Genomic DNA, 144,179 nt, shown 5'->3' on the forward strand with positions numbered 1-144,179 from the left:
CACACCAAATGTGCTTGATGGATCGTGGGAAAAGAGCAAAATCCAAGCTATGTCTTCCAATAGTGCGACTGCTGTCGGCATCCAAAGATGATCCAACTGGAATAAACGCTTGGTAAGGATAACAGCAGTGGTGTAGTCTACGGCGATACGGATATCACTTATTATTGATATTTACATAGCGCATTGATGTGATTGTGAATCACACTGCTACTCTCTGATTTAGCTATTTGCGCTTTACGGATTGTGGTTGTGAATGGCTGTTCACAAATTTAAATGTGTATTTGAACCCAATAATAGTTGAATTCAAGAAGTTTAAGCTGCCTATCAATCATTGTTTTTGAAACCAGTGGACAGCCAGTGAAAAATGCGCTCTTCAACAGCTGAGTAGTGCGGATCCCATTCTATGGGGAAAAAAGTAGGTATTTTATTGCTCAATCTAATTCAGGCTGGTAAAAAATAAATCCGTAGACGTAATGGACACATGCTCAAAAGGCAATCTGTAGTTGCTACATCCATTTTTGGACTTATAAATTATATACACTGCTCAAAAAAATTAAGGGAACACTTAAATAACACATCCTAGATCTGAATGAATGAAATATTCTTATTAAATACTTTTTTCTTTACATAGTTGAATGTGCTGACAACAAAATCACACAAAAATGATCAATGGAAATCAAATTTATCAACCCATGGAGGTCTGGATTTGGAGTCACACTCAAAATTAAAGTGGAAAACCACACTACAGGCTGATCCAACTTTGATGTAATGTCCTTAAAACAAGTCAAAATGAGGCTCAGTAGTGTGTGTGGCCTCCACGTGCCTGTATGACCTCCCTACAACGCCTGGGCATGCTCCTGATGAGGTGGCGGATGGTCTCCTGAGGGATCTCCTCCCAGACCTGGACTAAAGCATCCGCCAACTCCTGGACAGTCTGTGGTGCAACGTGGCGTTGGTGGATGGAGCGAGACATGATGTCCTAGATGTGCTTAATTGGATTCAGGTCTGGGGAACGGGCGGGCCAGTCCATAGCATCAATGCCTTCCTCTTGCAGGAACTGCTGACACACTCCAGCCACATGAGGTCTAGCATTGTCTTGCATTAAGAGGAACCCAGGGCCAACCGCACCAGCATATGGTCTCACAAGGGGTCTGAGGATCTCATCTCGGTACCTAATGGCAGTCAGGCTACCTCTGGCGAGCACATGGAGGGCTGTGCGGCCCACCAAAGAAATGCCACACCATGACTGACCCACCGCCAAACCGGTCATGCTGGAGGATGTTGCAGGCAGCAGAACGTTCTCCACGGCGTCTCCAGACTCTGTCACGTCTGTCACATGTGCTCAGTGTGAACCTGCTTTCATCTGTGAAGAGCACAGGGCGCCAGTGGCGAATTTGCCAATCGTGGTGTTCTCTGGCAAATGTCAAACGTCCTGCACAGTGTTGGGCTGTAAGCACAACCCCCACCTGTGGACGTCGGGCCCTCATACCACCCTCATGGAGTCTGTTTCTGACCGTTTGAGCAGACACATGCACATTTGTGGCCTGCTGGAGGTCATTTTGCAGGGCTCTGGCAGTGGTCCCCCTGCTCCTCCTTGCACAAAGGCGGAGGTAGCGGTCCTGCTGCTGGGTTGTTGCCCTCCTACGGCCTCCTCCACGTCTCCTGATGTACTGGCCTGTCTCCTGGTAGCACCTCCATGCTCTGGACACTACGCTGACAGACACAGCTAACCTTCTTGCCACAGCTCGCATTGATGTGCCATCCTGGATGAGCTGCACTACCTGAGCCACTTGTGTGGGTTGTAGACTCCGTCTCATGCTACCACTAGAGTGAAAGCACCGCCAGCATTCAAAAGTGACCAAAACATCAGCCAGGAAGCATAGTGTGGTCACCACCTGCAGAACCACTCCTTTATTGGGGGTGTCTTGCTAATTGCCTATAATTTCCACCTGTTGTCTATTCCATTTGCACAACAGCATGTGAAATTTATTGTCAATCAGTGTTGCTTCCTAAGTGGATAGTTTGATTTCACAGAAGTATGATTGACTTGGAGTTACATTGTGTTGTTTAAGTGTTCCCTTTATTTTTTTGAGCAGTGTATATAATATCCATTGATTCTTGAAGAATATAACTTATGTCTTATGAGCTTAGTTCAACTGTCACGTTCCATGAGAACCCAAAATATAAGCTTGTTTAACTCCAATGTTTGTAAACATTGTAATGTAAACAAACACTGTATAGCCTCATAACATGGTTAAAACAATCATTGTGATATCATGGATGGTCAGTCCTTGTATCCATAGCTCTGTCTGTTAATCGGAGAGTGGTTACATTTCTCTAGGCCCATCACTCTTTACCAAAACAGAGGCGGGGAGACCGTTTTGTTTTATCTGTGGATTTGCCCTTTAAACAGCTGCATATTGTCAAGATATCAAAGTGTCACCAACAAAAAGGTAGCAATAGGCCTATAGTAAATGTAGCATATGACATTCATTTTTCATATGTAAATAGCACTTTTCAGTAGTGCTCAAACATGCGAATCAGTCCTCCATGACAACAAAATCATAAACAACAGAGTATGGCTGGCTAATAAGTCCTTAGTTTTGGGGTCATGCTCAGCTAAAACAATTTGGCTAATCTATACTTCCATATTTACAAGTCCTATTCTTTAAGATCAAGGGGTATAACATGTATTGGAATGACTGGAATTCTGACAGACTTTGGCTTTTAATGTGAAGATATAATGTAATCATATTATTATATGTAGTAGAAAGAGATGGGTTAGAAGAAGCCTAAATTACCAACCAATAAAGTAGAATTTAACATCCATATATGGCCAGCTATGTAAACTTTAACATTGATTTATCCTGCAATAGATGTCGTTCAATTGGTAACATACATTGTCTTCTTCTAATGCCTCTTAAGGGGAAAGTCATCTAAAAGTAACTTAATGTAATCCGATTACGTTACTGAGTCTAATCTAAAAGTGACGTTACTGATTACAGTTTTGGACAGGTAACTAACGGATAACATTTAGAAAGTAACCTATCCAACCCTGCACTTCTCAAACTGGCCTAATGCTCTGTTTTTCATCCACCACCATCCTATAGTATAGGAAGATGTGATTGAACACTTCCTGGTGTTGCCCAACATTATCCTGAGGTAGCTTTTACACTCCCTTAGGTCTCCTTTCTTCTGTATTTTGAGGTCTAACACACAACCCAAAGGCACACACACACACACACACACACAGCAGCTCGCACACACACACACACACACACACACACACACACACACACACACACACACACACACACACACACACACACACACACACAGCAGCTCGCACACACACACACACAGCATCTCGCACACACACACACACACACACACACACACACACACACACACACACACACACACACACACAGCAGCTCGCACACACACACACAGCAGCTCGCACACACACACACACACACAGCAGCGCACACACACACACACACAGCAGCTCGCACACACACACACAGCAGCTCGCACACACACACACATGCACACTCCCATTACTGAATTCCTGCTCTGCATCATTCATAACCGTGCTGGCAAGAGATTGAAGTACTTCCTCAGAACACATCATTATCCCATTGCGTTTGTTGTCTCCAGTGATCTGTGAACCTGCCCAAAACATACCTTGGTCATTGATGAGACATAACCCTGACCCTCTTCCCTCTCCCTTCCCTTGTCATAGCCGACTACAACATTGAGTGTTACGGCGAGGACTTCCTGATGCTGAGGAACCAGGTCCTACAGTGCTCAAGCAAAACAGAGCAGGCCTGCTACACCAGGAGTGAGTATCACCACCAATAGTCCTTCACTTGGCTCCTGCTACACAAGGGCCGTGTTCATCCCTCTCTCTCATGAGCTCATTGGAGAGGAGAGAAAGGGCCCTCCCCTCAGACTTCCTTCACCAATAACCTTTCGAAAGGGAGGCGAGGAATTCGGAAACGAGGACGGAGGAATCAAGGATTTGACAGCTAGTCACGTTTTCAGACAGCCCAGGACTGATTAATATTACTTGTTCTTGGCAAGGCTGGTTCTCTGGATCCATTGGTAGATTGATGACATTAACTGTCAGACATGCCCATAATTACGTTGGATTGCATAATACAACAGTTAACACAACGTTTGGACCTTCAACAGGGCAACATCCAATTATCATGGACTTCTGACCATAACAAAATCAGTGACACAATAATGAATTATTCAATTGGGATACAAAAACAGAAGTGATCAAATATGTAGCCTAACAATAAGTCTCATTGAATAAAACGGTTTGTGATAGTAAAATCCTTGATCCTAGTACATCTTCTGATAAAGACCTTCATCCTACATCTCCTAATGTTTTGTGTCTCCTCTACAGAGACCGGGGAGAAGGGCTGTGCTAGGCTGGAGTTTTGCTCTCGACCAGGCTGGAAGTGCTGCTATCAGGACCGCTGCAATGCCTAGAACTGATTACAGGGGACACTAACCCCACGGCCCAGGACAGGCAGAGGAAGAAGAGCAGGACAGATCAGAAATGATCTGTGATATCAGCTGACAGTGACCTGCTGTTTAGGACTTGGTGATTGAATGAGTTTGTATAAATAACTTGATAAAAATAACTTTAATTTGATGTAAAGTCACGTGAAATAAAGTCCTACGATATTGTAACCACCTATCTCGAGTCTGAAATGCTGCTATAGTATACATCGTTTCATCAGTGTTTTGTAAGCATGGAGAACTATTCACGCAGGATTTACAGGGTCACTTTACTCAAGTTATTCTTTCAAATGTGGGATGCTGAATCATGCTGCTCATAGGGACACTTGCATTTTTCCCTTTGCGGTACAGACGGACAGAATTTTCTCCTGTGTGTGTGTGTGTGTGTGTGGTGCCTGGCAGTCTGGGTCTTTTTATCTGTGTGGCAGTCAGTCAGCAAGATCTGCTGAATCAGAATGACACCACTCCTTGGGTTACCTACAGTCTAATACCACAGTCAGAGACCTCTGTCCACTGTTTACTCACAATGTCTAATACCACAGAGATCTCTGTCCACTGTTTACTCACAATGTCTAATACCACGGCCAGAGACTTCTGTCCACTGTTTACTCACAATGTCTAATACCACGGCCAGAGACTTCTGTCCACTGTTTACTCACAATGTCTAATACCACGGCCAGAGACTTCTGTCCACTGTTTACTCACAATGTCTAATACCACAGAGACCTCTGTCCACTGTTTACTCACAATGTCTAATACCACAGAGACCTCTGTCCACTGTTTACTCACAATGTCTAATACCACGGCCAGAGACCTCTGTCCACTGTTTACTCACAATGTCTAATACCACGGTCAGAGACCTCTGTCCACTGTTTACTCACAATGTCTAATACCACAGAGACCTCTGTCCACTGTTTACTCACAATGTCTAATACCACGGTCAGAGACCTCTGTCCACTGTTTACTCACAATGTCTAATACCACGGCCAGAGACCTCTGTCCACTGTTAACCCACAGAGTCTAATACCACAGCCAGAGAACTGTCCACTTAACGGACCCAACTAGAGACTGAAACATCCAGAATTGACTAGGGAAGACCGTGAAATGAATAACCGCTCCACTATACAGACACACACATACACATGGACGCATGTGTACACACATCATGTGTGCCCACATACACACTCAGCAGGTCAGGTATCAGAGGATTCAGATTGACACAAAATCTCGTCACAGTTTGGTTTTCAGGATCAGTGACTTGTCGTCAGAGCTTGACAAAGTCCACATTTAATCCTTCCTCAAACATCTATGTCCCTGAGGCTGTTTCAGGAAGGTGTTTGAGGAAGGATTAAAAGGTGGACTTTGTCACGCTCCGTCAACAACTCAATGTTCCTGAAAACACAACAGTGACTCAATGTAAACTGAAATGATGTATAGAAGCAAACCCTTTCATACCACAGAACATTCAGAGCAAGATCAACACATAGATCAGTGGAAATACTCAAACATCAAAGCTTCTCTCTGTTTTAAAATGTTTATTTGCATTTTTTTATTTTTTTAAATCTTCAGTATTTTTCTAGAGACAGAGCGTCTCAAACATTGTCACGTGAAACATGTTTTTTCGTTGTTGTCATTCATACAGTATCTCATCACCATCAAATCATTTCAACATTTTATCAGCATCCCCGTCATCGTGGATGGTCATAACCATGTTTATTTTGAATATCACAAAAGGTTGTACATGTCTGTCCCCCCCCCCCCACACACACTCCTTTATGCCCTCCCCCATTCCAACCACGGTGGCACAGCTGTTTTGTTCAAGGAGTGTTGGTGACACAACCCCAGTGTACCCATCTCCCTACCTCCCCCATTCCCGCCCCAGGACACTTAGACATTCATTCACAAGGCTGAGGTTTCAGACCAGTCAAGGAGCTTTGTGTTTTCAACTCACTTCTCTCCTTCCCTTTTTCCTTTGTGTGTTTTGGATACTAGCCATCTAACTCAAAAACATGATTCTATACAAGCCCTTCAGAAAAACTTATCCTAAAAATATGGTTGAATAGAAATAATGGCCCTCTACCTCTCAAAATCCTTAGATCCTTGTCAGGGCCCAGTACACGGGATGCCCCTGGTGTCCAAATCCTCCACACCTTACTAATCCGCCCTATCTTAAAAAACATTTCCCCTCCCTTTAACCAACACAGGCAAAACCTACCGAACCTCCACCCCTGAACCCCTCTCAACGTGGACACTAAGTCAAGGCCATTCGTCAGAGCAACATTCAAAGTACATAACGGCTGTAGGCCCCCGATTGGTAGACCACTAACCAAGTCTACATGGGCAAGGTGATTGGCCATGAATACACTGTAAAAACAAGAGGAGTGACACCCCCAGAAAGCCAGTTCACTGTCCCCCACCATAACAACCTGTCATGGTAAGAAGAGCACATTATGCGGACTCGAGAGAGACATTATTTCACACTGTATTGTACGTGCTTGGCCTGTGGATGAGCTGGAGGAGTGTGCCCCCTAGTGGTAAAAGTAAGCAATGAAAAATGGTTCAGAGGGTCTATCTATATCTCAAGATGAAGAGACCAGATATATACACACAGGCATACCATTATATACATAAAGTAGCCACACCTGAAAGTACAAAATAAATGAGTATGGGAGGGGAAGATCTAGCAAGACCACATGCCCCCCGGGAAAACTGCTTTGTAGCGTTCAGGAAAGACTCCAGATATCGTAAGGTACGAGTTAGTTTATAGATTGACACCTGTCATTGTACGGGGTTCAAAAAGTGTGTTCACGTTCCATGCACACAGCATTCTGGGAAGGAAATCCCATGTTCACTACAACTACAGAACCACAGGGGGAAAAACTACAGGACAAACTACAGAGAAAATCTACCTATAGTAAAGCATTCCCAAGAAGGAAAAAAACGGTTGATTTGCAAGGACAAAAGAAATCTGAAAATACTCATAATATAAAAAGAGGTTCTTTGTGGGCCAGCTGGAAGTCTACATATTTGAGGACAACGCTAGAATAACATCAGCATAACATCGACACAACCATGCCCTCATGCAGTCTTTCACTACGACTGATAACGTCTCGAACCTCTTCACTACAACCCTGTCAATGCCACATTACCGACCTTAGTACACCATCACCGACATGCACCTTACCTCCACAGTCCCGTGTCCACGACAACTACACCTTTCTACACCACATACCTTTTTACAAAGTCCTCTCTCTTCCTTCTGATAATGACAAACCTGGAAAATTACTATACTTACTATCAAAGTCTTTACTGTGCATTGCCACATATGCCTTAGTCATGGGTATACATATCCCTTCTATCGTCCTTGCTATAGAAAGGACGACACTTTCCCTCTCTAGTCACGGACGGACAATTAAAAAGCAATCTCTCCAATTCTCTATCCTCTACTTCCTGCCGATAAACAGAAGAGAGTCTCGCTCTCTCTCTAGATGTACCGGCACATTCCCACCGACGGGAGACAGAGAGGGCTGTGTAGAAGAAGACAGAGGGGTCTCTCTCCCTCCCTCTGCTGGCTGCGTATTCCTGTGAGAGTGATCCAGTCCTGATTTCTGCAGAAGGGGGGGGCGGAATGACACAAATGTAGAAAACGGCGGCTAGCAGACACTTAAGACTTTTTTTTTTCTTTCTTTTTTTTTTCTTCTTAAAAACATCTCAGTCCATTCCAGCAGAGAAGGAACAGTCCCCAGGATAAGATTTTAAAAGGTATAAATCCAAAAGGGAAATACAAATAAACAGAAAAAAATGGCAGCATGTTATTGTAGGGCGAGCAGGTGAGAGTCTGCTGGGTACTGGTGGCTGGTGGTTCAGTGCGGTCACTGTGTCCATGGCCACAGGATATCCTATGGCTCATTATTAACCTTTCTGGCCGTTACAACGAGGCTGGATGGATGAGTTTCCTGCAGGGACTCTGGTAGAGAGAACAGCTTATTGCCATGGAAAGGCAGTCTGCATGCATGTCAGCCCACACACGCACACGCACACACACACACACACACACATCTTGCGCAGCTAACCTTGTTGGGACATACAATTCAGTCCCATTCAAAATCCAATTTTCCTTAACCCCTAATCCTAACCTGTTCCCTTACCTTAACCCAAAAACCTAAACTTAACCCTAAACCTAACCCTAGCTGCTAACCCTAAACCTAATTCTAACCCTGACACTAATTCTAACCTTAACCCCCCCACACACACCTGTTTGAAAGCCCAGAGTGATGGAGTATGTTTTCATCAGCTGTATGTGATGGTGTGTTACTGGTTGTGTGTGGTCGCAAATGATGCTATGGTGTGTTATTGCAGGTTGTTGCATTATCGAGTAAGGATTAGATGAGTATATACGTTTCTATGGCAACATAGTTTAAACATGAGATCAATATTGAATAAGGGCTGGACTGAGGAGTGAGCATTAGCAGGCACGACTTAACCGTATGAACCAGAACAACACAACGTTCTCTCCTCACGCTCTCACAACGTTGGCTGATCATTTTTAAAACAACATCAACCACTAATATCACTGCCTTGTCTCACGTACATCCTCCATTTTTTCCCAAATAACGCAGACATCAAAAAGAAACAAAAAGAAGAGCATGAAGACACACTAAAACTGAAAACAAAAAGAGACCTGAACAGAGATGGAACCCTCCCGAGAGACGCAGCGACATCGAGGCGCCTCCAGGGGGAGTGCTGAGCAGGAGAGAGAGCGCTGGGCTGCATCACAACCGAGGCTCTTCACAAGGGTGGGGTGAAAGGGCGGCCCTCGTCGCTAGGCGTGGCCGTGTCGTCGCTGGGGTCCAGGCTGTCCTTGAGGCTCAGCGTGCTGTCAGAGGGGGGCGGGGTTAGCTCGGCGGGGGGAGGGGTTTCGGGGGAGCTCTCCTGCCGTCCGTTGGTCGTGGGGGAGGTTGGCGTGGGGGGAGGTGTGACAAGAGCCACTCCCTTGCAGTGCGCCGCTGTGGGGTCAGAGGTCAGGTCGAGGACGGTGGGCGGGGTAGGGGTTGCGGTTGGTGTCGGGGCTGGCTCGGTGGGGGTGGGCGTCAGAGGCACCGCTGGGATGGTGGCACGGAGGATGGAGTTATGTAGGAGCCCCTCCCCTAGAGAGAGGGAGGAGTCACTGGGGACCAATGAGGGGGTCTTCTCCACCAGACGCCACTGCATGACACTGGTATCCTTCCCGCCCGTGGACACCAGGTGACTGTCGTTGTGCATGAAGGTCACATTGGTCACGTGACTGCTGTGGGCGCTGTATTTGTGGCTAGGTGCCTGTGGAGGAAGGAGACATGTGAGCACATTATATTAGGATTTGAAGCTAATATTACAGTAGGCTATACTATATACAGTATGTATACCACAGGAGGTTGGCGGTACCTTAATTGGGGAGAACGGGCTTGACGTAATGGCCGGAGTGGAATGGAATAAATTACATCAAACACACGGTTTCCATTATTTGATGCCACGCCATTCGCTCCGTTCCAGCCATTATTATGAGCCGTCCTCCCCCCACCAGCCTACACAGATGTGTACAGTATTGTTGAGCAGTAAGCGGACTCTGCTGGTGCTCCGGGGCCAGGGCCGGGCTTACCTTGGGTCTTGCGCAGGGGTACTGGAAGAGGTGCACTTTGCAGAAGTCATCAGCCAGAGCGATCACCTTCCTGTTGTGGGACCTGATCAGGGCGTTGATGTCTGTACCATCGGAACCCTCAGGCCACACTCCTGGAACACACACACACACACACACACACACTGGTTGTTTTGCCCTGCTATCATAGCAGTGAAACCTGCCCTGAACTTTAGCCCCTGTTACTAGCCAGCTATCAACCGGTACTCTACCCTGCACCTTAGAGACTGCTGCCATATGTACATAGTCATTGAACACTGGTCACTTTGATAGTGTTTACATACTGTTTTACCCACTTTATATGTAAATACTGTGTTCTAGTCCAGTGTTATCCTATATAACTACTGCTGTACACAGATTTTCTATTCATGTACTGTCCCTACTGTCTATACACACACCATCATATACATTTATATTCAGGACTTTGAAATTCTAATATGTGTATATTTCTTATTTCCTTTCTTACATTTTGGGGGATTTGCGTGTATTGTTTTGTATTGTTAGGTATTACTTTTATTATTACACTGTCGGAGGAACATAAACATTTCACAACACCCGCGATAACATCTGCAAAATAAGTGTACACAACCAATTGGATTTGATTTCGTGTCCTACCCACATGTTCAAGTACGTGAGGCCGTGTGAAAAGCATACCACCAGGGGGCAGACCAACACTATAGGGGCCTTCATCCACACTAACGTGCACAGTACACACTCCCTATCTTACCTTCTCTCTCTCTCACAGGGAGATATAGGCACATAGAAATGAATAGTGATCACGTCACACACACATGCGATCTCCATTCCCCTGGGTCTTATCAGTTCCAGCCTAGGCGAGGGACAATCTACTGGCTGAGAACTGAGGAATCTGAAAGTCGAGAGAGAACTATTTTTCCAGCCTCCTAAAGAACTAAAATATGTGGAGTCGGGGGCTGATGTTGGGCTCTATTTTTTCTGGGCCTGTCCCTCCCGAGACAATGAGAGAAGAAAGGGGCGGGGAGCGACAGAAAGAGATGGACAGAGAGAGAAAAAAGAAAGAGGGAGGGAGACAAATAAAGACGGAGATAGAGAGAGATGTGGGGAAGCACTGCAGATACCACGACACGCCGTACTGCAGTGGGACAAAACCAGTAGTGAAACAGAGCAGGGTCAATTCGGGAAGCAGAGTTCAAATGGAAAGGACATGCGTTTGCTGTTACGCGCCCGTTACAAACTTGCGTAATACGGATGAAGAAAAAAAAACGAAAGAGAGCAGAGAAAGACAGGATGAATGAGGGAGGGGGAGGAAGAAAAAAATAGGGAAAGGCAGAAAGTCAAGAGTGCGTAGGACGAGTCCCAAACCACACGTTCTGTTCAGTAGCAGGTCTCACACCCACAGAGGCTTTATACACCCACAGCAGTGGAAATAAAAACACACTCTACACAGATCCGGCATAGCACAGCCACGAACAGAGACAAAGCATTCCCGCCATATCCCTATTGCCCAAGTAGATACTGACCGAAGACATGGTAGCCCAGCACACAGGTGTAGGTGGTCCAGTCGATGTCCTTACACTCGGAGCGGTTACGGATGTACTTGCAACCGTTTGGAATGTCCCCTGCAAAGAGGATAGAACCAGGGCATAGGTTAAGGGCATACTTCACAACAGCAGTGTTGGCTATTACGCAGGTTGTTTAAGAAAAAGTGAATGAAATAATGATTTGTCTGATTGCTAAACATCTGTAATTCAGCGCCATGCTCCATCAATGAAGCTGCTGCAACCTTACTACGGCACGACACTCATTCGAAGGTGTGTTTACGCACAGTAGAGGATCTCGTAGTCTCCTGAGTTGGACATGATGAACTTGTTGTCGGGGGACCAGTCAAGATGTGTGATGTAGCTGGAATGTCCCTGTTAAACCACACAGAGTCAGAAGGCTGGGTAGGTGATTTAGGAGGAGAGATGAAACAGTTCACGGGTACATTCATGGAGCTAGTGACAGGCACAGCATGTACAGCGCGGGCTAGCTTCGTTTGGCTAATCGTTTCAGAGGAGATCGTTGCCTTTATTAAAACTAGCCCACGCAGCGGTTAAGTGCACTATCCTGGGAGCGAGCTCCAGTCTTCCATCACAGCCCATTGGAGGAAACACTGTGTGTGTCTGTCCTCCCCCTACACTCAGAGTCAGGGAGGGAATCTATGTTTGCCTATCTTGGCACTTTGTTTGATTTCCTTCAGGTCTGCAGGCTTCTATCCAAAACACAGACCCATACACACATGCAATCATATCATACACACAACATGGAATCATACACACACACACACACACATACACCTCTGACATCCTGCCAAGTTAAGGCTAGTCACTCCAGAGCTGCTGAGCTCACTTTCTCACACAAACGCATACAAATCTGAATCCCATACTGAACGAAACACACACACAAAAAGTAGATGTATTTCTGTCTTCATGCATTTCCCTAATTATACACACAATCCTAGGCACTTCCTTATCTGAACAAGAGGACTCGTATACATATTTGCATGTGTCCCTAGAAATCCCTACAAATAAATTCATATACTTATACTGTATATCAGTGTGTCTCGCTGCTTTGCTGTGGAGCTGTGGTTACAGACAGGGGCCCAGTCCTCTGCCAACGCCAATAAAACCTCAAACCAACCTTCCCACAATGTCTTTATTCCCTCTGGAGCCCTGAGCCTTTGAACCGTACCAAATGAGAATCTGGCGTTTAATACTCTCTCATGCAACCCCTAGCTTGTTTTTCAAACATCTCAGATGTAACTGCTGTGCTTCTGATCTCTGATCTGTTATTAAACTACCCAACCCAAAGCACTATACCGCCGCATGCTCTGCTGTGGCTGCCAGGCTATGGACGGTAAGTTGCCTGGGGGTTAACATTGGTAACGTTTCGTCCCACAATAGGGTACCAAGACCATAGTGGTCAAGCACCAGAAGCAATGACCGTGACCACAACCTGAGCACCGTGGTCCGGGCCATTGGCATCCAACGCACAGTTGACCAGAGCTCCACAGGCATGGTGGGAAGAGCGAGAGAGAGCGAGAGAGAAAGAGCGAGAGAGTGCGAGAGAGGAGAACGAGTTAGACGGACGAAAAGAGAGACGACATGAATGAGAGGGACATGAAAGAGGGGGAGAAGAGTGAAACGGGGGAGAAAGAGAGTACGAGAGAGGCGGGAGCCACGAGTGAGAGACACTACATACGGAGAAAGAGAGAGGGAGAGAGGGAGACAACATTGAAAGAGAAACAGAGAGATCGCAGACTGAGCAGCAGCCAAGCGGAGGCCAGAGGAGGTGTAAAACAACAGTGTGTTTAACAGTGGAGTGATTCACACTGGCCCTGTGGGTCTCCAGTTGACCTACTGGAGTCACGACACAGCGTACTGATCACTCTCTGTATACAGCTACCTCTACCCTGCAGGGGTCGCGTCTTTCTCTTGGTGTATGTCTCGCTCTCCTTTCAAAACAATTCAAGTCAATTAAAACGAGCTTCGTTGGCGTAAAAGGAGCAACCCGACCGGTGCCAAGGCAATACAAAATGTATTAATAATTCATACTCTCTCTCTCCCTCTCGGTTTCTCTCCTGTTGCTTTTCCTGTGATTAATACACTGTGAAAGCACTGATCATATCCATCTCTCCAGCTGCAAGGAGACAGCACTCCCTAGGGCCTCCCACACACACACACACACACACACACACACACACACACACACACACACACACACACACACACACACACACACACACACACAGACACACACACACACACACACACACACACACACACACACATCATTCAACACACCACAGCAGTCTGCATAACTCACTTGGATGAAATGCCTTTACTATGGCTATATTTCTACGCTAAAGGCCTCTTCCCGTGCTGGGTACTGAACTGCTCCCTTTCCTGTCATCACAGGTTCACTGAGGAGGTCAAATATACAGTCAGTAGACAAAGACAGAGTCTCTTTGAGGACAATTATCTTCACACATGCATATAGGCACACACACACACACACACACACACACACACACACACACACACACATGGTGCCGTACTCACAATGCACTTCCCGCATCTGGTGTACTTGCGGCCTTTCTCCGACACGGTGTGGAGGTAAATGAAGTTGTCATGCGATCCCACTGCCAGCAGGGTGCCATCTGAGGAGGGAGTGAACAGGATTGTGGGTAAATGATCCACCGCGTTCTATTATCCTCCCCAAGCGTTTGTTGAATGAACAGCGCTTCCATCAAATCCAATTCCACGGTTTGGATCGGGTGTAAGACCAGCTCCACCCACCTACGGAGAAGCGCATGACTGACAGCTGCTCGTTGCCGTCGGTGTGAATGGCCACCAGGTCTCTGGTCTCTGCATCCAGAGCGTACCACCTGGGACACACGGGGAGGGGAGAGAACAGCACAGGATTCATAAGAATGGACTTTTCCCATGCAGGAGGGAGAGATGGGACAGATCGACACTAATGTGCTTCAGAGTTAGAGATGGGGGTTCTGCTGAACTTACTTTCCCGAGTGAGTACCGATGGCCACAACAGCACCACTGGGGTGAAAGTCCGCACAGTGGCCATGCTCCTGAGAGAACGAAAGAGCAAGGGAGAGAGAGAGAGAGAGATTCGCTAAATAAATGTATGTTTGAAATGTAAGGCCTGATTCCTAACTTGAGATTTGTTTGTATCTCAACTGGAGAACTTGGATCAACATTTCATTTTTGTCTGTGAATAAAACCGAAAGGTTAGTGGATGAGCGTGGATTCTTAATCTGCTGTATAGAATAGTCCGAAAGGGAGGTATTAGTTCTTACATCCAGGAGCCTGGTCCATTCCAGGGAGTGGTCCACAGAGTTCCACAGGCATACCTGCCTGTCCTGGGCACAGGTTAGGAACAGATCCTTGAAGGGGTGCGACGCCAGCCCCCATAGCTCGTCTGTGTGACCCTGGGGCGAAAGGTCAGAGGTTAGAATATAATGCTGATGGGGTTATGCTTTCATTTTGACCAAACTGACACGACCTACTGAGTAGTAAACGCATATTCTGTATATTCTGTACGTTGAAGTGGGAATCAAAACCCAGAACTCCAGCGTTTACAATGCAAGTACCCTGCTCGAACCCACTGAGCCATTGGAAACACACCACCACAAATCTCAGATGACCTCCTTCACACGGGGCTAGCGCGCCTCAGAGGACAGAAGAGGGTGGGATCAGTTGGGCACCCTCAAAAGACGGGAGAAATACCTCCGCCCGGCTGTTTATACAGCGTTCAAATCACTGGGGGAAAAATTAAGCCAGTTATACAACACGGGCTCTCTGGAAAATAGCAGCGTCTCGCCCGCTCTGCTCTCCCTCACAGGGAGGAAACGATTGGGAAATCAGCTAGTGAGGGGGCCGACACTGGCATCCTTACAACAGGGCTGATCTAGCAGGGCCCTGCAGTCCTGAGATGCCTTTAGCCATGTAGCTGACCCCCCTGGATGTTTCCGGCGCGTCACACCAGGAATATTTAGCGGTGGTGGTCAGCTAGTCAGCAGTGAGAGAGTGAGAGAGTGAGAGAGTGAGAGAGTGAGAGTGAGAGAGAGAGGATGAGAGAGCGACATAGAGTGAAACCTCTCACCTGTACTTCCACCTGGAAACCGTCATTAAACGTCCCCCGCAGGATGAAGTTACGCGAAGTGCCCACCAGAAACTGCTCCCCTTTGCCCTCGGCCACAGCGCGAATGGTTCCATATTGATCGGGGACCTGCAGTGGAACAGATACATTGAGATGTATAACAAACATCTTCCCAAAACAGTTCCAAAATCTGATCAACATTGAATGCTAGGTTTATCATCCTATTGAACATGTGATATTTGACATATATGATACACTGTATATCAGTAAGTGTATATGTCTGTGCATGGTGTACTGGTGTATATGTGCCTGTGTCGTATGTGACTGGCAGCATTATGTTCTGTATGGCCCACTGCACCTCTATGTCCCTCTCTGGGTTGAGGTCGTGGTCCCAAAGAATGATCTTGTGGTCCTTGCCCCCTCCGGTCAGCAGGGTCCCGTTCCTCATCTGACACAGAGTGAACACACTGCCGTCATGGGCCTTGATCTGACGGCTGATCTGGTACGCACCTACAGGGGGAACGAACAGAAGGGAGGGGAGGGGAGAGAGAGAGAGAGAGAGAGAGAGAGAGAGAGAGAGAGAGAGAGGAGAAAGAGAATTGCCCAGAAGGAAAGAAGAGGGAGAGAGGAATGAGAAAGGGAGTGGGTGGTCGTAAAACAGCTCACAGCGGAGATTTCTGGGAATAGGATACAACAGATATTTGACATTTGCTAATGTACTTTATGTGCCACGGTACAGGCCAACTCGTTGTTCCCTCAGGGGAGCATTTGAGGTGGAAGTGAGAGAGAGAGTGCGTGTCTGTGTGTGTGTGTGTGTGTGTGTGTGTGTGTGTGTGTGTGTGTGTGTGTGTGTGTGTGTGTGTGTGTGTGTGTGTGTGTGTGTGTGTGTGTGTGTGTGTGTGTGTGTGTGTGTGTGTGTGTTAGGGGTGGCACAATTACAGTACAATCGAGTAACTGACGATTATGGATGAAGAACGTCACTAAACTAAAATAACGGTTTCATTATTTTTTTATTTTTTTGGAACTAACAGCTGACTGAAGCTGGGACGGCCGGACATTCGTGCGGTTGAGTCTGTTTCCGCAGTAACATGGACTCTTTACAACGTGATAAAACTCGGTTGCTCCTTGCCGAAACAAGCAAGGTGTTGTAGCAAATGCCCAAATGCATAGTGCCGTCTGTAAAGTTTGGTGGAGGAGGAATAATGTCTGGGGCTGTTTTTCATGGTTTGGCTTAGGCTCCTTAGTTCCAGTGAAGGGAAATCTTAATGCTACAGCATACAATGACATTCTAGACTATTCTGTGATTCCAACTTTGTGGCAACAGTTTGGGGAATGCCCTTTCCTGTCTCAGCATGACAATGCCCCTGTGCACAAAGCGAGGTCAATACAGAAATGGTTTGTCGAGATAGGTGTGGAAGAACTTGACTGGCCTGCACAGAGCCCTGACTTCAACCCAATCAAACACCTTTGGGAAAAATTGGAAGGCAGACTGAGAGCCAGGCCTAATTGCCCAACATAAGTGCCCAACCTCACTAATGCTCTTGAGGCTGAATGGAAGCAAGTCGCCGCAGCAATGTTCCAACATCTAGTGGAAAGCCTTCCCAGAAGAGTGGAGGCTGTTATAGCAGCAAAGGGGGACCAACTCCATAATAATGCTTGACGAGCAGGTGTCCACATACTTTTGTAGTGTACTTGCAGATTATCACTCCTCCTGTAATAATACTAAATTCTATGCTAATAACACAGACAGATGCACAGCAAGAGGCCCATTCCTCAAGGCTAGCCAGACTGAACCTGAGGCAGTGGAATTCTCAATGGAAGTAATATTGAGTGGCAGAGGGAGGGTATGTGTTAGAATGAATATGCATCAGATAGCGTTTCTGTCTCTGTATCGCTTCTGCTCCCCCACATTGGCATGACCTCCATCCCTGCAGAGCTCAGACAGATGTGGACACACACGCACACAAGCGTTCACACATGCACGCTCAAGCAGATGCACACACACAAACACTCCCACCATCTAACCAGCAGGGGGCACTGTGGCCCAGCTCCACCACAGCAACTTGAGCAGAGCAGGTAAATAAAGAGATGAACAGTTTATCCCTGGCATCTGGCCAAAGTTCTGTTCATCCAGTTCTGTAGCCAAGCAAAACCATTACTGCTCAAAACCCCAACACCGTTCCCCCCAGGCACTCTGGCCTGCCAACAATCACACCCACTATTCCTCTTCTCTGCTCCACTTTTCTTTCTACTTTTCTTCCCCGTCTTTCTCTTTCTGTGTCTTCCCGTGTCTCCTTCGAGGCGGTTTTCTTTTCACCGGTCTCGAATCGCCTCTTTCAGTTGCTCTTCTCTGTGTCTTTGAGACTCACTGAGAAGGTAAGCGCTTGGGATTACTCATTTGGGTATGTCTGATACGGTCAGACGGTTTACCCAAAGTGACTAAGTTTAACACACAAATATTCATATATACGTGGATCATGAGGGACAGCACCATGGTCCAACCAACTGTGCCATCAGTAGCACTATACGGGCGGGTGAAGGGATTGTGTGAGGTATAAAGTACATTGTATTGTGTAAGGTGCTGGCTCCACTAGAGGTTGGCTTCATTAGGTCTAGAGGCCTGTTTGTGAGGTTTAAAGGTCCAATGCAGCCATTTTTATCTCAATATCAAATCATTTATGGGTAACAATTCAGTACTTTACTGGGATTTATTTCTATTTTATTACAATGATAAACATAAATAGCTTCTTAGCAAAGAGCAATTTCTCAAGCAAGAATTTAGCTAGGACTGTTTGGGAGTGGTTCGAGTGGGGAGGGGGAAACTGAAGACTAGCCGTTATTGGCAGAGAAGTTTGTTACTCTTTCTTATTGGTCTGTAGCTATTAACTAATTTACCGCCTGGTGATGTCACCAGGCAGGCCACAACTCCATGTCACCAAAACAGAATGACATTTCAGGCTTTTCAAACAGTTATTACACTAAAAGGGCATTATCACAATTTCACAGTATTATTCCAAACACATAGTGTGGAGATATACAGAAAAATCACATTTTTGACTGCACTGGGCCTTTAAAGTAGTGTAAGCTAGAAGGTATACAAGGTGTGTAGTGTACCTTTGGGTCCCTTCCCTGGGGTCGGCTCCACTGTGCTCCTGCTCCATATCAACATGATGCCTCCAGAGTCTCCCGTCAGGATGTCCCCGTTGTTGAGGAAGGCCAGACACTGAACAAACTTGGGTTTTTCATATTTCTGAGCAGGAAGAGAAGTTGAACGAGTTACGATTTCGTAATAATTGCATTGTGGATGTGTTTAAGGGAGACTAGAGAAAGAGCAGGTGTACGTGTATGGGTAATGTTAAATTACGTAAAGGATACATCATTTTCTGTCATCACATCATTATTCAAGGCACTTAAGGTGACACGGTTGTTGTGACGCCAATGTGTAAAAACAACCGTTAAGTGCACTTCTCTGTTTTGCTTGGCTCAAGCAGATCTTTACACGCTTTTAAGTCCTGAACAAGTGAAGTACTTTACAAGTCCTTTTTAAAGAGTATTAAGGTGTGTGTCCTCACCCCGAAGATGCCCTGCTTGCGTGCCAGCGAGGTGCCAGCCCAGGTCCAGAAGAAGATATGGGACTTGCCACAGGTTACTATGGTGTTGGCATCAGTAGGGTGGAACTCTACCGCAAGCACCACCTCATTTGTAGACTAGAGAAGGTGAAACGGAGATAATATACAGTTAAAAAGAAGATCCCTTTTTATAACCCAATCGTCAAAAGGCAATGATTTACGTATTTTACGCAGAATTACACAGTATAAAACACCCCAGGTATCTCTGACCTTGATTTCAGCGATCTTGGATTTCTTCTGCCAGTCCCAGACAGTCAACATGTGGTCGTTACAATCATCAATCACCGCCAGGTGTGTGCCCGAGTCCTGTAGGAGACACCCAGGAGGAAGCAAGGTGTCTTCATGTCAGTAAAGCTTGTATGAAACACAGATCCTATTGTCTGCAATTCAATAAATCTGCCATAACATAATTCCAGTTTATGCCTGCTATTCTTTGATAGTGCGTATTAACTGTTATATACTGTAGGTCGATGAGAGGGCATGGAAAATTCTAAACATGAATCAACCTCTTGCATAAATGGCCATAAAGCTAGCAGGAATAACCAATAAACTTCTAAGCGGTTAGCCATTAAGTCGACTTGGCAAATGGTATCAGCAACGACATACGATGATGTGTCATCATCCTTCATTCGGGATGTACTCATCTTTAATAAAGCAAATCCACTGCTTAGCTAGACCTCTGATAGCATAAGAGGATAATGATTCACTTAGCCTAGAATGCGTGTGTGTGTGTGTGTGTGTGTGTGTGTGTGTGTGTGTGTGTGTGTGTGTGTGTGTGTGTGTGTGTGTGTGTGTGTGTGTGTGTGTGTGCTCGTTTTTATGGAAATGGGTCATGGCGTATGTGTGTGAGTGTGTGCGTGCGTAGTTCGCTTGTGAAGGGAGCCAGACAGTAAAAGCAGAGTTCTGGAATGTGCTAACGGAAGACAGGGAGAGAATAGTAACGGTAAACTACTACTGATTAGAGAGCATATGAGGTGCTCAACACCACGACGACACCACTCGGGACCCGCGAGCCTGATCACGAAAGGGCTCGGTTCAGAAACACACAGCACCTAGAACCCCATACCTGATTCTAGAACATCTAGACCCACTAACCACTGGCTGCGATGTGATTACGTTGAACTCTAATATGTAGGATCTGTACACTTCCCAGGATGGGGTCTCACATGAATTACTACACTATAGTACCCATATTTCCCATAATGACTAAAACGTCCTGGATATATATCATTAGAGGTGTTAGGAGTGGTGCTAGGGTTGCCCACCGCTTTGGAGAAGGCCAGGGAGCCCACCCCTCTCTCGAAGGTGCCCAGGCCGATGACCTGCAGGGTGGACAGGCTGACCGAATCCCACACTCTCACATGGGGCTGCAGTGGCTGCAGGGGGAGAAGAAGAGAACACACACGTCATTGAACTCTCAGCGTAGCCAAACTCAGACCCTATGGTTGCATTTACAGTGTATTCTTCTTGACAGCATCCTTTCCTTGTTTCCTTCCCTTCACAATCAGTGGCAGATGAGGAGAGGCTAACACAACATTTGACCGGCTCTCAGCTTTTCACTGTGTTCCCTAACCAGAAACGTGCATGTCTGTGTCTCGGTTGGGTCGCGATACTCTTTTCCAACTTCCTTTGCTTGTCTCCTCGTCTTCACAAGCACTGGTAGACAAAATAACTAGATTGAATCCCACCCAATTGCTTTTTACCTATCGCATCCTCTAAACATCAGTGATCATTAAGGGAAAAGCGAAGGAGGTGAGGAAAGGAAGCCATTTTGAAGACTTGAGAAAGCATTCAACAGTTATAGTCAGTAAGTTGTACAATATCTGTCTCACTGACAGACAGGATCCTCTTCTACGGACTCATTTCGAGGGAGGTTAGAGCCAGTTTGACATGTTTGCAACCAGAGAGCTTAAATATAATGAGTTGCGTTAGAGTATGGATTATTGGTATGCTTGAGTAAATATGAGGCACCGGTGTCTGGATGTGCCTGTCAAAGACATGAGTGAGCCTGATTGTGCAACGCAAGCAGAAATACTCATACTGTACACAAGAAGAGACATTGTGCAAACAAGGATTATGCTTTTAAATATAACCACAGAGAGACTTGTCATTCTGTATTTGGCAGGCTGGTATAAGACGACTTAAAGGAAAACTCTCACTTATTTTGCTATTTGTTCCGTTAGTCCGTTGTTGACATAGTCCCAAAATGTTTTGCTTGTCTGCATTCAAGTTTTCAAGATATGTACGTTTCAAAATACAAAAATACAGAAATCCTCCCCGTATGACGCGTTTTAGATCATATGATACATATCTTGAAAACTTGAATGCAGACAAGCAAAACATTTTGGGACTATGTCAACAACGGACTAACAAAACAAATACCAAAATATCGTTTTTGGGGTGGAGTTTTCCTTTAAGTTCCTTGGAAACCCCCTTGGTGTCACCTAGGTGACATTTGAAGCCCTGTGACTTGCCCAGTTGTGTCTGTGCCTGTGTGGATGTATGACGGGGAAGAAAACAGGTTGAACAAACATGAAATGTCACACCGCCGATCATATTATTAAAAGATTTGGCTAGCAGAAAGTTGAGGGGTGAGGAATGGCTGAGGAGGTGGGACAGTGACTCACCCGCCCATCCTTATCCACTCCTGCAATCTGTCCTGTGGCAATGCGGATCTTATCAGGGTGAACAGCAAGGCTGAGAGAGACACAAAGAGAACGAGATCAAAAAACAATGAAACGTGTCTGGTGCGTAGGAAACTACCTCCCCGCTGAAAACACCTACAGTCAGCAACAATCCGTAGTAATAAGTGGAGTATGTCAGGTGTGAAACGAAGCTAGATGAGAGGTAGCTGTTTGACTGAGCAGGCCTGTGTGCATGTCTGGCCCACGGCCTGGTGGGAAGAAGTGAGGCGTATCGTTTCAAACATAATACAGGTCTGAGTCAGCACGCCGCTATCGCAGACTCATTTGACTCTCCCACTTCTCGCTCACCTAAACAGAAGACATTTACATCTCATTTGCATAGTATGTTGATCTTAAGAGGCTCCTGAGTGGATGGAAGCCGGAGACAGTTGAGCGGGAGATGTCAGTTACACGGCGGTTAGTGTAGGAACCATTGTGTCTGTGACAAGTATTTGCTTAATCCGGATGAAAGGTTTTGTATGAAGTGTTATATACAGTATTCAGACACTTGGGGACATATTATACTACCCTCTGTATCTAGTGTATCTTATCTACTATCTCCACGATACACAGCCCATGGTACTGCGTAGGTTACCGTATGAAATCAACCCCATACTACACAACCAAGTCTGACCAAAACCCTCAGTTGCCACCAACTCACCGTTTTGTGTAAAACAATAAATACAAAACAAAACGACAGTAGAACAGGATACCAGCTCACCATTTGACACTGTCTGTGTGGCCGAGGTAGTGCCGCTGTGTCCTCTCCTCATAGTTGAAGAGCACTACCACAGAGGCAATAAAGTAAACACTCTCCCCTGTCGGGAGCAGGTACACGTTGGCTCGGCAGTCTTTCCCCCTGTAGCCATACCTGGCATTGGGAGTCAAGGAAACGCAACAGAACACTCAGAAGGAAACCCATTGGGGGAAACACAAGAGACCTCAAACGGGACCTCGTAATAGTATAACTGGCTCATTCTACCAGTCTCCTTTTCTTCATCTGCAATGTGAAAACAACTGGAAAGGTGAAAGTGAAGACCTAGAAGACATCCACCATTTTGCTTTGCTCCACAGACAGACAACAGAAGGGCCGAGGTCAGGGACATACAGAGTGAGAGCGTTCGGGACCAGGCCCTGCTGAGACGAAAGGATACACCCACTCCAGTTTGAGTCTCTCTGGAGGAAGCTCTGTGCGCACGTCCTCGTAGTTCTCCACGTCCGCGGGGATGAACATGGTGATGGGTCGACCTCGCATGAACATCTTGATGTAGTCTCCCTCTGCGGAGGAGACCGACAAAAGAAAGTCGCTAGCTTGCTAAATCACGATCGCCATTTTGACTTGTTATATACAGAGGAGATCTGTTGGATACTAAACCCATGCTTTTGCACACACATTCAACATTCAGTATCGGCACGGGGTAAACATATTAGCAGGGGCAGACCTGGGTTCAAATACTATCAGAAATGACTGAAAATACTTTTTAAGTATTCAGGCAGGCGAGAGCAAACACTCAAATAAGTATTTGTACCCAGGTTGGGGTAGTATTTCTCACACAAGAAAACCCTGTTAAGGTAATAAAGGTTAATATGTCATGAGACCGAGACTGTATGACATGAGTTTAGTCCATTAACAGAAGAATTTCAGCAGCCTGACTGCTCACCACCCTCCCCACCGGCACACATAATCACTTGGTTTGAGAACACTTTTTTTTCTTTTTTACATAAACACCTCAAAAAGCCTAGAAATGCCTTATGAGTTTGGTCGATTTATTTTTTGTATTATTATTGTATATACTGTTCAGTTAGTGTGCTGCACATGCTTTCCACTCGTCGAGGGATGAGATACTGTACAGACAGACGAGGAGACAGACATGGACAGACTGAGAGAAGCGTTGGGTGCCGTGCACCGGCGCAAAGCAGTGAGTCAGCAACACCAAACCCAGCTGAAATAAGAAAACGTGATAGGGGCATAGAAGAACGAAGAGAAGAGGAGGAAGAGAGAGAGCAAAAAGAGGGGGGAGGTAAGATTTGTGGGAGACTGGGATCAGTGGAATGTGTGCGTTTCCCTCGTCCGCTCTTCCAGCTCTGTGGGGTTAGGGCTCTACTCTCCAAGTGAGAAGACAATAGGGGGAGAGGGAGATTTGGTGGAGAGGCACAGAATTTCAACATTGCTCATAAAATAGTGAGGGCTTTCTTCCAGTTTTCTCAAATTGAGGGGGAGGATACAGTAGATCCCAGCACTGAAGGTTCAGAAACCATCACAGGAATTACGTAGCTATGACTAGCTAGCATTTACTGGAACAAAGGGACACAAATAAGTGCCTTGTGGACACAAATAAGTGTAGCCATGGTCTGCAATATTCTTATTTAACTGATGGTTCCCCCTCTATATCTGTGTCAATTAATGCTGGTAAAAGGCCCGAATTAGCTGAATTTTAGTCCTAAGTGTCGGTCTGTCTGTGGAGCTAATCGAGTTAGCTAGCGCCCCGCCCAGCCATCTCGGAACCAACCACATTCCTCACATGACCTGCCTGAGCCAAGAGAAGGACACTTTTAGCCGGACGACACTATGTTAAGTGGCAACGGGGCACAGTGGGGCGTGGCATACTGGCAAAGCTATGCCCTTTATTTAGGCTGGGCATCGCCTGAGGACAATGGCATGGAGGAGGGTGAGAAGGTATGGGGGGGGGGGGGGGGGGGTATTTCTGTATTTGAGGGAGTGATAGAGGACAGAGAAAGATGGAGAGAAATAGGCGGGTGAGGGTGCAGAGGGGAGAGAAAGATCATGTCTGCACTTGACCCGATGAAGGGAGCGGCAAAGAAAGATAGATAGAGGAAGAGGTAAATCAGCCGAAAAAAAGCGGAGGGTTGAGAAGCGCTCGCTCCCAGGCTGCTAGCTCTCGCTCTCTGTTGTCAACTTACCAGCTTGGCTGTTTTTCTCACGGGTTGACATTTTGGCTGGTCATGAGACAGAAACAACATCACTCAAAACACACACGCACACAATGACAGTACACGGGGGCGAAGATGAATGATCTGAAGAAGACAACGCTGACTAGCTGACTAGTTGGGTCGACACAATAGGATAAGGACACGTTGGAAAGAGCCACAAGAGGCACTCTAAAACAGAAATACTACAGTGTGGCATTTTCATAAAGGCCAATGAGAACATACTTTAGTTTACTTTCTATCATATTGTACAAAGTTCCAATTGTTCCAAAAAGTGCCAAGTATGTGGCTATACTACAGTGCATAGGTCTAGTGGTTCCATTATCTGGTGGTGGATTGTTTACATGGAAAAGACAGTAAACGATATGGGAGTGTGTTCACCTTGGCTGATCACTGGGTCTTTATGCCTGGAAGAGAATGGAGAAATAGCAATTAGGTCAGCCCGTGACTTGTGTCGACAAAAACAAAGTGACAGGTTGACAGTCTGACAGTTGGGTCAATTTAGCAGCATCCTATATTAGGGAGGGACTTTGGATGAAAACAATATAGGGAATTAAGGGGTTGTCATAGTGACTCGAGGATAGTGTCATGTCTGAAAGGTACAGTACTCTCATATACCCCATAACACGAATGCAGGCCAGTTTCAGCTCTTAATTCAAAACAGAAGCAGAATTCAATTCTGATGTACCACTGTATCTGGATTACACTGCCACACAGACGTTTACACTGTATAAGAGTTGCGAAGGTGGGTCCCATCGCCACTCACTTGTCTGCGTTCTTCACCACCTTGGCCAGCAGCTTGGAGGTGGAAGCAGCCTTCACCAGTTTGTTCCTGCTCTCCTCGCCACTCTCCCACGTGCTGCTCTGAGAACGCTCTATCCCCGTGCCCCGCTTCGCACTGTGACCCCTACACACACGGAGGAACGCACATGAAAAACAAAACAGGTGTATACCACACAGATGGATCAAGAGAGGAAGAGAGTTAGCTAGACAGAGAGAAAATAAGGAGTATGGAGAAGTGCCATGGTGATAAGGGAGACTGCTTTGAATTGGCTATTATTACTAATTTTCGACATGTTCAACTGGAAAAAGTGCATAACTGTGTTATTTTTTGCAATCTACATTATAGTTACGGCCCAGAGTTTAAACTTGACCAGGCCACCATGTAAACCTGACAAGGAAAAACTCTGTACCCTTAATGAACATTCATTTCACCCATGGCAACCCTCCTGTTGGGTTAATCTGGACCTGAAGCGCACAAACACACACACACACAGAGATATTGTGCCTCAAAGAGCCACCCAGGTGAGCAGTACGCATTACGCAACCCCTCAGTGCTACAATCACTGCACCCCAAGCACAGGTTAGTACACATTGGCTGGCCGTCCAACTCAAGCCCCAGGGTTCAGGAGACAGAGAAGGCCGAAATGTTAAGAACCACACTGCAAGCGTGAAGTTAGAGGAGGAGGAGGTTGGGTAACATTGCAGAATGAAAGGTTTTGGAGAATGGCTCGAGAAGAGAAGAAAGAGAGAGAGTGAAGAATACCACTCCTCGTGCGAAGCTGTGAGACGGAAGGGTTATTTGCGAGACGTAATGTTTTGGATCACCTCTGCGTGGCGGCTGCTCAACCTCCAGGGGGCAGTCGTGACGCTGAGGGGCAGACGGTTGGGGGGAGGGGTGGTTTAATGATGCGTTACACCGCCACTTTTACAGAGTCTGTACTCTGTCCTTATCTACAACACAATATACGTGATTTAGCAGCCGATTTGATCAAAAGAGACTTACAGACATGCGTGCATACATTTTACATACGGGTGGTCCCGGGAATCAAACCCACTACAAGCGCTATGCTCTACCAACTGAAGAGACGGTTGGAGACGCCTCCCTGGAGACGGAGAGACAGGGACGGCGAGGGAAAGACACCTAGGGATCCTCTGCTGATTTTAACTGCCTGCGTGGAATTTGACAGGAAAAGAACAGCCTAGACTGAACAGAAGTGATCCATAACCCCACCACAAACACGTGCGCGCACACACACACACACAAAGGCCTGGGGAGGGCAAGAAGAGCACACACAGGGTTAAACGCATAGACCCCAGCACCAGCCTGCTGGGGCCCTCAGGAGAGGAGTGAGGGGCGAGCGAGAGGAAAGCTAACAGTCCCACGACTGTGGTATAGTATCATTGCTATACAGCACATACGTAACGTTGGTTAAAAGCCCTGAATGGTACACTCACTACATCTCAAGACTTTATTCTAGCTAAGTGAGTGTGAATTCAAGCCTGTTTGAGACTCCCATGCTATCCATTCCTCTGGTTAGATTGGAAAGGGACCATTTAATAGGTAAAAACCACCCTATAATACTCGCATGCCTCTCCTGCCCAGCATGTGCACTGCGCTGCTCAGAAGCCTGGTCCATTTCATATTGGGTGGACACACGCACAATTGCTAGCAGATGAGTTTTCCAGCGAAATGTGTCTGGCACGTCAGCGGTCCTGACTAATAACCTGATACTGCCTCGTCTAATGAGCAGGGATGTGTCACAGGGGTGCTCTTTGTGAAACTGAATTGATTTTCAATGTTTCTGAGAATAATTGATGTTGATCTATGGCATGGGCCATGAGTGTGAGGCTGACCAGTGCTTTGATTAGTGAGTGCAGTCGATCTGTGGGCTGGAGCGTGTGTGTGTGTGTGTGTGTGTGTGTGTGTGTGTGTGTGTGTGTGTGTGTGTGTGTGTGTGTGTGTGTGTGTGTGTGTGTGTGTGTGTGTGTGTGCAGAATGAGTCTCAATGCTCAATGAGTCTCAATGCTCACAGCTGGCACATGACAGACAGGGCCTCTCCTATTCCTAACGACACAGTGAGAGGCCTCACACTGTTGCGGATGAGTGCAGAAGGGACATCTGCAAACCGTTCCACTCCTCTCTTCTACTTTCCTCTCGTCTCGTCTGAATGAAAGGGCTGTGCTACAAGTCGCCTAAAAGGAAAAAAGTAGTGTTGAGAGCAGGTCGAGAAGCGAAGGTCTGCAGTGGCGGAGTCTGTACGTGGAAAGATAGCTGAACGTACAGGTGAGAGACGGCGACAGACGGGAGGCGGTTAATAATGTGAGTGATCTGAGAAGCAGGCCAACCCCGCCCACAGTGAAAGGTAAGCTAGGGGCAAGAGCGTTCAGAGTGTCGGCAGAGCATTGGGTTGGTAAGGGAGATCAAAGTGTGCGTCGGCGGAACCTTTTGGCTGGGGAAGTGCCCTTGCTCTCCGGGGCCTGCCTTTGGGACTGAGGGGGGTGTGGGGAGAGGGGGTGGCTGGAGCTGGAGGGGGACGGCGAGGACTGCATGGGGCTGGCAGGGGGGGCTTTATCGTTAGCCTGGTTGGGCTGGGAGGGCCCCTCCTGCTTCTCCTTGATGCCCTCCATCGGAGAGGTGTCCTTTTTCCTCTCTGCTGTCTGACCGCTGTGGAGACAACCAGGGGATTAACAAAACAGGGACACAACCAGTGAAGACAGGGGGACAGAAACAATTCTAAGAGGACAAGCTGGTCCTAACTCTGTGCCTATGTGAGCAACTTCACTACTGCGAAGACTTGTAAAGCCCCGACTTCCTCAATAGGCAGTGCAAAGCCGACTCAGCATATTTGACTAATGTCTAGTTAGTCATTGAGGAAGTGCTCAGCAATGCTTAGCCATAGGCGTACATACAGGCTGTGACAGGTATCCCATCACAACATTAAAGTCCTGAAAGAACCAGGGTAAATTTACAAGCTTTATTCTGTTGAATCACTGCAAGCTGGAAGGTAGAAAGTTAAACACGTGATGAACATTAAAACAGGTTGACACATTAAACACATTAAAACAGGTTGACAAATGAGATGAATGTGGCGTTTCAGAGCAAAACCTCATGTCAACACAGGCAATGGCTGCCGATCTGATATGAGCAGGTCTAGAGTTGAGCAATGACTGTTTTTGAATGGGAAGTGTGTGTGTGTGTGTGTGTGTGTGTGTGTGTGTGTGTGTGTGTGTGTGTGTGTGTGTGTGTGTGTGTGTGTGTGTGTGTGTGTGTGTGGTACAGTACCTCTTGGCTGCTGAGGAGAAGGTATCCTTCCTGGCGACGGACACTGTGGAGCTCTCTCGGTCTCTATGGCTGGGCTTACGGCTGCTGGAGCTGCCGTTGGGGATGCAGGACATCGAGTAGGCCTCGCGCAGGGGATTATGGCCTACAGGGAGCAGGAGAGAGCACATTCAGAAGGGACAACTACAAGATATACACTGAGTGTACAAAACATTATGCTCTTTGCATGACGAGACATCACAATTGGCCAGCGTCGCTATGGAACGCATTCGACACCTTGTAGAGTCCATGCCCAGACGAACTGATAGCTGTCCTGAAGGCAAGGGGGGGGGGGGGTCAAGGGGTCAGAATGTTTCATTGCTAGGTGTTACTGCACTGTTGGAGCTAGAAACACAAGCATTTCCCTGCAATAACATCCGCAAATCTGTGTATACGACCGATAAACATTGATTTTGATTTGAGTAAAGGGGAGATGAGTATAGGGGACGGGGAGGGGTTGAACAAGGGAGCATGACTGCTTGACAGACAGACAAACAAACAAGGGTTACGAGTCTGATCCGAGGGAGGACAAAGGAAGGATTAGGGAGGGCAGATTCCTGGCTAATCCCATCTCACCCCCCTCCCTCACCCCGTTAACCAGACAGCCTAATTGGATAAGGAGGGAAGAGGGAGCTCATAAGACAGAGAGTAGGCGTCTCGGTGAGATAAACCATCGATTAACGGTCCTCATGCAGAGAGCCGGAACACACGCTAGATACACCATAAACAGCAGTATGGACACCATGATGCAATGTAGGAAACACACTCATATGAGTTTCATAAGTAAAATGAATGATGAGTATTGAGTCAATACAGCCAAGATTCTAAGGGATGATGACACAAACAAATGACGTCCCATCTTGGAGAGAAGATTAGATAAATGCACTCTTCTATGCTTGGGTTTTAATTTAACAAATAATCTCAGTCCTTTCTAAGCACTTCTGTAAGAAGTACTGTGCGTAGAGTAAGTCTGTGCACTGACTGGATGGACGGGTGAGGGGCGGAGTTATGTTTGGGGGCGCGTGGTGTCCCAGGAGAGGCCCGATCCCGTGTCGGAGACACATGGCACAGTTTCACGGCCCATTACCCCCCCCCCAGTTCAAACACACACAGCATGGTGGAGGATCTGGTCTCCCTCTGCAGGGCCGGGTTGGGGGATACCCCATCCACCAACACCCCCACCGCCCTGCTCTCTCCTGTCTCATCCCCTCCCCCATCATTATCAAGGCAGAAGACAGCTAGAGACTAATTAGGAGAAGACTGGCAATGCTGGTACATAAGGCCTAAGGGAGAGTCAATGAGTCTGACGAATAAATAGTCAAGCAAAATCAATCCTGTCCTATTCTAAGGGCTTTGTATTAATAATGATTTATGCCTTGCAAGAGGCAGAGTCTTCCTCCATCAACCTGGCTTCCTGATCTTATAGGCCTATTTGTCTCTCCCATCGAACTGCTGTGATTGACAGGTGTGTGTGTGTGTGTGTGTGTGTGTGTGTGTGTGTGTGTGTGTGTGTGTGTGTGTGTGTGTGTGTGTGTGTGTGTGTGTGTGTGTGTGTGTGTGTGTGCAGAATGAGTCTCAATGCTCACACAGTCTTACAACATGACAACCTCCCTATGGATTAGCTTCCTCATTCTTGATAATAAATTAATAAATGATTTGGAAAAGAGGAAGAAAGGGTGGGAAAAAACTGGAGCTGGAAAGTTAAAGATAAGGAAAAAGAGAAAAGTGAATGAGAGAAAGGGATACGGTGCTGAGCAGATCAATCAATCAAATGTATTTATAAAGCCCTTCTTACATCAGCGGATGTCACAAAGTGCTGTACAGAAACCCAGCCTAAAACCCCAAAAGATGTCAGATTATCAGATGTCTGATAAAAACCCAAGAATGTACGAAGTAAAGGGGAAAGAAAGACTGAACAAGAGACAGAAAGAGAGGAAGAGATTTCTGGTAGTTGAGTAAGGAAACGGGGGTCTCAGGAGCAGGAAGGGGCCCTGTTTGGGGGGCGGGGGGGTGCCTGCTCCAAGTGTGTGTATGTGGGGCGGGTTTGCAGACTCTCTGCAGAGTTGGCCTTGCAGTCAGAGCATGGGTGTCTGAAGAGAAACTGAACCATGTGATTTCCTTTGCTTCCTGTCTGCTTCAGTCCCGGATTACTGCCCACGTCACTGAGAGAGCAGGACAACAGAGCTAAAATATTCAAAGCACCACCGTTGTATGTGTCAAACTGCCAGTGCTGTAACACATCAGCTCAATAACCTCTTAATTGCATCCATGTCAATTTCCCAGGAGTGCTGACAAACCCACTACAATAGGACGCACAGACAACAGACTTCACACACACACACACACACACACACACACACACACACACACACACACACACACACACACACACACACACACACACACACACACACACACACACACACACACACACACACACACACACACACACACACACACACACAGCAGGGGTTGCCAGGAGCCATCGCTATGGCAATAGATGGTATTAAATAGGAGAGTGATGTCATGAGATAAAAAGGTGACCAGCCGATTGGAAAGATGACCGGAACGAGGGATCAGAGGGTGTGAGAGGGAGGAGAGACGGATGATGGATAGAGGGATGTGTAACGAAAAGGCTAAGCAAGGGTGACACAGGGAGAGCACTTCAATTAGGGCTGTGGCGGTCATTACATTATGTCAGCCGGTTATTGTCATGCAAAAGACTGCCGGCCTCACGGTAACTGATTGTTAATTAGCATTAACACGTTTAGCATCTCCAGGCCTCCCCACATACAAGCCGCCTTTGGAACATCTATACCGAACCAAAATAAAAAACACAACATGTAAAGTGTTGGCACCATGTTTCATGAGCTGAAATAAAAGATACCAGAAATGTTACATACCCTTTGCCCTTGTCCCGTCATGTAAAATCAACAAAGGTCCTACTTTCTAGATTTAGAGTTATTTGGCAACTTTAGTTGTGAATGATACAAACCTCAGAATGTCTTAGAAACCAAAACATATATGGGCTGCATGGTGCGACTACAGTCTATTGAGGATTTGGGCAAGTAGCAAAAAGAAAAAGCTTCCGCTCCGTTCCTCGCCTCAGGCTGCACAGCTGTTCTCTCATCAAGTGATCATATTTTCACCCATCAGACTATTCTCAATTTAATCTTGTCTTCACTAATATGAACAATTAGTTTTGATTTAGAATGACCATTATTAAAATGGGCAGGAACAGGGACAGGAGAAAAATACATGTCCTCTGTACAGTGCATTCAGAAAATATTCAGACCCCTTGACTTTTCCCACATTTTGTTACGTTACAGACTTATTCTAAAATTGATTAAATTGGGTTTATTTCTCGCTCATCCATCTACACACAATACCCCATAATGACAAAACATTTTTGCACATTTATAAAAAATGCAAAACTTAGATATAACATTTACATAATTATTCAGACTCTTTCCTGAGCACTTTGTTGAAGCACCTTTGGCAGCAATTACAGCCTCAAGTCTTCTTGGGTATGACGCTACAAGCTTGGCACACCTGTATTTGGGGAGTTTCAACCATTCTTCTATGCAGATCCTCTCAAGCTCTGTCAGGTGGATGGGGAGCGTCGCTGCACAGCTATTTTCAGGCCTCTCCAGAGATGTTCGATCGGGTTCAAGTCCGGGCTCTGGCTGGGCCACTCGAGGACATTCAGATACTTGTCACGAAGCCACTCCAGCATTGTCTTGGCTGTGTGCTTAGGATCGCTGTCCTGTTGGAAGGTGAACCTTCGCCCCAGTCTGAGGTTCTGAGCGCTCTGGAGCAGGTTTTCATCAAGGCTCTCACTGTACTTTGCTTCGTTCATCATTCCCTTGACCCTGACTAGTCTCCCATTCCCTGCCACTTTTTATTTTTTATTTACTTAACCTTTATTTAACCAGGCAAGTCAGTTAAGAACAAATTCTTATTTACAATGACCGCCTACACTGAAGAACATCCCCACAGCATGATGCTGCCACCACCATGCTTCACCGTAGGCATGGTGCCAGGTTTCCTCCAGACGCATTCCGGCGAAAGAGTTCAATCTTGTTTTTTATTCAGACCAGAGAATCATGTTTCTCATGGCCTGAGTCCTTTAGGTGCCTTTTGGAAAACTCCAAGTGGGCTATCGTGTGTCTTATACTCAGGAGTATCTTTCGTCTGGCCACTCTACAATAAAGGCCTGGTTGGTGGAGTGCTGCAGAGATGGTTGTCCTTCTTGAAAGTTCTCCCATCTCAACAGAGGAACTCTGGAGCTCTTTCAGAGTGACCACCGGTTTCTTGGTCACCTCCCTGACCAAGGCCCTTCTCCCCCAATTGCTCAGTTTGGCCAGGCGGCCAGCTCTAGGAAGAGTCTTGGTGGTTCCAAACATCTTCCACTGAAGAATGATGGAGGCCACTGTGTTCTTGGGGAACCTTCAATGCTGCAGAAATGTGTTGGTACCCTTCCCCAGATATGTGCCTTGACACAATCCTGTCTCAGAGCTCTACAGACAAATCCTTCAACCTCATGGCTTGTATTTTGCTCTGACATGCACTGTCAACTGTGGGACCTTATATAGACAGGTGTGTGCCTTTCCAGATCATGTCCAATCAATTGAATTTACCACGGGTGGACTCCAATCAAGTTGTAGAAACATCAAGGATGATCAATGGAAACAGGATGCACCGGAGCTCAATTTTGAGTCTCATAGCAAAGGGTCTGAATACTTAAGTAAATAAGGTTTTTCTTGTTTTATACATTTGCATGCCATGGGCTCTCAGACCTCGTTCCTGTACCTACCCAGTGCTTAATTTGGGAGACAAGTGAAATCTGTTCCTGAACATCAATAGTAACGTTTTCGCAACGACACATATTTCACTAAACTGTTGACAGCCCGTCTACGCACTGAAGAAAGGAATATAGGAGAGAGGAGATGGAAATGCATGGTGGTGAGATATTCTGCACAGATGAAGGTAATGTGTCACTCACTTCATTACGAAAATATGAAACAAATCCTGATTACTAGGATATTCAAAATCAAATGCAAATTCACTAACTGTAGGCAAACTAAGCCGCCCTGCATAATCAATGAAGCAACAGCATCGCCTAGGGCTATATGACCTCTCCCAGACTCATGGATAGAACGTTTGGGGTGTAGCATAAGGTAACCAGTCCATCCAGTATGCATAATAATAAAGTCCACACTCAACTGCGATTACTTGAGTTTGTTTACTTTTGGAGTATAGGTTAGACCAAGTATGTACCAAAGACATCTTAAATCAGTTTTGTTTTACGTTTTTCTTCCATGGATAATATGCGGTAGGCAATGTATTGTATAACGGCACAACCATCATTCTAATTCAGGGTTTTTTCAGGCTTGGGCTCATAAGCATTTTGATTGAATCATCACCGTAGAAAGCGCTGTCCATTTCGTTGTGTTAGGCTTTAAAACAGCATCCACCACAACCATGTTTTACACTGTTTTAAAAGTATGATAGACCTACTGTTCTGATGATAACTGTTTGATGTGATTTTCCATTGATGTTAGTGGTTAGAGGGACAATAGAGCCCTGAGTGCCAGGCCATTAGGACCTGATGGTAACAATAGAGCCCTGAGTGCCAGGCTATTTGGGACCTGATGGTAACAATAGAGCCCTGAGTGCCAGGCTTTTGGGACCTGATGGTAACAATAGAGCCCTGAGTGCCAGGCTTTTGGGACCTGATGGTAACAATAGAGCCCTGAGTATCAGGCCATTAGGACATGATGGTAACAATAGAGCCCTGAGTACCAGGCCATTAGGACCTGATGGTAACAATAGAGCCCTGAGTATCAGGCCATTAGGACCTGATGGTAACAATAGAGCCCTGAGTACCAGGCCATTAGGACCTGATGGTAGTTAGCAAGTTGGGTACTACCAAAGCATGTCCAGAGTGCATAAAAAGGGGATTACCGTGACTCAAAGGTCACGTGGAATTTTACTGCAGTCATGGGCCGTGACTCATGACTGCCGGTGTGATGGTAATACTGTCACCACAACAGCCCTACTCCAATCCTACCATTCATACAGTAAAGGGTTCTGTTTTTTTTGCCTTTTTTTATATAGTAAGGCACTTTTTAAATGCATCCTTTGATTCCGGGTTGGGAGTCGCTGGTATATCACATATCCGTTATACATTCTGTATATTTTTTTATTGATTACGGATTAAATACATTTTTGGCCATTGGTTCGTTTTGTGGCGCTATATTATTTATTATATATATATATATTGCTCTTCCATATAAAACCCACTGAAGAAGAAGAAGTCACACCCTCGTCCACTTACCCTCGCTTTATGCCCTTGGGGGAATCCCCGTCACCATCGTGGAGGGCGGTCCAAATGATTAGCCAAGCAAGGGAAGTTTGCAACGTAAGCCCCTCAGCCCTCGTTTTTATTTGGCTTTGCGAGTGTACAATTATGTTCACTCCGGGGCCTGAAACTCTCCAAAATTCAATTCACTACGATTGTACATCCGCTAAGAAAAGTCTGCGAAAACTTAAAAACATCATCAATAGAGAAGTCAACATACAAGTAGAAGTAAAAACGAACGCAAATAAGTTAGAAATTGTGATACTAATGCACACGACGGCACAAACACGCCTCGTAAAAAGGAATGATGTTTTTGTTTGGTTATAAAATAAAACATTTTCCTTCTTCAGAAGTTCTAGCTAGGCAGGCTAACGTTAGTTAGTTCATTTGCAAGCTATCACGCAGTAGGCATATATTAATAATGATAAAAATCCAAATAACTTCACAGATCTTCATTGTAAAGGGTTTAAACACTGTTTCCCATGCTTGTTCAATGAACCATAAACTATTCATGAACATGCACCTGTGGAACGGTCGTTAAGACACTAACAGCTTACAGACGGTAGGCAATTAAGGTCACAGTTATGAAAACTTAGGACACAAAAGAGGCCTTTCTACTGACTCTGAAAAACACAGAAAGAAAGATGCCCAGGGTCCCTGCTCATCTGCGTGAACGTGCCTTAGGCATGCTGCAAGGAGGCATGAAGACTGCAGATGTGGCCAGGGCAATAAATTGCTATGTCCGTACTGTGAGACGCCTAAGACAGCGCTACAGGGAGACAGGACAGACAGCTGATCGTCCTCGCAGTGGCAGACCGCGTGTAAGGACACCTGCACAGGATCGGTACATCTGAACATTACACCTTCGGGACAGATACAGGATGGCAACAACAACTGCCCGAGTTGTACACCAGGAACGCACAATCCCTCCACTAGTGCTCAGACTGTCCGGAATAGGCTGAGAGAGGCTGGACTGAGGGCTTGTAGGCCTGTTGTGAGGCAGGTCCTCACCAGACATCACCGGCAACAACGTCGCCTATGGGCACAAACCCACCGTCGCTGGATCAGACAGGACTGGCAAAAAGTGCTGCTCGTTCTGTGCGTAATTTCCTGCAAGACGGGAAATCAGAAATTGAGATCCATGGCCAGAGAAGAGCCCGGATCTCAATCCCATGGAGCACGTCTGGGACCTGTTGGATCGGAGGGTGAGGGCTAGGGCCATTCCCCCCAGAAATGTCTGGGAACTTGCAGGTGCCTTGGTGGAAGAGTGGGGTAACATCTCACAGCAAGAACTGGCAAATCTGGTGCAGTCCATGAGGAGGAGATGCACTGCAGTACTTAATGCAGCTGGTGGCCACACCAGATACTGACTGTTACTTTTGATTTTGACCCCCCCCTTTGTTCAGGGACACATTATTCCATTTCTGTTAGTCACGTCTGTGGAACTTGTTCAGTTCATGTCTCAGTTGTTGAATCTTGTTATGTTCAGACAAATATTTACACAAGTTTGCTGAAAATAACCGCAGTGAGAGGACGTTTCTTTTTATGCTGAGTTTATATTTAATATAAGTAGACATGCACTCATAATTGACTGTTGCACATATAAAGCACACACAAGTTACCGGTGGCTGAAAACACAATCATCGCGGGATGAACGAGTGACTAATTTCCAGCCAAGGGTGGTCCATTTAAAAATCATTCCTTCCTCCCTCGCCCCGCAAGTGTATACTCGTCAGACATCATGATATGTCATTTGAGGGCTGAGGGCTGAGGGGATAGGGTGTGTATTTTAAGTGTTTGGCCCGCAACAAAGAAGATATAGAAGAAGACGAAGAAGCCGATGAAGAAGGAGACGAAGAAGAAAACGAAGAAGACGAAGAGGACGAATGTCAGAAATAAAGTATTTCTGATGAGGTGCACATCAAAGACGCACAATTCTTTCCCAGTTACTGAGTGTTGGTCCCATTAGCCAATCGGAGGGAATGCAAGGGGAGGGAGCAGTGTTGTCAAATTATCGACTTTGTCGCTAAATTTAGAAAGTATTCAGACCCCTCTAGCGACACATTCAAAAAAGCGACTAGCAACAAATCTAGCGACTTTCTCTGGTGTTATTGGAGACTTGGAGACTCTGTGGGCCCCACCCCTGTCCCAAAGCACTCACAGGCTGCCCAGTCCTCGCGCAGCAGTCCCTCCCAGCTGCAGTCAGAGCAGAAGATGTTCACCCCTCCGCGTCCAGACTGCAAATGAATCGCGCATGCGGGAAGCCGCAGCTGGATGTTCCCACCCTGGCTTACATTTAAAAAAATACCTATAAACCTGAATTAGGGCCAGACTAGTTACCATAATCTTCTCACATTGCCATTGACAGTTTTTTCTATTATCTCTTTTTTTGTCCATTTAGATTGTATACAAAAAAAAAAAAAAATGTTATGGTTAAAAATGTTCATGTTTTACTGTGACTTGTTGTAGGCTCCTAAGTGGACCATAAGGTTAAAAACCAAACCAAATTAAGATTTTTTTTATTTTTATAAATAAAATAAAAACGAAGTAACTCCACCAGTGTCTCTCTTTTGGGTCACTTTTGCCGGTCCCAAGCGAGAGACTTCCATAAAGGAGGAGGGTTGGAATTGTGACATAAAAACAAACAAGAATCGACAGAAGAAAGTTCATTTGCAGTTCTAAACATATTTAGGGTGTTTTTTTTACTCACTTTTTGTCTCTCATTATTCCACTCTCCTACAGCATCCATCACAATTACGTGCACATAGCCAATTATGCAAATTAGGCGATGACGTCATTTAGCGACTTCTAGCGACTTTTAGGACAGCCAATAGCTACTTTCCCTACTGAGGAGTTGCCAACACTGGGAGGGAGCGGGACGAATACGGATAGCCAAGGGAAGGAAGTTGGAGCTCAGGAGAATTTGAGTGAGGCAAAGGCGAACGCAAACCTTTGTACATATATTTTTAAACAATCCCCCAATTGTTTAATTTTCCAACCTTACCAGCCGGAGTTGGTTAGTTGTGTGCACTATTTAGTAGGATGTGATCGTTGATGTAAAGTTGAGTGTGTGAGTTGTAGTTCTCTCGTGAGTTGTCATTTACGAGCTAGCTAGGTAGTGTAAGTCATCTCAGTAGTTTCTATATTTGGGACTTGTAGCCAACTGTCCTGGGCGGTAACCGCTTCCTCTATACATTTTTCACAAGGAGACCAGTTAGATAGCGTCCACATCCCTGCACGCTGATTGGGTTCCTCTGAACAGAAGGGAGTTTTTCCTTTGGAGATCAGATAGCCACGGCCCCGCGAGCAGCTAGGTTTCTCTGATCAGAAGAAATGTAACATTGTGAGTGAGGAGCATGTGTCAGTGGGTATCTTGTTTTTTGGTGGGCTGCGTTCAGCCCGACTACTTCACCAGTAGTGTCAGGTCTGCAACGTTAAAGGGGTATACCAACAACTTTGTACTGGTACTTTTCTTTCGGTTCTTTTACACGGAGCTCAACGGGGGTTTCAATTGTGTATTTCTCATTGTGATTTTATAGTGTACTATTCCTGATTAGTATCAGTAAGGTGATAATTATCTGCAAGAGTATACCAGGTCTTTTAGATAGATGTTCACCACGGGCAACAATAACTGGCGACTCATTCTCTGGCGACTCGTTTTCAGACAAATATGTTCAACTCGTCATTAGTTTATCCACTAACCACTGCATTTAGACTCATTAAAGTCCTTTAACGGTTCTGAGAAAAAAAATTGTTGCTGCGTTCAAATATCGCCGCACTGTACCCGTCACTGTGTCGTCCTGTGAACCCCATCAATGCTGCTCACAGCTATATTCATGAAAGACGTTCTCTTCATGGTGACATATCCTGAATAGGTAGAGAAATGGGGACGGGATCTCTCTTTATCAAGGAGCCATGGCTTCCCAGCCAAGACACTTCCCCAAGAGAGAGACTTCCACATGACCATACAGTAATTGGTTTCATTAGAGAAAGTGAAATGTCAGGACAAGGCTGCCCAGTCAGTCACCACACACACAGATAATGTTCGACTTCCCACAATTAGGTGCACGCACGTGCATGCGCATGGCCACAAACACACACGCGGGCTCACACACACACGGGCACGCACACACACATATGGGGGCACACACACAGGGAGCGCACACACACACGAGCGCGTGAACACACACACACACAGGCCCAGGAGACAGATGGTCTTATTGTGTGCAGATGGACAGCTCTGGAGTCAGTTAGACAGGCTACGGGTGAGTGGGTGGTGGTTATTACTGAAGCGTGATTACAGAACCCAGACGCTCGCCAATGACTCTGGGCGCAACACATTTTATCTCTCTCCTTCTCCCTCTCTCTCTCTCTGATAATGTAATCTCTTTCTCTGCCTCTCTCTGAGAGTGCATTCAATCTCCCTCAGTCTTTCTCGCTCCCTCTTTCTCTCTTGCCCAGCCGGGGAATGATATTCCTGACAGGGACAGCCACAGGAATTCCCTCCCCCTACTGCTGGCTGGGCATATGAGCCTCTACTTTGTCACTGAGCTCAGAGAGGACCTCAGTTGGTTATAGTGTGAGAGAATGGAGCGGTATTTATACCCCATGGACAGATTTCATTCACAGTGAGAGACTGGATTGTGATTATGTTCCTGTGCTAGACTGTGATTGAATTGAGTGTGTCAGCACGTGTTGTGAAGGTGTGTGAAGGTAAAATAAGCACGTTCCTTGCTGTGCCTCTCTGGTAGACGGTATTAACCGTGGCATAGCAACACTCCAAACTGGCCCTTCCGCTAGCCCCAAGCACGCGCTCACACACACGCATAGGCCTACACAGCTGCGATCTGAATGGAAACGCTTTGCACCGGGAGTCAAGGTCGGAGTGAAACTGTTAACAGATCCCGGTTCTGGCGCCGCTCCTGAACTTCCTTTGTGTAAACACAAGCGGAGGAACACAAGATAGCTGACTCTCACAACTACGACCTGGCGAAGAAATCCAAGGGAGAGGGGCTAAACGAGCCATTGGGAAAGTGGAGATGAATGGAATTTACAGTGCTAGAGCACAGGTATGGTAAGTTGTACAGAAGCGAGTGCAGATGGATTTGACAGTGCGTGATCGGCTTACGGTGGAGAGATGATGTTTAAAACTGCCCCGTTGTAGGGTTTTTCTAGAGGGTTTAAAAAATGTAGAATTGTGAGAGCACATGGGATGGTGACTGGTGGTTTCGGTGAGAGTTCAGGGGGGGGGGCCTGAGGTGACTGGTGGTTTTGGTGAGAGTTCAGGGGGGGGTCTGAGGTGACTGGTGGTTTTGGTGAGAGTTCAGGGGGGGGGGGTCTGAGGTGACTGGTGGTTTTGGTGAGAGTTCAGGGGGGGGGGGGGGGGGCTGAGGTGACTGGTGGTTTTGGTGATAGTTCAGGGGGGGGGGGGGTCTGAGGTGACTGGTGGTTTTGGTGATAGTTCAGGGGGGGGGGGGGGTCTGAGGTGACTGACTACCTTTGGTGCTGGTCTGTTTTTTGCCGGTGGCGGCCGTGTCCTCGGAGAGCGCCAGGCGTCGCAGCACGTCGGCCAGCGCCGCCTTCATCACGGTGATCTCATCCTCCTGCTGTTGGACGCGCAGCTCCAACGACGACAGGCGATCCTGCACGTCAGACGCACTTGCCGCCGAGATGCTGTCATCTACACAGAGAGAGAGAGAGAGGAGACTGTGTTAGATACTGTAGACAACAAACATTTAGATATCTACCCAGCAAAGAGACCCACGCCCGCAAACACCAGAGAAGCATGAACAGTAAGGCAGGGACGATACCAGTATCACAACATTTTTTCCATGCCAAAAATGGAAACATGAAGCAGGCCAAACTTTTGGTCCTTTAAAAACCTGCTGTATGTAACATATTGCGTACTATTGTTTGGAAAATAAACACATGTGACTGTGGATGACAACATAATGATGTTTGTTTCCAACATTAGGGCTGTTTATCTAATGAAGTTAAATCCGCTTCGTGTTTTGCTTCCTTGCCACGATACTAACGAACATTAAGATGCTGGTATGTATATATGCACCAAACACACACAGGCTGTGATAAAACTTCCATGGGTGAATTCTGAACACTGGAGTGTTTCACTGTATAGGCCTACTGTCGTAAACTGGTGACTTCCCGAACACCCTATTGTGAAACAGAATGGGAAGTGAGAAAGAGTGCAAAATACAGGCATGATACTGTAAACAACAGAACCTACTGGACTCTGATTTCTTACTGGACAGTGTGTGTGTGGGGGGGGGGGCTCTACCTCTACTTCAAAATACAGGGCACATGTTCAACTGCTCAAAGTATTCGTGGGTTGGGGCTGCTGCCAAGCCTAGCTGTGGTTTAGGGCCTGATTGCTGGACGGGATGGGGGTAATTTGGCAGTGGAGAGAGTGAGGGGGCCTCAAAGCCAATGTTGGCCTGTTAAAGGGGTGCTGACAAACCCCCCCCTCTCCCTTTCCCCAGAAGACCCCCGTCAGAGGAGTTTGAACCCCCTTCCCACATGACACAAAAAACAAGCATCAGACACACTCACAATTTAAGAGTGGCAAAGAGAAAACAGACCGTCATAATAGTTCAGATCAAACTATTAACAAGTTAAACATATTTCTGTCTAACAGCTCAAGCCATGAGAGCACTTAACCCCGAACTCAAAAGTGGATTATGTTTGTGGCACTAACAGATCAAGCTAACTTTTACTGTAAGCCCAAAGCACCGTTTCTGGCCAACAAAGTTAATGTTTTTTTATATTTTTATATTGTGGCTGTAAGGAAATGCCTCACCCCTTGACTATGTGCAGAGAATGATAGTAATATGGCACATGCCTGCGTACGTAAACAAGCCTGTGCAAGCACACAGTCAAGGGGTGAGGCATTTCCTTACAGCACCAAGAGGTCAGTGAGGGCAGAGGTGAGGCAGTGCCTGATAGCATGCCCCGGATGGCTGGGCAGCAGTAGACCGGAGGGAGGGAGGGAGGGAGGGAGGGAGGGAGGGAGGGAGGGAGGGAGGGAGGGAGGGAGGGAGGGAGGGAGAGAGAGAGAGAGAGAGAGAGAGCGCCCAGGGGAAGACTTAACCCACCACTCTCTCGCTCTCTCCCTAAGCACACACACACCACAAACAACACCACACTACAGAACAATGGGCCTCTGTACACTGAGGAGACCTGAGCCAGGAAAACTAGCCCAGCACAGAACCAATCTACTTCTACAGGGAATGTAAATCAAACACAAAGCCATCAAATAGACAAAGCCAGGGAAATTAGCTTAAAAGGATAACTCCACCACTTTTAACATTTGAGTTGTTATTATTAGGTGTTTTATTAGGATCCCCATTAGCTGTTGCGAAAGCAGCAGCTTCTCTTCCTGGGATCCACGCAACATGAAACATGACGTAATACAGAACATTAATAGATAAGAACAGCTCAAGGACAGAACCGCAACAATTTAAAAAAAGAAGAAGCGATGCACTCGTAGCCAACGTGTCGAAAGCGTTCCACAGGCAGACTGACCAACGTTGACTCCAATGCTTCCCACAGTCGTGTCAAGTTGGCCAGATGTCCTTTGGGTGGATTCCTGATACACACGGGAAACTGTTGAGCGTGAAAAACCCAGCAGCGTTGAAGTTCTTAATAGACTCAAACCGGTGCGTCTGGCACCTCCTACCATACCCCAGTTCAAAATCACTTCAATCTTTTGTCTTGCCCATTCACCCTCTGAATGGCACTCATACACAATCCACGTCTCAATCGTCTCAAGGCTTTTAAAATCCTTCTTTAACCTGTCTCCTTCCCCTTCATCTACACTGATTGAAGTGGATTTAACAGGTGACATCAATACGGGACCATAGCTTTCACGTAGATTCACCTGATCAGTCTATACATTGGAAAGGTGTTCCTTATGTTATGTACACTCAAGTGTATATTTAGATTAAACTTTGTCTGGGCTTGATAGCCAACTAAGCTGCAGGCTAACTGGGCTGAGCATTGCATCATGAGAGACTAAATACACCCTGGGAATCATATTATGCTGTAGAAGAGGGCAATAGAGAAGTTTCGGCAACACTTTTACTTGACACACAGCGCCATAACACGGTCATAACCATGTCATAACAGCTGACATAAGCTGTCATAATATGGCGATAATACTGCCACGAAACATATTTAGACATGTTATGACATATATTGCTCTATGTTATGGCTGGTTATGACACCTACATAAGAGTGTCAAAACCCACAAACCCTACCACACAAGGCAAACCATTCCATTACACCATAGCCTACTTGTCAACAGTATGTTTGTTATATAACCTTTTCTGAAATTGAGATGTATGCAGGAGCATATTTAGCAGCAGGACAAGACATCTTTTTGACTGATGACTGACATAAGGGCATGTACGTGATAGGTCTATCTGGCTTATATGGTTATGATGGTTATAATGCTTCATGACAGTGTCATAAAGTGTATGTTCTACAAGTTATTTAAAATATGATGAAATGTGACTGTAAAGAACTCATTACAACAACAAAGGACTTAAGGAACTAAAGGAAACTTCTTGGCAGGGAAAAAACACATTTGAATAAATGTGGGTTTTGAGATGTCATCACCAGCCATAAAACTATACAACATATGTCACAACAGGTTGGTCATGACCGTGTCATAACGTGTTATGACGCTAAGTGTCAAGTAATGTGTTACCAAAAGCTTCACAATGACAAAAACAAGGATTCGTGCAGCATGACTAACAAAAACAACACGTCAAAATGTATATCAAATCTTACAGTTGTCGACATATACTAACAGCATAATAACTGGCTAGAAAGTGGTTTAACTGTCCCTTAAAAGCCTTAGTACATAACTGTCAATCAACTGACTGTCAGACAGTGCCAGGAAAAGTAGGCCAGCACAGAGCTATCAACCAGACCGCTATTACAGAGACTAGCTGAGCGCCGAGCCGCCACCCACCAGAACACCCGACTCAGGGAGTCCAATCAATACACAGACTCCGGATGTAGTGTCCCGAAGCTAGCAGGTGCCCAGACTCAAACACACACACGCGCGCACACACACACACGGTTGTGATAAGAGTTCAGTGGGCGAATCCTAGGCACAGAAGAGCTTTGTCTGTCTCTCTCTCGCTTTCTCTCTCGCGGTCTGTCTGATAATACTGTACTGTTAAAACATGTGTCCCTCTCTCCTCGGGTCTCTTGTAATACACAATGAAATGCACATGGAGGACAGACAGTGGTGACTTACAGACTGGTGACTTACAGACAGCAGGCCTCAGTGTTGGCTGCTTGCAGTGTGAAAGGCTTTGCCTTCATAATACAGGACATAAGTCTATCCAGAGTTACTGAATCACTGCTTAGATGTGACACAGGGCTGGGGGAAGCAGCCAGAGGGTGAGATTGTAGGCTACAGTGTATTCTCTAGCCTTCCTTTGATACTGACTCCTGACTTTGATGTGAAACAAAAGCATGTACTACAGCACTGAGCAGGTGGCACACAACACACATAGAGAAGGAACAACCCCCCTAACACACACACAAACCACACAGACAGATTGTTCGAGCAACTTCATTGGGGGGGGGGGGGGGGGGGAGTACGTTTGAAATTCTTTTTACATTTGAATCAAACCATTGGAGAAAATCATGATGAAAGTGGCCATCGTAGTCCCTTTTCAGACCTATACATGCCTCCTGTAAGACATTAATCGTACATGATACAGACAAACATCTTGGTGTCATTATACTATTTATAGTGTGATTCTGAAATACATTTTTCACATTTATTTATTCATTTACATTCATTAAAAGTACCCTTTTTGATTTTGTTCATTTTAAAGACGTAGAGTATATTGCTCCAAACAGTATACACTACAAGTACATAACATTTCCAGAGTGGACTCTACTAATTATGAAGGTATGATACATGTTATGAGTACCACCAACACACTGAATTTGAAAATGGATTCAAAGGAAACCCCCTTTGCTGGTGACAGGCTGAATGTGCAATCCTAAAGGAGGGCTGTGATTGGTTAATAACCTGTAATGTCAATTTCTATGTATAAACTGGGTCATATCATTAAAAGTACCAGAGAGCCCACTGGAAATTTGACATGTTTTGAAGAGTATATTGTTACAAACAATATGTCTAAATATAAGCAAAATCTAAAAGGATCGTTTTATTATATTCATATTGTTAAAGTTGCATAAATGAATGTGAACATTTGTTTTTTCAGAATCTATACATAGTCCATATGTATGGTTCACAGATCATAGGGTCTTACAGGAGGCATGTATAAAAACCACCTAAAATGGGTAATTTCATCATGATTTACCCCTCAGAAATGGTGATACAAATGCAAAAAGCAAGTTAAACATCCTTCCTCTAAATGAAGTTCCTATGTGAGAATTGCCAGAACAATTTGAGATACCAAACATATTTTACACTCCCACTGGCATGGAATCGCCCTACACCCAGACTCTGCTGTCAATCACTGACATCTTGTTAATAACGAAACACCACAGTTACACCAATACCTTTATCACATATATTTATAGATCAAAGACACAAACTAGAAATGCAAGACAACAAAGGTAGAGATGTGCCTTGTTGGCTAACAGGATACAAGAAGCAACATATCAGTCACACCGAGTTCACAGTGATGAAACCATGAGCTCATTTGTCCTCCCCGACTCTGCTCTTTTGTTTCTTTCGTCTCAATTTCCCCTCAGCTAAGTCGAGCTTCAATAATGCAATCTTATCATAACTCTCCACAGCTTGACGAAACGCTCCCTTGAGAAAAGAACACAGTAGAGCTGCACTCTGCAGGGCAACGTTCAGGTGCATGAGTAAGTCAGTGTGTGTGGGGAGGTTGCGTGACTCGGGTACTTTGATTTGTGTAATAGAATATAGAATCAGACAAGAAGTGGCATTAGGTTACTGTTTGATTGAACGTTAGAATGGGCAAAAAGAGTGACCTAAGCGACTTTGAGCGTAGTATGATCGGTGTCAGGCGCACCAGTTCCGGTATCTCGGAAATGTCCGGCCTTCGGTGCTTTTCACGCACAACAGTGTCCAGGGTTTACCAAGAATGGTGCAACAAACAACAAATATCCAGTCAGTGGCAATCCTGTCGGCGAAAACAGCTCGTTGGTGAGAGGTCGAAGGAGAATGGCAAGAATCGTGCAAGCTAACAGGCGGCCATAAACAGGAAAAGAATGGCAGCGTACAACAGTGGTCGGCAGGACGGCATCTCAGAACTCACAACTCGTCGGTCCTTGTCACGGATGGGCTATTGCAGCAGACGACCACACCAGGTTCCACTCCTATCAGCTAAAAACAAGAAGCGGCTCCAGTGGGCACGAGTTCACCAATACTGGACAATTGAGGAGAGGAAAAATATTGCCTGGTCCGACGAATCCCAGTTCCTGTTGCGTCATGCTGATAGTGGAGTCAGGATTTGACGTAAGCAGCATTAGTTCATGGCCCCATCCTGCCTGGTGTCAGCCGTACAGGCTGTTGGAGGTGGTGTAATGGTGTGGGGAATGTTTTCCTAGCACACGTTAGATCCCTTGATACCAACTGAGCAATGTTTCCATGCCCCGAATAATTCAGGCTGTCCTGGAGGCAAAGGGGGTCCCGGTACTAGACGGTGTACCTAATAAACTGTGTATATATGTAATACAATAGGGTAGAGCTGGGTGATAAATTGCCTGAATTAGTGCGATAACGATAAAGAGAACGATACGTTTATAACATTAAAGTTTAAATGCAGTTTAAATGCATTTCTTATCCTTTAAAACAATACAACTAGGGTTGGGCAGTCGATTGTATATAAAGGTATCCCAGGGTATTTTTGAAATACTCTTGGTATGATTTTCCAATACCGTAAATAAAATAACTTGTGCACTAGGTAATTGATAAAGCAGTTCACGTTCATTATTTCGCCTGTTAGATCATTTTTCATTATAAAGTTTACCGGTTCCAAAAACAGCTGTTTGAGCCATTTGTTTACAAAGAAACATAACGAGCAAAACAGGGGCTTGGTGAGGTGAGTCACTCCTGCGGAAGCGCAACTTAACACTAGAACCGCCATAGACCAACAGCCACTGACGTTCGATTTTGTAAATAAAAAAAATATCTGTCCCAAAATTTTAAAAAGGTATGTCCTGACTTTTCATAAAATGTTTGTATTTTACATTGCTCATTTGTCAGATAAAAATAGTTTTTTTTTTTTTTTCTTCTCACAACTATTCCGAATTTAACACGCTAAGAGAATGTGCTGTAGGACGTTGGTACCCAGCCAGACGCTATTGCGTCTCTCTGTACCCACTGAGTGAATGAAAATGAATGGCCCATAATTGTGCCCCTTACTTCATAACTGAATTTAGTGACAATATCAGTTGTCAAATTGTACATGAAGGCATGGGCGTATTTTTTCATTGACAGATGCAGGGAAAGGGGAATCACATTATCAAATACTCCTTCAGAGTCACATGAAGGTACATTTTTTTGACTTCTATATAGTATCAGAAAGAGCATATTCTGCCGTTTCTATGACACTTACCTTTGTCAAAATAAAAGGTGCAGCTCTATTTCCAGATTTCACTTTTTCCAAGAATAACCGTGCTGTCCATGCATTCAGCACGACTGGGAAATGCAACTTTTAAATTGACACATTACCTGTTAGCAAAGGTGTCAGCTAGAGACGATGTGCAGGAGCTTGAAGGGATATGTAGTTTTGCATGTCTACTTTGATGCTAATTAGCATTTTCGAATCTGAGAGTAAATAGAGCCGAATATATTGATAAAAGTCACCTTTTCTTAGAGAGTTTTACACAGTTATCAAAATGTCACGCCAGGGTAAGCCTACACGAATCACAGCCCATATCTTAAGTTTTTCTAAAATCCCCTATGGGAAAAATGAATGGTGGAAAAACGATTGGAACAATTTCCCTGTTTGACCGCTAGGTTTTATGGGTATTATGACTCGTACTGTAGTCTATACAGTGTCTGATAATCAACAAATGACTGTTTTATATCTTATCATGAATATATTTCCACTAATATTTCATTAAGGAATTCATCCTTTTCAATTGTTCATGCACAAATAAAGTTGATGAAATGGATTACACTGTAATGTTTTTATTGCAAGGGAAACGAAAAGAGACTACTAGGCCTATGTATTTTCTAGGACTTCGTAGAATTATACAAAACATATCCTTGACTCTAACAAATAACTATTCTTTTTATTAACAATTCTTCAAGCAATTCATCCATTACAAAAGTTGATGCACTATTTATCAAGTGCTGGTGCTTATGATTGCGCACCTTGCGGGTTGATATGCATCGGGTGCATATGCTAAAGGAAAACGCCCAGAAACACTCTCTAGCGGGTACCTATAGGCTGAAAGGCCAGGCGGTTCTAGTGTTTAGTGAGGTGATCAAGTTACACTTGAATGAAATTCAATGTTTGCCAGCCATTTACAGTGGGGAGAACAAGTATTTGATACACTGCCGATTTTGCAGGTTTTCCTACTTACAAAGCATGTAGAGGTCTGTAATTTTTATCACAGGTACACTTCAACTGTGAGAGACGGAATCTAAAACAAAAATTCAGAAAATCACATTGTATGATTTTTAAGTAATTAATTAGCATTTTATTGCATGACATAAGTATTTGATACATCAGAAAAGCAGAACTTAATATTTGGTACAGAAACCTTTGTTTGCAATTACAGAGATCATACGTTTCCTGTAGTTCTTGACCAGGTTTGCACACACTGCAGCAGGGATTTTGGCCCACTCCTCCATACAGACCTTCTCCAGATCCTTCAGGTTTCGGGGCTGTCGCTGGGCAATACGGACTTTCAGCTCCCTCCAAAGATTTTCTATTGGGTTCAGGTCTGGAGACTGGCTAGGCCACTCCAGGACCTTGAGATGCTTCTTACGGAGCCACTCCTTAGTTGCCCTGGCTGTGTGTTTTGGGTCGTTGTCATGCTGGAAGACCCAGCCACGACCTATCTTCAATGCTCTTACTGAGGGAAGGAGGTTGTTGGCCAAGATCTCACGATGCATGGCCCCATCCATCCTCCCCTCAATACGGTGCAGTCGTCCTGTCCCCTTTGCAGCAAAGCATCCCCAAAGAATGATGTTTCCACCTCCAAGCTTCAAGGTTAGGATGGTGTTCTTGGGGTTGTACTAATCCTTCTTCTTCCTCCAAACACGGCGAGTGGAGTTTAGACCAAAAAGCTCTATTTTTGTCTCATCAGACCACATGACCTTCTCCAATTCCTCCTCTGGATCATCCAGATGGTCATTGGCAAACTTCAGACGGGCCTGGACATGCGCTGGCTTGAGCAGGGGGACCTTGCGTGCGCTGCAGGATTTTAATCCATGACGGCGTAGTGTGTTACTAATGGTTTTCTTTGAGACTGTGGTCCCAGCTCTCTTCAGGTCATTGACCAGGTCCTGCCGTGTAGTTCTGGGCTGATCCCTCACCTTCCTCATGATCATTGATGCCCCACGAGGTGAGATCTTGCATGGAGCCCCAGACCGAGGGTGATTGACCGTCATCTTGAACTTCTTCCATTTTCGAATAATTGCGCCAACAGTTGTTGCCTTCTCACCAAGCTGCTTACCTATTGTCCTGTAGCCCATCCCAGCCTTGTGCAGGTCTACAATTTTATCCCTGATGTCCTTACACAGCCCTCTGGTCTTGGCCATTGTGGAGAGGTTGGAGTCTGTTTGATTGAGTGGGTGGCACGGTGTCTTTTATACAGGTAACGAGTTCAAACAGGTGCAGTTAATACAGGTAATGAGTGGAGAACAGGAGGGCTTCTTAAAGAAAAACTAACAGGTCTGTGAGAGCCGGAATTCTTACTGGTTGGTAGGTGATCAAATACTTATGTCATGCAATAAAATGCGAATTAATTACTTAAAAATCATACAATGTGATTTTCTTGATTTTTGTTTTAAATTCCGTCTCTCACAGTTGAAGTGTACCTATGATAAAAATTACAGACCTCTACATGCTTTGTAAGTAGGAAAACCTGCAAAATCGGCAGTGTATCAAATACTTGTTCTCCCCACTGTATATACAGTTGAAGTCAGAAGTTTACATACACCTTAGCCAAATACATTTACACTCAGTTTTTCACATGTCCTGATGTTTTATCCTAGTAACATTCCCTGTCTTAGGTCAGTTAGGATCACCACTTTTTTTTAAGAATGTGAAATGTCAAAATAATAGCAGAGAGAATGATTTATTTCAGCTTTTATTTCTTTCATCACATTCCCAGTGGGTCAGAAGTTTACATACACTCAATTAGTATTTGGTAGCATTGCCTTCAAATTGTTTAACTTGGGTCAAACGTTTCGGGTAGCCTTACACAAGCTCCCCAAAATAAGTTGGGTGAATGTTGGCCCATTCCTCCTGACAGAGCTGTTGTAACCGAGTCAGGAGGACTCCTTGCTCGCACACACTTTTTCAGTTCTGCCCACAAATATTCTATAGGATTGAGGTCAGGGCTTTGTGATGGCCACTCCAATACCTTGACTTTGTTGTCCTTAAGCCATTTTGCCACAACTTTGGAAGTATGCTTGGCGTCATTGTCCATTTGGAAGACCCATTTGCAACCAAGCTTTAACTTCCTGACTGATGTCTTGAGATGTTGCTTCAATATATCCACATAATTGTCCTCCATCATGATGCCATCTATTTTGTGAAGTGCACCAGTCCCTCCTGCAGCAAAGCACCCCCACAACATGATGCTGCCACCCCCGTGCTTCACGGTTGGGATGGTGTTCTTCGGCTTGCAAGCATCCCAATTTTTCCTTCAAACATAACGATGGTCATTATGGCCAAACAGTTCTATTTTTGTTTCATCAGACCAGAGGACTTTTCTCTAAAAAGTAAGATCTTTGTTCCCATGTGCCGTAGTCTGGCTTTTTTATGGCGGTTTTGGAGCAGTGGCTTCTTCCTTGCTAAGCGGCCTTTCAGGTTATGTCGATATAGGACTCGTTTTACTGTGGATATGGATATTTTTGTACCGGTTTCCTCCAGCATCTTCACAAGGTCCTTTGCTGTTCTTCTGAGATTGATTTGCACTTTTCGCACCAAAGTACGTTCATCTCTAGGAGACAGAACGCGTCTCCTTCCTGAGGAATTTTCCAAGCTGTTTAAAGGCACAGTCAACTTAGTGTATGTAAACTTCTGACCCACTAGAATTGTGATACAGTGAATAATAAGTGAAATAATCTGTCTGTAAACAATTGTTGGAAAAATTACTTGTGTCATGCACAAAGTAGATGTCCTAACCGACTTGCCAAAACTATAGTCTGTTAACAAGAAATTTGTGGAGTGGTTGAAAAACAAGTTTTAATGACTCTAACCGAAGTGTATGTAAACTTCTGACTTAACCTGTTGAGGACAGAGGGCGCTGTTTTCACTTTGGGGGAAAATCGTGCCCAATTTAAACGGCCTCGTACTCAATTCTTGCCCGTACAATATGCATATTATTATTACTATTGGATAGAAAACACTCTCTAGTTTCTAAAACCGTTTGAATTATATCTGTGAGTAAAACAGAACTCATTTTGCAGCTAACTTCCTGATCAGGAAGTGGAAAATCTGAAAACGATGCTCTGTTCTAGGGCCTGCCTATAAAAGGGCTTGATACGTATTAGTATACATGCACGTCATACACCTTCCACTAGATGTCAATAGGCAGTGAGAGAAGAAATGGAGTGTTTATCTTGGTCTGAGGTGGAATAAAAGCTCTTGGCATGACGTGTCACCCATTTCCTGTTTTCTGGAAAGCGCGAGAAGGAGCCTGGGATTGCCTTCTGGAAAGCTGTCGTTATAGACCACTAATATCTCCGGCTTTGATTTTATTTGATAAATGTGACAATATCATCGTAAAGTATGTTTTTTCAATATAGTTTTATTAGATTATTGAAATTTTTTCGGGACGTTAGGCGTGTTGCGTTGTGTGCCTTTGTTCAGGAAGGAGAGCCTTGCGCTACTTTGCTAGCTTCCGTGCTAATTGACTGGAGAAGAGGACGTTCTAAAACCAAACAACGATTGTTCACGACAAAGGACCCCTTGTACAACATTCTGATGGAAGATCGTCAAAAGTAGGACCCATTTTATGATGCTATTTCATATATCTGTCGAACATGTGTACTATTAGGTAGCGCCCAGATTTTGGGCACGCTCTCGCTATAACATAAGCTGGATGTCGTAATGAAGTTATTTTTAGAATTCTAACACGGCGATTGCATTAAGAACTAGTGTATCTATCATTTCCTATACAACATGTATTTTTTAGTCATGTTTATGAATAGTTATTTGGTCAGAATAGGTGAGTTTTAGAAAAATATCCGCACATTCTGGGAAAAAGATGCTACGTTAGCACAATGTATAACCACTGATTTCAGCTGTAAATATGCACATTTTCGAACAAAACATAAGTGTATGTATAACCTGATGTTATAGGACTGTCATCTGATGAAGGTTTATGAAGGTTAGTGAAAATTAATATCTTTTGCTGGTTTATTCGCTATCGCTAACGTGCCTATTGCTATCGCTAACGTGCCTTGATGAATGAATGCGGTAGTGTGGTAGGCTATTGTAGTAAGCTAATATAATGCTATATTGTGTTTTCGCTGTAAAACACTTTAAAAAATCGGAAATATTGGCTGGATTCACAAGATGTTTGTCTTTAATTTGCTGTACACCATCGATTTTTCAGAAATGTTTTATGACGAGTATTTAGGTATTTCACGTTGGTCTCTATAATTACTCTGGCTGCTTCGGTGCTATTTTTGACGGTAGCTGTGATGGTAGCTGCAATGTAAAACTGATTTATACCTCAAATATGCAAATTTTTCGAACAAAACATAGATTTCTTGTGTAACATGTTATAGGACTGTCATCTGATGAAGTTGTTTCTTGGTTAGTTTGGTTGGATCTTGGTTAGTTATGTTGGTTTTGTGCATGCTACCTGTGCTGTGAAAAATGTCTGTCCTTTTTTGTATTTGGTGGGGGGCTAACATAAATATACGTGGTGTTTTAGCTGTAAAACATTTTAAAAATCGGACACGTTGGCTGGATTCACAAGATGTGTATCTTTCATTTGCTGTATTGGACTTGTTAATGTGTGAAAGTTAAATATTTTGAATTCCGCGCTCTGCCTTTTCAGTGGAATGTGGGAGGAGTTCCGCTAGCGGAACCCCGGAGCCAGACAGGTTAAACTGTATATATATATATATATGGTTGAAAAACAAGTTTTAATGACTCCAACCTAAGTGTATGTAAACTTCTGACTTAAACTGTATATATATATATATAAATATATATATGCATCTTATAACTATTAAGTTAAATAGCTAAGATAAATTCTCTACATCTGGGTTTTACTAACTTGCTAACGTTAGCTAAGTGGCAGCAGAGACAACCCCCTTCTGGATTAAGAGCACTGCTGTCTAATATATGTATTGTGTGTGCAGCACACTAGGTTCTGAGATAGCTACTTGCATCAATTTATGAGCTGGGTTGTCCGTCTTAGTAAATGTTCACATGCGCTCGTTAGCATTTACCTAGCAACCAACCATGGGAATTGCTTAGCATTCTGGTAACTGAGATTTTGGGGTATTTTTTTGGGGGGGGGGTGTAAAAAAATAAATAGCCAGTGATATTGTATATCCCAGGATGGCACAGACACGGTATGAAGGTATGTAAATCTGGATACCGCCAAACCCTAAGTACTACTAGTTTGATGGTTGTAACCATCAATTGTTCCATTAACAATCACCCATATTAGCAAACGTATTTCATTTCAAACATAACAGTTCCTCTAGTATAGGCTACTGCAAAATGCCTGTGATATGTGATTGGTATGGTCGGTGTCGATTCATTTTGGTTTATAGTCCCAGCTGTAAAGTATATATCAATAAAATGTAAATAAATACAATGTATAGGATGGGCTGAATTTGCATTCATTGATACAGAAAGGTTTTAAGGCCCTGTGTGAACCCCCAGCCTAGCCTAGGAAGGAGGAAACCCTGAGAATATGATGAAAGAGGCCGGATGTGAATGGTGATATCCTTCTCAGTAATAGATGCCACAATTTACTGTGTAACCCACTCCAGCACGATAACACCCTTGTTGTTATCATTAGAGCGTTGCAAAAACTCTAAAGACTGATTGGAGGATAAGCAGACTATTACCCAACACCCTGTCAAAACATATCGTGGAGAAAATGTGCAATTCAAAACCTGACTCCTCTGCCTCTGCTAACTATCCTGTTGTAGTCTGTGTGTTGAGAACACATTTAGTGTTCTCAAGTCATGTGAATGTAATAACTGAGTAATAAGCACATGAGAAGTGAGTAATTGCACTTCCGAATATCTTTGTGAATGTTTTCCGTGGGATGATATGTTCAGTGTGTGAGTGTGGAAAGTTGTTTAGAGGCTGAGGGACTAGAGAGCACAGATGCGGCTAAAGGACAAGGACACTAGCTGGGACCTGCTGGAAGTGACATCACAAAGGAAGTGAGGACACACAAGAAGTGAGATCACACAGGCTATAATCAAAGCTGGAGAAAGAAGGAGAAGAGTGAAGCAATCAGCAGACTGAAATAAGGATTTCTTAAGAGGGAGCATAATCACAAAACACACATCCTGTCAAACAGGAAGCAACACTATACAATTAATCAGAGTTGTTTTGGTTTGAACACTGGATGGCTGCTCGAATGGTTGGTGTTGACACTAAAAACCAACCAGGCTCTTTCCAATGCTTGCCTCATTACTGATGCCTTCCTCAACTACAGTAGACGACTGTGTTTCCAGACATGCTCCAGGGCCCATATTCAAAAACTGTATGAGTGCTGATCTAGGATCAGCCCCCCCGCCCATATAATCTTATTGACAATCATCTAAAATGCAAAACGTATCCTATATCAGCATTTATAAACTGAGACACTTCATGAACACGGGCTTATGAATATGGTCTCCCTCTAACTGAGTAAGCCTGTATTTATCCATGTTAGCCCCATTGACAGGAGGTTTAATACAGCTCAACACTTCACCCAGGAGGTCATCATCTCCAGTGAAGGTCTTACTGGGAAGACTGGTTCCGGTTGGCTTCAGCTGCACATACTGACTTTGCAGGGCAAAGGGTCATGACGTCTGCTCTCTCCCAGCCCAGGTCACCGTCCTGTCAGTGTTTGACAAACAGGTTGCTACTGGAGGTACACACTCATCTCCCTCGACCTCCCCTTCTTCCATCTCTTCATCAAAATCCTTCTCACAGGTTTTAATGAAGGAGGCACAGCAATGCTGTATTTATGTGTGCTTCTGTCCCCTGGGGTATATCTGCATGAGTACAGACACACACACAGATTGTGTTAAGACAGTGGCAGAGATCAATACCTGATCTAAAAATGGGACTGGGTTCGAGAAACCACACTGCGCAATGTGTTAAAAGACTCATGCATTCACACGCACACATGAGCACACACAGGAGCCATTTTCAGGCTTATTTCCTGTCCTCACACACTCTGGAGGCCTGGTTAATCAGATTTATTACAGCAACTCCCTCCATCAATACTTAATCACCATTACTGATGCCCGGTCTGTAGTATCTAATCCTGTTAATGAACAAAGACACACTCTCTCACACACACACACACACACCAAGGAGAAGCAATAGGAGTGTTTAAAAAAAATACACAAATATTTAACCTTTATTTAACTAGGCAAGACAGTAAAGAACAAATTCTTTTTTACAATGATGGTCTACTGGGGAACAGTGGGTTAACTGCCTTGTTCAGGGGCAAAACGACAGATTTTTACCTTGTCAGCTTGGGGACTTGACCCAGCAACTTTTTGGTTACTGGCCCAACGCTCTAACCACTAGGCTACCTGCCCCCCCGGCCAAACCCTCCCCTAATCCGGACAACACTGGGGCAATTGTGAGCCGCCCTATATGACTCCCGATCACGGCTGGTTGTGATACAGCCCGGGATCGAACCCAGGTCTGTGGTGACGCGTCCACAACTGCGATGCAATGCCTTAGACCACTGCGCCACTTTGAAACCATAGTATCATGTGTAATGTACTGATTTATGACCCCAGTCTCCGGCAGTATATAGTATCGCACTAAGACGCATGCAAAAACACAGACAAGCTAGCACGTACGTACGTACGTACACACACACTTAAGTCTGAGGTTTTAGCCTCCATAATGAAATGTGGAGCACAGCCATGCTTTGACAAGGTCTATCATCACTCTCCTCTCATCTCTCACTCTCCTGCACTTAGTCCCTTTCTTTAAGCCTTGCCACTTGCTCTCTCACACTCCTCATGTTTGGATGGTATCCATTGATGACATACATTCATGTAGTGATCAAAAACTTCTTATTTTTGCACACTAACTCTATGCTATGTGTATGAGCCATTTTATGAATTTATGGGCAAGTACAGTGCCTTCGGAAAGTATTCAAACCCCTTGACTTTTCCCAAATTTTGTTAGGTTACAGCCTTATTCTAAAATGTATTAAAAAGTTGTTTTCCCCCTCAATTTACACACAATACCCCATAATGACGAAGCAAAACAGGTTTTTAGAACAGGAAATATCACATTTACGTAATTATTCAGACTCTTTACTGAGTACTTTGTTGAAGGACCTTTGGCAGCAATTACAGCCTCGGGTCTTCTTGGGTATGACGCTACAAGTTTGGCACACCTGTATTTGGGGAGTTTCTCCCATTCTTCTCTGCAGATCCTCTCAAGCTGTCAGGTTCACAGGGAAGTGTTGCTGCACAGCTATTTTCAGGTCACTCCAGAGATGTTCGATCGGGTTCAAGTCCGGGCTCTGGCTGGGCCACTCAAGGACATTCAGAGTCTTGTCCCGAAGCCACTCCTGCGTTGTCTTGGCTGTGTGCTTAGGGTCGTTGTCCTGTTGGAAGGTAAACCATCACCCCAGTCTGAAGTTCTGTGCACTCTGGAGCAGGTTTTCATGAAGGATCTCTCTGTAATTTGCACCGTTCATCTTTGCCTTGATCCTGACTAGTCTCCCAGTCCCTGCCGCTGAAAAACACCCCGACAGCATGATGCTGCCACCACCATGCTTCACCGTAAGGATGTTGCCAGGTTTCCTCCAGACGTGACGATTGGCATTCATGCCAAAGAGTTTAATCTTGGTTTCATCAGACCAGAGAATCTTACTTCTCATGGTCTGAGTCCTTTAGGTGCCTTTTGGCAAACTCCAAGCGGGCTGTCATGTGTCTTTTAATGAGGAGTGGCTTCCGTCTGGCCCCTCTACCATAAAGGCCTGATTGGTGGAGTGCTGCAGGGTGTGTTGCAGCAGTGCTGCATGGTTGTCCTTCTGGAAGGTTCTCCCATCTCACAGAGGAACTCTGTCAGAGTGACCATCAGGTTCTTTGTCACCTCTCTGATTGCTCAGTTTGGCCGGGCAGCCAGCTCTAGGAAGTCTTCTTCCATTTAAGAATGATGGAGGCCACTGTGTTCTTAGGGACCTTCAGTGCTGCAGAAATTTTTTGGTACCCTTCCCCAGATCTGTGCCTCGACACAATCCTGTCTCAGAGCTATACGGACAATTCCTTCGACCTCATGGCTTGGTTTTTGCTCTGACATGCAATGCCAATTGTGGGACCTTATATAGATAGGTATGTGCCTTTCCAAATTATGTCCAATCAATTGAATTTACCACAGGTGGACTCCAATTAAGTTATAGAAATACCTCAAGGATGATCAATGGAAATAGGATGCACCTGAGCTAAATTGAGTCTCATAGCAAAAGGTCTGAATACTTACGTAAATAAGGTATCTGTTTTTTCTTTTAATACATTTGCAAAAATTTCTAAAAACCTGTTTCGCTTTGTCAATATGGGGTATTGTGTGTAGATTGCTGATGATAATAAAAAATATATATATTTCAGAATAAGGCTGTAACGTTACAAAATGTGGAAAAAGTGAAGGGGTCTGAATACTTTCCGAATGCACTGTATGTGTGCGCACACAACAGTGTATATGTACAAGAGTGTGTGTGTATAAGTGGCGTGTTAATCGTAATGGTGCTCAGATTCCTGCGGGCTGCTCGTAGGGGCTTTAAATTGTTTTCTGCATGCGGCGACATGTTTGTTGTAAGACATTAGGCTGTGCGGCCAGGCCAAGTGTGTGTGTGGGGAGAGGGGGGGAGAGAGAGAGAGAGAGAGAGAGAGTGACAGAAGCAGGGATCTGATGATGGATGAGATTGGATTAGCAGAGAGAAGCTGCACACACAGCCCAGCGCTCAACTGTAATTTACAACTCTATCACTGTAATACACACAGTGTTACTAAAAGACACACGTTACAGCCTTGTCAAAGGACACTGCGTATTCACTATGCACCTACATACTTCACGGCTCGATCAGAAAATTCTATACACTCGCTAGTTGCTATAAACACACACTTTACAGCTCTTTCAGTGCACAAACACACACTGGAGAAAGAACTGTAAAGCTCGAATCAGGCCATCTGTGAATGCTCTCAGAGTGGTGATTCTCCCAGATGGCAGAGAACCTAACACACAGCACCTCCTGTTCTATTAAACCCTAACTCTTATACACCACACAGATACATAGTGTGTGTGTGTGTGTGTGTGTGTGTGTGTGTGTGTGTGTGTGTGTGTGTGTGTGTGTGTGTATGTCTATAAACCTGTATCTGCATGTAGTATATGTATATGTCAGAACATATGTCTGCCTATTAGTATGCATGTGTAAATCTGTGTGTACGATATAGAGTGAGAGAGGAGAAGAGAGAAAGACAGAGGTAAAGTTTGTATCTGTAATTGTTGACTGCCTTTGTGTTTTCTCCTGCCTCTCGCTCACTCAACACCACTCTTTTTCTTTCTTTCATTTATTTTTGTTTGTCTTTAATTTGAGGAGGGTGTGTGCTTTGAAGGAAGGTGGCATGGGGAGGGGGGTACGAAGAGAGACAGAGCGAGAGCGAGAGGAGAGCGAGAGAGAGTGTGAGAGACATAATTTGCCCAAATGAAGTGTTCCAACATCTCCCACAGCCCTAAAGGCATCCATATGCTTCCAGATCTAAAACATTTCGGAACAGTTTGTGCATATATTATCATAACTTTTTGTGCCGTTTTTGTTTGTTTTGGTTTAAGGCTGTTTCTTTAGGACTGTTCGTGCACACAAAATGTTTTCTTGAGGCAAGCCGAAGTCTGTAGCTGAAGTCTAAACTAGGGATGCACGATATATCGGTGAACATATCGGAATCGGCCGATATTAGCTAAAAATGCCAACGTCGGCATCGGCCCGATGTCTAGTTTAACGCCGATGTGCAAAACCGATGTCAAAGCTGACGTGCATACCCATATAACGTAGGTAGATGCAGCATTCCTAACCTAGCCCACAATGTCTGCTGTGTGGATCGAGCAGTCAACAAGACGAGCAGTCATTTAAAAGAGTAAGAACATTTCAGCCAGACACCTCAACCGTTCTTTGTCGTGGGTGATGTTGGCTTTCACCGACTGGTAGAGCAACAGTACACATGTGCGAGTGCACCAAGTGCGCTATTCTTCAGATGTTGCCCTACCGGAGTTACATAGTAATAGCGTCACTGCTATTAGCTTCACGACTGACATTTGGACCAGCGATATCAGCCCCATGAGCATGCGGAGTCTGACAGCACAGTGAGTCGTCGAGGATTTCGTACTGAGGAAAGTTGTATTGCATGCTCATAAATGTGCTGGTTGTCATACCGCTGCTTCCATTTCAATGGCATTTGAGAGCATGTTTGAAACATGAACACACTAGCTAGCTCCATTCGAACAACTGACTCTAGAAATAAGCTCATCAACTGCGCCTGCAGCAGACGTGATACCCTCTGTCATGGCATTGAAACGCCTGCTCCACAAAACTGCCGACACAGGCTGTGAACAAGCGATTCGGTGGCATTCTCTCTTTACTGTGTCGCCACCATGCTCGACACTAGGTACAAGGACGGCTACTTCGATGCAGACAAAAAACTGGGTTTACGTGAAATGTTACATACACAGCTGGACAAGATGGAAACGGACACAGTGACAGTGTGCACCAAGGAAGAGGCCACGGACAGAGCTGAAACTTCACTGCTTGACATGTATGATGAATTCCTGGTTGAGAATGAAACGACTGAACAACGAAACAGCACTACCAGTAAGTGAAAGAAATAGTATTGATTATTTTTTTACTGGTAACGGGGACATACGTAAATGCCAACAAAATAACTTTTTGGTCAGTGTGGTGGTCGACCGATTATGACCCAAAAAAACGATACCGATTAAAAATCGGCATATTTTTATATATATATTTGTAATAATGACAATTACAACAATACTGAATGAACAATGAACACTTCTTTTAACTTAATATAATACATAAATAAAATCTATTTAGTCTCAAATGAATAAACATGTTCAATTTGGTTTAAATAATGAAAAAACACAGTGTTGGAGAAGAAAGTAAAAGTGCAATATGTGCCATGTAAAAAAGCTACCGTATAAGTTCCTTGCTGTGGAACATATGAAAGCTGGTGGTTCAATATTCCCAGTTAAGAGGTTTTGGGTTGTAGTTATTATAGGAATAATGACGCGTCGACTATTTCTCTCTATACCATTTGTATTTCATATACCTTTGACTATTGGATGTTCTTATAGGCACTATAGTATTGCCAGCCTAATCTCGGGAGTTGATAGGCTTGAAGTCATAAACAGTGCTGTGCCTCAAGCATTGCAAAGAGCTGCTCGCAAACACAGTAAAGTGCTGTTTGAATGAATGCTTACGAGCCTGCTGCTGCCTACCACCGCTCAGTCAGACTGCTCTATAAAATATCAAATCATAGACTTAATTATAATAAACAAAAAAATACGAGCCTTTGATCATTAATATAGTCAAATCAGTGAAATACGGAACCATTCCGTATTTTGTAGAACGTGTGGCAACCCTAAGTCTAAATATTGCTGTTACATTGCACAACTTTCAATGTTATGTCATAATTATGTAAAATTCTGGCAAATTAATTACGGTCTTTGTTTGGATGAAACACAGTTTGCAACGAGCCAGGCGGCTCAAACTGTTGCATATACCCTGACTCTGCTTGCACTGAACGCAAGAGAAATGACACAATTTCCCTAGTTAATATTGCCTGCTAACATGCATTTATTTTAACTAAATATGCAGGTTTAAAAATATATACTTCTGTGATTTTAAGAAAGGCATTGATGTTTATGGTTAGGTACATTTGTGCAACGAATGTGCATTTTTCGCAAATGCGCTTTTGTTAAATCATCACCCGTTTGGCAAAGTTGAAGTAGGCTGTGATTCGATGATAAATTAACAGGCACCGCATTGATTATACGCAACGCAGAACAAGTTAGTTAACCTAGTAATATCATCAACCATGTGTAGTGGTTTTGAACCATGGCCAAATGGCATAAGAAATGTCCAAATGCCATACAGTGGGGCAAAAAAGTATTTAGTCAGCCACCAATTGTGCAAGTTCTCCCACTTAAAAAGATGAGAGAGGCCTGTAATTTTCATCATAGGTACACTTCAACTATGACAGAAAAAATGAGAGAGAAAAAATCCAGAAAATCACATTGTAGGATTTTTAATGAATTTATTTGCAAATTATGGTGGAAAATAAGTACTTGGTCACCTACAAACAAGCAAGATTTCTGGCTCTCACAGACCTGTAACTTCTTCTTTAAGAGGCTCCTCTGTCCTCCACTCGTTACCTGTATTAATGGCACCTGTTTGAACTTGTTATCAGTATAAAAGACACCTGTCCACAACCTCAAACAGTCACACTCCAAACTCCACTATGGGCAAGACCAAAGAGCTGTCAAAGGACACCAGAAACAAAATTGTAGACCTGCACCAGGCTGGGAAGACTGAATCTGCAATAGGTAAGCAGCTGGGTTTGAAGAAATCAACTGTGGGAGCAATTATTAGGAAATGGAAGACATACAAGACCACTGATAATCTCCCTCGATCTGGGGCTCCACGCAAGATCTCACCCCGTGGGGTCAAAATGATCACAAGAACGGTGAGCAAAAATCCCAGAACCACACGGGGGGACCTAGTGAATGACCTGCAGAGAGCTGGGACCAAAGTAACAAAGCCTACCATCAGTAACACACTACGCCGCCAGGGACTCAAATCCTGCAGTGCCAGACGTGTCCCCCTGCTTAAGCCAGTACATGTCCAGGCCCGTCTGAAGTTTGCTAGAGAGCATTTGGATGATCCAGAAGAAGATTGGGAGAATGTCATATGGTCAGATGAAACCAAAATAGAACTTTTTGGTAAAAACTCAACTCGTCGTGTTTGGAGGACAAAGAATGCTGAGTTGCATCCAAAGAACACCATACCTACTGTGAAGCATGGGGGTGGAAACATCATGCTTTGGGGCTGTTTTTCTGCAAAGGGACCAGGACGACTGATCCAAAGTCAATGTAAAGGAAAGAATGAATGGGGCCATGTATCGTGAGATTTTGAGTGAAAACCTCCTTCCATCGGCAAGGGCATTGAAGATGAAACGTGGCTGGGTCTTTCAGCATGACAATGATCCCAAACACACCGCCCGGGCAACGAAGGAGTGGCTTCGTAAGAAGCATTTCAAGGTCCTGGAGTGGCCTAGCCAGTCTCCAGATCTCAACCCCATAGAAAATCTTTGGAGGGAGTTGAAAGTCTGTGTTGCCCAGCAACAGCCCCAAAACATCACTGCTCTAGAGGAGATCTGCATGGAGGAATGGGCCAAAATACCAGCAACAGTGTGTGAAAACCTTGTGAAGACTTACAGAAAACGTTTGACCTCTGTCATTGCCAACAAAGGGTATATAATAAAGTATTGAGATAAACTTTTGTTATTGACCAAATACTTATTTTCCACCATAATTTGCAAATAAATTCATAAAAAATCCTACAATGTGATTTTCTGGATTTTTTTTTCTCATTTTGTCTGTCATAGTTGAAGTGTACCTATGATGAAAATTACAGGCCTCTCTCATCTTTTTAAGTGGGAAAACTTGCACAGTTGTTGGCTGACTAAATACTTTTTTGCCCCACTGTATACAGTAACATTCAAAAGTTTCATAACACCTAATCATTCAAGGGTTTTTCCCTTATTGTTACTATTTTATACATTGTAGAATAATAGCGACGACATCAAAACTATGAAATAACACATGGAATCATGGAATCATGTAGTAACCAAAAAAAGTGTTAAACAAATCAAAATATATTTTATATTTGAGATTCTTCAAAGTAGCCACACTTTGTCTTGACAGCTTTGCACACTTTTTTGGTTACTACATGATTCCATTTGTTATATCATAGTGTTGATGTCTTCACTATTATTCTACAATGTAGAAAATAGTAAAAATAAAGAAAAACCCTTAAATGAATAGGTGGCCGAAATTTTGGATGTAAAAAAAAAATGGATGGTAACAAATACAGATTGTCTCTTTAAGTCTATCAAAAGTGTGCAAGTTTGAGCATGTGTCCATTAGGACTATTGATTTTATCAGCATGAATTAGATTGAGCAATAAAAGCCCCAATTTTATTCCATAGGATGGGATCCGCACTATGCAGCTGTTTCAAGAGAGCATTTTACACTGGCTGTCCACTGGTTTTAAAAACAATGATTGATAGGCAGCTTAAACTTCTTGAATTCAACCATTGGGTTCAAATACACATTTAGATTTACGAACAGCCATCCACAACAACCACAAAATCCGCAAATAGCTAAATGAGAGTGTGAATCACATCAATGCGCTATGTAGATATCAATAATAAGTGATATCCGTATCGCCGTAGACTACACCACTGCTGTCATCCTTACCGCCAAGCATTTATTCAAGTTGGATAACATTAGGATGCCGACAGCAGTCGCACCATTGGAAGACATAGCTTGGACTGTAGCCTAAAAAAGCCTATTTATTCCCGCTCTTTCCCGCGATCCATCAAAGTAGTGGTAGTGGTCATAGTGGTCTCTGACTTGTGGTCAGACTCGCTCAGGTGGAACAAACTTAAACTTGCACCTTTTTTCAAAGCTGATTGAATGTAATTGAGAAAACATCCTTTCTGAATTTAAAAGTAATCCTCAAAGTAATTATCTAGTTTTCCAAAAGTATCTAATCCGATTACGATATTTTTGTAATCCTTTACATGTAATCCGTTACTCCCCAACCCTGGGCACACCGCTGTGATCTACGACACTCCCCTCCTTCTCTCTACCTAACTCAGTCACACTCCATCTACAGCCACGTGTTCTCTCGCTCTCTCACTCTTCTCTCTCGGATTCATATCCTCCCTGCTATAAAGACAGACATCTAGATGGCTCTACTTTCTCAGACCTGTCCTCGGGTCAATCAGAAGCAGTCTCACTGGGGTGTGCTCTCTGAATAAATAGTGAATGGTCATACTGGTCCAAACACAGACAAATCGGGCTTGCAGCGGTAATCGTATGAATGAGCAGCCAGTCACACAGACCGGTAAACAGCCGCACAACACAGGGGAACTACAGCGGGTCGTGAAATGGGCTATTCCCCGTCACAGTAATCTACATTATACAACTATCCACCTACCTACTTCTATAGTTTCACTATGACCCACACAAGCTAAGAAAGTCATAAAGGTATTGTCTGTTAAAACCACTTGCATGTCATTTCTGGTAAACCACACAGATGGTATTGCAGTAGAGAGATTCGGCAGCAAACTCCACTTCAAGTGCATAGCTGGGGGAAACCCCATAGAGCGCACACACACGCGCCAATGAACCACATGGAGCTGGCACCCCATTAACCTCCAAACATCTCTCTCTGGAACAGTACTGAAAGCAATTCTACGGTTATAGTACAGTACATTACCGGCACAGTGGTTGTTGAGCAAGGCGTTGGTGGTTGTAGAGTTGCATGCTGGGGCCACAGACAACAAGCCCTCCTCCATTCTCCTCTCACTGCAGACACACACACACACGCCCGCAGACGGATACACACACCTCTCCCTTGACAAGATCCAGGCAGCTTCCTGCCTTTTTTGTACTGTCCGAGAGTGTGTGAGTGAGTACCCTTGCCTCTCTGCTACACGCCTGCTGTGTTTGTGACTGTGTATACGTGTGTGTGTGTGGTAGACTATTATTTTCGTCGTCTCAGGCAGTCCTGTTTTTCCTCGCTCTCTCTCTCTCTTTTTCTAGAGTCTATTTCCTTTCCTTCTTCCTTTCGATCCGGTTCTAGTCTTCCTCGACTGCAGTCAGAAGGATTTCTGGTTGTCTGTGTGCAAACAGAATGCTTTTAGTCTCCCCCTATTTCTCTCTCGTTTGTGTCTGCTCTCTCTGGCATACACTCACACACAGTGCCACCACTGCACGCTCACACAAAGCCCGGAGCGAATGAGTGAGCGAGAGAGCGAGGCAGGAGGAGGAGATCAAGATTTTTTTATTTTTTTATCCTTGGCTGGCTCAGGGAGTGGCTAACGACGAGCTGCACTGCTGCTGTTGGCTCACAGATCTTTAACCCCTGGAATGCCGATAGCAATAAGGCTCCTGTCAACATAGAGAGAGAACGAGGAAGAGGAGGAGGAAAAAGGGGGAGGGGAGAGCGCGTAGAGGTGACATTATAGCGCGAAGAGAATAGTTCCTGCTCCACTTACTCATTGATTTCTAGAGCTGTCTGGGCCCCTCGTTCGCCCCTCGCGAAGCTGTTAGTCACCCTCCCTGCCAAAAACACATTCATTAGATTTCAGAGAGACAAAGTCAGAATCCTTTAAAGAATATATATTATTATTCGATTTTTTGTTGTTGTTCTGGATTATTATTATTATTTTAAACATTCAGGGATGTATGTGGTAAGACCAAGACATCTCTAAGGCAAAAATAAACAGAGGAATGAGGAAGAAGTTAAAAAAAAGAAAAAACTATATTTTCAAAAAGTACTTTTCTTTATTTAGTAAATGATGTATAACTAAACAATATCTTAGTGATCCAGCAGAATGCCATCCAACACAGTGAGCGAGCCACAGTAACAGTGGGACAGTCCGGCACAGCATCGGAGAGTGTGTGAAGGCCGTCGCATATAGAACCAATACAAAAGCTAGAACCTGATTGTGGGTGGAGTTTGTTGCCTGGGCTGTCAAGCCTTTCTATTTGCCGGTCATTTGCATACTCCTCCCCCATAGCGGACAGCACAGAGACCATGATACCCTCAGAGGTGGCAAACCTCTGCTCTATTTCCTTGCCCAGGTCTGAATCACTCTTGACGTGGGGCACATCCACGTTGTGGGTGGAGGGACACAAGTCCTCATACTTCTTGTTGGTGAAGATGTCAATGCCCATCATGTTAACCTTGGCCTGTCCGTGCTTTCCGGTCTTGGAGGTGGACAATCTTGCAAGGGTGTCTCTTCAGCAGCACAAAGGGGTTCTTTCGCAGGGCAGGGCACTGCATAGGAAAAGGGGGGGGAGGCACCAGAATCTCCAGTGGTGAAGTCAGTGAAGTCAGTTGGTGTCTGCCATGGTGTGACAGATTTAAGAGCACTTCCAAGAGAAAGAGGAACGGGACTGCGCAAGCGTGACCAATTTTGCTCGCAAAGTCAGATTACACAGCCACGATCTGCCTCATAAATGATGTCATTGCCATCTTAAAGAGACGGCGCACAATTTTATAAAAAGAGATTTTGCTTCTTTCCGCGCAAATGCTGTTGATCAGTACAATAAAGGAATACGTTCTCCTAGCAGTTGCCAATAAAATAAGTCCTAAATAGAAGGGATTGTTTGTCATCTGTAGCCCTGTGATCTCAGCGTAAACAAGCTCACCTCAATGCACCCGTTCCTTTTGAATAATATCCATTCATCTGTATTGTGAAGAGTCCTAGGCTACATCTTGATTTACCCAGTTCATCAATAGAGAAGTACCATTCAAATAATTGATTACCATTTTTGTTGTTTTTTTGTAGTTCGATTGATACAAACAAAGTCAAATTGACCGTATGATTGATTCATTAATGCATACATTGCTGTCTCAAAGGAATTGACGTAAAAAAGTTCAAATGTGATGATATTGAACTCAAGAGACGGCCAACGATTGAACAGAGCAGGAAGCGGAGTCCGTCTGGATCCAGTGCCATTCTAGGACTTTAGCGCATACTTTTTCTTCTGCGGTATCGTTTTTGGAATCGAGTATCATGACGGTGTCGAGTATCACGATACGAAACCTGGTATCGAAGTCGGAATTCTCGTATCGTGACAACACGAATACTCACAATACTCAAGGTTATAACATCACTCTAGAATGACAATGGTCTTCTATGGCTGCCCTACAGTGTGGTCTCTGGCTTTGTTGTGAAAGATATACATGTTCCTTGTTGTGATGAAACAAAGATACATTTGAACTGTCTAATCTAAACTCTATGATCAGCACCTGGTCTGGTCGAAATGAAACCCACTGTTCCACACATGACTGCAGGAGCACAGCCAAAACACTGGGCCTGAGGGGGGAGACAGAGAGCACAATGGCAGAAACAGACATTCTGTAAAACACACATTCTCACTAAGATTTTAGCAAAGTTTGGATGGAACCGTGTGCAGTGTGTACGTAGATAGGTATTCTGTTGATGTGCATGAGGCTCTTTAAGACTGCACATGTGTGCATAGGCTACTCCTGCTGGATACTTAGCCGACAGTTGAAACTGGACCCTCTGCCCTGTGCTAGTATTATCTATTGTTTTAAATCTGAGGCTCAGAGGGAGAGCAGGTCCCAGCCGATGGCAGGGATTTCAACCAGAGTGGACCGTTTTACTCTCCACTGTTTGAGAAAGACCGAGAAAGCGAGCAAGCGAGAGAGAAAGATAGAGAAAGGGAGCGAGCGAGACAGCGAATTATTTTAAGGCAGCACTCTACCAAGTTGGAAGGAAAAACCTAAACAGAAAGGGGACTAGTGACTACCCAGGAGGAAGAGGTGTGGGGGGGGGGGAGAGAACGAGGAGAAGCCATTGCCACCATACTGTACATCTACAATGGGCTCTACAATGACTCATGGTATGGGCAGTGAAGTCCAGTACGGTTAGCTGAAGCCCAATATGGCGACCAGAGTATGGGCGTGTCGAAAGGAGTGGGTGTACGGAAAGTGAATTAGCTATGTGGGCAGATTTGTTGCCACTCGATATCGTTTTGCGAGGCTGAAAGGGCTGTACTACTGCGGTAGCTATGTGGCAATTCTTTTCTCTCACATCGTTTTATTTCAAGTAGGATAGCAGCCTACACAATAAATAATATTCTTCACCATGTAGATGTCACCTTGATACATACGGTCTACTACTCAGCGGGGAGGGAATGAACGGCAACAGCACCAGGACACAGCGCCCTTCGCTCCCGCTTGACAAGCACTACTGTCCGGCAACGGCGTGGAAAGTAGCCGCCTAGTAGCTAATTAGGGTGACAGTCGCAGTAAACACTCGCATACAACGCACGAAACATAAAAAATAAACAATCGTCAGTTTTATAACTGAAAATGTACAATTATTTGGGTAAAACTAACAATGAAACACGACTCGGACTCATCCTCTGGCTTAAAAACAGAAGTCCAAACTCTTGTGGACAGTAGCTCAATTCACGGCAGTTGCATGGTAAGAAACGGAAGGGGAAAAAACAACTGTGACACAACTCCCATCATGCTTGGTGAGAGAGATGAGGTGTTGTGATCTAGTTCACAGTCACCCCCCCCCCAAAGAAAAATGAAAAGATGTGTTCCTGCTCTCTACTGAAAACCCCTGGTGTGGCACGAGCGTTAACTGCCATCTGAAGGAAGACGAAACCTAGATGTTACACCCTGTGTCGAGAGGAATTGCAGTGGAGTCACAAAAATAGAGCTGACAGGAAAGAGGAGGGTGGCAGGAAAGCAGACAGGGCCTGACACACACTTAAAACTGAAACTCTGCAATCAGAACACTTACGGTACTCTGCTACTCTCTCGAACAAAACTCTTCACCATGTCGGAGGCTAAAATCTTCTGAAACAGGGACGTCTTAAGGGGTGACTGGTGGTGTAAAAACAGCCTCTTCGGTCCTCATGGAGTTAAAGGGAGATTTGGGGATTTTGGCAATCACGCCTTCAATCTACTTCCCCAGAGTCAGATGAAATCGTGGATACCATTTGTATGTCTCTGTGTCCAGAATGAAGGAAGTTAGAGGTAGTTTTGCACGCCAAGGCTAACTAGTGTTAGCACAATTAACAGAAGGCTAAGGGTGTCTGCTAGGGGTCTGGAGAAGATACAGGAGGAACGGTCCCATAGCCACAGAGGCATATATATCTTATTTGAGAGGTACTAGTGACAGATTTTAAATACCTCAAATTAGAATTTGGTTGGGTAAAAAACTAGCAAAGGCGCTGAAAAACGCTAAACTACACCCATCTCCTCCTCTTTAGACCAATTCTTCTAGCGTTCTTGTTATTTTATCTCTCCTGATTCGCCCGCTCTCCTCCTCTTTTCTCTCCTGCTCTCCCTCATCCACGCGTCTTAATCTGCCTAATGGTTTTTTCGACGGGGCATGTCGGGGCATACCGGAGGAATAAAATACTATCTGCTAATCTTCCTCGGTAACATTGTGTTACTTAAGAGGAAATCCCTGCCAGTGCCAGTCTGATGAGTTACCCAACCTGCGGGCTCTATTCTGGCTCTATGTGGCCCCAGGGAGCGGCGCCAGTTCCCCTATCTCCCACCCAGGCTGCATTATAAGAGGACAGAGTGCAGCGCCTTGGTTCAATGAAGTGTCATGGTGCCCATTCAAGTGACACACTCAAGTGCAGAATAGGAAGCACCTGGCATGGAGTCACAGCACTGACGTCCATCAACTACCCCATGGATAAGGTACTGTATACTACCATTTATGTGTGAGAGTGAACCTGCTTCTTTTCTGTATTAAAGTCAGCAGCCAGTGTTTACACTTGTGCATGTTTCAGACAGTAATACTACACAGAAAACAAAAGGGGAAATCACATACTAGACAGTGTGAGGGAAAACAGGGGCGGTGAAGAAAGGCGAGAGAGGAAGACGAGAGAGAAAAGACACACAGAGAGACAGACAGGTGGTGTCTGAGGCAGATACAGGACGGCTCCCTAAGGAAGGAAAGTGGTCAGAGGTTAGGGTCGCAGGAGGGAAGGATGAAGGGAGGAAGAGTGGGCGGAGAGAGGAAGGGGAGGAATGTGTGTTGAAAACCACAGAGCAACGTGTTGGACAGACTGAGACACGTTCTTAGGAGGCCAGCCACATGCTAGGAGCGAACATGTCTGTCTGTCTGTCTGCCTGACTTGCAGGATTCCACACGTTGACAGACAGCAAGCCAAGCATAACAGCATTATATAATATACACAGTGTTCTACAACCCAACACGATGCAGCACAATGCGCTGCAGTACGACACATTAAATGACGCAGCGCAGCGAAGCAGAGTGACTGCTACCAGGAACAACAATGGAAGGTAATGTAGAACTAATCAGCATCTTGCCCTCATGACTCTCAGCCTTGGTTCTCTAGTGTGCAGCTCCCTTCAGGCACCCAGCCACTCTCTAACTCTGTGTTAACAGAGATGGCAGAAGGTATATATTGATGTGAGACATCACAACAGGGTAGAGTAGGAAACACACAGTTTGACGAGCCGTGCGTAAGGGGTTTGTATCTAATGTTGGGGTTATTCGAGGCTCGACTATGCTTGAAATGTGAAATGTGTGTGTGTAGGAGGTAGACATAGCTGATACTGTTGTGTTATTCTAAACCCCTGTTCAGTAGTGTTAAGCCCAAACTCTCTGACCCCCTCTGGTACCCCAGCAACAGATGGATGGGGGGTGTAGTAGGGGCCCTCCTTGCCTGCGCCCACCACTCCTGGCCCTTGGCAGCTTCGCCCACATTCCTCACCGCCCTGTTTGCAATTAAACTGGCACTGGACCCTCAGACTGCGGGAGCCATGACGACCTGCCAGCTAACGCAACCACGCACTCATGGTACAACAGAGTACCTACACCCGTGGTACAGAGAAACCTACACACTCAAACGCTCAGGACACCTAGCTACTTTAAAATCTACATTGTATACAGCACACAGCCATGCACTGATGGTACAGAACACCTACTGGAAACCTACACACATCAACAATTGCAACATATGTCAATTGTGGTACACCACTAAGGTCATTTCCACGTAAAAGGACCCATGAGCACCAGCATGTGAAGTTCATAGGAGTATGTCAAATCTGGTGTCAAATGAAAGATGAGTCTATATTTTCTATATGCATTTTTAAAATACATTCTCTATCCTAAATATTAGGAATAAGCAAACAGACAGAAAGGGGGTCTTAGAAAAAGTCTTAAAAAGGTATTTGAAATATATCAAAAACAGAATAATGTTGATGAAAAAACCCCTACCAACTAATATCAACACTTATATTTCGTTTTTTTTAAATATTTGCCTTGTGTAGTAAGTTTAAGAAACATTGCCCTGTGCCTTGAAATTCTGTTACCCAAAACCCTAAAATCATTCAGATATTCTATCATTTCTCTCCCTCATGAGGGAGGAAAATGACAGTTGACAGAAGTGACAAGGTAGAACTACCAATTCATTATTGTAATTTTACTGTTATCTATTTGGATTATGAATTATTAAGGGATTAAAACTCAAAATTACCAAATTGGTAACCTCATCACCAGGCTATTGTTCACGGTGCATATAAGCCTGGGACATCAATGATTCAAGGTTGGCCTTAGTGGGAGTGACAATAGAATTCTATGCGAGTGACCTTACTGAGTAAAGTACACTAAATTACCAAAAGTATGTGGACACCTGCTCGTTGAACATCTCATTCCAAAATCATGGGCATTAATATGGAGTTGGTCCGCCCTTTGCTGCTATAACAGCCTCTACTCTTCTGGGAAGGCTTTCCACTAGATGTTGGAACATTGCTGCGGGGGGGGGGACTTGCTTCCATTTAGCCACAAGAGCATTAGTGAGGTCGGGTACTGATGTTGGGAGATTAGGCCCATGAGGTCAGGGCTTTATGCAGGCCAGTCAAGTTCTTCCACACTGATCTCGACAAACCATTTCTGTATGGACCTTGCGGTGTGCACAGGGGCATTGTGCTGAAACAGGAAAGGGCATTCCCCAAACTGTTGCCACAAAGATAGAAGCACAGAACTGTCTAGAATGTCATTGTATGCTGTAGCGTTAAGATTTCCCTTCACTGGAACTAAGGGTCCTGGCCCAAACCATGAAAAACAGCCCCAGACCATTATTCCTCATTCACAGAACTTCACAGTTTGCACTATGCATTGGGGCAGGTAGCGTTCTAGGCATCCACCAAACCCAGATTAGTCCGTCACACTGCCAGATGGTGAAGCGTGATTCATCACTCCAGAGAACGCGTTTCCACTGCTCCAGAGTCAAATGGCGGCGAGCTTTATGCCACTCCAGTCGACGCTTAGCATTGCGCATGGTGATCTTAGGCTTGTGTGCGGGTGCTCGGCCATGGAAACCCATTTCATGAAGCTCCGGACGAACAGTTATTGTGTTGACGTTGCTTCCAGAGGCAGTTTGGAACTCTGAAGTGAGTGTTGCAACCAAGAAGATACAATTTTTGCGCGCTAAGCTCTTCAGTAATCGGCGGTCCCATTCCGTGAACTTGTGTGGCCTACCACTTTGCGGCTGAGCCGTTGTTGCTCCTAGACATTTACAACTTCATAATAACAGCACATACAGTTGACCGGGGCAGCTCTAGCAGGGCAGAAATTTGACAAACTGACTTGTTGGAAAAAAGGCATCCTATGACCATGCCACGTTGAAAGTCACTGAGCTCTTCAGTAAGGCCATTCTACTGCCAATGTTTGTCTATGGAGATTGCACTGACGTGTCCTCGATTTTATACACCTGTCTGCAACGGGTGTGGCTGAAATAGCCTAATCCACTAATTTGAAGGGGTGTCCACATACTTTTGTATATACTGTATTTCTCATCATTTAATTTTTGCCAATCACACAACTGTGAGGCGTGGTTCCGTAAACAGGTGCACAATTTATTTATTTTTTACATTTAACCTTTATTTATCTGGACAAGTCAGTTAAGAACAAATTCTTATTTGCAATGACGGTCTACACCGGCCAAACCCGGACGACGCTGGGCCAATTATGCGCCACCCTATGGGACTCCCAATCACTGCCGGTTGTGACACAGCCAGGAATCGAACCAGGGTGACACCTCTAGCACTGAGATGTAGTGCCTTGGACAGCTGCGCCACTCGGGAGGCCCGAGACACGTACGGGGAGGTTTAGTGGGGAGCTGTTGTGGGATATAATTGGTTGGTAGACTAAGCCGATTAAACCAATGCTTCGGGAGTTTCTCCCAGTCTTTCTGTATTGGCTAACGAAGGCCAAGTTTGACAGGTTGGTCCACCAGTCACTTCATGCATTTGGGGAACGAGTCTGGGAACGAGATTACCAAATTGGTAACAGAATTTAATTGGCTACAATGGGAAATAATAGTAGACACAAACCACAGTTGAGTCACCTGCTACAGTCCTCCTTTCCACCGGCATACTGTTACGTTCTACTCATAATTGTTTTCTTTCTGTCATCTGGTGGTCACAGCCAGTGTGAAATCTCTTCCTCCCTCTCCATCTGTTCTCACTAACACCTACCCATGAGCCCCCTGTCTCTCCATGTACTGTAACCAGCATCGTTACCCACTGAGCACCGAACGACACCAGACATCCAGGGATGTTAAAAAGAAGTTGAAATGTGATTGATTTCAACGTCTACATACTGTTGAAATTGGAAGTTTACTTACACCTTAGCCAAATATATTTCAACTCAGTTTTTCACAATTCCTGACATTTAATCCTAGTAACAATTCTCTGTCTTAGGTCAGTTAGGATCACCACTTTATTTTAAGAATGTGAAATGTCAGAATAATAGTGGAGAGAATGATTTATTTCAGCTTTTATTTATTTCATCACATTTCCAGTAGGGTCAGAAGTTTACATACACTCAATTAGTTTTTGGTAGCATTGCCTTTAAATTGTTTAACTTAGGTCAAATGTTTCAGGTAGCCTTCCACAAGCTTCTCACAATAAGTTGGGTGAATTTTGGCCCATTCCGCCTGACAGAGCTGGTGTAACTGAGTCAGGTTTGTAGGCCCCCTTGCTCGCACATGCTTTTTCAGTTCTGCCCAAATCAAATTTTATTGGTCACATACACAAAACAAAATACTGCATAGTTTCCTAAGAAACCACCTCTGTCGACGCCGGATGTACTCTTGTGCCCACAAGTGCCCATTGTACTGTACTATACTCTACTAAACTTTTTAAAACTATACTTAACTGTATTGTACTTTACTGTACAATAGTCTGCTCAACTTAAAAAAAAAAAAACACTTTACTGTACTCTACTGTGGTGTTCTGTACTGTGCCTTCCACACATCAAATTAAATCAAATAAAATTTTATTGGTCACATACACATGGTTAGGAGATGTTAATGTGAGTGTAGCGAAATGCTTGTGCTTCTAGTTCTGACCGTGCAGTAATATCAAACAAGTAATCTAACAATTTCACAACTACCTTATACACACAAGTGTAAAGGAATGAATAAGAATATGTACATATGGATGAGCGATTGCCGAATGGCATAGGCAAGATGCAGTAGATGGTATAGAGTACAGCATATACATATGAGATGAGTAATGTAGGGTATGTAAACATTATATAAAGTGGCATTGTTTAAAGTGACTAACGATACATTTATTACATCCAATTTTGTGGCTAGAGATTTGAGTCAGTATGTTGGCAGCAGCCACTCAATTTTAGTGATGTCTGTTTAACAGTCTGATGGCCTTCAGATAGAAACAGTTTTTCAGTCTCTCGCTCCCAGCTTTGATGCATATGTACTGACCTCCTCTTCTGGATGATAGCGGGGTGGACAGGCAGTGGCTCGGGTGGTTGTTGTCCTTGACGATCTTTTTGGCCTTCCTGTGACATCGGGTGGTGTAGGTGTCCTGGAGGGCAGGTAGTTTGCACCCGGGGATGCATTGTGCAGACCTCACTACCCTCTGGAGAGCCTTACGGTTGTGGGCGGAGCAGTTGCCGTTCCAGGCGGTGATACAGCCCGACAGGATGCTCTCGATTGAGCATCTGTAAAAGTTTGAGTGTTTTTGGTGACACGCCAAATTTCTTCAGCCTCCTGAGGTTGAAGAGGCGCTGTTGCGCATTCTTAACCACGCTCTCTGTCTGGGTGGACCATTTCAATTTGTCCGTGATGTGTACACTGAGGAACTTAAAAACGTTCCACCTTCTCCACTACTGTCCCGTCGATGTGGATAGGGGGGTGCTCCCTCTGCTGTTTCCTGAAGTCCACGATCACCTCCTTTGTTTTGTGCATGTTGAGTGTGAGGTTATTTTCCTGACACCACACTCCGAGGGCCCTCACCTCCTCCCTGTAGGCCGTCTCGTCGTTATTGGTAATCAAGCCTACCACTGTAGTGTCGTCTGCAAACTTGATGATTGAGTTGGAGGCGTGCATGGCCACGCAGTCATGGGTGAACAGGGAGTACAGGAGAGGGCTGAGAACGCACCCTTGTGGGGCCCCAGTGTTTAGGATCAGCGGGGTGGAGATGTTGTTTCCTACCCTCACCACCTGGGGGCGCCCCGTGAGAAAGTCCAGGACCCAGTTGCACAGGGCAGGGTCGAGACCCAGGGTCTCGAGCTTAATGGCGAGTTTGGAGGGTACTATGGTGTTAAATGCTGAGCTGTAATCGATGAACAGCATTCTTACATAGGTATTCCTCTTGTCCAGATGGGTTAGGGCAGTGTGCAGTGTGATTGCGTCGTCTGTGGACCTATTGGGGCGGTAAGCAAATTGGAGTGGGTCTAGGGTGTCAGGTAGGGTGGAGGTGACATGATCCTTGACTAGTCTCTCAAACCACTTCATGATGACGGAAGTGAGTGCTATGGGGCGATAGTTGTTTAGCTCAGTTACCTTAGCTTTCTTGGGAACAGGAACAAATGGTGGCCCTCTTGAAGCATGTGGGAACAGCAGACTTGGATAGGGATTGATTGAGTATGTCCGTAAACACACCAGCCAGCTGGTCTGCGCATGCTCTGAGGACGCGGCTAGGGATGTCGTCTGGGCCGGCAGCCTGGCGAGGGTAAAATGTTGAAATGTTTTACTCACGTTGGCTGCGGTAAAGGAGAGCCCGCAGGTTTTGGTAGCGGGCCATGTCAGTGGCACTGTATTGTCCTCAAAGCAAGCAAAGAAGTTGTTTAGTTTGTCTGGGAGCAAGACGTCGGTGTCAGCGACGGGGCTTGTTTTCTTTTTTAATCCGGGATTGACTTTAGACCCTGCCACATACGTCTCGTGTTTAAACCGTTGAATTGCGACTCTACTTTGTCTCTATACTGGCGCTTAGCTTGTTTGATTGCCTTGCGGAGGGAAAGATGGGCGAAGGAGGGCTTTGTATGCGTTGTGGAAGTTAGAGTAGCAATGATCCAGAATTTTGCCAGCCCGGGTCGCACATTCGATATACTGATAAAATGTACGGAACCTTGTTTTCAGATTAGCCTTGTGAAAATCTCCAGCTACAATAAATGCAGCCTCAGGATATGTGCTTTCCAGTTTACATAGAGTCCAATGAAGTTCTTTCAGGGCAGTCGAGGTGTCTGCTTGGGGGGGGGATATACACAGCTGTGATTATAATCGAGGAGAATTCTCTTGGTAGATAATGCGGTCGGCATTTGATGGTAAGGAATTCTAGGTCAGGTGAACAAAAGGACTTGAGTTCCTGTATGTTGTTATGATCACACCACGACTCTTTAATTATAAGGCATACACCCCTGCCCTTCTTCTTACCAGAGAGATGTCTGTTTCTGTCGGCACGATGCGTGAAGAAACCGGGTGGCTGTACCTACTCTGATAAGGAATCCCAAGTGAGCCATGTTTCCGTGAAACAGAGAATGTTACAATCTCTGATGTCTCTCTGGAAGGCCACCCTTGCTTGGATTTCGTCTACCTTGTTGTCAAGAGACTGGACATTGGCGAGTAGTATACTCGGGAGCGGTGAGTGATGTGCCCGTCTATGGAGCCTGACCAGAAGACCGCTTCGTCTGCCCCGCCGTTGTTTTGGGTCGCCTACTGGGATCCGATCCATTGTCCTGGTTGGTGGTCCAAACAGAGGATCCGCTTCGGGAAAGTTTTATTCCTGGTCGTAATGTTGGTAAGTTGACGTTGCTCTTATATCCAATAGTAATAAGACTTACGATTTCCTGGGGTAACAGTGTAAGAAATAATACAGAAAAAAAGAACGTGAAGCGAGGTGACCATTTCTGTCGGCGCCATCCTGAAGCAAGTGAAACATAAGAATAAACGTCTATGATTGGTTCAGGCCAAAAATCAACATACAGTTGACGTCGGAAGTTTACATACACTTAGGTTGTAGTCATTAAAACTTGTTTTTCAACCACTCCACAAATGTATTGTTAACAAACTATAGTTTTGGCAAGTCGGTTAGGACATCTACTTTGTGCATGACAAGTAATTCTTCCAACAATTGTTTACAGACAGATTATTTCACATATAATTCACTGTATCACAATTCCCGTGGGTCAGAAGTTTACATACACTAAGTTGACTGTGCCTTTAAACAGCTTGGGAAATTCCATAAAATGATGTCATGGCTTTAGAAGCTTCTGCTAGGCTAACTAACATCATTTGAGTCAATAGGTGGTGTACCTGTGGATGTATTTCAAGGCCTACCTTCAAACTCAGTGCCTCTTTGCTTGACATCATGGGAAAATCTAAATAAATTAGCCAAGACCTCAGAAAAAATTTGAGGCCCTCCAAAAGTCTGGTTCATCCTTGGGAGCAATTTCCAAACGCCTGAAGGTGCCACGTTCATCTGTACAAACAATAGTACGCAAGTATAAACACCATGTGACCACGCAGCCGTCATACCGCTCAGAGATGAAGGTACTGTTGTGCGAAAGGTGCAAATCATTCACAGAACTACAGCAAAGGACCTTGTGAAGATGCTGGAGGAAACCGGTACAAAAGTATCTATGTCCACAATAAAACGAGTCCTATATCAACATAGACTGAAAGGCCACTCAGCAAGGAAGAAGCCCCTGCTCCAAAACTGCCATAAAAAAAGCCAGACTACGATTTGCAACTGCACATGGGGACAAAGATCATACCTTTTGGAGAAATGTCCTCTGGTCTGATGAAACAAAAATAGAACTGTTTGGCCATAATGACCATCGTTATGTTTGGAGGAAAAAGGGGGATGCTTGCAAGCCGAAGAACACCATCCCAACTGTGAAGAACGGGGGTGGCAGCATCATGTTGTGGGGGTGCTTTGCTGCAGGAGGGACTGGTGTACTTCACAAAATAGGAGGGAAAAGTAAGTGGATATATTGAAGCAACATCTCAAGACATCAGTCAGGAAGTTAAAGCTTGGCCGCAAATGGGTCTTCCAAATGGACAATGACCCCAAGCATACTACCAAAGTTGTGGCAAAATGGCTTAAGTACAAGAAAGTCAAGGTTTTGGAGTGGCCATCACAAAGTCCTGACCTCTATCCTATGGAAAATTTGTGTGCAGAATTGAAAAAGCGTGTGCGAGCAAGGAGGCCTACCAACCTGAATCAGTTACACCAGCTCTGTCAGGAGGAATGGGACAAAATTCACACAACTTATTGTGGGAAGCTTGTGGAAGCCTACCCGAAATGTTTGACCTAAGTTAAACAATTTAAAGGCAATGCTACCAAATACTAATTGAGTGTATGTAAACTTCTGACCCACTGGGAATGTGATGAAAGAAATAAAAGCTGAAATAAATCATTCTCTCTACTATTATTCTGACATTTCACATTCTTAAAACTGACCTAAGACAGGGAATCTTTAATAGTTTTTCACAATTCCTGACATTTAATCCTGAGTAGAAATGTATTTGGCTAAGGTGTAAGTAAACTTCCAACTTCAACTGTATATAATAATAGCAGACACAAACCACAGTTGATATATATAAAAAAAAAATATATATATATATAAAACAATTAAAAAGCCAGCTACATTTCAAAATGGTTTGCTTGAAGTTAATCTTCCATTTTACTAGAGAAAACTGAAGAACAGTAGCTACACATCAGTCAGAGCGTGGTCTGCTGATAGAATGCCGTTTGTGAATTCTCATCCAAGTGGAGAAGTGCAACTGAAGCACAGAAGTTGTCTGATGCTGAGCAGAAATGACAATAACAAGCATTTTAGATCTGCGTTTACAAAACGCAGCAGGATATTTCTTATGCATATATATTATTATTTTTATGCGCGAAAAAGGCAACCCCTGGTACACTATCATTTACTGTATTGTATTTTTCTTTATTGTACTGTACTATACTGTACTCTACTGAGCTGTACCTTGATGTCCAAACTTGTGAAACATACGTCTATGATTGGTTCAGATTTGGTCTGGTCTCGTCCGGACCAACCAAATTTGGTCATTATGATAATAGCCAGTGTGTATGTGGTCACAAATGTGGTCACAGAAAACTCAAGGAGATTTTACAAAACTTTGCATCTGCACAGTTCTTCCAGTAAATGTGTTTTTGTACAATTTTCTGTGGAAACTGTTAAAAGTAGTTATTGTGCAATGAGTTGCATGGTTTATTAAACTTAGAAATCAAATGGTTTTTATAGTGAAATCTGAGTCTCAGCGCAATTCTGTTACTGTGAAATTGCGCCCAAAAAACATGGGATGCATTCCAGCAAAGCCACTACACAACACTAAACAATACATGAATTGCACTACACCACTGCTACACCTGGCTATCAGCGGAGCCTTGTCTGGCAGCGAAACAGTTCATTCAGCCTCATTTACTGCCTTTAAAAAAAACATAGCTGATATGGCTGACTGCTTAAACAAATGTGGATTCTACTGACAATTGAGATATACAAACTATGGCATAAGGGGACGACAAGCGGATCAAAAGCAATCCGTAATTTCGATTAAGACATTAATGAGCGAGCTAGGATGGACGTAGTCAATACAACTATTTGTTCGGCACTTTTGAAATGTACAGCGACATAATTCAGAACATGGGCCGTTCTTACAGTATTCTCCCTGTACACCAAGTCAGAACCGTAGGATAAATAAAGGGGGCATATAAGCAGACAATGAAAGCTCTTACAATATTCAATGATTACATAACTAAATAAACAGGTTGCAGGCTACATGTGCACCACCAAGTCAGAACAGTAGGTGAAATTAAGTGAATTAAGTGAAAAAAATACAAAATTATTAGGGTGAGGCACATGGGCTACTAACACAACATACACTTAGTATTACCTTCTTAGCTACAGTATACATATCTCCCTGGCATTTTACATAATTTATGCAACAGCATACAAGACATTTTTGGACTCACCTTGTGCTGTGCTCACTTGAACAGGAATGTGGCGCGGCGGTCCTTCGTGGGCAAATTTTGTCAAACTTTGTCAAAGTCTGGCATTCTCTGGATTTATGATGTGTTCAAGACAGCTGGGAACTTCAACAAAAAAAAGTGAATCATGATGACGTCAGTGATCTTCAGGTCATAGCTCTAGAAAGAGGCCTACGTTTCCGATTTACAATTCTGAGTTGAATGAAAGTTCAAAACGTATTTTCCCCGTCGTAGTTCATTTTTCCCCGAGTTCCCAGTTGTTTTGTACTCACTAAAGTCAGATTTTGCAGTTCCAAGTTAACAGTTGTTTTGAGCGTGGCACAAATCATGCTTCATTTACAGTGTGGCAAATGTTGAATGTTTTTCATTTTAAACTAGGAAGAGAGACCCTTAATCTTAGACTTGGGACCACACAGCCACAGCGACTCCACTGAATAGCAGGCTAGTGATGCTTTGCAATGCTTGCAGTTAGCCACTGATTCCTTCCAAACCACTCTTTGTTGAATTTGCGAATTCCAACTTGTGTAATGTTTATGTCCAATAGCCGATGAGCACAGATGTTTTATCTATAATTTATCTTCATATAACAGGGCTCCCGAGTGGTGCAGCAGTCTAAGGCACTGCATCTCAGCGCTAGAGGTGTCACTACAGACACCTTGGTTCGAATCCAGGCTGTATCACAACCGGCAGTGATTGGAAGTCCCATAGTGTGGCGCACAATTGGCCCAGCGTCGTCCGGCTTATGCCGGTGTAGGCCAAATTCTCGAGGTCTACCCTTAGACTTGGCGGTGACGTAGTGTCCCCATGAGTGACAGAACACTCAGCTAATCACGGCGCAAGCGCCGTATTTTCTGCTGGCTTGCCCCACCACCACAGAAAGCACTGAGCTAGGCTGAAACACCTGCATTTGAGCTGATTTACTCAAGAAAACAAAAAAAGAGACCATGTTTGTTTGCAGCTTTATTAACTCAATTCTATATTTTTTTTAAATGACATTGGTTTGCAAACTGTGTGACACGTATTAATGCCAAAATAACATGCAAAACAGGCAAGCCCCCACTTTCCCCCAAAAAACAGTCTCTGCCCCCACCTGCCCTGAATGACGGGTCAGCACTGGAAATTGCCCATAACATACTTTAGTGCCTCATGCTATCTATTGTTATCTTGAACCCACAGGTGCATTGCAACAGTTTTATTTGCAGTTTTACTTTACAGCTATATCTTGCTTTGACATTCCCGCCACGCACACAAAGAGGTAGACTCACCACAGCTCTGTGCCTAAAGTAACAGGCCCCATCCCTGCCCGTGCCCCCTGGCCCTGCCTGAGCCAAATCACAGGTGTAGAACCATTGTGTGTCTGAGTCAGGGGGAAACCGATTGAATGAGCCTGCTGAACGCAAATCTGAGCAAACAAATGAAATACTGCGGAAATGAAACTGGAAACATGCCAATGTTGGCAGACTCATAAAACAGCCATGGAGTATATTGTTCTGTGGAATCGCTCCATTGATTATTATACAGTGCTGTGTAATTGTTGATTTTGACCTCCTGATGCTAGCCCGGGTGTCTGAGTCTCAACCCTTATTATCAATGTGCAGAGGGCATTGAGTCTCGATCACAACGGCAAACTACAAAGTTTGCAAAACATATTGGAGATGTGATTTCATGTCCTTGTGAGTATGTCTGGTCTTTGAGTAGTGCGGGTGCTTACAATACACAATGAAGTTAATCATTAACTTTGAATAAGGCCCATAAAATCCCTCCTTTTGTTAAACTATCACAGGCAGCTGAAAATGGGTTATACTATCCCTCACTAAGATAACGCAGTTTCACTACACACACAGTCCAGTGCTCGCATATCCTGTCATGGAACAATTCCACACACACATGGTTGGAAGTGCACACACACACACACACACACACACACACACACACACACACACACACACACAGGGTCCACCAAGAAATCAAAGCCGCCACAATGTAATTGTAGTAAGTAGAAATTCATGTATAAATGTAAAAACTGTGTGTAAGACAGTGAGGGAGGTCTTGATCAAATCCAGGGATTCCTCACAAAACCCAGACAAAAGAAAACCATGATTTGGGGTATTTTCATGAAATGTAATCCATTATTAATAAAACATGGAAAATACTGTATATGGACTATTGTATGGATTACATTTTGTGAAAATCCCCCAAATCAGGGTTTTCTTTTTGTCTGGGTTTGGTGAGTAAACACTCTTCTATAACGAGGTTATTCTGAATCTGAGCCTTATTTTTCGGTTACAGTATGGTTTTAGTATGGTTTTAGACCACCCTGCAATTGGCTGAAACACACATACACACATGCTGGGTCTGTTTATCAGTACGCATGAACATATGCATGAACGTACATAAGCAAGCGTGTGAGGATATTAGATGGTGTGTGTGTGTGTGTGTGTGTGTGTGTGTGTGTGTGTGTGTGTGTGTGTGTGTGTGTGTGTGTGTGTGTGTGTGTGTGTGTGTGTGTGTGTGTGTGTAAATGTGCATGCAGGAGTTTGTGTGTCTGTGACTTCAGAGGGCCCTATATCACAGCCTTTTAAAAGCAGCAGGAGCCTGGATTCAGGCCTGCAGTACAACTGAAACATCACTAACTGACACTTACTGACAAGCCAACACTCATCCGTCTCTGACTGACTGCAGCACGCACACACCAGCTTTTTCACCTAGTTTAACTGCCGGAATCTTGAGCCTTTGTGCCTTTCCAACCCCAGTAATAAATTTAAAAAACAAGGGGAAAAACAACAATTACACTAAAAACCTGGGCAGGGAACGGAAGAGAGAAGCAGGGATCTGGAAGCTGTGTGTTCCTGCTTGCCTCCCATTCCCGGAAAAGCAGCATCTGGACCTAGGGAGCTTGGAGAGGGAGGGAAGGAGAGGGGTGGTTGAGGTCGCATGGACGACCGAACATCAGAAAAACAGCCAAAGTAAGACAAGGGCTCCACAGAGAGAAAGAGATCTCTTATCCTAGCCCGAAGAGTTGCTTGTGAGTGCTATGACACCCTCCACAACTCTACCAAAAACAGCTGAATATCTGCAATAAGCCCATTAAAACACAAACGTGTGTAAACATTATTTAAACACGATGTAAAGAAGCAATTCCCCCTTGCCTATGGCCACAACACCAATGTGCCACAGTATTCCTGGGTTAAACAGAGGCAGGCATGGTCTTTTTTCCAAGATCCAAGCTGTAGTATGTGTTTTAAATGTTAAAGCCAACTGACTGTTGCAAGTAATGGATATAATACCAGACTGCTTTTCAAAGTACTCGAAAAACAATTTGTTCACTTTAAAATGCATAGCATGGGTTATATCCGTCCAAGGTCACTTCATGGGGCAAATAGAGATCTAAATGCTAAGTGTTAGGTAGTTTGAACCCCTAAGGCCTCCAAAACCAGCTTTGTATCCTTAACCATAGAACTTTAGCACCTATTTCAACCTCTCCACAATATGTTGAGACACTCCACAGGCCCCAAGCTATCAGTCAGTGAGACAGCACCCCCTATCTGCCAACCAATGACACTCCACCATCTGCACTCAGGACTAGGTCGAAAACCTCCACTGTGGTTGGGTGGGTGACAAGAAGACACCCACCCTTCCCCCACACTGCTCACCTGGTCATAATGTAAATACCTCTCTCGTTCTCTTGTCTGTCGGCCCAGTTGCCTTTGAAAAGTACCATAGGAAAGTTAGGCTTACTGCAGCAGAGGTCTCCCCCCTCTTCTCTCGGTCTGTCTCTGAAATATTCCCCATTCTGACTCAGCATCACTGCACTGAGCAGGAAGACAGAACCGGTTAAATCACTGTGGGGCAGAATAAGGTCATCACCCTGCACCACTCTACCGCAGGGCGCCGCCGCATTGGGTTCTAACACAGCAGAATCAGTTGTACTAGTGGTGTACCATGGTCCTGTATCTAGTGTTAATAGACTGAAACTGTATATTCATGTATAGTCTATTCAAATGTTGAGTGAGTGCTAGGCAGTGTTGGGGTAAATGCACTACGCAGTACATTCATCATTTGTAGGTGATAAAAGCTCATAAGCATCTGCAGCACAAAGTAGTCATAGAGAGGGAGAGAACAGGGGAAATTCCACAGAGCTAAATTATGCTAACTCAAATTTTTCACATTGAAATATCCCTCTGTTTTTTTATGCAACCATGTTTTCTAAAAACTCTAAAATATCTGCTTCTGAAATAAGAGGCAAAGATGGCTGCAGAAAGAATGGGGCATGAGCTATGACCTGACACCTTGAGTTTGAAAACATCTCTTTTGGTTATTGAGTGGGAATTACACCTGGTAACAGACTTACATAATGTAACATAATTACATTATGGGTCCCTGATCTGTACCACACAGAAATCCATAATTATGGATATGAATTGTAATTATCTTAATAATGGTGATGTATCCTGAATAGGTATACAAAGGTAGAGATTTGCAATATCATATACAGTACAAGTCAAAAGCTTGGACACACCTACTCATTTATTTTTACTATTTTCTACATTGTAGAATAACAGTGAAGACATCAAAACTATGAAAGAACACATATGGAATCATGTCGTAAACAAAAGAAAAAGTGTTAAACAAATCAAAATATATTTTATATTTGAGATTCTTCAAAGTAAACACCCTTTGCCTTGATTACAGCTTTGCACACTCGAAATTCTCTCAACCAGCTTCACCTGGAATGCTTTTCCAACAGTCTTGAAGGAGTCCTCACATATGCTGAGCACTTGTTGGCTACTTTTCCTTCACTCTGTGGTCTAACTCATCCCAAACCATCTCAATTGGGTTGAGGTCGGGTGATTGTGGAGGCCAGGTCATCTGAGGTCGGGTGATTGACCTTAGCCCGGACAACTCTTGCCAGTCTGCACAGCGTGATTCAAACCAGAGCATATCAGACTTATTTTTCTCCATATCTCTGGATTCCTAGCACAAGCTCTGAACCTTTTCACCTGGATCATCGCAGCTAGCTAGCTGCTATCCGAGTGGCCACTCCTGGCTAACGTCTCTGTCCCGAAGCAAGCACCAATTAGTCTGGAGCTAGCCTATTCGAGGCCCATCTCCCGGCTAGCTGAAGAGGTCCATCAGCCACTTCTTGGGCTACAATACCTATTTTGCCAATTGGCCTGGAACCCTTTTACTGCCGATACGGAGCCCCGCCGATCCATCACGACTAGACTACCGACGGAATCTGCCCGAGGGTTTTTTTCAACTGTCTCCTCCATCGCGACGTCCCCTGAATGCTCATCTGCTAGCCTGCTAGCCACGGCCCGCTAGCTGTCTAGAGCATATCGGACTGTTAGCTGAAGAGGCCCATTGGCCAATTTCTTGGGCCACGATACCTATTTTGCCAATTGGCCTGGACCCTTTTACTAGCTGTCTGAATCGCCGTGTCTCCAGCCCGCCTAGCTACTCACTGGACCCCTATGATCACTCGGCTACACATGCCTCTCCCTAATGTCAATATGCCTTGTCCATTGCTGTTTTGGTTAGTGATTATTGCCTTATTTCACTGTAGAGCCTCTAGCCCTACTCAATACGCCTTAACTAACCCTTTAGTTCCACCTCCACACATGCGGTGACCTCACCTGGTTTCAATTATGTTTCTAGAGACAATATCTCTCTCATCGTCACTCAATGCATAGGTTTACCTCCACTGTCTTCGCATCCTACCATACCCTTGTCTGTACATTATGCCTTGAATCTATTCTACCGTGCCCAGAAACCTGCTCCTTTTACTCTCTGTTCCGAAAGTACTAGACGACCAGTTCTTATAGCCTTTCGCCGTACCCTTATCCTACTCCTCCTGTTCCTCTGGTGATGTAGAGGTTAATCCAGGCCCTGCAGTGCCTAGCTCCACTCCCATTCCCCAGGCTCTCTCATTTGTTGACTTCTGTGACTGTAAAAGCCTTTGTTTCATGCATGTTAACATTAGAAGCCTCCTTCTTAAGTTTGTTTTATTCACTGCTTTAGCACACTCTGCCAAACCGGATGTCCTAACCGTGTCTGAATCCTGGCTTAGGAAGACCACCAAAAATCCTGAAATTTCCATCCCAAACTATAACATTTTCCAACAAGATAGAACTGCCAAAGGTGGCGGAATTGCAATCTACTGTAGAGATAGCCTGCAGAGTTCTGTCTTACTATCCAGGTCTGTGCCCAACCAATGAGCTTCTACTTTTAAAACTCCACCTTTCCAGAAACAAGTCTCTCACCGTTGCCGCTTGCTATAGACCACTTTCTGCCCCCAGCTGTGCCCAGGACACCATATGTGAATTGATTGCCCCCCATCTATCTTCAGAGCTCGTGCTGTTAGGTGACCTAAACTGGGACATGCTTAACACCCCAGCCATCCTACAATCTAAGCTTGATGCCCTCAATCTCACGCAAATTATCAATGAACCTACCAGGTACAACCCCAAATCCGTAAACACGGGCACCCTCATAGATATCATCCTAACCAACCTGCCCTCCAAATACACCTATGCTGTCTTCAACCAAGATCTCAGCAATCACTGCCTCATTGCCTGCATCCATAATGGGTCTGCGGTCAAACGACCACCCCTCATCACTGTCAAACGCTCCCTAAAACAGGCCTTTCTAATCGACCTGGCATCCTGGAAGGATATTGACCTCATTCCGTCAGTAGAGGATGCCTGGTTATTCTTTAAAAGTGCTTTCCTCACCATCTTAAATAAGCATGCCCCATTCAAAAAATGTAGAACCAGGAACAGATATAGCCCTTGGTTCACTCCAGACTTGACTGCCCTTGACCAGCACAAAAAAGTCCTGTGGCGTTCTGCATTAGCATCGAATAACCCCCGCGATATGGAACTTTTCAGGGAAGTCAGGAACCAATATACACAGGCAGTTAGGAAAGCAAAGGCTAGCTTTTTCAAACAGAAATTTGCATCCTGTAGCACAAACTTCAAAAAATTCTGGGACACTGTAAAGTCCATGGAGAATAAGAGCACCTCCTCCCAGCTGCCCACTGCACTGAGGCTAGGAAACACTGTCACCACCGATAAATCCACGATAATTGAGAATTTCAATAAGCATTTTTCTACGGCTGGCCATGCTTTCCACCTGGCTACCCCTACCCCGGTCAACAGCCCTTCACCACTCACAGCAACTTGCCCAAGCCTCCCCCATTTCTCCTTCACCCAAATACAGATAGCTGATGTTCTGAAAGAGCTGCAAAATCTGGACCCCTACAAATCAGCCGGGCTAGACAATCTGGACTCTCTTTCTAAAATGATCCGCCAAAATTGTTGCAACCCCCATTACTAGCCTGTTCAACCTCTCTTTTGTATCGTCTGAGATCCCCAAAGATTGGAAAGCTGCCGCGGTCATCCCCCTCTTCCAAAGGGGAGACACTCTAGACCCAAACTGCTACAGATCTATATCTATCCTACCCAGCCTTTCTAAGGTCTTCGAAAGGCAAGTTAAGAAGTTGGAGGTCTTCTCTGTCCGCATTAACAAGGACAACACACAGGTCTTTCCATCACTGTATGATTTATTTTGTGTGCAAATGAACTCAAGCTTACGGACAATGTCAAATGTGATATAGCAAAGTACCTGAGTGAGTTTGGTGCACAACTACGCAGGTACTTTCCCGAAACGGATGACAGAAACAACTGGATTCGTTATCCCACCATGCCCTGCCTCCAGTCCACTTACCGATATCTGAACAAGAGAGCCTCATCGAAATTGCAACAAGCGGTTCTGTGAAAATTGAATTTAATCAGAAGCCACTGCCAGATTTCTGGAATGGGCTGCACTCAGAGTATCCTGCCTTGGCAAATCGCGCTGTTAAGACACTGTTGCCCTTTGCAACCACGTACCTGTGTGAGAGTGGATTCCTGGCCCTCACGAGCATGAAAACTAAATACAGGCACAGACTGTGTGTGGAAAATGATTTAAGACAGACTCCTTTCAAGCACACCCTTCTCATGGACCTGTGGCGAGTTATTCACAATTTTCAATGAACCAATAAAGTTTTATATGTAAGATGGCTAAATAAAGAGTAAAAAGATTGATTATTATTATTATTTGTGCCCTAGTCCTATAAGAGCTCTTTGTCACTTCCCACGAGCCGGGTTGTGACAATAACTCACACTCATTCTTATGTTTAATAAATGTATTGTATAGTGTGTGTGTGGCAGGCTTACAATGATGGCAAAAAACAACATTTGAGAGTGCGCTGACCCTGGTGCTAGAGGGGCTACGCAGCTGGAGGTTGAATGTTTGAAGGGGTACGGGACTATAGAAAGTTTGGGAACCACTGTTCTAAGGTAACTTTAATACGGTAGCTAGTGTACGCCTAAGAGCTCCCATCTAGCTATGGTTCAGCTAAACATCAACACGTTTATGTGAAGAAAATGTGAAAATTCTATGAGAAACAGTGATACACACTCTGAATGAGGAAAAATGATAAATCCCATATTAGTTTTACACATTCAGGCCAACTCACAAGCTGTATTGTGCAAGTAGGCCTACTATTGAAACAGATAAATGAGTCAGAAATGGTTCACAGGTTTCAGATTTTTCATTTTTTTCCCAGGTTTTTGCTCTCAAAGTTACACTTTTGAGGTTACCCTTTAATTCAAGTGCACAGGCACCTAGCACTGTTTGCAGTAGAGGCTGCTGAAGGGAGGACAGCTCATCATTTTTTTTAAATTTAACTAGACAAGTCAGTTAAGAACAAATTCTTATTTACAATGACGGCCTACCCCGGCCAAACCCGGATGACACTGGGCCAATTGTACGCCGCCTTATGGAACTCCCAATCCCGGCCGGTCGTGATACAGCCTGGAATCGGGGGGTCTGTAGTGACACCTCTAACACTGAAATGCAGTGCCTTAGACTGCTGTGCCACTCGGGAGCCCAATAATAATAGCTGGAACGGAGCATTTTAAAACAGCGTTTTCCCGCAAATTGCCTTTTGGAACATTTGCACATGTGAACAAATAATAGTTTATCAACATTTCAAGCTAAACATTCTGATCTGTTCCACCATTTCCACGACGTTGAAATGCATCGTGGGGATAAATAAGTGGGTATACGCCATGTACCTGTGTATACCCTCCACTACACCACTGGGTTTGTGCCTACTGGCTTGTGGCTACTGTGATATTTACCTTCAATTTGAGCTGCGGACCAAAAATGACACATTGGCAGCCAAGGATGTGAATTGAAAAGTAGAAATGTTCACCATTCCGTTCCTCAGACTCTCTCGTCGTGCAAATAGGGCCTTACACCCACACTGTTAACTGCTCGAACCGTCAGTCACACACTAATATAGTTGTCACCCAGGCCGTCGCGGGGTGCCAGAATGCTCTCTGGTTCGCTGGTACATAAAGTGTTGTCTAATCCTGGATAAATGGCTTTTAGGATTGCCTTGCTTCGTCTGGATGCACAGAATGACTGATACAAAACAGGAGCACGGGGAACACCAGAAACCACTGCAGCGCCGCCATCAGGGCAAACGGACAGTAGAAGAGTTATGAATGGGCCGACCCAGTGCGGTACTGAGGAGGTCTGTAACCTACTTTCAGCCTAGTGGATTGATGACCTCAAAGAGCTGCACACACACTCACGAGTGCACGCGCACACACCGTGGAATTAATTGAATGACCTAACAAATAATATCAGTGTAATGATGTTAATCCTAATGTCTAATGTGCATTTACAGTAACCATATGGAAAATGATCTGCATTACTGGAAACAGAGAAACATAATACAATTATTGATGTAGTATCATTTTCATATGATTAAAACTCGAATTAATGCCTTCAATGGTGAATACTACTGATACCGTACACTAATGTATACTGTTGTCTTACCCTAACCCCTTTTTCCTGTAACCCCAAAACCCATGCATCGCCCCTTATCCTGCAGCCCTCCCTGTGATCTGGCTCCTCTAATCCTACCCCCCTTTCTGTTATCTGCACACACACACAGCTCCCTCCTCCACTAGCATCACATCCCTGCCTAATCCTGATAAGAGATACCCCACAGAGAGTCACCACGCACCCCTCAAACACATAACCTGCCTGCACCCCTCTACCCTTCCCATCTACCCTCCCTCCATCCCAGCCCCTCCCATGCCCTTCTCCCTGCTCTCTGTCCTGTCCCCTCCTCCACTTCCTGGCTGGTCTTGCAAGTAACTGAGGGGATCAGAACCTCAAGGCCACATTAAGAGGGGGACTGGGGAGATGTATATCCAGGTATATCCATGTATATCCAGGGCTTTATATTAAACATTTTCATTGGTAGCACTGATGCACGAAAATTAGGAGCACCAATAAGATAGATGTTTTAATATTGCAATTTCACCTGCAATACAGATTTTTTTAAACTTAGGTGAACTGTTGGAATTATATAAATAGAAAGATAATTCTAATTCTATGGTTGGTGTTGTTTGGCATGACAACAAATGAAACGGTCAGGTAGGAGTTATGAAAGGGTAGGAACATAAGTGTTGGTCAGTTTTTCCCATCGGACCCTTTTAAATTTTTTTATCTAACCTTTATTTAACTAGGCAAGTCAGTTAAGAATTCTTATTTACAATGACAAACCCGGACAACGCTGGGCCAATTGTGCGCCACCCTATGGGACTCCCAATCACGGCCGGTTGTGATAAAGCCTGGATTCAAACCAGGGTGTCGGTAGTGACGCCTCTAGCACTGAGATGCAGTGCCTTGGACCGCTGCGCCAATCGGGAGATAGATGTTGCATTTAGGCAACGATTTTAGAAAAGGCCATCTGATTCAGAACATGCCGTTGATTCATATTTAGAAGCAATGTGGAAAGCAGTATCGTTCTTGTTGAGTGCGTGAATTGACAGCTTGTTGAGAGAATAAATAGCGCCGAGGAACTGTGTTCTTTGCCGATGATACAACAGTGGTAGGCCTGATCACCGACAACGACGAGACAGCCTATAGGGAGGTGGTCAGAGACCTGGCCGTGTGGTTCCAGGACAACAACCTCTCCCTCAACGTGATCAAGACACAGGAGATGATTGTGGACTACAGGAAAAAGAGGACCGAGCACACCCCCATTCTCATCGATGGGGCTGCAGTGGAGCAGGTTGAGAGCTTCAAGTTCCTTGGTGTCCACATCACCAACAAACTATCATGGTCCAAGCACACCAAGACTGTTGTGAAGAGGGAATGACAAAACCTCAAAACCTCAGGAGACTGAAAAGATTTGGCATGGGTCCTCAGATCCTCAAAAGGTTCTGCAGCTGCACCATCGAAAGCATCCTGACTGGTTGCATCACTGCCTGGTATGGCAACTGCTCGGCCTCCGACCGCAAGGCACTACAGTGGGTAGTGCGAACAGCCCAGTACATCACTGGTGCCAAGCTTCCTGACATCCAGGACCTCTATACCAGGCGGTGTCAGAGGAAGGCCCTAAAAATTGTCAAAGACTCCAGCCACCCTAGTCATAGCCTGTTCTCTCTGCTACCGTATGATAAGCGGTACCAGAGCACCAAGTCTAGGTCCAAGAGGCTTCTAAACAGCTTCTAACCCCAAGCCATAAGTCTCCTGAACATCTAGTCAAATGGCTACCCAGACTATTTGCAGTGCCCCCCCCCCCATCACACCACTGCTACTCTCTGTTGTCATCTATGCATAGTCACTTCAGTAACTCTACCTACATGTACATACTACCTCAACTAACCCAGTGCCCCCGCACATTGCCTCTTTACCGGTACCCCCCTGCACATAGTCTTGCTATTGTTGTTTTACTGCTGCTCTTTAATTACTTGTTACTTTTATCTCTTATTCTTATAGGTTTTATTTTTTAACTGCATTGTTGGTTGGGGGCTCATAAGTAAGCATTTCACTGTAAAGTCTACACCTGTTGTATTCGGCGCACGTGACTAATACCATTTGATTTGATTTGCTGCCTGCCTGAGTGACGGGGGCGGGGCTTGGTGTGTGTGACCAAGGAACTTTTATTGGATTTTCTATTAGTCACACTGGTGTGCGTGTCTGTGTCTTGGTTCTTCTATCCTTGTGGGGACCTAAAATCCCCAAAAGGACAACAAAAGAAGGACAATTCTCCCTCGTTGGGACATTTCCCACCTTCCCATGACTACAAAGCCTATTTTAAGCTTAGATGTTAGGTTTAGGGTTACAATTAGGGTTAATGGTTTGATTTTAGGTCCCCACGAGGATAGAATAACAAAATGTGTGTGTGTGCACATGCATTAGTTTGTGAGTATATCCCTGGTGAACTGTGGGCAGGAAATCTGCACTAGATGCCAATGGGGGAAAATCGCTCTACTTCCTGGTTCTGGTTGTACCTTGTGATCACTGGAGGATATGCAGTACCACTAATGAGCAAATTACACACACACACACACACACACACACACACACACACACACACACACACACACACACACACACACACACACACACACACACACACACACACACACACACACACACACACACACACACACACACACACACACACACACACACACACACACACACACACACACACACACGCGCGAGAGATAGCCTATAGGGAGGTGGTGAGGGCCCTCGGAGTGTGGTGTCAGGAAAATAACCTCACACTCAATGTCAGCAAAACAAAAGAGATGATCGTGGACTTCAGGAAACAGCAAAGGGAGCACCCCCCTATCCACATCGACGGGACAGCAGTGGAGAAGGTGGAACGTTTTAAGTTCCTCGGTGTCCATATCACCGACACACTGAAAATGGTCCACGCACACAGACAGTGTGGTGAAGGAGGCGCAACAGTGGTACCGCATATCCTCCAGTGATCACTAGGTACTACGAGAACCAGGAAATTTAGCTTGTCACCGAAAACCCGCATTCTGTCGCGCTGTATCACCGCCTGGTATGGCTACTGCACCACCCACAACCGCAGGGCTCTCCAGAGGGTGGTGCTGTCTGCACAACGCATCACCGGGGGCAAACGACCTGCCCTACAGGACACCTACAACACCCGATGTCACAGGAAGGCAAAAAAGTTAAATCAAGGACATCAACCCCCCCAAGCCACTGCCTGTTCACCCCGCTTCCATCCAGAAGGCGAGGTCAGTACAGGTGCATCAAAGCTGGGACAGAGAGAGATTGAAAAACAGCATCTATCTCAAGGCCATCAGATTGTTAAACAGCCATCACTAGCACAGAGAGGCGGATGCCTACCTACGGACATGATATCATTGGCCACTTTAAAAAAAAATGGAACACTAGTCACTTTAATAATGCCACTTATGAATGTATACATATCTCGCATTACTCATCTCATATGTACAGTTGAAGTCGGAAGTTTACTTACACCTTAGCCAAATACACTTAAACTCAGTCTTTCAATTCCTGACATTTAATCTTAGTAAAAGTTCCCTGTCTTAGGTCAGTTAGGATCACCACTTTATTTTAAGAATGTGAAATGTCAGAATAATCGTAGAGAGAATGATTTATTTCAGCTTTTATTTCTTTCATCACATTCCCAGTGGGTCAGAAGTTCACACACTCAATTAGTATTTGGTAGCATTGCCTTTAAATTGTTTAACTTAGGTCAAACGTTTCGGGTAGCCTTACACAAGCTTCCCACACTAAGTTGGGTGAATTTTGGCCCATTCCTCCTGACAGAGCTGGTGTAACTGAGTCAGGTTTGTAGGCCTCCTTGCTCGCAAACGCTTTTTCAATTCTGCCCACAAATTTTCCATAGGATAGAGGTCAGGGCTTTGTGATGGCCACTCCAATACCTTGACTTTGTTGTCCTTAAGCCATTTTGCCACAACTTTGGAAGTATGCTTGGGTCCATTTGCAAGCTACCCCCTTTTTCCTCCAAACATAACAATGGTCATTATGGCCAAACAGTTCTATTTTTGTTTCATCAGACCAGAGGTTTCATCAGACCAGAGCATCTTCACAAGGTCCTTTGCTGTTGTTCTGGGATTGATTTTTGCACCAAAGTACATTCATCTCTAGGAGACAGAACTCGTCTCCTTCCTGAGCGGTATGACGGCTGCGTGGTCTCATGGTGTTTATACTTGCGTACGATTGTTTGTGCAGATGAACGTGGTACCTTAAGGCGTTTGGAAATTGCTCCCAAGGATGAACCAGACTTGTGACGGTCTTGGCTGATTTCTTTAGATTTTCCCGTGATGTCAAGCAAAGAGGCACCGAGTTTGAAGCTAGGCCTTGAAATACATCCACAGGTACATCTCCAATTGACTCAAATGATGTCAATTAGCCTATCAGAAGCTTCTAAAGCCATGACATCATTTTCTGGAATTTCCCAAGCTGTTTAAAGGCACAGTCAACTTAGTGTATGTAAACTTCTGACCCACTGGAATTGTGATACAGTGAATTATAAGTGAAATAATCTGTCTGTAAACAATTGTTGGAAAAATTACTTGTGTCATGCACAAAGTAGATGTCCTAACCGACTTGCCAAAACTAGTTTGTTGACAAGAAATGTGTGGAGTGGTTTAAAAACGAGTTTTAATGACTCCAACCTAAGTGTATGTAAACTCTGACTTCAACTGTATATACTGTATCCTTCACTATCTATTCTTTACTCTTCACTATCTATTGCATCTTAGCCGCTCTGTCACTGCTCATCCATATATATTTATATATTCTCATCCCATTCCTTTACTAGATTGTGTGTATTAGGTTTTCTTGTGGAATTGTTAGATAATACCTGTTAGATACTGTTGCACTGTCAGATCTAGAAGCATAAGCATTTCACTACACTCGCAATAACATCTGCTAACCATGTGTATGTGACCAACAAAATTTGATTTGACACACACGTGCAACTTTTAGTAAAACAAAGAACAAACGCCCAGCAGTCGGTCTCTGGGAAGCACTCCAAGCTGTCCCTCCTTCCTCCTTTCCCTCCCTCCATCTTTCCCCTCCTCCTCCTCCATCATCTGTTCACAGTAAGAGCGGAGACATGTTGAAAGAAAGGCAGAATCAAAGGCTGTGCAGGTCTCCCATTCATCTGCACAGATGTTTACAAACACCCAGCACATGTACCACGCCACACACATACACACAAGACACACAACCCCTGTAACAGACAGGACCTCCAACACGTGCCCTGCAGCTGCATAAACAAATACATATGCACACAATCAAGTTAGAAAATACCACAAAAACATCCTCCATGGCTAAGAACACCATATACACAAAAGTATGTGGACGCTTCAAATTTGTGGATTTGTCGATTTCAGCCACACCCGTTGCTGACAGGTGTATATATTTTTTTTTTGCGCAAACAGCCATGCAATCTCCATAGACAAACATTGGCAGCAGAGTGGCCTTACTGAAGAGCTCAGTGACTTTCAACATTGCACTATCCTAGGATGCCACCTTTCCGACCTGTCAGTTCATCAAATGTCTGTCCTGCTTGAGCTGCCCCGTTCAACTGCATGTCCATTTGGTGGTAGTATCTGTCTGCCTTTATGTAGTGCAGACAAGTCTGGGGCAACTGACTGAGTGTCTGTCCGTCCACACTGCTCTCGGTCTCATATAACCACTCAAAGCCATGACAAGGTTGAGCGGGAGAGTCTTATTTATTTTAATTCCAGCAGTAATGTAATACATTGTTATGGAGAGGGAAAAATGTGGGAAGTTGGGAGGCGACATTCCTGCATCTGGAACCGCTCTGGAGTATGTGCATCCCGCTCCGGATCTTTGCTCCCTCTCCCTCCTTCTTTCTCTCCCTGCTCTTTCTCTCCCTGCTCTTTCTCTCCCCCTCTCCACTTTCACCAGGAAGGAATTCTGTAACCTGATCCTCTGGTTGTCTTTAGTGCAGCGACCAAACACACAACGATCGACCGGCGGCACACACACACGGGTTCAGTGTAGTGGGGCAGTGAGCAATGCCCCACTGACCCATACTCACTCAGAGGGAAAATACTTGATATATTATATTTTACACTGTAGGTGTAAACACATATACCACAAGTACAGCAAATGTCAAGAACACACAAGCAGTGCTGATTTTGTCCCAAAATATGGTCTTAACATTCACATAATAGATTTTTCCCAAACACAAACACTAGTCAGCAACATGTGAATGGGACAGGGGGCAGGGTGCATGGGGTAGGTACTGGGCAAAGGAGCAGGGAGTGAACACTAGCACCTGGCTCCTGGAGGTTCCACATTTAACCTCTTATTTGACAGTAAAAGTTCTGATTAGGTGCAGAAGGGTATCAGAGTAGCGGCAAGGGCACTCTGATGCCATCCCAGCCCCCTTTCAGGCCTACTGTCACGATCGTCTTGGAAAGAAGTGGACCAAAGTGCAGCGTGGTACGTGTTCATTCTATTTATTTATTAACTGAACACCGACAACAACAAAACAAAAATACGAACGTGACGTTCTGCAGGGCAAAATAACAACCAGTGCAAAATTAAGAACCCACAAATGAAAGAGGGAAAAAGGACTGCCTAAGTATGATTCCCAATCAGAGACAACGATAGACAGCTGCTTCTGATTGGGAACCACACTGCAAAAAAAAGAAATAGAAAACATAGAAACTCGGGCCTCCCGGGTGGCGCAGTGGTCTAGGGCACTGCATCGCAGCGCTAGCTGTGCCACCAGAGATTCTGGGTTCGCGCCCAGGCTCTGTCACAGCCGGCCGCGACCGGGAGGTCCGTGGGGAGACGCACAATTGCATCGTCCGGGTTAGGGAGGGTTTGGCCGGTAGGGATATCCTTGTCCCATCGCGCACCAGCGACTCCTGTGGCGGGCCGGGCGCATTGCGCGCTAACCAAGGTTGCCAGGTGCACGGTGTTTCCTCCGACACATTGGTGCGGCTGGCTTCCGGGTTGGATGCGCGCTGTGCGGCTTGGTTGGGTTGTTCCGGAGGACGCATGGCTTTCAACCTTCGCCTCTCCCGAGTTGCAGCAATGAGGCAAGACAGTAACTACTACCAATTGGGGAGAAAAAGGGGGTGAAAAAATAATAATAATAAACTTTTTCGGCAAGACAGATCTTCCAAAGGTGGGGGAGTGGCAATTTTTACCAAGGATCACCTTCAGTGCTCTGTTGTCTCTACCAAGTCTGTCCCCAAACAATTTGATTTGCTGGTTTTAAGCAATTATTTAAACTTTCAAGTAGCTCTTTGTTGACGGTTGCTGGGTGCCATCGTCCTCCATCAGCACCGGCCTGTACCCTACCTGCCCTAAGCTCTCTCCTGGCCCCTTACAATTAGTCTGAATTTGTCCTGCTAGGTGACCTAAACTGGGACTCCTAAATATTTCTCAGATTATTACCAATCCCACAAGGTATGACTCCAAACACCCAGAAAAGACTACTCTCCTTGCTGTTATCCTCACAAATAATACTGATAGGTATCAGTCGTGTTTTCTGTAATGACCTTAGTGATCACTGTTTTACAGCCTGTGTTCGTAATGGCTGCTCAGTGACATGACCTGTCCTGATTTGTCATAGACGCTTGCTAAAAAACTTCAATGAGCAAGCCTTCCTTCATGAACCGTCCTCTGTCAAAAGGTATAGAATCAGCTTGATCCCCTCTGTCGAAGACACTTGGACCTCCTTTTTTATATCTCCAGTGGTATTGTTAACAAATACGCCCCCATAAAGAAAATGATAATTAAACTGGTTTACCCCCTGGTTCAACCGTGATCTTGCAGAGTTACTCCACCTCAAGAATTGTATTTGGCAAATCGCTCGGCACATGCATACTCAATCTGACTGGCTCTCGTTCAGGCAAATGAGAAATAAGTGCACTCAGGCTATCCGGAAGGCCAAAGTTAGTTACTTTCAGAAGCAGTTCTCTCTCTCTGGGTCTAACCCCAAGAAGTTCTAGAAAACTGTTAAAGATCTGGAGAATAAACCCTCCTTCTCACAGCTGTCCCTTAATGTTAATGATGTGGTTGTTACTGACAAGAAGCACATGGCTGAGCTCTTTAATCACCACTTCATTAAGTCAGGATTCCTATTTGTTTCAGCCATGACTCCTTGCCAGTCCAACATTTCTTCATCTCCCACCCCTTCTAATGCGACTATCCCCGATGCTCCTCCCTATTTTTCCCCCGCTACAAAGTTTCTCCCTGCAGGCGGTCACTGAGTCCGAGGTGCTAAAGGAGCTCCTGAAACTTGACCCCAAAAAAACATCTGGGTCAGATGGTTTAGATCCTTTCTTCTTTAAGGTTGCTGCCCCTATCATCACCAAGCCTGTCTCACCTTTTCTGGGGAGGTTCCCATTGCTTGGAAGGCAGCCACGGTTCGTCCTTTAAATAAAGGGGGAGATCAAGCTGATCCTAATTGTTATAGGCCTATTTCTATTTTGCCCTGTTTATCAAAAGTGTAAAAAACTTGTCAATCAACTGACTGGCTATCTTGATGTCTATAGTATTCTCTCTGGTATGCAATCTGGTTTCCGCTCAGGTTATGGATGTGTCACTGCAACCTTAAAGGTCCTCAATGATGTCACCATTGCCCTTGATTCTAAGCAATGTTGTGCTGCTATTTTTATTGACTTGGCCAACGCTTTTGATACAGCTGGCAAAGGAGATTTGATGTCTCTGAGGGGTCTTTGGCACACAGCAGACAACACAGGAGTGGCTTCAGGACAAGTCTCTGAATGTCCTTGAGTGGCCCAGCCAGAGGCCGGACTTGAACCCGATCGAACATCTCTGGAGAGACCAGAAAATAGCTGTGCGACACTCCCCATCCAACCTGGCAGAGCTTGAGAGGATCTGCCGAGAAGAATGGAAAAACTCCCCAAATACAGGTGTGTAAAGCTTGTAGCATCATACCCGAGAAGACTTGAGTGTGTAATTGTTGCCAAAGGAACTTCAACAAAGTATTGTGTAAAGGGTCTGAATACTCATGTAAATGGGATATTTCATTATTTTTATACATTTGCAAAAAAATAAAATCTACATATTTTTACTTTGTCATTATGGTATGGTCGGGGCAAACACAACCCATCACCTAGTACCACTATTCAAATGTTCAAGCATGGTGGTGGTTGCATCATGTTATGGGTATGCTTGTAATAGGTTTATAAAAAATAAACAGAATAACACTAAGCACAGGCCAAATCCTAGAGGTAAACCTGGTTCAGTCTGCTTTCCAACAGACACTGGGAGAAAAATGCACTTTTCAGCAGGACAATAAACACAAGGCCAAATATACACTGGAATTGATTACCAAGACGACATTGGATGTTCCTGAGTGGCCTAGTTACAGTATTGACTTAAATTGGCTTAAAATCTGTTGGAAGAGTTGAAAATAGCTGTCTAGCAATGATCAACAACAACCAACATGACAGAGCTTGGAGAATAAAAAAAATTAAAAATGTTTACTAAACATTGTACAATCCAGGTGTGCAAAGCTCGGAGAGACTTACCCAGAAAGACTCACACATGTAATCGCTGCCAAATGTGATGACATGCATTGACTCAGGGGTGTGGATACTTATGTAAATGTGATATCTCTATTTCATTTTGACTTCACTAGCAAAAGAAATCTAAAAACATGTATTTACTTTGCAACATTGTTGCTGAGGTCTGATTGGCAAACAGCACGGTTCATACAAACCAGTGCTGTTGCTAAGTAAATGCTACTGTAGCTAGAACGAGAAAAATAAGGAAATAATGTGTTTCATAAAAGCAGACACTCTTAAACCCTTTTTCCATCAAAAATTAGTTTAGGGATTTGCGCATGCTCAGTTGTTGGGTCTTGAGCAGAAATTTGAAATGGACCTCCTTTGCGTGCTTCTGTTATGGGAAGAGTTCACAATGAAACTGACATTAAAATGTAGAGAATGATACATTTGCATCTCTGCTATTGTAGGCTACTGTAGCCTGCATTTGACACAATATGTTGATCACTGGAGTCCTTGCAAATCAATTTGTGCCACTTGTGTAGACTACATGGAGCTGGCAAACAGATTTAATAAATAACCAATAACTTCAGTTTATTGTTGCTGTAGCCTTTAATGTTTAGATAATTAAATTGGAAGTTATGAGTTGTGATCATGGTCACAGCTTACCGCAATTGCGATCAGCTGTTGTTAGAATGGCTGCATTAGATTGTTGGTAACAGTCCGTCAGATTAGGCTACAAGCTCATTCAGTTCATGTTATTAATATTTGATTCAGTGATTGAAATTACGACCGCATCCTCAGTAGCCGATTCCAGCATGAACCTATAAGCTATTGGGCAACACAAACACTTCTTACCTCGAAATTGCCTCAAGTTGAAGAAATGACAAGTCAATCACCCAAATAGGCCTAACCATTTACATTATCCATTTAGAACGGTTTGTTTAACATCTGGCAGAGAATAAGCCACGATTGCCAGAAAATAACACTTAATTTTTTGAAGCTCGTCAAAGTGTTTCCTGCACCTAGAATTCAAGATCCAGTCCAACTTTCATAACTCAAACTCTCCATGCGCAAAATGTATTTATTTACAAAATCGATAGCAGTCAAACGAGTTAATGTTCCATCAATGGATGTTGAAATATCTGGAATTTAATAAGGGCAACGTATATTTTCTCGTGACATATGCAAATTCCTTTATTACTTCACGTTAGCTCGCAATAAAAATTATTTTGATGGAAAAACGAGTTTTGCTTCTTACGTCGCTACAAGTCAACATTCTTATTTAATTCAGTCTAACATTATGGAAAAAGGGTTTTAGGTTTTAAAAAAGGGGTTCTATATAGAACCTCTTGGATTGGTCAAATCAACATTTTACTGCCATTCCGACTCAAACCAACAGCCAATCCATTCCAGCATGATGATGCAAGAGGACGGTGGTTGAACCAACTTGCAAGTAGTTTAACAATAAGCACATTATTTTTCTATGTATTAACCCTCCTGCTGTGTTCCGGTCGTAGTTCATTTAATCTGATTGTCATAAGGTTCCATGACTTTGTCCACACAGGGCATCTGAACACACAAAATACTTTGATGACTTTCATTACATTTTGGGTGTTTTATTTAACTTTTGTACACCTGTTGTGTTCCCTGTCAAAAATGACCGTTCATTAAAAATGAATGGGTGAGACTACAATTAGTGCATAAAATTGAGTTCAGGCACATGCCCATTCATCAGATGGACACACTTCATCTCCCAGACCCCCACATGCATGTGCGTTTGAACACACACCTCACTCCCTATCTTGGCTTCCATGGAAACCCCCACGGAAACCTTTCCCCAATAGACTCTTTCCCCCGGGAACCACATCTGTTGGCATTCTCACAAACAATCGCAACATTGTTTCAATAATATATAGAACTTTTCTCACAGCTCTGGTATATAAAGCTTTTTTGAGGCCTTGCTCACAATTCATTCTGTGGCAGTACAATGACACAACGATACACTGTATGTGAGGCTCTTGATCATATCTTTGATCATGACACTGGTGAGGAGGAGAGTCCTTGTTAAACTTTGACACAAAGTAGACTGTGATAAATAGCACAATGTTTTATCTGAGTATTTGTTATAGTCAATAATCCATTCATTATGCTTTCTTTAATCAAAAACGAGTTGTATGAGCTCAGGTCAATGAGGCCTACAGGCCATGAATAGCAAATAGAAGTTTGAAACTTGTAATGTTCACGAACTTAAGTTGATAAAAAGATCTAACACAACATTAGGTGATAATATACGTATTATTATGGATTTATAATCAGCTATAAATGGGGCAGTCATTTTGGAACGGGAACACAGAATGAATTAACACAGGAGGGTTAAATTAAGCAAAGTTGATTATTTGATTCAAATATGATAAAGCAATATGATAAAACTATAGGCTCGATAAATAGTTAAAACATTATGAGAATTTGAGCATGTTAGTAAGCTAGCTAGCTAAACAGGCTACTTTTAATCCACCACTTTACAAGCAGGCCAGGTAATTCTTTCAAATATTTTTATATTTTTTATTACGGGATATCCCAAATAGAGCTACAGACCCAGCCTGACATTGGCAATTAGCTCATTTGTTTATTTCATTTCAGTATTTCAGTGTGGAGTCAATTGAGGGGACTAGCCTGTTTCATGAAGCCACTAGAAGACTGTTGCTGATTTGAGAAGAGGTATGAATTATTTATAATAAATGATGTATAATAAGTCTTGGTGATTCAATAGCCTAGTTAATTATTACATTACTTTTTACACACTCTCCACTCTGAGTGGACAAAACATTAAGAACAGCTGCTCTTTCTATGACAGACTGACTAGTTGAATCCAGGTGAAAGCTATGATCCCTTTTTGAAACGGCTCAAAAAACTTCATGTAAGTTCTACTTCTACATCATAATAATGACATGTCTACATAGCATTTTGTCTTCAATTTGGCAGATAAATGTATTATTTCTTAACATGAACTCGTGTTTTTGCTCCTTTCTTCTTCTCTGCAACCTGTCAAGCAGGTAGCCCATCGGCTAAGGAGTTGGACCTGTGGCCGGTTCAAATCCCGGGCAGGGTGTTTTTTTGTTGTTGTTTTTTTAATCTGACAACTGGAGGGCTGCTGGGTTCATACCCTCAAAACATTCCCCTACCGTTGGGCCCTTGAGCAAGGCCCTTGCTCAAGGGTTTAGAATGGAGAAGAAAACACAGTTGTTGTTCACTGTAACTAATGGAAAAAGTATATTGTATTGTAAAGAAGTCAGCCAGAGTTGACGTGGGCCTTCATTCAAACACACTGCATATTTCCAAACTGTTTGCATATAATTACAATAAATTAAAAAACTATGCTGATATTCTTTTGTCCATTATTCAATTATATTCTAAGATCAATATTACTATTTAACAGTAGTAGCAACAAATCATAAATGGCATCATGTAGGGGTCTATATGGAACCATTTTGGTTCAGTAAAGAAGAACCTCTAGGGTTCTGATCAAAGAACCCAATAAAAGGGTTATTTGATTCTATAAGGAACCTTTTTTCTAAAAGTGTAGGAGCCCCGTTAACTGCCTTGGCATTGGCCTGGCACAGTGGCACTGCCATCCACTCACACACAGTACATACAACCACATGAATCAACTGACATGAAGTACTACTGAAGTACATTTATGATGCTGCTTATATCAATAACTAAGTCCTCTGACTTTATGGGTTTACAACAAAGGTTACCAACCAGAGCTTGATCCTATTTTAGCAGTGGTGTGAATCTTTAATTTAATTCAACAACAATATGACACACTATCAATACCCAGGGAAACAATACATTACAGCTGCACCCATACAGTAGGGCAAAAAAGTATTTAGTCAGCCACCAATTGTGCAAGTTCTCCCACTTAAAAAGATGAGAGAGGCCTGTAATTTTCCTCATAGGTACACTTCAACTATGACAGACAAAATGAGAAAAGAAAATCCAGAAAATCACATTGTTGGATTTTTAATGAATTTATTTGCAAATTATGGTGGAAAATAAGTATTTGGTCACCTACAAACATGAAGATTTCTGGCTCTCACAGACCTGTAACTTCTTCTTTAAGAGGCTCCTCTGTCCTCCACTCGTTACCTGTATTAATGGCACCTGTTTGAACTTGTTATCAGTATAAAAGACACCTGTCCACAACCTCAAACAGTCACACTCCAAACTCCACTATGGCCAAGACCAAAGAGCTGTCAAAGGACACCAGAAACAAAATTGTAGACCTGCACCAGGCTGGGAAGACTGAATCTGCAATAGGTAAGCAGCTTGGTTTGAAGAAATCAACTGTGGGAGCAATTATTAGGAAATGGAAGACATACAAGACCACTGATAATCTCCCTCGATCTGGGGCTCCACGCAAGATCTCACCCCGTGGGGTCAAAATGATCACAAGAACGGTGAGCAAAAATCCCAGAACCACACGGGGGGACCTAGTGAATGACCTGCAGAGAGCTGGGACCAAAGTAACAAAGCCTACCTTCAGTAACACACTACGCCGCCAGGGACTCGAATCCTGCAGTGCCAGACGTGTCCCCCTGCTTAAGCCAGTACATGTCCAGGCCCGTCTGAAGTTTGCTAGAGAGCATTTGGATGATCCAGAAGAAGATTGGGAGAATGTCATATGGTCAGATGAAACCAAAATATAACTTTTTGGTAAAAACTCAACTCGTCGTGTTTGGAGGACAAAGAATGCTGAGTTGCATCCAAAGAACACCATACCTACTGTGAAGCATGGGGGTGGAAACATCATGCTTTGGGGCTGTTTTTCTGCAAAGGGACCAGGACGACTGATCCAAAGTCAATGTAAAGGAAAGAATGAATGGGGCCATGTATCGTGAGATTTTGAGTGAAAACCTCCTTCCATCAGCAAGGGCATTGAAGATGAAACGTGGCTGGGTATTTCAGCATGACAATGATCCCAAACACACCGCCCGGGCAACGAAGGAGTGGCTTCGTAAGAAGCATTTCAAGGTCCTGGAGTGGCCTAGCCAGTCTCCAGATCTCAACCCCATAGAAAATCTTTGGAGGGAGTTGAAAGTCCGTGTTGCCCAGCAACAGCCCCAAAACATCACTGCTCTAGAGGAGATCTGCATGGAGGAATGGGCCAAAATACCAGCAACAGCGTGTGAAAACCTTGTGAAGACTTACAGAAAACGTTTGACCTCTGTCATTGCCAACAAAGGGTATATAACAAAGTATTGAGATAAACTTTTGTTATTGACCAAATACTTATTTTCCACCATAATTTGCAAATAAATTCATTAAAAATCCTACAATGTGATTTTCTGGATTTTTTTTCTCATTTTGTCTATCATAGTTGAAGTGTACCTATGATGAAAATTACAGGCCTCTCTCATCTTTTTAAGTGGGAGAACTTGCACAATTGGTGGCTGACTAAATACTTTTTTGCCCCACTGTATATGTTACATATGGTGTGTTGCTTATGCCCGGAGGGCAGTATGTATATGAAACTACGTGGCATGTCTGTCTCTACTGTAAATATATCATAAGTGATTGCATAATAGTACTCTATGTAAAGCAATGTGTGTGTGTGTGTGTGTGTTGCACTGAGTAATTCAGCACTACAGTAAGTGTTGAGGTGATGAGAACAGGCTGGCACAGCATACGGACACTGCAGAGCGGGTATGATGACTGGGCATGTATGCCGTGGCGTGCTATGCACCCAAAGCCTCATAGGCTGCGTGGGCACCCTCTCTCACACACTCTCCTCCTCTGCAGTGCTCTAGGGCTTGGCTAAACTCTGCATCCTTTAACTTTACTGCATTCAAACGTGAAGGTTGAGGGAGGGAATGAGACGCTCTCTCTCTCTCTGTCTCTCACACACACACACACAGAGAGAGAGAGATAGACTTACCGCATTTGAATGGGAAGGACAAGGACAGAATGACACTACCACCACTCACTCTATATCAAGCATGCATAAACACACACACCGACATAATTGCCTGTGGCATCGCCAAGGCAACACAAAAAGACGAACTATGCACATGTGTAGCACAACAACAGCAAGAATTTAAGTGACATTGAGAGCAACCGACACCATGCATAGTCCATCATCGCTGTAAAGAGAAACACTGTCGGAAGTCACCTGCAGTTAACTCTGAGAGTTGTTTTATAGACCATCTGTGACTATATTTCCTATGGGGTGTGCAATTTACAGAATTGACAGTATTCTGTAGGATATTGCATTATTGTTTACATTGCCGATCAGTCTTTGAGATTCATAAAAATGTTATAATAAGGAAGTATTTGTGCATATTCTAGTCATGTACAGTCCTTTGGGACAGTCCCCTGCCTGGTACCTAAAGAGGAAGTTTAAGTCATTTTGTTAGAATATCAGTCAGTTGTAATGTCATTGTGTAGGGCTATATTAGAACCTTTGGAAGGCCCCCTTCTTGGACTGCCACTCATCTGACACGTCCCCTTGCTCTCTCTGTCTGTCTGTCTCTCCCTCTGTCTGTCTGTCTCCGGCTCTCCCCACACACACGATCCTACGCGCACTGGCAGACTGACTGGATAAATAAATAATTTCCTGTCGAATCGTTTCTTCAACCCAAAAGTCTTTGTTTCGGGCGGTTTCAAAGGACTCCTTGCCATAGCAATAAATGGCAATTGACGTAGATACAGCATGAACGCACAACCGAGTGCGTATGAGAGAATAGCACAATATCTCTCGCATTGTTTAGAACCCTATTGCGGTATTTGGTAGCCTATGTCAAGTGAAGCCTACTTGTGATATCCAGCACAGAAAAGCAAAGCAATAAAATAAGGACACTCATATAACGTTCATGTTTTGCACTTTAACACATTGCAGGCAACCTCTGTCTGGATGTCAGAATTCCGGTTGTTACAACGTTAACATCAGATGTTACAACGTTAACTCCATTGGTTTAATAAAGAACTGACACGTGTAGCCTGTACATTATGATAGTCTATAATACATTTCAGTCTGCTATGTGAATTCTATTAATAGGCTAGAGTTCGTCTTTAACTTACCCAAACTGCCGGCGAAACCGTCCATTTCTGGGAGAAATAGCCGAGCAGACGCCGATAAATATTCCTGTTATGACGGGTCCTATTCTGCAGTCGTTTCCAGTCCTGTATTCGGCAAGTAGCGGGATGTCGGCCTCTATGCGGGCTATCCAGACAGGCGGTCAAGGCTGAGATTTCTCTAGCCAACTGTTGTCGCAGTGGTCGCGGCCGTCTCGTAGCAAACTTGGGCTCTGCCGAGTCGCAGTGAATTCTCAGTCCGGAGCCACACCGTGGTTCTCTAGCCAGTTAATCACGCTCTCTTCTTGCTTGACTCCACGATCGTACACCTCCGCCGGGGGAGGGAGGATAGGGTTTCCACTAGTTACCACCGTCACAACGTCAGTATTGTCCGTTAGGCTATGGTAAAAATTCATCAAAAACTAAAATTATTTTTTTGGTCTTAATTCAAGGTTAGGGTGTGGTTATCAGTGTGGTTAGGTTTAAAATCACATTTTAAGAAGATACGTTTTAGAAATAAACGAGGTTTATGACCTTCTGGCTGTGGTAACTAGGAACGACCGGAGGATAGGCAGAGCTTTTCAGACTCCGCCCGCTTTGGCACGGCTTGCTTCCCTTCCAGACCGGAGCTGAGTGGCTAACTGGCGCGCCTCAATTTGACACACAGCTGATTGTAATACTGTTTGTGTAATGCCGTTTTTCTCAATCGCATACAAGCGTTTTTTTAGGTCAGTGATTGTCAACTGGCGGGCCGACCTCCCTTTTCTTTTTTTCCTACCCGGTCAGGGTCTCAATATACTGTTGGCAGTGGAGGCTGCTGAGTGTAGAACGGCTCATAATAATGCCGGGAACAGAGCAAATGCGAATGGCATCAAACACCTGGAAACCATGTGTTTGATGTATTTGATACCATTCCACTGATTCTGCTCCAGTCGTTACCACGAGCCCGTTCTCCCCCAATTATGGTGCCACCAACCTCCTGTGCTGTTGAGAGTGAGAAAAGTACGATACAACAAGGTGCAATTGAGACATTTCGGTTATTGCTGAGGAGCTAGAAGCAGAGCTGCCATATCTGTCGGCGCCATCTAAAACGCGGCTGTGCACCAGCAGTTTTTGTCTTGTTAGTTCAGTCACTGACAGTCACTCAATTAGCCATGTCAGCAAAAAAAAATTCGATTGGTAAGTTAGTCTTGGCAGCTATCTAAACGTGTAATAATCATGGTTGAATCACCGACCAGGGACCCCCCCACATTGATTTTTTTTAGTCACTCTCACTCAGATATCATATAAAAAACGTTTATCTCCATCCTATGGCAAAATGTATAGAATTGCGTGAAATTAGCTATAAAATTGCAAAATCTCTCCGCCCCATAGCAAAATGTGTCGATTGCAGCTAAATGCTTTATAACTGCAACTTTTTCTCAACATCTCATGGCAGAATGTGTAGAATTGCAGGACATTGCAAGAAACAAAATGTCGCTTAGGGCCCCCAAAAGGCTAGGGATCCCCATTAGATTTTGCAGAAGCAGCAGCTACTCTTTCTGGGTCCAGAAATGTGTGGGTATGGATGTGGGTACGCAGAAATGTGTGGGTATCTTTGTGGCCGCCATCCCCATCAAAGTTACCCATCCCTGTTTTAGATCAATGTTGTCGATTTTCCAAACAGTGTTCTCAAGACACAGAACTCTGTGGCCTTTTACAAAACAGTAAATTCATTCAACAAAGCTATATGATACGATCACAATTGATGATACATTCCTCAAAAGAACAGGACTGTCTGCAAAAAGATGAACACGTACATTTATTTGGAGTCTAAGCTGACAAAGTAAGTTAGTCTATCATTTTAAAAATCCCAGTGATCAAAATATTTTCTTTGCAGTCACAATTCTCTCTTTCTCTCTTTCTTTCTCTCTCTCGGAGGACCTGAGCCCTAGGACCATGCCTCAGGACTACCTGGCATGATGACTCCTTGCTGTCCCCAGTCCACCTGGCCGTGCTGCTGCTCCAGTTTCAACTGTTCTGCCTGCGGCTATGGAACCCTGACCTGTTCACTGGACGTGCTACCTGTCCCAGACCTGCTGTTTTCAACTCTCTAGAGACAGCAGGAGCGGTAGAGATACTCTTAATGATCGACTATGAAAAGCCAACTGACATTTACTCCTGAGGTGCTGACTTGCTGCACCCTCGACAACTACTGTGATTATTATTATTTGACCATGCTGGTCATTTATGAACATTTGAACATCTTGGCCATGTTCTGTTATAATCTCCACCCGGCACAGCCAGAAGAGGATTGGCCACCCCTTATAGCCTGGTTCCTCTCTAGGTTTCTTCCTAGGTTTTGGCCTTTCTAGGGAGTTTTTCCTAGCCACCGTGCTTCTACACCTGCATTGCTTGCTGTTTGTGGTTTTAGGCTGGGTTTCTGTACAGCACTTTGAGATATCAGCTGATGTAAGAAGGGCTATATAAATACATTTGATTTGATTTGATCCCCCAACTCCGTTTTCACCTACCCTGAAACCACATATGGATTAGCCAAAAGACAGGGGTCCAATTTCTCCAAAAAGTTTACTTCTACCGTCACAGACTCAGCTTCATCCTGACCATCGGCGCAGGCCTCGGGCTTCGAAAACTTCACCAAACCTGCCACCTCCGATTGTCACGCACTAGAGAGGCCATAGAGAGGCTTTTATTCACTATTTTGGTTAGGCCAGGGTGTGACGAGGGTGGGCATTCTAGTTTCTTTATTTCTATGTTTTCTATTTCTTTGTGTTTGGCCGGGTGTGGTTCTCAATCAGAGACAGCAGTCTATCGTTGTCTCTGATTGAGAACCATACTTAGGTAGCCCTTTTTTCTACCTGTCTTTGTGGGAAGTTTACTTTGTTTAGGGCACATAGCTTTTGAGCTTCACGGTTTGTTTTTGTAGTGTTTATTGTTTTGTTCGGCGTCATTTTTTATAAAATAAAATAAAATGTACGCTCACCACGCTGCACTTTGGTCCTCTTCCTTTAACGGCCGTGACACCGATACGTCGCCCTCATTCACTTCCATTTCGTCTCCAGATCTCATTCGGCTCACTCTGCTTACACTTTCACCATTCTTCTTCGACAAACCATCTCCCATCTTCAACCGATTCAAGCTCACCCTCTACCTCCCTCACTCTCTTCGACCTCCTCCGCATCTCTTTCTTTCTCCATTCCTCCTCCGTATTCCAAGTATACGTGTCCTTATGATCATATTACACTTCTCCTAACAGACATCTCATTCTTGCCCTCTCAAAGGACGCCATGTTTTTCCCCATCAGCACCCAACATGTGCAACTCTCTTATCCACACGATTTCTTGCTAGCTGATCACTCCATCCCTTGTGCCATTCATCCTGATTCTTCACGACGCACTGTCACATGATGTCAGTGTCAACAGAAAATTGTGAGCACGATTCAGGTTGTCTTTATTTCAATGGCGTTTCGCAGAATATGAAAAGGTGGGGGAATTTATCTGAAACCAGCCAACCACACCAATAATATGGTTTGAGATCTTCAGATGAGGCCTTCATTCCTCGAATAAATAAGTGTACTGATGCATCATCACGGTTTCAAACGTGGGGAAAACACATCATGGGAGTTGACCATCGGTCTGAAAACCAACCATTTCTATTCATGACACAGAGCAACAATGCATTATACCCAAAAGTGAGAAAATAACTATTGTTTACCTGTGCAACCATTGAAAATAAGGTTGCATGATGATACATGAGGGTTCAATATTAAACGCATTTGTACGTGCATTTATAAATGGTTAATAGCTGGAGGTAAATAGTGGCTCAATATTTGGCAAGCCTGACTAGCTATCACACTATTTTGACTAATTTGTTATAACCGATTGATTAATGGTTTATAATGCATTTACACATGATTAAATCATCGTTAATAACGTAATTACAAACCCTTTATACACCATTTACAAATGGAACCTTATTGTAAAATATTACCATTGTGGGCACAGTTTTGAAAAAGCAGGTCTAAAATATGCAATGGAGGTCCAAAGGCAGGAAAATTATCAAACATTCTGCAAATGTATTTAAGCATTGACCAAAAAAAGCCTGTACGCGATAGAGAAAAACTGTAAATAGCTTTGGTATGAATATAGTGCCACCCTGCACTGTAATCTGAGGAGAACATCTAGGTTACAGCAATGCGTTCAGAATCTAGGAGAAACACATGGCACTGTTGATTTAATAGGTTAGGTAGATAAAGGAGATGTGAGTCCCCACCTGTGTGGACACCCACCTGTCTTGAAGTAAGGTAAATTATTCCAAATGCCCATTGCCATATTTATTATGTTCTCATTCACATATCATAGATTCAGATTTCTAGAGGAAGCCTTGACGGAGACAGCAGTATGGAGCCATTACTGATTTGTCTCAGCCTACAAAGAGATGTGGAGTTCTAGAGGAATGTCTAGAGTGCAGGACAAAACAAAACAAACATGGCATAAAGTTGAAAGTGATGTGCTACATGACCATGTTTCCCATGGTCTGCCATAAGGAGCTCTACTTCAGCCCTTCTGTAGCCGTAGAACCTCCCACAGAGACAAACCAAAGATAGTTAACCCCATCAAACAACAGAGTCAAAATGACAAGTAACATCATAAGGGACCATTAATCAAAGTAGACCTAAAAAAGTATAGACTTAATGGTACTCTACAGGGTGCCGTGAAGCCGTGCATAAGAAGAAGAAAACAAAAAACAAGAAACAAACATTGTGTGGACTGACATATAGGCCTACAAGTGCTTGGATTTTTCACAATTGACAATTACAATCCAAGATCTGTGGTTAATTGGTGGTTGTCCTTTCCCAGTAGAAGTCATGAGAATGACATCACCACATCTCAGTCTGGCGCCAGACACTGACCCATCTGACCTTCTGACCAGAAGACACTTGTTCCATCCCACTGACCAGCCGGCAACATCAGGAGGTAAGCCCTCAACCTTTGCCAGAGCCAGTCAACCAAATGCCAGAGTAGAGAGAGATGTCATAGTGAGAAACTGAGTGGGCTAACTCTGACAGGACAGAGTGAAGACTGTTTACAGGACCACAAGCCAATGAAACCTTTCTCTCTCCACATGCTCTGTTAGCAGATATAGGTCATGGCGTGCGTGTGTGTGTGTGTGTGCCAGTAAGGAATCCTGTCGGCAGATTCTAGCTCAGTGGAGTAAATGAGTCTCAGCAAACACACACCCTCTTACCCCTTCATCCACTCTTTCCTGGCAGTGTGTGCTCCCACCCCCCCCACCCGCCGTGCTCAAACACACCTACCACAAAGCCCCCCTTTCTTCTGCTTTTCTGAAGGATGGAGGGAGAAAGGAGAAGGGACAGGACCCATCATTCATCCTCTTTCAGGGTCCAGAGGGAATTGACACTTGGAGCCTGTCTGTGGTTTCTCCAGTGGGGTAATGATTGTGGGGCTACTTTGAAGGCAGACAGATGATGAGTCATCACAAAGCCAGCCTGGCAGGCTGCACCACCAGCTTCTTCACTTTGGCTTGATTGGAACTGACAGGGGCCGTGTTAAATGTTTGAACATTTACGATGAGTCACTCAATGCATTGTACTACTTTTGGCCCAGTTATTTTTGCTGTCACATATATTTTAGAGGCACATTCATAGTAACTAATACTCTAAAGTAGGCTAAACTGGAGTAGGCTATACTGTACAGTATGTGGAAATGTCAAATACAAGTTCAGTGGGTCTGTAGCTGCGAGAGAGAGAGAGAGAGAGAGAGAGAGAGAGAGAGAGAGAGAGAGAGAGAGAGAGAGAGAGAGAGAGAGAGAGAGAGAGAGAGAGAGAGAGAGAGAGATAGTAGTTGTGGAATTGTTAGGTTAGATTACTGTTGGTTATTACTGCATTGTCGGAACTAGAAGCACAAGCATTTCGCTACACTCGCATTAACATCTGCTAACCATGTGTATGTGACTAATAAAATTTGATTTGATTTGATTTGATTAACAGAGCATGTGGAGAGAGAAAGGCTTCATTGGCTTGTGGTCCTGTAAACAGTCTTCACTCTGTCCTGTCCTGTCTCTCTCTCTCTCTCTCTCTCTCTCTCTCTCTCTCTCTCTCTCTCTCTCTCGCTCTCTCTCGCTCTCTCTCTGAGCAGAAACCTTAAGCACAGACAGGGTGAATCCCATCTGCCCCATAACAAAAAGGCAGAGAGAGAGAGAGAGAGAGAGAGTCTCTCCCAAGGATAAATATTTGGCACTTTTTCAATTCACAGTAAATCTATAATCCACTAGGTGGCCCTACTCCACACGCTATTGTTTTTGATAATGAGTCAGTAAATCACTGCAAGTAAGACAATTACAGTGGCAAGAAAAAGTATGTGAACCCTTTGGAATTACCTGGATTTCTGCATACATTTGACACACATTTGATCTGATCTTCATCTAAGTCACAACAATAGACAAACACAGTGTGCTTAAACTAATAACTCACAACTGATTGTATTTTTCTTGTCTATATTGAATACATCATTTAAACATTCACAGTGTAGGTTGGAAAAAGTATGTCAACCCCTAGGCTAATGACTTCTCCAAAGCTTAACTAACCTGGAGTCGAATCAATGAGACAAGATTTGAGATTTTGGTTAGAGCTGCCTTACCCCACAAAAAAACCCTCACAAAATTAGAGTTTGCTATTTACAAGAAGCATTGCCTGATGTGAACCATGCCTTGTACAAAAGAGATCTCAGAAGACCTAAGATTAAGAAATGTTGCCTTGCATAAAGCTGGAAAGGGTTTCAAAAGTATCTCTAAAAGACAGTCGACGGTAAGACAAATTGTCTATAAATGGAGAAATTTCAGCACTGTTGCTACTCTCCCTAGGAATGACTGTCCTGCAAAGATGACTGCAAGAGCACAGTGCAGAACGCTCAATGAGGTGAGTAAGAATCCTAGAGTGTCAGCTAAAGACTTACAGAAGTCTCTGGAAGATGCTAACATCTCTGTTGACGAGTCTACAATAAGTATAACACTAAACATGAATGGTGTTCATGGGAGGACACCGCGGAAGAAGCCACTGCTGTCCAAAAGAAAGCAGTGCTGCAGGTCTGAAGTTCGCAAAAGAGCACCGGGATGTTCCACAGCGCTACTGGAAAAATATTCTGTGGACAGATGAAACTAAAGTTGTGTTGTTTGGAAGGAACACACAACACAATGTGTGGAGAAAAAAAGGCACACCACACCAACATCAAAACCTCATCCCAACTGTAAACTATGGTGGAGGGAGCATCATGGTTTGGGGCTGCTTTGCTGCCTCAGAGCCTGGACAGCTTGCTATAATTGACGGGAAAAATTAATTCCCAAGTTTATCAAGACATTTTGCAAGAGAATATAAGGCTATCTGTCCATCAATTGAAGCTCAACAGAAGTTAGGTGAATCAACAGGACAACGACCCAAAAGACAGAAGTAAATCAACAACAGAATGGCTTGAACAGAAGAAAATACACATTCTGGAGTGGCCCAGTCAGTCCTGACCTCAACCCGATTGAGAAGCTGTGGCATGACCTCAAGAGAGCGGTTCACACCAGACATCCCAAGAATATTGTGGAACTGAAACAGTTTTGTTAAGAGGAATGGTCAAATTCCTCCTGACCGTTGTGCAGGTCTGATCTGCAACTACAGAAAACGTTTGGCTGGGGTTATTGCTTCCAAAGGAGGGTCAACCTGTAACGGTCCTGACCTGTTTTATGTTGTTTTTTGTATATGTTTAGGTCAGGGCATGTGTTTTGGGTGGGCAGTCTATGTTATCTGTTTCTATGTTGGTTGTGGTTGCCTGGTATGGCTCTTAATTAGAGGCAGGTGTTTTGCGTTCTCCTCTAATTAAGAGTCATATTTAGGTAGGGTGTTCTCACTGTTTGTTTGTGGGTGATTGTCTCCTGTGTCGTCGAATGTATGTACCATACGGGACTGTTTGGCTGTTCGTTTATTTTGATGTCGTCTGTTTCCTGTCCGTGAGTTTACGTTTAGTTATGTAAGTTTATGTTCAGGTTTCGTCAACGTCGTTTTCTTGTTTTGTACTTTTGAAAGTGTTTTGTTTCTTTCGTGTTGCCATCATAGTTTTTCCAAATAAAGAGATGGCCTATTTCCCTACTGCTGCATTTTGGTCTGATGATCCTTCTCTCCTCTCCTCGTCCGAGGATGAGGAGAGAGACAGCCCTTACACAACCTGATAATAAATCCAAAGGTTCACATATTTTTTTCCAACCTGCACTGGGAACGTTTACACAGAGTGTACAATAAAGAAAGTCAAAAATGTAAATTGTTTGTGTGTTATTGGTTTAAGCAGATTGTGTTTGTCTATTGTTGTGACTCAGATGAAGATCAGATAAAATGTTATTGTCACGCCCTGACCATAGAGAGCCCTTGGATTCTCTAAAGTGGTGTAGGTCAGGGTGTGACTAGGGGGGTGTTCTAGAATGTGTATTTCTATGTTGGTGGTTTTGTATGGTTCCCAATTAGAGGCAGCTGGTAATCGTTGCCTCTAATTGGGGATCATATTTAGGAATCCCTATCTCCCACCTGCTTTGTGGGATATTGTTTGTGTGTGTGCTAGTTGCACCACTTATGCTACGTTTCGGTGCTTGTTTTTTTTGTTTAAAGTTCACTAAATAAAGATGTGGAACTCAGAACACGCTGCGCCTTGGTCCGTCTCTCCTCACGACCGTGACAGTTATGACCAATTTATGCAGAAATCCAGGTAAATCTAAAGGGTTCACATACTTTTTCTTCCCACTGTACAATATATTCCTCATAGATGTTTAATATTGCCAATTTGTGTATTATTATGAAATGTGTTTTTAGTGTAGATTGGTTAAAGCCTGCAGAGAATATATTAATGTACAGTAGTACTCATACAGCCTTTTGAGATGTTCTGATCAACATTTACTTGAGCAGTGGCCCGCTCTAGTGGTTGTTGTAGATAATTTCACTGAAAGAACTATCAGCACTTAGAAATGTTAGTTTGGCTTACTGTGTAGTCTCCCTAGGCAGACGGGTTGCCTCACACAAAGTTCTTAGATTTTTAAAACTTACTGTGGCATTTCAATCGGGCTGAGAGTGTGTGATTGCAGCCATTCTGATCCATCAGTAGGTCTATGATCTCAAGTTTATGTTAAATAACTTACAACTGCAACTTTAACCATTTATACAGTGCATTCGGAAAGTATTCAGACCCCTTTACTTTTTCCACATATTGTTACGTTAAAGCCTTATTCTAAAATGGTTTAAATAGTTTTTCCCCCCTTATCAATCTACACACAATACCCCATAATGACAAAGTAAAAACAGGTTTTTAGATATTTTTGCAAATGTATTAAAAATAAAAACTGAAATAATACATTTACCCCCCCCCCCCCCCTCAGTAATTTGAAACACCTTTGGCAGCGATTACAGCCTCGAGTCTTCTTGGGTATGACACTACAAGCTTGGCACACCTGTATTTGTGGATCTTCTCCCATTCTTCTCTGCAGATCCTCTCAAGCTCTGTCAGGTTGGATGGGGAGCGTCGCTTCACATCTATTTTCAGGTCTCTCCAGAGATTTTTGATTGGGTTCAAGTCCGGGCTCTGGCTGGGCCACTCAAGGACATTCAGAGACTTGTCTCGAAGACACTCCTGTGTTGTGTGCTTAAGGTTGTTGTCCTGTTGGAAAGTTAACCTTTGCCCCAGTCTGAGGTCCTGAGTGTTCTGGAGCAGGTTTTCATCAAGCATCTCTCTGTACTTTGCTCCATTCATCTTTCCTTCGATCCTCACTATTCTCCCAGTCCTTGCCGCTAAAAACATCCCCATAGCATGATGCTGCCACCACCATGCTTCACCGTAGGGATGGTGCCAGGTTTCCTCCAGACGTGACGCTTGGCATTCAGGCCAAAGAGTTCAATCTTGGTTTCATCAAACCAGAGATTCTTGTTTCTCATGGTCTGAGAGTCCTTTAGGTGCCTTTTTGCAAATTCCAAGTGGCTTGTCATGTGCCTTTAACTGAGGAGTGGCTTCTGTCTGGCCACTCTACCATAAAGGCCTGATTGGTGGAGTGCTGCAAAGATGGTTGTCCTTCTGGAAGGTTCTCCCATCTCCACAGAGAACCTCTGGAGCTCTGCCAGAGTGACCATCAGGTTCTTGGTCACCTCCCTGACCAAGGCCCTTCTCCCCCGATTGCTCAGTTTGGCCGGGCGGCCAGCTCTAGGAAGAATCTTGGTGGTTCCTGAAGGCCACTGTGTTCTTGGGGACCTTCAATGCTGCAGAAATGTTTTGGTACCATTTCCTAGATCTGTGCCTTGACACAATCATGTCTCGGAGCTCTACAGACAAATCCCTCGACCTCATGGCTTGGCTTTTGCTCTGACATGCACTGTCTACTGTTGGACCTTACACAATCAGGTCCATAAATACTTTGATCAAGTTATTATTATTTTAGCTGTCTACCACAGCATATTGGAGTTGAAATTAAATAATGAATATGAGCTGAAAGTGCAGACTTTCAGCTTTATTGACTTTTATATGTAGTCCTGCTCAGCTGTTCCATTGCCAAGTGTGTGTTATTCCCTTGTTAGTTCATTTACAAGTAGGCAGATAAAAGGCCCAGAGTTGATTTCAAGTGTGGTATTTGCATTTGGAATCTGTTGCTGTTAACCAAAGTCCAAAGAGCTGTCATTGCCAGAGAAGAAAGCCATCATTAGGCTGAAAAATCAAAACAAACCCATCAAAGAGATAGCAAAAACATTTAGTTGTGGCCAAATCAACTATTTGATACATTCTTAAAACAAAAAATACACTGGTGAGCTCAGGAACACCAAAAGGCCCGGAAGAGCACGGAAAACAACTGTGGTGGATGACAGAAGAATTCTTTCCCTGGTGAAGAAAACCCCCTTCACAACAGTTGCCCAGATCAAGAACATCCTCCAGTAGGTAGGCGTATCTGTGTCAACAATCAGAATACAGAGGGTTTACCACAAGATGTAAACCATTGTTAAGCCTCAAAAACAGGAAGACCAGATTTAGAATTTGCCCAAAAAACATCTGGACAGACAAAGATCAACTTGTACCAGAATAATGGGAAGAGAAGAGGATGGAGAAGGGAATGAACTGCTCATGATCCGAAGCGTACCACCTCATCTGTGAAGCATGGTGGAGGTAGTGTTATGGCGTCAGCATGTATGGCTGCCAATGGAACTGGTTCTCTTGTATTTATTGATGATGTGACAGCAGGATAAATTCTGAAGTGTTTAAGGCTATATTATCTGCTCAGATTCAGCCAAATGCTTCAAAACTCATTGGACGGCGCTTCACAGTGCAGATGGACAATGACCTGAAGCATACTGCGAAAGCAACCCAATACTTTTTTAAGGCAAAGAAGTGAAATGTTCTGCAATGGCCAAGTCAATCACCTGACCTGAATCCAATTGAGCATGGATTTTACTTGCTGAAGGCAAAACTGAAAGCAAAACGGCCCAAGAACAAGCAGGAACTGAAGACAGCTGCAGTAAAGGCCTGGAATGAAATTAATTACTTTTGAGACCCTAAAATGGGGGGGGGGGTGCTATGTATAAAAATGGTTGTAATTCCTCCACGGTTCATACAATAATATTAACAAAACCCTTAAATTGAAGATGAAAGTCTACACTTAAAGCACATCTGGATTGTTTCGTTTCCAATCCATTGTGGTGGTGTACAGAGCCAAAATGATGCAAACTGTGTCACTGTCCAAATACACGACTGTATAGTCAGGTGTGTGCCTTTCCAAATCATGTCCAATCAATTGAATTTACCACAGGTGGACTCCAATCAAGTTGTAGAAACATCTCAAGGATGATCAATGGAAACCGGATGCACCTGAGCTCAGTTTCGAGTCTCATAGCAAATGATCTGAATACTTATGTAAATAAGGTATTTCTGTTTTTTGTTTTTAATACATTTGCAAAAATATCAAAAAAACAGTATTTACTTTGTCAATATGGGATCTTTTATGTAGATTGATGAGGAAAATATTTTATTTAATCCATTTTAGAATAAGGCTACAATGTAACAAAATGTGGGAAAAGGGAAGGGGTCTGAATACTTTCTGAATGCACTGTATGATTTTCTATCCTAACCCCCCACCACCCACCCACACACCAATGTGTACCTCCTCGTACATACATACCCAGCTCTAATATGTAGTCTACACTAGTTCCTTCTATGGGAAAACCAATCTCCTCCAAACGCTATTGCCATGCTACTCTGAAAGTAAAGTTACCACGGGACTGATGCTTTTCCATAATAATAACATCAATACGGATGATAATGATGATTACTGTGGACGTGGCAGCCAGTTGCGCTGTGCTGAAAGGCCTGTTTATGCGGTGGGCCCCTCATTAGCCATGTTTTCATAACCTTCTTATAACGTAATATTTCTAACGCTGTTTTAATTGCCCTGCTGAGAGATCGTGATAGTTGTCCACCACGCTGCTATAACTCTATGGTGTGAGGGAATGTAGAGGTAGTAACCTACATAAAGCACAGCAGGCAGAGGAGAGGAGGGGGGCAGTGAAGGGGCTTTTCTCCTATCCTGATAGAGCTCATGCAAATGTGTTTTATTTATCTCTGGCTCAGGCCCTATTTACACTTAACATCTAACACTGATTCTGCACTGACTGTCAATGGATCTGGTTTTGACACTATATTGTATCTCTAGCACTGATATGTAATGTTCCTTTGTTACTGAGTGTATGATTTACAGTCGCCGCCGATTCTAGGTATGTGGTCTTTTTCTGGTGTTTCAGTTATTGTCTACTGTGTCTATTGTATGGTAACTTAACAGTAAACACTATTTTCGGTTTGAGTGTTGGTACAGTGCCCACTGGAAAAATAACTGGTTGAATCATTTCAACCCAAAAAATCTGTGTGATGACATTGAATCAACATGGAAAACTGATTGGATTTGCAGAAAGTCATCAACATAGGGACATTTCGTATTTTTTTCACCCAACTTTTAACCTGAATCCAATGACATGGTGACATTTGTTGTTGATTTCACATTGAATTCAAGTTAGTTGGTAACTCAACCAAATGTAAATCAAAACTAGACGTTGAACTGACGTCTGTGCCCATTGGGTGAGCTCAGTATTCAGGTTAGAGTTGAGGCTAGCATGGTGTGTACCTCAGTGTCACACAGAGAGCCCAGGCCCATGTTAGTAGAGCTGGGAGACCCCTGGCCAGGTTTCCTGCTCTCATCACTCTCTCCCCCCACTTTCCATCTCTTCAAAGTTCATACTCCCTCTACACCCTATGTACCCCCCCCCCCAGACTCCATGTGCGACAGCAGCCCCATGACCCCCACTCTCAACCAGTACCCACACTCCCCTCTCTATTCTCCCCTCTGTCAGAGAGTGCAGCGAAGGGAAATGCCGACGTCAAGTCCGAAAGAGAAAGCAAAGCACGATCACTTTCCCAAGTCTCTGTTATTCCACTTTCCCCACATCCCTCTCTTCCCCCTGCCCTCTTCTCCTGCCCTTCTCCCTCTCTCAGCGTGCCTGTTGAGAGAGTTACATTAGCGAGCCGAGAGATGGAGTGCAGATAAACTCACGCTGGCAGAATGGAGTCATTAAGGAAGTGTTGATGGAGGGGGGACTGAATTGCGGTGAGGAGGAGGGCTGGAGGAGGGGAGGAGAAGAGGAGGAGAGGGAAGTGCCAGGAGCCTCATTCACAGCTTTTTACACTTCGGTTTATGTACATTATGTACATTTCACAGGGTTTTTACCATTGAGGGCTCATGATGTGAATGAACAGAGCCTGTCTCTGTGTGACCCGCGCTTTCACTTTCAATAAATACTGTCGACATTGAAATATTCAATTACTGCTCTTCACTCACTCTGAGTCCCAGAACACAGCAGACTGTCTGAGGCCCTCTGGGCCTTGTGAGGGGCGACAGGAGACTACATACTCATTCACGCAAGTCCCCTTTGACAATAAGATAATAAAAAGTCAGTGAGGGAGCATGAATTTTGTTACTCTATCAAAGAGCATGGATTGGATTATTGATAGACAGAATATTGTGTGTGAAAGCCCTTTCCCTCTCCCTACCAGCCTGTCTTGTCTGTCTGTGAGACACTGTCAACCCTCTGGATTACAGCAGGGAGCTGACAAACCACAGAGAACTGGGAGAGCTCCACTTCCCTTTCCATCTGAACAAACCCACAGGGTGGGAGAGTGGGTAGACAAATACACACACACACGGACACACGCATATGCATGTTCGCATACACATGCACACACACTCCACAGCTCGTTGCTCTGATATAAACTATTTATAGGAATAATGTATATAACGCATGTAATGGAACATACCAAAGCTAGGAATGATTTTCTCCTCCATTCCCACTTGATGTGAGAAAAGCTAGATCCAGGAGTGGTGTAGCGTGACGTCTCTCCACTAGATGGTGAGAGGGGGCTGTATAGTTAACCATTATTGCAGGGTAGGCGTGGGTGAATGTGTGTGTTGTGTTTTGGGTTCTGCTGCTCTGTATTAAGTCCTAGTCCTAATTACCCCTACCATCCCAGACCTCAACTCACACCCTCAGGGACAGAGCAACTACCTTCACCACCCCCTCTCCCACCCTCCGTCCCATACCAACAAGGTTATTATAGTTTTGTGTTTTTATGAGTTTTTATTTCTATTTGTTTTAAAATGCGTATTTGAAATTCTGATTAGTTTCAGTTAGTTTTCAGATTTGAATTAGTCTTTTTTATTTCATTTGAGTTCGATAAAAACATTTTCTATCGTTTCAGTTTTAGTTTTAGTGTTAGGGACAGAAACTAGCCTCTGCGTAGAAGGCTAGGATGTGTTGTAGGCCTAAAGTTTGTGTTTTATGCGGATGACACTTCATGCCACTGGTGATGGTCATAGGTTTGGTTAGGCTTAAATTCTAAATCAATCTTAGGCTACATTCCAGAGCTTAGACTTTGATTACACCTGACAGATCTTACAATGCCTGGATAGGTATTTCAAGTATCAGTTTACCACATCATATGTTATAGCAATCTGTCAGTCAATGACACAGTCGATGACGTGGCACGCAACCATTGGTTGATGCATGCAACGTCCGAGCAGGGGAACGCAACCATTGTCTGCTTATTGCCCCCGCAGTGCCAAGATGGTGCCCCAGAGCGAATCATCTCACTGGAAAATTCAGCTTATTGCCCCTGCCGCGACCAGAAAAAAATTGCCAGTGAAATGTTTTGCTCTTGGGCGCCCCCTTCACCGGACCAGAGTGGCCCCACCACAATCAGAAAAAAATGTGACAGCAAAGATGATCAATTATATTAACAAGTAACTGCTCTAACATTGAAAATACATGTCATCAAAGACGGAAGGCAGGCGGCAGGAGACAAGATCAGGTGGGACCATTCTATCCAATGAGAGGGCAGATACGCGTGTGAACAACAGTCACAACTAAGTTGTTTTTCTCAATGTTGCCGAATGCCACATGCATACACCTACACCAGTGCATTTGTAACAATCGAAACATGACCCTGTTTGATCAAATAAGCCTCAAGTAATTTGACACTCTCTCATAGGTCTTCTTATCTCACGGGGACAGATTCTGGGCGGAGGTAATCCTCTCGCTTCGCCTCTTCCTCTCCGGTGATAGCTAGCGATAGTGACGCACAAGGTTTTACAATGCTTTTTTTTGTTTCATTTTTGTTCGCTTTGCAGTCTAAGATAATAGTGTAGTGCAGATGGCCTAGTCCTTGTTCCCACCATGTGTTCCACGGTGCAGGTTCTGTGTGCATGGTAGCCGCTCATTGGTTAACGGGTGAGCCATGTTTAGGTTAGCCAGTTGTCTAGTTTTCCCCACAGTTGGAAGTTTTGCTGGCATGTTCATGGCACATGGACGTGGACATCGTTCTGTGCCCGAGCAAGAGAGCCTAGACAGAGCATGTGTTATCACCATTTGTATAAGAACATCTCCTGAATGCCACTATCTTCATGTGAATCCCCATCATCGTTATACTATATCATTTGAGAAGATCTTGTTGTCGTGGCCCTTCTTCACCCACGCATCAGTAGCTAGGAAGAGCTATATCCACTAACACCACAATAGTTTTCTTCATTATTTTACTTCATTAAAGGTTTTGTTTTAGTTGACAATGATAACCTTGCATACCAGATCCCTCTACACTAGCTACCCCTCGCTCCCTCTCTGTCGACCTCTCTCAGACATACGTTCTCATTCTCTCTCCTCCTTCTCTCCTATTCTCTCTGCTCATTCCTCTGCTTCACCCCCCCCTAACCATCAGTCAAGCACAATATGCCAAGATGTGCCAACGGCCCATGCCAACTTTCCCCCCCCCCATGATAATCTGAAAAATTGAAATTTCCACCACAAACATTTCAGATTATTGTCTAACTGCTCCCAGCTGTGTTGTCGAGGAGGTGGTCCGGTGCTGCACGGCGTTGACAACTGGTTGAACTGAGAGAAATGAATTAGCAGGCCTGTTTATAAGTTAAAGATGTGACCCTACCAACAGAATACAGTACAGAACTATCAGCACTGAGCCTGGAAAGCCACAGCATGCCTGTAGTTGATAGCCACCCTGTTTGACAGCTCTGATAGCTAATTATAAACGGGGTAGTTCGAGCCCTGCTCTAATTACGTTGGTAACAAGTTTATAATAGCAATTGAAACCTCTGGGGTTTGCTGTATATTGACAATATACCATGGCTAAGGGCTGTATCCAGGCACTCCACGTTGAGCCGTGCCTAAGAACAGCCCTTAGCCATGGTATATTAGCCATATACCACACCCCCTCGGGCCTTATTGCTTAAATATACAGTAGTCAGTAGCATGCATCAACAGCAACTTAATCCTATTGTTAATGTACAGTAGAATTACATTGCGGGTCATTCTACTGGTGTGATGTGGTTTGGGTTGGAGAGGTGCCCTGCCAATTAATCATGGAGGAGTTGAAATGTGTCTGTCTAGTGTAACTGTCCAGATTTCTGATATACTATGTGTGCGTTTACCACATCATTACTTGACCATTTGTGATCAGGAGACCTTGGCATCACATTAACCTTCCCCGTGACCCAACATCCCCTAGCCCCCCTGTCCACCCACCATGCAGGATGCACCAGGAAATAAGGAGTATGCCGATGTGTGTGGAGAGATGAGGGGCTGCAGGCTGCTGGCAAGGGCTGCTACATGCTGCAGAAGGGTGTGGTGCTGGACCCACATGGGCGATCACACAGCCACCCCTCCGGACCCCCACCCCACACCCCTCCCCAGACCCCTGATCAAAGACCTGGCTCACCCCTGGCTGCCGTGACAAAGTGCCCCCAACATAAACAGGAAGGCCTGAGTACATAAAAACATTGAATCATTTTCCATTTTTCTCCCCGAACAGCCAGTGGAGCAGACACTACTCTTAGGCTCACTACAATCAACAGCTTGTACTTAGAAGTGTTGAGTTAGTGTTTACAGGTTGTGCATATGTTACTTCCTCAGTGTCTTCATTTGAATATAATGAGGGTCATTTCAGCAGTGCGATTATTGTCATTTAATGAAAGTTTCCACTTTCTTCACGATACTTATATAGGAGATTATTAGTTGTGGAGGAAAATGCATTGACATCAATCTAACGATCTGTACTCTACTGTACCCTTTAAATCACTTTCCCAGGCTCGCTTAAAGTCGGCGGCAGTAAAAAAGGATGTCAAAGTATTTGTGGTCAATCTTGGCTAGACATGAGGGACCAGATCAGATGCGCAGTAACAGGTCGGATTATCACACTAAAGCAGGGGGTTTTCAAAAGTAACATCTGAGAGAGGGTAGGATGAGAGAGATAGACTAAAAGCAACATACAGACAGTGCCTGGTCTATCTCAGAACGGAGAGTGTGTGTGTTGTTGATCAGGTTCCCAGTTATAGAGACAGAACTACTGTATAATTTCTTCATTATATCACAGACCCACCAGAGGCCTGGAGAGGGGATCAGGTCCAAATCCACAAATGGATTTGGCCACTCTGCAGTAATCAGGCAGGCTTAAATCCTTCCCAAGTGTGTGTGGAGATAATGTACAGCATCGTATCATGGCATTTTATCAAATTCTCTCCGCTAATTCAGCAAATGTACCTGAGAAAGCAAACACAGCCACAAATCAAAAGCCAGTGTGACAGCATTTGGCGGTGGTTTCATGGAGCTTGTCCCATGTGTGTGTAAGTGAGCGACACATACACACACACACACACAAACCCTGTATTGAAACCAAATATGCTTGGCTTTAGGAAAATACAATAAACTTTCCCTGGATTGGAGTGCTTCCACTAAGCAGGAATTGAGCATGAGCCCAGTGTTTAGGTGTTGAGTCTGGACGGAACCTCTGTCCATAACCTGCTGTTCACATTATTGGGCTCCAAACCCCTGACTGTCACAGTTAAAAGCAGGGCCGGACTACCGCTTTTGGGGCCCCGGGGCATCGACCTCCAGATTTTCTGAGGGGAAACAGCCAACTTCCTGCATTTCAACATGTGTGTAGAAAAGAAAATGCAATTTTAAAGCAAATTTCCTAAAATTCTACACTTTTTGCCATGGGACAAAGAGAAAATGTGCTATTTTATAGCTCATCTCATGCTATTGTTCACATTTTGCCATGAGGCTGAGAGAAAATGTTGCTGAGCTAATATCCCGCAATTATTTTTTTTTCTCATTTGGCTGAGATCATTTTACCCTTTTAAAGCTAATTTCCTGCAATTCTACATATTTTGCTATCATATTCCAACATATTTTGCTATCATATTACACAACTCCCATAATCATAATACTAATTTTGGTTGGGGGGACCCCTGGAGGTCGGGGCACGTGCCCGTTCTGTAAACCGGCCCTGGTCAAAAGCCTACTAACAGTTTTATAAAAGCTTGTGTTGCAACACTTTTGGCCTGATGTAGTTTTTAATTTGTTATTAGTTGTGGAGATAGTTCTGTGGATCTCCGAAATTCAAAGAAACATGCCATTGAATACACCAAAGAGGCCTTGAATTGGAGTAGCGATAAGGGTGAAGACTGGTTTATAAGGTACTACACACAGAGGGGAGGATGGATCGGGTTTGTGTGAGATGAATAAACAAGATGAACGGGGGATAGACAGAAGGCCACCCAGTGGACATAAATAAAGGAATAAAACAGGCCAAGGAAGAGACATGGAGGGAAGGGAAAAAATGATACAGACAAGAAGATATAAAAGCCACTGCTGGACTTGCTACTGGAAACATACTCCCACTCCAAGCGATATACCAGTAATTGCGCCGGAGGGGATGGCTGCCGTTTTACAGGCTCCTAAAAGCTTCTTAGGGATAGCACCCTTTTATTCCATTTTCGCCTAAAATGGCATACCCAAATCTAACTGCCTGTAGCTCAGGCCCTGAAGCAAGGATATGCATATTCTTGGTACCATTTGAAAGGAAACACTTTGAAGTTTGTGTAAATGTGAATTGAATGTAGGAAAATATAACACAATAGATCTGGTAGAAGAAAATACAAAGAAAAAATGGTAACTTGAAGTATGAGCAAACTACATGACATTTAGTGTGAAATCACCCAGGTACATTTGGGCAAATCACGAAGGAGGCTTTCGCATTCATATTACATTTCTCTGCAAGAATATCCTAAAATCTGTATACTTGGACTTTAGGAAAAGGAGGGCCAAACAGACCCCCCTTAACATCGATGTGGCTGAAGTGGAGCGGTCGACAGTTTCAAGTTCCTTGGTGTCCACATCACCAACACTATCATGGTCCAAACACACCAAGACAGTTGTGAAGAGGGCACAACAACACCTTTTCCCCCCCAGGAGACTGAAAAGATTTGGCATGGGTCCCCAGATCCAGTTATACAGCTGCACCGTCGAGAGCATCCTGACCGGTTGCATCACCGCCTGGTATGGCAACTGCTCAGCATCTGACGGTAAGGCGCTACAGAGGGTAGTGCGTACAGCCCAGTACATCACTGGGGCCAAGCTTCCTGACATCCAGGACCTATATACTAGGCGGTGTCAGAGGAAGGCCCACAAAGTTGTAAAAGACTCCAGTCACCCAAGTCATAGACTGTCATAGACTGTTCTCTCAAGCAGTACCTGAGCGCCAAGTCTAGGACCAAAAGGCTCCTTAACAGCTTCTACCCCCAAGCCATAAGACTGCTGAACAATTAATCAAATGGCCACCCTGACTATTTACATTGACCTCTGTTTTTACACTGCTGCTACTCGCTGTTTATTATCTATGCGTAGTCACTTTACAAATTACCTCGACTAACCTGTACCCCCGCACATTGACTCAGTACCGGTATCGTCGATGTATAGACTCGTTATTGTTATGTCATTTTCTTTTGTTACTTTTTGATTTGATTTTTTTAAATTTAGTTTATTTAGTAAATATTTTCTTAACTCTATTTCTTGAACTGCATTGTTGGTTAAGGGCTTTTAAGTAAGCATTTCACTGTAAGGTCTACACCTGTTGTATTCGGCGCATGTGACAAATAAACTTCCATTTTCTTTTATTTGATGTTGGCATGTTCTGAGCCCGAGTGAGTGGACGTCTCTTTCCCTGCCTAGTGGTGGGGAGTAGGAGGCTCCAGAGGCTGCAGCCAGAGCCGTGTGCTGTGGGCCTTCCTTGTTACAGCTTTTCCAATGGCTGCAGTACAGCATACTGAACTCAGGCTGACTCCACCGAAGTCCCAGATTCCACTCTCCCTGCCCTGGAGCGGACCACTGTGTCTCCCCAGACTGTGCATGGCCCACAGATCGTACCAACCCGACCTGCGGAGGAGAAAGGGAGGGTGGGTGATAATTAAACCAGCCAACATTCCAACACTATCTCACTATCCCACCACTGTGGTGGGTGAAGCTGTCTGTCTATGAGCAAAGACAGAGCACTTGATGATCTTTGACTGTGAATATGCTTACCAAAATATTACCTCCTTGTAGAGCCAGGGATATATACTGAACAAAAATATAAACGCAACATGCAACAATTTCAAAGATATCACTGAGTTACAGTTCATATAAGGAAATCATCAATTCAAATTAATTTCACGACAGGGAAGGGGCATAGGGGCGTGGATCAGAAAACCAGTCAGTATCTGGTGTGACCACCATTTGCATCACGCAGCGCAACACATCTCCTTTGCATAGAGTTGTGTCAGCGTTCCATCATTGTTAGAACCTTTTCCATAGTCTAACCATCTGCACTGTTCAACTGAACCAGTCTGAGCACCTAGCTAGACTGTTGACATCTGCTCTCTCCTTCATGCTAGGAGTTTTTGTTGCCACGTTTAAAAGCCGTATCTGACAGTGGCCACAGCAAAGGCAGTAAAAAAAATACAACACACAAATGCTAGATTGAATTTCATGTTAAGAGACGATCTCGCATTGAAATGCATTTCCATTGGCAGGCCTTTCTGCTGTCAGTCCACTTCTGGTTGTGTAAGAGCCAGTTAAGCACTTTAACATATGGGGAGAGAGGAGAAGTCTGTCAGTGGCTGACACTTTTAATACCTGCTCTTAAAACTTTACACCGGAGAGGACAGAACGTATTAGAGAGAGGCACAAATGACACATCAAACTGATCCTAAACATGTCCTCTCATCTTTGTCTGTTCCTCTCTTTAGGAGACTCTGAAATGATCTTGGTGGTGCAGGTGATACGTTTTCATGCATGCTGTACCCAGTGGTGCTCTGTGATGTCAAAATATTTTGGGTAATTCAAATGTCTCACTTTTGTCTGAAGCAGGGAAGATCATGGACAAATGATATAAGAGGACAATGAAATATTGTCTTTGCCGTAACATTTTCACAGAAGATGCTGCTGTGTACACCGCAGTTTACTCAACTGTAATCTGAGTTTACAGCAAACACATATAGCAAACCTCAACAACACTGCTCCGTACTTTCTCTTAACTCTTAAACGTTGCCTTCAGGGTTGAACTCACTGTAGTTAAACCGCCCCGTGTTTCCTGAGCCTCCAGACGTCAGCTAGACAGGGTCGGACATATTTTTAGAGGATGAAACAAACCCAAATCGTCATTATAAACATATTTCAGTGGCAGGATTAAACTATTAGGCCTGTCTCTAGGGCATTGTCGTGTTGGTTTGAAAAACGGCTGCGTCTGCTGTGAGTCAATCACGGGGGTGTTCTCTGTGGCTTCGCCGGGAGGCCTGAAAGGCGTGTAAAATAGCAGCACACAAAGCAGCAAACCTCCCGCCCATCTGTCTGTCTCAGAACTCATCGACTACGAGCTCTTCATTATTCTAAATTTAGTTTGAATAGAAGGAATAAGGAAGGCTCTATTTTACCGTAATGTCAACGTACTAGATACATCTGTCAGGGTCTAAAATCAACTGGCATTGGTTGTTGTGTTTTTCATGAAAGCGTTTCCCTTTATGTATGTTTGACTTAGAGGCTTTGTGTGTGCATGTTTTGTGCCTTTTCGCTTGCGTGCACGTGTGCACGTGTGCATGTGTGAACGGCTGTGTCTGGGAGCGCGAGTGTTTATGTTTTATATGTGTGTGTGCGTGCGTCTGTATGTGTGTCTGGCGATGTGTTAGTACAGCATGGCAGTAATTAGTGTGTATAGGAGGGGTTTTACTGTGGTGTGATGTCACCCCTCCACTGGAGGCTCCCAGGCTTCTACCAGGGAGAAGGCCTGACTCAAGGAACTGCTACTCCTGGAATTGTAATGGAATCTTTCATGTGGGGAGTAGAGGCCTTGCAGACTGGTAACCACTGAACAGCCAGCACACAGCAGAAGACATAGAACTCACAGGTACCACACTGGGATCCCATACTGGAGTCAGAACTGAGACGGTTTTGAGATTGCATCCAAAAGATGTAAGTTAGTGTGTGTTTCTCTCATTAATAAACCCGTATTCTTCTTGGAATGGGCAGAGCAGACCTAACACTGCCGACAACATTCTGTATACTGTTGTTGACAATATCAACAAGGAAGAGGACAGTACATTTAAGGCACTATCCCCTGTAGTAACTCTTCTGATGGAGACATTGATCCATCAAATGCCGTGGTGGACCAGTAAGCCAGTGTCTCACACTCTCTCCCCATCTGGGTCAAGGTTCAGTTCAGAGGGGCCGGCCTCTCTCTCTGTCTGTGTGCCAGGCTCCAACCTCTAGAGTGTGCTCTGCTCTGCACACATGTGTTGGCCTGGAGTAGCTATATCCATCACAGTCACAGCAGAACCATGCCGGGCTGCTCTGGTGAGCCTTAGGGCGGGCTGATCTGTCAGGAGCCTGGCTCACATCAAAACAGCCAAAAAGTGAAACTAGCTCAAAGGGCATCGTCATGGCAACATGACAGTAACCAATGCTCTAGGTCAAAGGTTGAGTGTCTGGAGGTGAAGCTTGAAAGGCCAGAGGAAAACCATGGTTTTACTCCCACACCTCATGCATTAGTGTTGAGCATAGAGCTGTGTTTAGATGTATAGATCAGCAGGAGTTGTATTTCCTATGAGGCTACCTTATATGGCCCCTTAATGTCTGGTTATGCTTTTCTGTATGTCCAACCAAACTCCCCTATCTGTCGTTTTCACTTGATCTCTTAATTGATCAGTGGGCTTGAACTTCCATTGCTCAATTGATGTCATCCATCTCCCCTACTGATAATGAATTACAGGGATTGAAAAGGCATACTTCTGGTTACTTTCATGTCACTTCCAGAGGGATCAATGTGAAAGTCATTGCTTGAGAAATTTTGTGAAAATATTGGCCTCGTATTTGTCATTCAGTGGAAGGGGGGGGTTGTCATACAAAAATACTCAATATGTTTACACACAGGCATGAGTGCACAGACACACACACACACACACACACACACACGAAGCCTCACCTCGTCTCAGCAGTACAGCTTATTTTCTGCTACATTAGGAGCTCTCCAGCAGTATCTGTCTTGCAGATGGACTGCATTAGGATCAACCAGCCCTCTGCTGCACTATCTGCCTCTTGCCACAAATGTACACAGCATATGGCCCATAAGCAAATCATTTTCCCTTCTGTGGTGGGACCTGGGAGAGGGGAGCAGGATGGAGGGAGGAGGCTTGGGTGTGGGCTAAGACAGACCATCTGAAGCAGCTCCCTCACTCAGAGAGCTAAGCTGCTCTCCTCGTCTGATCTAGGCTGTGGCCTGTCGGATCTCACTGAAGTTTTATATCACCTTTTTAGCCAGAATACTGAGAAGGAGAGAGAGAGAGAGCAGAGCCCTCCGGCATCTCCATTTGAAAGTGGCAACACCTGGAAAATAAACAGATGAGAAGGACCTTTGTTTGTTTTATTTCTTCCCTAATCTTGATGGTTAATTACAGAACATGAAATAAGGGGGAGGAGAGTGTTGACAGCAGTCAGCGTTGTATAGAGACCACACCACAGTAAACAACACTTGAGGTTTGACATGAGCTGCAATTTAGAGAGAGAGAGAGAGAGATTTGGCACTGTTTTAATTCACAGTAAATCTATAATCCACTAGGTGGCCCTATTCCACACACTATTGTTTTTGATAATGAGTCAGTAAATCACTGATGATATCAATGTCTGTTGAGATGTTCAGATCAACACTGTGTCCGTCCCACATTGACGTTATTAGCCACATTAGTGTCCTGATTATCAGTGGAATTCACCCAGGAAGTCACCTTTTGAAGTTTCTTGCTGGACCAGATGTAGTTTGCGGCTGTCTGTCCTCAAAATGGCCGTTATCAGAAGGGCCGGTCTGCGTCTAGACTGAACTGAAGGAGCAGACAAGCATTCTCAGACAGATGATGAGACAACTCTGAGAGTTAGAAGTGGAGCGACTTCGCAGTCTTGAATTGATCAGATAAGAGCGAGCTGTTAGGTGTGCGATTCTTTTTGCTGACATGGCTTTTGTTCCCTATACAGATCGAGGACATCAGAAAAGATTCAAACCAGATTTAAAAGTGATCACCAAATAGCATAATATTTGAGTGAGGCTAAGAATAAATGGTCGGAGTAGGAGCAGCAGAAAGAGCATTGGAAACAGTACCAGTGTAGCACTAAGGTAGTACAGTAGAGAGTGCATTAACAAGATCCTCTCAGCGAGGCAGGGCTCCTAGGACGTGTTCCCTTGTGCTCAGGAGTAGACATTCCCCTTGCATGCAGTCTCTGTGTGTGGAGCTCTCTGTGATCCTACCTGCCCCAGCAGTGGAAACATCAAACAGTGCTGCCCTGCGTAGCCCCGCGCAACATGACACACGATTCTGCCTGCCGTTTAGAAAAACCCAATTAAGCTCTAAGTAAACTCAGGTGGATTATCGATTGGAACCAAAAACAAATGGTGGTTTCTTCACACATTCGCCTATGGTCCTGCTGCACACACTGGCACACACTGACTTGATTACTGTGGATTAGAGAGGTGACATGAGGATTACAGCACAGCGGACCATTTTTCCCTTGTCTCTTTCACGACACATTGCACAGGGATATCTTGGACAGGTGTTCTGCATTGAAGAGAGGCCTACGGTAATCTGCAACATTGCCCTTTTACCCAGACTCTTCTCTGCTACTCCTTATATGTTTGTTCAGGCAACCGCACTCTCTCGTCCTTGACTTTCTCCCCCTTTTAATCTCTCTCTCTCTCTCTCTCTCAATATCTATGTTCTCTATCTCTGTCTCACTGGCTCGCTCGCTCGCTCTCTCCCTCCCTCTCTCTCTCTCTTTCTTTCTCTCTCTCCATCCCTGCCTCTCTTTTTCTCTCCACCTCTGTCCTCTCTCCCTCCTCTGTCATCTCCAATAGAAATATTTCTAATGACGTTGAGTGATCCCGGGTCATAATTAGCAGAGTATTTATTGGAGGGTGGGGAGGTCAGGGGTCAGTATTTAGACAGGCTCTCGTTACTCCCTGATATTAAGGCTAATCGAGACGACTCTGTGTGCTGCTCTGTCCTTCTCTCCCTGGTGCCGGCTGGTCTTTGGCCCGTGAGCCTGATTGCTCCCAGCTCATTCCCAGCCGGGATCATGGTGCAGTCAGTCAGTCATTATGGAGCTATTTGAAATAGGGTGGGTCATCAAGAGGATACAAGATGACTGCTGGGGTTATGTGTGACTGAGAGGGAGAGGATTCAGTGGTGGTGCTTTTAAAGAAGTAGAATAGACTTTTGTGTATTCCAGCGTGATGTGGATGGTTTTTGGTTCCAATTGTATGTGGATATGTGGTATTTGTCATTGATTGACATCAATGCTGATGAGAGACTTGACGTGATGCCTCAAGTAGAGAAGACCCCTCATCTCCAACAATGTTATTCCATAGACTCCTTTCTGTCAAATTGGTGTCAAAGCAATGTATTTTACTCATTCAGACTTGTCTTACTTTCCCAGGGAGGACAGGACGGTTAAAGGGGACAGACAGTGCCCAGTGTGACCACTAGAGGGCAGACCCAGTATGGCAAGCAGACTGGCAGATGGCCTACTCACTCACCACTCACCATACCTGTACCAGACCTGTTCCACTGGCTTCACCTGGGACTACAGATATTTTTAGTTCACATTTTCCCAAATTGTATAAAATGGCCCGTTTAGTCAAGTTGGTGTTCCCCTCGAAACCCATCTAAGGCAGGGAGCCATTGGCCTCTCATTCTGTCTACACTTGGATGGTGGTGAACATAGCACAAAGAGGTAACACATTTCTCCATGTGATTTTGAAAATGTGATTTGGATGAACAAGCTTTACCGAGATGCTGAAAACATTCAGAAACAGGACGCGACAGAGTTGACGACAATGTCATTTTCGTCTGAACAACATTCAGCCTCGTTCTCTGTGGAATGTTTCTAGAGATTAGAGGAGTCGCGGGGTGGGATGGGGGCTGGCGCTCTGAATGAAGACTGTGTTTCAGACAACCATCCATCTCTGATGTAGCTAATAAAGTTACACGCTGTCATTTACAGGGGCCTGCTTTGATGTTGTTCTAACCGTCAGGAGCGATTGAATCATCTCCAGGGGCAACAGACTCTGTCCAAGCTTGATATAGTCAGGTGACATAGGAGTAACACTTTCCCCAACATCCAATGGAATAGAATAGAAAAACTGCATCGTCCACACAATGTGGAAATAATCGAGTCAGTAACAATGAATGCATATTCTTCTATGCGAGTGTATCTCTCTAAATCCGTCATTTAGGACTATGGCTCATGATCTCGGACCCGCCGTGGCCCCAGTATGTGTTTGATCACTTGTCTGCTGCAGCTCTGAAAGGACATCTGCCCTCATGGCTTGACGATGCTCTTTGAAGTTGGCTGAAGTTTTTTTTTTAAGTTTAAAAAACCCAACGAAGACCACATCAGAACGTCTGTCTGTCTGTGGACCAGGAAAGACCTGCTTCATGTCATGGTCAATTACAGGCCAGTCTCCATAGCTTGCCCCCTTTAATTAAAGAGGTTGCTCACGCACACAGGAAGCCTTTTTGTTCTTCTCTGGGTGAGGCTTACGGTCAATGGTTTGGACGCCATTGCATGGTCAGTTCCCTGTTGTTGCTCTCCTTACGCCTGGGATGGGAAGTCTCACCCCTGACGTCATCATTTCCTCTGCTCACCTCCATCTTTGTCTTCATTGGTAGCCCTTGCTTTTATACCAAAGGTGCTGGTGTGGCCGGTTCCCCTATACAAGCCCCTGATATGTACATAGCTACCTCAATTACCTCGCACCCCTGCACATCGACTCGGTACGACCCTGTGTATATAGCCAAGTTATCGTTACTCATTGTGTATTAATTCCTTGTGTAATAATTGTTCTATATTTTTCTCTCTCGTTTGTTGGGAAGGACCCGTAAGGAAGCGCTTCACTGTTAGACTACACCTGTTGTTTACGGAGCATGTGTCAAAGAAAATGATATTCTGTCTTTGTATTTGACTTGATCTTCTGTCTTGCGAGGCAGGTCTTTGAGACAGGAGGCTGCCGTCTCAGTGCTGCTCAGCACACACACACACACACACACATCTGTTATTCCTCCAGCTGTCACCACGGCAACAGAGCTGGACTGTTTCAAGGTTCTGAAGGTTCCAGGTGAAAATAAACAAAGTCCAGGAGCAGAATCGACCGGAGGGGAGGGAGAGCGAGAGGGAGGAGAAGTTCTTAGTTCTCACCATGCCAAGGATTCTCCTACCATACATCATACGTTATCTACCATATTGTCATGCATTCCCTTATAACAATAGTTCTCTCTTTCATTCCATCTACCGTTTCAGGTGCAACAAATGAGCTGTGTCCCTGGTCCTCCCAGATCCAGAGTGTGTTTGCCCCGCATCTCAGTAGCCTGAGCTGATTACTGGGGAGCCTATGAAACAATCAGCAGACCTCCCCGTGTTGACAATACCGGTCTTTGTGGTTCGTCCCTGGCTGGAGTCAGAGCCTTCTGTAACCAGAGCAGAGCGGTGGAGGCCATCTGGCCCGTTTAGCCCTACATTGAGCAGACGGCACATATAGCACAGCACTACAGTCGGCTGTGTCAGGGGATGGATGCCCTGCCCTGGGTTCTCTGCGTGTGTGTGTGTGTGTGTGTGTCTGTGCGTGCACGTGCGTGTGTACGTGCGTTTGTGTGTGCGCGCGCATGTGGGATCAAACGCACAGTGATAAATTCATTACAGTGAGGCTGTTACTGTAAAAAGAACACAGGACCAGAATATAGCCTACAGTAAACACACAAAGCCACAGACACTCAAATACACAGAAAAAGAGAGAGCGAGAGAGTTAGAAAAAATGCTGTCGCTTCTGGATTTCATTTACAATAATCCTCAAGCCTAGTAAATTCATCGCTTTTATAGGCTCTCATATTTTTCACTCCAATGTAGCATAGCCTATTTAAAAAATTACTCTGGTAGACAAAATGCATTTATTACGTGTATCATGAGGAAGGAGTAGTTGTGGGTTTCCTCTATTTTAGTCTAAACTTTTATTCGGTTCTAGGCGCTTTTGTTAATACTCCGCCATGCGCAGCTCCTCATCGCGGGCCCGGGAAGATAACCCCCAACAAAGGTATCTACAGGAGGTATCTATGATATTGGCTAGTCTAAGCGGGGCCTTTGAGCAACAACTGTACATATGAACAGACAAAGCCATCGATCACGTGACACCATTCCTTCCTATGGGAAGACTCAACGGCGCATTGAATTACAAATGAAGTCGGTTAAGATGGCTAAGACATAACATGAGTAGGTTGAGCTACTCCAGGAAGTGGCGGTGCAGGCTAGCTCAGTGCTGCCCCCTCTCATCGAGTAACTCAAGTTGAAGGCCGACCGGGGTACTGCATGCTGCCATTAGCAGCTAAATGATCCTTAGAACTTCTTCTGTGTGCGATTTTAAAATAATCGGTTCAAGGACATATGTCTTTGTATTAGAAGCAATTATTTGTACCATGATTGTCTTAGTATTTTTTTTATGTACACGAAGATTGACCACAACCATTTTTTCATTCACTATAATGGGGTATTGTGTTTTCTGCAAACAATGCCTGCAGTACCGCGGTCAGCATTGGAGTCGAAGGGAGTTCGTAGTAGTTCTCCCCTGCTTTTGTGTCATTGGCAGTGTCCCCGACCAGTCATAGAGCTATACATACACTGAGTATACCAAACATAAGGAGAGGATTCAGTGGTGGTGCTTTTCAAGAAGTAGAATATAACTTTTTTTATTCCAGCGTTATGTGGATGTTTTTGGTCCCAATTGTATGTGGATAACAGGTACAATTGGAACCATTTGCCCTCAAAACGTTGGGGCATGGACTCTACTTTGGTGTCGAAAGTGTTCCACAGGGATACTGGCCCATGTTGACTCCAATGCTTCCCACAGTTGTGTCAAGTTGGCTGGATGTCCTTTGGGTGGTGGACCATTCTTGATACACACGGGGAAACTGTTAAGCATGAAAAACCCAACAGCTTTGCAGTTCTTGACACACTCAAACCGGTGCACCTACTACCATAACCTGTTCAAAGGCACTTCAATCTATTGTCTTGCCCATTCACCCTTTGAATGGCACACACACACAATCCATGTCTCAATTGTCTCAAGGCTTGAAAACCCTTCTTTAACCTGTCTCCTCCCCTTCATCTACACTGATTGAAGCGGCTTTAACAGGTGACATCAAAAAGGGATCATAGCTTTCACCTGGAAAGAGCTGGTGTTAATGTTTTGTATACTCAGTGTATACTTACCTCATCCTTGTTGATGTTCAGTGCTGTATCACTATGCGTGCCTTATTTCCCCACATTACTGCGCTTGCTGTGTAATCACTGAGGGTCTTGCTCCACGTACTGAATATATCAGGAGATTGCTGTGGATCACATATTGTTTCCAGTGTCTAATCACTGTATGCTCTCTTGTAGGCTGGTATGCCTCCCCCCTCATGACTGATTTGAACCTGTAACCAAATGATTGTAATAAAGGAAAAGCATATGAACTGCCATTGTAGTCTGCTTGGTTCATGGCCAATGGTTGCTACCCAAATCTAAGAACCAGAGTTTTTTTTTTACACTTGCGTGCATCTCATCCAAAACAGATATTGTAAATCAAGAAATCGTTTCAATAAAGAAAATCGTCAGGCTATTAGTGTGTCTGTGTCTGTGGGTCTGTTTTTCCTCTTCAATTCCCAGGTTATTTCTCGCCTTAGCTTGAAGCGGTATTTCCCTGATCACTCAGCGGTCAGACTGGCCCGCTGCCAGGTTGTAGACATGACGATAGAGTATAAAACACAGCCCTTAGGACACCAAGAAGAGGTGGGCGTGTGTGCATGCGTGCGTGCGTGTATATGCAGGTTAAATGAAAATAAAAAATAAGAGATTGTCCATGCCTGCACGCCAGTGAGTGTGTGTGTGTCCAATTAGTTATCTGCAATGATAAATGCCTGTATGGATAAGCTGGGCCTAGCAAGATGACTGCTATCTGTGTAGTGGGTGATGTCCGGGAGGCAGGATAGCAGGGTGTTTGTGTGGACAGCTGCTGACTCCTTAGTGTGTGATTTATGTCTCCGTGTTGCAGAGTGCTCTCTCTCTCTCTCTCTCTCTCTCTCTCTCTCTCTGTTTCTCTCGAGCTGTTTCTCTCTCTCTATTGAGCTGTTTCTGTCCGGCTCCGTGTAGGATGAGAACTGGCTGTGCTGCATCATAAATCAAACAACCCCCTCTCTCCCAACCGAAAAATCTCCTCTGTCACTTTTTACATTTTGGATGAAGTGTTCTTTATGCCACGTTATGCTCGCTACAGTTCCCATCTGTCTGAATCTTGAGTCTTGACACAGTGCTAACTCAGTACATTTGACATAATTTGCATTTTTATAGCGTAGGAATGAACAGGGCCATAAACTATGAGGAGTGATCATACATACATATAGCCACGTCTGAACAGGGCTTTGAAAGGTTCACATTCAGTAAATGGATGCTGTGAAATAGTCAAATGACTGTGCTTCGTGGTCTATTGATTATTTGACATCCGCTGTATGTCAGTGCATTTTGTTTTGGTGTAAACTCACCCATAGGTCATCATTTCCCAGGCAACAGAAGGAGAGAACTGAGAAAGTCCATTGCAGTTGGACAATTGGACAGCGTTTTCATGGACAGTGTTTTCCTCGTTAAAACAAATTGCCTACATATGTGGGATCTTAATTTGACCAGTTTCGTCGCAGCTCTAAAATAATCCTGCAGCAGGAGGATTTGATTATTCAAAAAATAAGTGATAATTTCTAACATGAAATTTGTTTTGATACAGTGCACTATAGTTTGGATGTAGTCTACGGCTGTATTTCAGATACACTTGTATGTCGTAGTGTTATTAAGCTATATAAAATGACAGTTGTTGATGTGTAGGGCTGCATTTCAGATACATGTTTGAACAATTGAATGTCACATTAGTAGCAGCTACTGTAGTAGGACATGTATTATGTCTGGTTCTTTAGCGTTTGAGCGAGTGAGAGAGAAAGAGAACTGGTTCAATTGAATTTCTCATCGACAACAGAGTGATCAAATTAAGATACTATATCTGTAAGTCAGTTACTGTGTCTGGCTCTCTAATATTGATTTAGCGAACATCCTGTCCTTTGTGGAGTTGTTGTGTGGTTAATGAGGACATTTTGTATTAAGGGGACTGAAAGTGGCTAGCAGGCCAGATTCCCCTTACACCCGGCGCTGCTAACATGCCTGACTGAGCGGGTAGAGACCAGAGCCTTTGGCATGAGGCCGATGTGGGCTAGGCTAGGCTATGTGTTACGAGGACCACAGATGTTCCTGAAATCTAGTGGGTGTCCTGCCCTTCGCATAGTGAGAGCCCTTAACAGGACATGAAGCAAGATGAAATGAAACAGATGTCTAGCTGTTGCCTGTGAGAGGGGAAGAGCGTGGACACACACACACACACACAGGTCCAACAGGTCCATCATCACAAACACAGACATGTCTCTCTCTCTCTTTCAACCACACACACACACACAAAATGTGTTTTTACAATAACACTTTATATCACCAGCAAACTTCCTCCTGGAGCTGTGTTGGCATGAGACAGGAAGTCGCCATGCTGATATACAAGTGATATTCAAGGATAGAAAAGAGGTGGCATGGCGGGGTGAGAAGGCTATCCCAGGTGCCCCAGCTGCCCTGGAGATTAGAGAGAGATTAACAAAGGGGTCACAGCGCTGGCGTGGGACACACAGCTGGGGAGACAGACTCCGGCTGGCCTGGAAGGGCGGCAGTTTGGATAGTACTATTATGACATTACTGCATTTGATGTAAGGGGAACAATTGTACCAGTTCATGCATCTGATTTGGAGAGACATACTTTACTTTTGAAAGTAATTGTTTATCCGTGGATTTGGCGTAATTCCATCAACCACTTACACATTTAACATCAAACGCTTCAGCTGCTGGATACTTCCTCACATCCTCCTTGGGCCATCAGCTGAAGACTTGGTCTGTAAGAATAAGATGTTCAAAAGAAATGACAAACATAGCTTGCAGTAGAACTGTTGGTCATTTTTTATTAATTCATTTGCATAGGAGCAGGACTAAGGCAGGATTCTTCCTCCATGGTAAATAGACAAGAGGAGGACATAAGAAACCAGCCAGTTTATCCAGAGCCCATTCACTCCTAGTTGAGTTGTTTGCTGCAGTCATCTGATCGAAGGCCTCCTACGGCACAAACCCACACACACTCACAAAGAACTCCATTCACCATTGATTATCACTGACAGTGTTTTCACTGTTTAATGAGAATCATCCCTGCTAATACTGGCTCCTGACTTCCTCTCGAAACCACATTTGCATCACTCCAATCACCTCTTCCCCTTTTTTCGCTACCCTATCCTCCTTCTAGTGAGAGCAACCTAGTGCCAGCTAAATGGCCTGAATTGCACAAGACAGCAGACCTTATTAGGAAGCATGTGACGTCGTCTTCTTCCTTTCCACCTTTCCATGTGCAGAATGATATCTTCCAGCTTTAGTCATAAATCAACACACATCCATCTTTCTGGAACAGGGCAAATATTTAGACATGCATTCAGCAGCAGTTGCTGAATCAGAGCTGCTGGAATCTGGAGACTAGGGTAGACTTGTGGAGGTTGTGGATGATACAATATGATGTATAATGGACTAAGGTACATAAAAATAGATTATATCTCAATGGGACTAACCTGGACAAATATTCCGACAAGTCCTACATTTTTGCGCATACAATATGACGTCGATGCATAATTTACACAAATATCTGAGTTACTCACTTGTATCTCAAGTTAAGGATTTGGCGTGGAGTTCACATCATCACATAGCCTCTGTTTGGGCAGTCGTCCCTTTATTGTCAATGTATGTTGAAAATGAGCGAGCTGGTGTTGGTTGAATTATGCCCTGAGCCCTGTGGTGCAGCTCTGAGCTGAGGACTGCATGTTGCTTTGAGCTCTGTGAAGGAGAGCTTACTGTTCTGTGTCTCTTGGAGTTCTGTTTGAGCACTGGGGATTTTTTCCGCTCTGTGAGAAACATGAAAAGGCCTCAACTGGCAGAGGATGGAGGGTTTTCTGCTTCGGAGTAATCCTGAGTAATCCTCTGAGACTTTGTGGCCAGTCTCAAAAAAACTTCACCCAGATCCACTCGGTATCTTAGCAACCGCATGCCAACAACACCTCATTATGCTGTGAAGACTGGAGACAGGGAGTGTGATAGAATGAAAGAACCAGTAAGAGAGAGAGGAAGAGAAAGAAAGAGATTGAGATGTCTTTAGTCTAGAATTTTAAATGGACTCTCTCACAATTGACACTAGCCAGTGTTGGGGTGCCAATGGCGGAGCGAGCGTGTCAGCTCATTGGGGAAAAGCAGCCAAATATCACCTTGTGTCAATAATTTGTTTATTTTCATTTGCATTTGCTGGCGTCCCATCGTCTGAGGCTAAAGCATTTCAACACATGCTCACGCTCTCACCTTCCACAGAAATGCAATCCCAATCACGCACCACCACCACACACACACACACACTCACACACACACACACACCACTCTCAGAGAATGTGTTAGATTATATTCCTGTGCTATATACAGTATGTGGACTTGCTGCAGTAAGTTGAGCTGAGGGAGGGCTGGCTGTTAGTAGTGCTGACAGGGCGTTTGACTGTACCTCTACTCAGGCCTGGTGAGGAATGGGCCTGTCACAGCCATAGAACCGGGCCCAGCTGTGCGCCTGTGTGCATGAGACGCAGGGCTCTGGTAACTGGGCCTGACACATAGCAAGGCGAAAGCTTTCAGAGCCTCATCCATCATACTGTAGCCAGGCTCTGCTAGCCACACTGATCACGCCAGAAATGCTCCACTCACTGCCTGGCCTGCTAAGCCCACCACCACATACCGTTCACTACCATTTAGACCTATCCTTCAGCTCCAACACACAGCTGCTAATGTACTGCTAAACCGCTACACAGGGCCATGGGAGAGTCCCCAGCATGGAGCTCACCCAGGGGGCTCAACAGGGGTGAGGCTGAGCTGGGAAAGTACTTGTCAAGATGGCCGGTATGTGTTCACACTGGTGGACATTCTGTAAATGTATTTCCCTATGTTTACTACTTGAGCCCGAGGCTGTTATTCACCCAGACCCAGGCCAGATAGGGATTAAACCAGCAGACCGTCCAGCAGAAAAAAACTCTGGTTCCTGTGTTTGGCGGACGTCCTGAATAGGGAGGGCAGGGGAAGGTAGGGCAGGGTGGGCACTCAGGGGAGAGATGAGACTTCCCAGTGAAAGAGCCGCAGCAATGAGGAATTTCACGCCTGCTGGTTGGGAGTGGAGCCCCCTGAAAGAGGCAGTCTGTGCGAACATCGGCCCCCGTCTGGGGGGGGGGGTCACCGTTGTGGGGGTCCGGAGAGGGGATATGGGAGTGACATCATCATCATTAATGCCAATGAGAACAACAGCTGTCTCATGGAGTGCATATGGAAGCCGCTGTCTCTTCCATTCATACTTTTCTGGTGTTAATTAAGTCTACAGAATAAGTTATAGCTCGTGTATTACTGCTGTAGCGTATTGTCAACTATCACAAACAATATCTAACCCTTGGCAATAACTGAAATTGAGTCACCAAAAGCTGTTTTGTCTGCTTGAATGGTGATCTCTCTCCCTCTTTTGCTCTATCGCTCACTCTGTCTCTCTCTCTCTCTCATTCTCTCTTTATTTCTCTCTCTCTCTCTCTCTCTTTCTCTGAAAGGATGAGTTGTTGTAAAGAAAGATGTATTACTCTGAAAAAAAGCATCTGTCCCTTTCTCTGAGCTACGGATTCAAACAGACCTTGGGTTCGTTTGGGTCACTGCCGCCATTCTCTGTCCTGTGCGCCAGTAGCCTCATCAGCCAATCAGATGCCTGCATGCTGTTTGAAGATCTTTACCACAAAGACATTCTTTGAAGTTATTCATTGTGACAGTGCTCAGCTGACAACGCACCAAAGCGCAGCTTATACTTTAACTCCAAAGTAGGCTATACAGTATCGTGGTGGGTTTTCTTCTTTTCACTATTGGAATTGCTCTCAGATCTTCTGGACAGTTTCCTTTCAGACTTGCTGCCATGCGTTCAACCGAAATGCAGATTCCACTTCTCCATTGAATCTTTGCTTCTTTCCTTTTAGTGTGAGCAGTGGGTGAAGTGGCGGAACGGGCTGATCAAACGTGGACTAGCCTGGGTGCTTGGACCCCTTTTGTCCCGCTAGCTTGTACAAACACAGTCCCCTCTGGCTCACTCAGAAAGCATAAGAGGAGGAAAAGATTGTGTGGATATATATAAGGTGTAAGGATATATAAGGTACAGAATATCATAATACACTATATGTTGATAAAACTGTCAGTTTGGCCACAGCCATAAAGGTGGCCAATAATGGATAATATGACACCGTATATCCTTCTGTTTTCTTTTTGGGTCCCTGCTTTGAATATAATCATAGAATAAATCAGAATACATCTGTTCATCTACATTATTCTTTTCAGAGATGATTTTGTTTTATTTCTGGCATCAAACATATTCACGTATTACACAGGGACA

General features: G+C 44.4%; 1 protein-coding gene across 4 annotated transcripts; it reads right to left on the reverse strand.

Moving 5' to 3' along the window:
• Positions 1–6,051: 6,051 nt before the first annotated feature.
• On the reverse strand, positions 6,052–108,291 carry LOC139562114 (echinoderm microtubule-associated protein-like 4). 4 transcript variants are annotated; one of them, XM_071379471.1, is made up of 24 exons: positions 107,617–108,291; positions 41,070–41,252; positions 29,173–29,314; positions 28,333–28,554; positions 25,873–26,013; positions 25,488–25,513; positions 25,080–25,115; positions 23,312–23,435; positions 22,879–23,028; positions 22,101–22,170; positions 20,739–20,849; positions 19,684–19,779; positions 19,417–19,551; positions 18,959–19,094; positions 16,203–16,354; positions 15,848–15,973; positions 15,042–15,173; positions 14,746–14,813; positions 14,524–14,612; positions 14,287–14,384; positions 12,012–12,099; positions 11,707–11,805; positions 10,172–10,302; positions 6,052–9,852 (listed from the first exon to the last, which is right to left on the reverse strand). In XM_071379471.1, exons 1-24 carry the CDS (start codon positions 107,639–107,641, stop codon positions 9,325–9,327), a joined length of 3,108 nt encoding a protein of 1,035 aa, XP_071235572.1. In that variant the 5' UTR covers positions 107,642–108,291; the 3' UTR covers positions 6,052–9,324. The 4 variants fall into 4 exon arrangements, with proteins under 4 accessions (XP_071235572.1, XP_071235570.1, XP_071235573.1 ...); XM_071379469.1 differs by lacking the exon at positions 107,617–108,291 and adding an exon at positions 65,540–66,064; XM_071379472.1 differs by lacking the exons at positions 28,333–28,554; positions 107,617–108,291 and adding an exon at positions 65,540–66,064.
• Between the last annotated feature and the right edge of the window lie 35,888 nt (positions 108,292–144,179).

The sequence above is a fragment of the Salvelinus alpinus genome, chromosome 32 (assembly GCF_045679555.1).
Source record: "Salvelinus alpinus chromosome 32, SLU_Salpinus.1, whole genome shotgun sequence".
In the NCBI taxonomy this organism is placed as follows: Eukaryota; Metazoa; Chordata; class Actinopteri; order Salmoniformes; family Salmonidae; genus Salvelinus; species Salvelinus alpinus.

What these genes read in the sequence shown, in the direction of transcription:
- LOC139562114 (XM_071379469.1), bottom strand. Translation starts at nt 65,618, where the DNA reads ATGGAGGAGGGCTTGTTGTCTGTGGCCCCAGCATGCAACTCTACAACC. An exon ending in CCCTGGCCTTCTCCAAAGCG is followed by an intron (nt 19,780 to 20,738) that starts GTGGGCAACCCT and finishes TGTCTCCTACAG; the next exon opens with GACTCGGGCACACACCTGGC. An exon ending in GTTTCCAGGTGGAAGTACAG is followed by an intron (nt 15,174 to 15,847) that starts GTGAGAGGTTTC and finishes CTTTCGCCCCAG; the next exon opens with GGTCACACAGACGAGCTATG.